Below are 115171 nucleotides of genomic sequence, written 5' to 3' on the forward strand. Positions count from 1 at the left end.
GACGTATAATCAACTGTTAGATACCTTTTTTCACGAGAAAATAAATGTGTTTGATTGCGTGTCAATTAGTATCTCGTTTAAGCTTCTAGATTAAAAAGAGAAATCAAACGATGAGATTAGCAACCCCTACAAACAAGTTACGGTATACGGATATACTGTACTAAAAATAGGCGAATATACTTTCGTACAAAAGCAAAAAGTACGAACTAAAACTACGGAGGGGCATTTCCGTCATCTTCTTTATCAACTTATTCCGGGTGGATCCGTTAACAGACTCCGGCACAAGTGGAGTCGCAGACACGTCCGGATCTTTGTCACTTACGAAGAACCAACACCCTTAATCTCACGACACGTGTTCCTGACCGTCTTCGAAGTTACTAATTTTGACACGTAGGACAACCACGTGTGCACTATATCCTACCTCTTTATAAAAACCGAACACAAAGCCTTATCCTTTGTCTTCTTCTTCGTTCAGTTTCAGATCAGAGAGATTTTGTTCTGTTTTCTTTTTTTTTCGTTTTCGAAAATTCAGTTTTTCTTCGAAACTAATGATCACAAAAAGCATAAAGATCTAACGTTCTCGCGTCGTCGCGTATCTCGGTGACTTTATTACCGTATCTAAAGACTTGAGAATAAAGCAATCTTTCTCCTCTTTTTTTCTTATATATTTATATTTTGGCTCAAGTTCGAAACCATCGTAATGCCGTTTCACACGAAGATCCAACCGATCGACTTGTCGGAAGATCTACCGACGATGAAGCAAATGCCGAAGTCGCGTTTGAAGCGCCTCTTCGAGCGTCAGTTCAGTATCAAGAACGCCACCGTCGGCGAGTTCGACGCGCCGCCGCTTTCTAGAGGCAACTCCGGAGATTTCGAGCCTAGTTCCGTCTGTTTAGGGAAGATGGTTGTGAACTTCATGGAGGATAACAAGGAGGAGGAGGAGAAACAGAGGTGCGGTCGTAGCCGGTGTAGCTGCTTTACCGGGAGTGGAACAGAGAGCTCCGACGACGAATCTGAATGGTCGGATGATGTCAAGTGTTCGTCTGGTGAAGCTTGCGTGATGCTCAAGGTATGTTCTCTAGGTTTTTGCTTAATAAAGAGTAAAGCAGAAACCTGATGGATCCAGATTCGTTTTTGTAGAGTTTGGTTCTGTGTACGAGCATCAGCGAGAGGAATGTAATGGCTGATGTGAGCAAGATTGTGGAGACAAGTAAGCGTAAAGACCAATCTTGCTTGAAGAACCTGGTCAGTGTGTTGGTGAGGTTAGGTTACGATGCGGCTATATGCAAATCTCGTTGGGAGAAGACTCCTTCCTATCCTACAGGGGAGTATGAGTATGTGGATGTTATCATGGAAGGCAAAAGACTGTTGATCGATATTAATTTCAAGTCCAACTTCGAGATTGCTCGTGCGACCAAGACCTACAAGTCGATCCTGCAAACTATTCCTTGTATCTTTGTAGGCAAAGCGGATCGGTTGCAGAGGATCATCATGCTTCTATCTAAAGCGGCAAAGCAGAGTTTGAAGAAGAAAGGACTTCATGTGCCACCGTGGAGGAGAGCTGAGTATGTTAAATCGAAGTGGCTGTCTACTTACGTTCGTGGAGAGGAGAAGCAGGAAACGGTAGATATGTTGAGTGCATCGGTAGGTGGTTCCATAGTCTTTGGTGTTTGAAGATTGTGTGGAAGGTTTTGTTATAATGACATAAAAAGCCTCTAAGAGAGGTGTTGTGAGAGATAGGAGTGTTCTGAGTCCCTTAATAGTTTTTTTGATACTTAAGGGTATGAACTGATGAATCACAGTGTGTCTCCCCTTGTCTTTTTTTTTGGTGTAAGGGAGACTGTGTTCAGACTCTGTGACTCTGTCTTTGCTTTTGTGAGATTAATGGATTATAATAATTAACCAATAATTGTTGCACCTATTGGTTTTAATAAGACATTCAGAATCCTTTGAGAAGATAAAATGCTCCTATGTATTTGATTTGCTGATTTAGTATGGGAGGCTCAAGAAGAAATTTAGCTAATATGAACTGAGAGAATATGAACATAGAAAGAAGAGGTTAGGTAACATCATGAGGCTAAATACATCATTAATTACCATGATGGGTTGTAATATTTTAATCTGGTGCTAGGAGTTTTTCACCTTTTCTTAAATAGTTCACCAATATTTTTCACCTGCATATAGTTTCACTGCTACATGTACACACGGTCTCAAAGTCTTAGCAGAGAAAAAAACAATGAAAATTCTTGTCAAAGCTAATGGCCTTGAATGGAAATTGTTTTTTTTTTAGGTTTCACAAATGAAAGATGATAAAGATTTGTGGAGGAAAAAGCTGAAATGAGATAATATCAAAGCGAAGACAATTTAAATGTAATGGCGAGGCATAAAGCTGATATAGAAAGAAAAAGAGAGGAATCTAGAGAAGCACATTATCAGAGTTAGTAAAACTGGACCACCTAGCTAACAATGTGGTCCATTTCACCTAGTTCACAATAATCTTTTAGCTTTAGATTAACTGATTAAGTAATAAAGACATAAACTTCCACAAAATAATACAGAACAGTCACTATCCTTTATTCCCTAAGCTTGACTCAACATATCTTAAGTCCTTTCATTGTGAAAACAATAGAATGAGGTTTCAAAACCAAGAACATCACAAATAGCACAACCAGATTTAGCCTCAAAATCATCATCATCAACATCATCAGCCACTGGTCTTTTTTCCCGGTCCTACACTGATCCAGATCAGAATGACTTATCAGAAAGTCTGATCCAGCTAGTTGGTTGCTTTGTGGGGTTAAACATTACTTTAGTCACTATTATATGTTTTTGAGACACTCATAATATCATTTGAGAAGAGAATGAGCTGGCTTCTATTGAGTTGTTGTTACTACATTATTATTAAAGAAGTAAACCTATAATGTCACGTACTTTGCATATGTACAGAATTATTAATAGTTTCGTTGACGAAATTATGTACTTCCTTGGCGTGGGGAGCAAGATCCTCGTTAATCAGTTTAATACTCAGATAATGTGATTATATAAGAACAGAATACTTGCAAAGTAAAGATACTATCAAAGACTTTTTGTTAATAGCATTCACAAACACGACAAACAGAAAAGAGGCTATGGATTATACAGGCAACAAACTGGAGAGACATAACTTAGAAGCTGAGAAACGACTCAAGAAGGTGAAACAAGATTATCTCCACACAAGCCAAAAGTACACAGAATCAGATGTAAGTTTTCAAGACATGTAAGCCCTGAAACATACCACCCAAAACATTAAAAATGCTTTATCTTTTTGTGTGGCCAGTCACAGTTGCAGAGCCTATACAATGAGAGAAGGCGTGCCGACCGTCTCTGTTCCTCGGCTGAAGCTTTCACTGACTGGTGCAACAATCTGGTAAAGAAACTACATGAGGCTCTTGACAAGATACCTACAACAGAAGAAACCATTGATCATGTAATGATACTCTAAATAACAAATGTCATTATAACACAAATCAATCATAACTAACACACACTTTTTCCTTAAACTTGCTTTGGACATTTAGAGCCTACAATTCTCGATGTCCAACAGCGTTGAAAGATTGGAAGATGAACAATGTCAGAAGCTGGACAGTGAAGCAATACGTGATTTCAGAGAAGTTAGCCGTGAGGTATTACTAGTACTATTGTGTGCTTACAAGTATCATAAGTGCCCTTTTAATATTTTGTCTTTCCATATCATTAGCTCTACTACATTCAAAGAAAAATGCCAAGGAGTGAGAGCAGAAGATCTATACAGGGTCTCCTAAATGAGGTTAAAGAGAAAAACAAGTGTAAAGACAAAGCTGTTTTAACTTGTACACTGGTTTGTAACCCTACAAGTTGTGACAATTTGAGAAAATCTGTGGAGCTGGAAATAAAAGTAAGAATATCCCTTTTTTCATTTGAGACTTCCAATCTAAAACCAATTAACGATAAGCAGATTGACCTAAATCTTTTATATATTACTTAGTTTTATTGAAACTCCCGACGTGTGAGTTTATATTCTTACACTATTTTTAGCGATTAAGCCTTATTAATCTCTACATAATTTTAATAGACTAGCCAATGAGAAAATGTCTGTAAACTATCTAGATTCTAAAGAAGCTGATCAGAGAGATTCAAAAAGACTGGGAAGACAAACTGCAGATTAGGCAATGCGCAAGGGATCTATATAGCGATTCCAAACGAAAAGTGAAGCATCTGTGGAAGAAAAAGGACCACCTATCTGGACAATGGGACGAAGAAAAGAAACACATGCTCGGGAATAAGGAAAAGCATGAGAGGAGGATAGGTACATATCCTGAGGCTGAACATATCAAGATGGTGAATGATATAACTTACCATGATCGGATGTAATATATAATTTCATCTTCATAGTTTCACTGCTGTGATTGTAGCTAACGTTCTTTAAAAATACATAAAAGACTTGGCAATCTTCAGCTATATAGTCAACGTCAAGTGATTCTAAAACGATTGTTTTTAGAATTTAGTTGCAAAAGGTGGACCAAGCCAATATATAGAATAAACTAAACACATAGACTGATTCAGTGACAAAGATATAATCTAAGAAAACAAAGGATAAAGACCAAAGTAAACTTCCAAGAAACAACACAACAATCACTATCCCTTGTTCTCTAAGCTTTGACCAACCAATAAAATCTTAAGTAATTTTCATAATATAAAACAATAAAACTCAGGAACTCAAGAACATCATAAAATAGCAAAGAACCAACCCATCTTTGGCCTCAATGGCATCATCATCATCATCTTCTCCACTAAAATTCATAGAGAAGGCTCTTCTTGCAACTGGTCCATTTGCTCTTTCCTACACCGATCCAGACCAGAAATGGGTCATAAGAAAGCATCTAACTTCGTTCCTCCAAGACTTCTCAAACTTCGACCTCTCTACTGATACTTTCAACCACAACAACGGAACCACAGTTCAACTCTTTCGTCTTGATGGCTCTCTACGTACTCCTCAACAAAGCAAAGCTGTACAGTTGACTATTTGGGTTAACGAGAACTACCCGTTGACTCCTCCTCTTGTCTTTGTGATCCCTCCTGATTCGATGACTCCGGTTCGGACCAACCACCCATTCGTCAGCTCATCTGGTTTCACAAACTCTAACTACATCGAGACTTGGGAGTACCCACCGTGCAATCTCCTCAACTTCGTTCGAAACCTCAGGAGAGTTCTTGCTAATGACCACCCGTTTGTTCAGACAGACTCCATCCCGACCAGGACTCGGTCGGTTTCAAGACCCGAAGCTCTAGACAGGTTAGTCACGAGTCTCCACTACGACGTGTTGGCAATCATGTCAAGATCAGAGGAAGAGATTGAAAGCCTCTGGAGACTCCAGACAGAAGTGAAGCAAAGATCAGAGTCCGTTAGAACGATCATCAGCGACCTTGAGACAGAGAGGGAGACACTTAAAGAGAATGTTCTGAAGCTCGAAGAGGACACAGATGTGTTGGCTATATGGGTGGAGAGGAACTATCCCAAGCTGATGAAAGCGACGTCCAAGGACGTGGGAGTCGAAGAGATGTTTGAAATGGAAGAAGAGAAGAAACTGTTGGTGGAGAGCTTGGCGGCAGATAAGGCTATTGAAGATGTGCTGTGTAATTTGGAAGAAGCTAGTAGAAGGGGAGAGATGGAGATTGGTTCGTATCTGAAGCATGTTAGAGTCTTGGCTAGAGAACAGTTCTTCTCGAGGCATCATCACCTATATATGTAAATACTAGGTGTTTTATCCGCGATGCGGGCTTAAACATTTTCATAAATTTTTGAAAAGTTCTTTGTATATTATACTAGTTATATTATATTTTCCAAAAAGAATTCTTGCGATCAATTTAGTATCATCTATGCATTGTCTACTCTCGAATATATAAATATATATATTTCTGAACAATTTAATATTAAAATATTTTAGTGGTATAATTTAAACTTGGGTCTCTAGTCAAAAAACAAAACTTGTTTCCAATTTATGTAAAGAATATTATTTTTTTGGGCAAAGATTTAAGGATGGTTATTGTTTTAAGAACATTAACTTATTATTTCTGAACAATTAAATATTAAAATATTTTAGTGTTATAATTTAAACTTGGATCTCTAGTCAAAAAACAAAACTTGTTTCCAATTTATGTAAAGAATATTATTTTTTTGTGAATGAGTAAAGATTAAAAGATGGTTATTGGCAAATAAATGTTTGAGAACTTTAAATTTTTCTTTTTTTTTGAGATCCTACTACTATAATAGTTTAAGGGTTTTTGAAATATTACTAATTAATTGTTATTGATTCGAAGATTTTCAAATTTCATCAAAATTCTTCATTTATTTATGATAATAGTTTTTCATTCTATTTTAACAAAATTTAACGTTATTAAAATATAATTTACCTTTTTTATTCATAAGATACAACTTTTAAAATATTTTGGCAATTAAAATAATGGATGTAAGATTTAAAATCCGCTATGTAATTTGTTATTTGAATATCACAACAACAACTTACATAGGGGTAGAGTTTAGGGCTTTTTAGCTTTAAGTTTTGAGATTATTTTTTAGTGTTTAGAGTTGTTTTAGCGTTAGATGGGATTTATGGTTAGGTTACAGTTTTAATGCTACAGTTTTAGCGTTAGATGAGATTTAAGGTTAGGTTTAGGTAGGGTTTTAGGGTTAGGTTTAGGCAGGGTGTAGGATTAGCAGGGTTTAGGGTTAGGTAAGGTTTAGGGTTAGAAAGAGTTTAGGGTTAGGTAGGGTTTTTAGGGTTAGACACGGTTTAGGGTTAGGAAGGGTTTAGGGTTAGGAAGAGTTTAGGGTTAGAAAGGGTTTAGGGTAGGTAGGGTTTAGGGTAGGTAGGGTTTAGGGTTAGGTAGGGTTTTGGGTTAGGTAGGATTTAGGGTTGGTAGGGCTTAGGGTTAGGTAGGATTTAGGGTTGGAAGGGCTTAGGGTTAGGTAGGATTTAGGGTTGGTAGGGCTTAGGGTTAGGTAGGGTTTAGGGTTTAGGGTTAGGTAGGGTTTAGGGTTGGTAGGGCTTAGGGTTTAGGTAGGGTTTAGGGTTGGTAGGGGTTAGGGTTAGGTAGGTTTTAGGGTTAGGTGGGGTTTAAGGTTACGTAGGGTTTAGGGTTACGTAAGGTTTAGAATTGGGTAGGGTTTAGGGTTGGGTAGGGTTTAGGGTTAGTTAGGGTTTAGGGTTATGTAGGGTTTAGGGTTAGTAGGGTTTAGGGTTAGGTAGGGTTTAGGTTAGGTAGGGTTTAGGGATATGTAAGGTTAGGGTTAGGTAGGGTTTTGAATTAGGTAGGGTTTAGGGTTAGCATGGTTTAGGGTTAGAAGGGTTTAGGGTTAGGTGGATTTAGGGCTAGAAAGGGTTTAGGGTTAGGTAGGGTTTAGGTTTAGAAGGGATTTAGGGTTAGGTAGGGTTTAGGGTTAGAAAGGGTTTAGGGTTAGGTAGGGTTAGGTAGGGTTTAGAATTAGGTAGGGTTTAGGGTTAGCATGGTTTTGGGTTAGAAGGGTTTAAGGTTAGTAGGGTTTAGGGTTAGGTGGATTTAGGGCTAGAAAGGGTTTAGGGTTAGGTAGGATTTAGGGTTAGGTAGGGTTTAGGGTTAGAAGGGTTTAGGGTTAGGTAGGGTTTAGGGTTAGAAAGGGTTTAGGGTTAGGTAGGGTTTAGGGTTAGGTAGGGTTTAGGGTTAAGTAGGGTTTAGGGTTAGCAGGGTTTCGGGTTAGGTAGGGTTAGGGTTAGGTAGGATTTAGGATTAGTAGGGTTTAGGGTTAGGTAGGGTTTAGGGTTAGGTTTTAGGTAGGGTTAAGGGTTAGGTTTTAGGTAGGGTTTAGGGTTAGGTAGGGTTTAGGGTTAAATAGGGTTTAGGGTTAGGTAGGGTTTATGTTTAGGGTTAGGTTGGTTTACGGTTAGATAGGTTTAGGGTTTAGGTAGTATGAAGGGTTTAGGGATTAGGGTTAGGTTTATGTAGGGTTTAGGGTTAGATAGGTTAAGGTCTAGGTTTAGGTAGGATTTAAGGTTTAGGTAGCAGAAAATGTTTAGTGTTTGGTTTAGGTAGGGTTTAAGGTTTGGTTCAAAATAATGTTTAGGATTATAGGGTTTAGGGTTTGTTTGTTTTTTTGTTTATGTATTTAGTGCTGAGTTTTTCCGATAAAATTTATATTAATATTATTGATTCATAATTTTTCTTAAAATGTTAAAAATTTTAAAGTGATTTTTAATGTTCTTAAAACAAAGTATGTATTTTTTTATTAATTTTTTTGTGACAATAAGTTGAAAATATCTTAGTCCACAAATCATAAATATTCTGAGTTTTATACATTTTGTTCTTTAAGTTATTTTTACTTTTATTTACTTTTATACATTTTTCTTAATATTTATGTATGCATCCATAATATTTTTTAAAAATGATTTTTCATTAACTAATATATTTATTGTAGTTTTAAATATTTTATAGTTTTCGTGCACTTGATTAAATTTTTTTTGACGTTGGTGGTATTTGTAGTTGTTGAGAACCTCAATACATATTTACTTTCATAAAAATTTTGGTGTATGTTTAATAATAAAAAAATTTAAAAGCTTTTAAATCATATAAATATAATATTCAACACACTAGTGTTGACTGTTTATATATTTAAAATTCTGAAGTAGGTAATTGCAAATTTGCTAAACTTATAGATTTGTTGCTATTTTATAAATTATCACACGATGAGGTACATATGGTAAATATTGCTTTGATGATAATATAACGTCCATATCGTAATGTGTGTTTTTTTGTTTTATCTACTAATGTATTAAGAAATAATTAACACATTCAATAATATTAAAGAGTAAAAAGCCCTGCCAATTGTTCATAGTATAAGCCTAAAGTTAAACTCAAATCTAGCCACATAAATAAAACTCAGAGACACATGTCGGTCTGTCAGAGAGTACTTTCCACGTGGATAACTTAAAAGAGAGACAAACATATTTTTATATATATATATAGATTCATTACTAAGGCTGTAACTGGAAACTCAATCTAGGAATGTATGGAATCAATGGAATTGGAACCAACAAAATAAAATAGAATGGAATAGTGATAATTTTTGGAATTAAAGGAATGATATATGTATTTGTTTTTTAATTATATTCAAATTATTTCATTCCATCCATTCCTATCATTCCTCTTCTTTTTTTTATCATGAATGATTTTTAACGTGATTCCTTTTTTTCCTCATTCATCCCACAGAAATGTGTGGAATCAAAAAAATTGTTTTTCCCACTTAACTAGTACATTATTTTTGGAATGCCTATGAATGACTAATTTCACATGATTCCATTCATAAAAAAAGCAATCCAGTTACAGCCTAAAATAGATCTTAAATAACTTAATATTATATTTTTAATTATATAATTAAAAAAATTATTTGATTAATATTTAATTACATAATTTATGTTTTTAAAGTTTTACTAAAATATTTTTTTCATATAATAATACAATATATATATATATAAATTATCTTTTTTAATTATAATTTTTAGATTTTGGATAATTCAATATTCTATTTTTAATTATATAATTAATAATTTTATTTAATTAATATTTAGTTATAGAATTTATGTTTTTAACTTTTTACTTAAATACTTTTTCAGATAACAATACAATATATACATAAGTTATCGTTTTTTTTAATTATATTTTCAGATTTTAGATAATTCTTACTATTCTTAATATTAATCAATTATCTAATCAAAATCAATTAAAATTTTTTTCTTATTTTTTAATTTATTTATACATTTTATTCATTAAGGGTTAAACGATATTAACCACTCTAACTTTCAACGTGAGAACTCTATTGCGAAAATTTACTTCGCAAATAATAGTTTTAAATTATGTAATTAAAAAAATTGTTTGATTGATATTTAATTATATAATTTATGTTTTTAACGTTTTACTAAAATACTTTTTCAGATAACAATACAATATATATATAGAAATTATCTTTTTAAAATATCTTTTTAGATTTTGGATAATTCAACATTCTGTTTTTAATTATATAATTAATAATTTTATTTAATTAATATTTAGTTATAGAATTTATGCTTTTAACTTCTTACTTAAAGACTTTTTCAGATAACAATACAATATATACATAAGTTATCTCTTTTCTAAATTATATTTTCAGATTTTGGATAATTCTTAATATTCTTCATAATAATCAATTATCTAATCAAAATCAATTAAAATTTTGTTTTTATTTTTTAATTTATTTATACATTTTATTCATTAAAGGTATAAACGATATTAATCACTTTAACTTTCAACGTGAGAGTTTCATTGCAAAAATTTACTTCGCAAATAATAGTATAGATATACTAAAATGAGTTTTTTTTGGATTTCATCTTTTAATCTTCCCTTACATTCATATATATTTACCCAGTGTTATAAAAGATCGGTTTATCCTCCGTCTATTCGGTAAATCAAACCTAAACGAAATGATTTTTAAAAATCAGTCTAGGTACTAAAAAAATGGTTTAGGTGCCCGCCTAATCAACTAGACTCTTATAAAACATCTAATGTATGCCTAACGATTTCTTGAATATTATTGATTTTACATGAACTTCGAGACGCTTAAATAGTACATAACATATGGTAACAAGTGCATTCTTGGCACGTATGTTAAAAAACAAATATACTACTGTGTTCACTGTTCACTAATGCTATCAGAACATGGATAGGTCTTCATATTCATATAACTAATTAATTTTCCGTTACATTTCATAGTATTGTTTTGTATTTCCAAGAATAATCTAGTAATAGATTTTGACCCGCACGCCCGTACGGGTGTATTTTTTAAAAAAATATGATACTATTTGCTTTTATCTCACTATTTAAGGTTGGGCAAAAAACTCGATTTCGAAGAATCGAACCGATCCCAATCCGAATAAGTAGTACTAAATCCGAACCGAAATTGATTAAATATCTGAATTATTCAAAATTTTGGTATTTTAAGAACAGAAACCTAATCCGATCCGAACCGAAATATTTTGGATATCTAAAATAGATCTATATACTTATATATATTAATTATTTTTAGATTTAATATATATAAAAACATCCAGAATATATGATACTTTTAAGTTCGCATAAATGCTTGAAAATATATACAAAAAATCAAACGTAAGTATCTTAAATAATTAAAAAATACTAAAAACTCCAAAAATACTTAAATAATTATTAATTCTCTATCCAAATATTTAAACCAAACCTATTTAAATTGGTTATCCAAATCCGAACCAAATCCTCAAAGATCTGAACTGAACACGAAATCCCAAAAAGACCCGAAAACAAACCCGAACGCCCACCCCTAATCACTATTATATGTATATATATATATATATATATATATATATATCCTATATGTGTCATCATAGGTTACAAAATATGTGTGATCATATAACTAATCGTATTTTATATGTACCATCAAATAAGTTTTCTTATAATTAATAATATTTTATACGTACAATCATATAAATAATCACATATATTATATTTTAAAATTTAATATGAAATATAAAAACCATAATTTAAGTTGGTGTTTGAAATTGGGCTTTGTATTGTATTTTTATTATATATATTGAAAACATTTTTATAATAGTTATTGGAAAATATGTTAGTAAAAATCAATTTTGAATATATGTATATTTTTGAATGAATTTTTGATATAAATTAATTTTAAATTATTATTTTGGTTTGAATATATATATCAAGTAACATAGATCCAATACTTTTTAATATAATGTAATGGACTTTCAAATTTTTAGTAGCATAACTCCATTATTTTTTTTTCTAACTTACTGCTATCTATGTTTCCAAACAGTACTATTTTTTTAACTACTATTCATATTGCCAAACAATCTCAATGTGTACTTCAACTTTAATAATATAGATAGATAAGAAGTCTTCTATGCATTTTTAGTTATAAATCATAAATTTACAAAACATATTTTTAATATTGATTTACAATAATAAAGTCCAAAAAGGAAAAAGAATAATCATATTTTGATGATGTTAACATTATTTCATACTTATCCAAATCTGGAATCTAACAATACTAAAAGCAGAATATCAAGCCCTCTAAGCATGTCCACGTCAGACAGAAAAATCGTCCAATCAAAACATTTTATTTTAACACGTCACCATCGCTGAGTTAGAAATAGAGTGGGCTCCGTAAAAGTTATAATTAAGCCCATTCCTTGCCCAAAACCTATCAAGCTTTGCGACTCTCTCCTCCTCGACTCTTCCACTACATCTTCTCCGATCTATGATTTCTTGCGTTACCTGAAACCACTCCTGATAATCTTTAAACTCTTCTTCAATGATTCCTTTCAACTTCCCTTGATACTTCTCAAAGTTTTTCTCTAAACCTAAACCCATCCTAAATTAAAAAAAAAAAAACTCACTCAGGTTACCACCGGAAGATCTCCGTCTATTTCAACGACATCTCACCAGGATCACCTGAGCCAGAGCTTCGATTTCTAGACATATCACTAATAATAATCAAAGAAGATGGGTTCGTGTGACATCTGTATGAATATCGACGTTATCAATTTCTGAGAGACTCAATATCTGGGAGATTGAGATATTGGTGGACAGCAGCCACGACGTTATTTGACGACTCAACAGGGGTTTCTCCAACAGGAACATCAGGGGATGGATACACCAATTGTAGTCTCACTGATCTAGGCTTTGGTCCTCTCAGATTCTCATCTTTCCTGAAGCTTAAAAGAAATCTCAAAAACGTCGGCAGCCAGCCATAACCACCAAAGTCCAGAGGATTATGATCCAGCTAATTGTACGTTTCCTATAATCTTTGTTCTTTCATTTATTTGTTGGTATTGTTTTCTTTGTATTGTTTGATTGAATTTGCTTTGTTTTGCTGTGTTTTTGCGGTGGCTCCATAATTTGAATTGTAGGTTTCTTCAAAGTTTAAGCTCAAAAACAATGGATTTGAACGGTTTTAACTTATCAATGCTTTTTATGATTCGTCTGGTTTTTTACTTTTTATGTATTTGTCATGCAGAAAGCTAGGATCCAAATTTGGCTATTTGAACAGAAAGATCTGGACACTGGAAAAATATTAATGTAAGTGATTTGATCGTTTCTTGCATTACACATTGTTTAGCTACCAATCTGTGCTCTGTTATTCATAGCTTAGCTTAGTTGGTAGATAAAGTGTGAATACTTAGAACAAATACATATCTGAGCGAGAGTATATGATTGGGTTATTGATGTCTCTTGGTTTTTGCAAGTGTTCAAGAATCCCTGGTGTTCTCTTTGAGCTTATGGTCTCTTATGTTGATTTAGTACAAAAAATACAGAGGTAATTACTTATCTATTATCAGCTTAAGGGCTTTATTTTCGTCATTTATTTATCCCCGTTAGCGTTAAAAAGAAGTTTGTGTCATGTTTGTTGCTTTTATATGGCTTGAGCTAAAAACTCTAGCATTTTTAGTAGATTTGGATGTCATTTGCATATAGATCGACCTTCAATTACTTGCAGATGCTATCCATTATCTCAACAAACTTTTACAAATGATGAATGATCTTCACAATGAACTTGAGTCAACTCCAACTGGATTTTTGCCTCCAGCTTCAACAAGCTTCCATCCATCAACACTTACACCTCATACTCTTTCTTTTTGTGTGAAGAGAGAGAGCTATGTCCCTCATGCCAAGCCCTAAAACAAAGCAAGAGTAAGGCTTAAACAAAGCTTCATGGGTAGTAATCATTTCATATGGTAAGACATTTACTCTGTGTTTTTGTTATATGTTGAGGTTAGACTAAGGGAAGGAAGAGCAGTGAACATTCCCGTGATTTGTTTGCCTTGGATGTTGTCCACGCTGAGGTTACATTCTCTCACCGTGTCAGTTTCTCGAAGATATCCGTGTCGAGGAGCATTGAGATGAGAATGTATGTACCTACAAAACCAAAGGAAATGGCGTTAATTGAGTCATCAAATCGAGATTTAAATGGTTCTTCTCGCTGGTGATTCACCAGAGCTCCAACGGGAGGCCATGAATGGTTCTTGATGTCTTCAAGTGCTTAAGTTTTATCATTTCTGATACCAAAAGTTAGTTTGGTCTTCGTGTTGCGAGTTTGTTAAGGTGAAAAGTGAGATGAGGAAGGAGAAGAGAGTGACCAATTGGGGCTAATGTGAGAGATTTGAGATTTTATTTGAAATTAAAAATTTGTAATTTCTTGGGGACACACGTGTTGCCTTCTATTACTCAGCTTATCTTGAGATTTGCAAAGAAAAATAATGATATTTGATTTGCTAAACAAAATAAAAAATAATGATGTTTGATTACTAAAATAATTTACTTTAATGAAAAAGGATGATTACCTTGAGCCAGAAACAAAATATGAAAAAAAAAAGTTCAAAATGACGACTATCAAGTGAAGAACGTGTTTAGTACGGACCAATACGATAACAGAGAAGTTTACGGTCCCATTATGTAAACTGTTCAGATTCTTATTCTCAAAATACAAAAATACAGTAGAAACTCTAAAATTAATAAGTTGGAACTTTAAAATTTTATTAATTTATAAAAATATTAATCTACAAAAGTTTTATTATTTAGATTTCTTATTTTAAGATATATTTATTCTAAGATAGTAAAAATATTTGATATTAATGTGTAGACATTAATTGTTATTTTTTAAATTGACATTTATATTAATTTTATTATATTATTTGGTGTATATGATAAATATTGCATAGAAATAAATGTGGTTTTAGATATAATATTTCTAAATTTATCAAAAAATATTAAGTGTTAAGAAATATAAAGATAATTTTATTGTTAATATAAAACAAACAATATTATAATTGGTTCTTACTTATATAAAATATCTATATATATAAATTATTAATTTATAACTTTAATGGAACCATATATTTACATTGAATTTTCTAAAAATATATTATCTTATTATTTTATCGATTTTGTGTCAAATTTTGTACCGGTCCAAGTTGGGACCGGCAAAATTTATTAATTTGTAAAGATTACTAATTTATCGAGTATTAATTTATAGAGTTTTTAATGTATTTTGAAATGTGATGTTTTGTGTGTATGTTGTTTGTCATCTTTTGTTATACTGATTTCAAGCTGGATTAGTCAAAAGGCATGGTACAATGAAGCCGCATGTCGTAATGAGCGACACCAAAAACTAGAGCTGTCGGCTTAAAGATAGAATCCCGAAATCATAAGCCGGCGATTGCAGATATACAACCCCCGAAACAAAAACACACAAGGAAACACATAAACTAACAATATTACATGAACATAGACAAGAAAATAAGAGACCAAAGACTAAACACCCTAGATGAGACTTAAACCCAGCCATAGAGAGAACGAAACCGGCCCAAATAGTTTTTGTGAGTATAGTCGCGTATTTCAAATTTTATTGTCTCCAAATTTTAAGTTAACTTGATTTCAGTTTTGTTTTAATTAGTAAGTAAATAAAGTTGATTAGATTAGAAGCTTGAAGTGTTTTTTTTTTTATCTTTTCCTTTCACAGTGTTGCGAATGTCCAAGTGAGAATGAGAAGTGATTGGAAAGAGAATTCTTTCTTTCTTTCCATATGTGAAAGATAATATTGCAAAAGTAAATTGTTATGACAAATATATATATACTAGTATTGACCCATGCTTCGCATAGGAGTATTTTATTTTCTTAGAAATATAATATAGATGGATGCACATTATTTTGAAGGTTATTAGTGATAAACTTATTGAAATGGAAAAAATTGATTTCTCTTTTCCAAAACCATCAAAAATTATTTGATATATGAACAAAGCAAAAAGTTACAATTTGACATTGTTGTTTCAAAGTTACAATTTTTTTAACAAACATCACGCCCCCATTTAGAGATTGCAAACATTTGATAAGATTCGAATTTACTTGATTACAGGCTATGTCCTTTACTCCTTTTGAATGATTAATATATTACCTATCACGGAAGCGTCTCTTTTGAGTAATTATAGGCTATATCTAAGTGTGTGTTGAATTTATAGGAACTGAGAAGATAAAAAAACTGTGGAGGAAGGATGATTGTGTGTAGTGTAGTGCTCTTAGTGGATTTTGTTTATAGAAGCCGTTGCTACAATTTTTTTTCTTTCACCTACGGTTTTTTTTCAACATTATTTTGTTTTTAAAAATTGTAAACATATCTTATGTGTCAGAATTTAATTGGCTAGGTGACTTGTGATTTAGTATATAAGAGATATATATATGTTACTGGTGCGTTTAAGTAATAGAGATCAAATTTATTGCAGATCAATAAAAGAATAACTAAAAAATATTAATAGTATATATATAATCTAGAATATAAAATATACAGTTCTAAATTATGAATTTGACAAATTAAAGTATATAATCCGCGCGTAGCGCGGAAAAAAGTTCTAGTTACTGTAAAAACCGGTGATGACTTTTTAGTTGCCTCACAAAAACTATTCTTGAAAAATTTATTATCATAGATTCATAGTTGACATCAACTCGCTATAAACATTGTGCTAGTTTCAATTCGTGTTGATAACACCAACGGTTACAGTAATAACAAAACTAATGGACTTTTTAACATATAAAGTACTCCCTCTGTTCCTAAATAATCTATGTTTTAGAATTTTCACGCTTATTAAGAAAACACTTAAAATTTTGATAATAAATGTATGATTTTTTGTGTTTAGCTATTTCCTATGATTTTTAACCAATCAAAATTCTGTAAACACAATTAATGTTTTTGAAGTTTACAATTTACCATTATTACATACATTGAAAATGTAAAATATGGATCTTTTAGAAACAAAATATTTTTCTAAAACATGGATCATTTAATGTCTATGAAACTACGATTTAACCCTCCGAATCGAAGTCAGCACCACTTAGACATAAAAGGGTAAAACCGTAAACTAGTTAGGCATATAAAGTATTAATCTAGTGTTCCACAACCTAAACTAAGATCTGGTGCAACCCTGTTTCCCTCCTGTCTCTGCTGCGAGTGCACGGGTTCTTAACGTACACCCATCTCCCCCCTCCTCCGAGATCCCTTCCCCCACGAGTTTGAATTGAAACAGCCAGCAACTGGGTTTATTTAAATAACGGGTCGTGTTCTGTAATCGGGTCAAAGATCATGGATCGGGCGTTTGTTTTCTTACTGTCTCTCTGCCTCTTGTTGCAAACATCTCTCTCGATTGAGAATTTTCACCAAGCGTAAGTGTGTCATCTCCTCTCTTAGATTTGTTATATGTGATAATGTGTTAAAGTTCCTAGCTTTGTTCGGTTTCTGGATTATCCGACCGCATAATCTTGGAAAAGACAAGTGCATTGTTCTTTGGTCGGAATGAATGTAGCCTTTGGATCTTTCGTATGGTTTTTTTTTTTCATTGCAATCTGATGGAAATAAATGTTTTTTTTTTGTTTGTGTCCTCTTGATAATGTATTTAATTTTCTTGCTACTAGTAGTGTAGGCTAGTAGCAGTTCATTGTCAGCAAAATATGTTTTTTTTTTTTTTATATAGCTTTTGATTGATTATAAGTGATTGATACCAACTGGTTCGTTGTTGCCTGATGCAGTTTTCCTATAGTGGAGCCTGATCCGAATCATACAAAGCTTCGGCTTAGTAGAGAAGGTTTGGAAGCAATTAGCAGAATCACTACTCCTATTGCTGCTGTTGCGGTACGTCAGAGAGTCTGATGTTTGTTTGACTGCTTGTCTATATTACTTTTTTTTTCCTGAATCTAATCTGTTTTTTTTTCAAAACATTAGGTGATTGGCCCATACCGTTCTGGAAAATCTTTTCTACTCAATCAGCTTCTTTCCCTTTCTTGTTACGAAGGTGCTTATTATCTCAAACACTTGTGTGACATTGTGAATAATCACTTTTTTTTTTTTTTTTGCAAATTTAACTTGCATTACTTTCATTTATTAAACAGGTTTTGGTGTTGGACACATGCGTGATACAAAAACAAAAGGTACATGCTTTGTTTGCTATTGAAAGGTTTTAATTTTTTTTTTTTGTTGGGATCCAACTTAATTGTTTTGTAAACAGGTATCTGGGTGTGGGGAACACCACTAGAGCTAGAGATTGACGGAGTTAAAACTTCAATTATTTACCTTGACACTGAAGGATTTGAAAGTGTTGGAAAGTCAAATGTTTATGACGATCGGTACCCTTTCATTTCATTTTTTTTCTCTCGAAAATTTAGACATTTGTTTGATGAAGCTCTGAATATTTAATCAATTTTTTTTCTTCAGAATATTTGCTCTGGCAACAGTTATGAGTTCTGTGCTTATCTATAATCTGCCTGAAACCGTAAGTTGCCCTGCCTCTGTCTTTGTTCAGATTGCTTATGATTCTAGAAACATTATACGTAATGATCTATAGACTAGGTAGCAATCATCATTTAATTTCTGAAAATGTACAAATAAGGATTGTGTAACATAGAGTAGTAACTAGTGTTTTAAAGAAGTTCATATACATTTGTCTTTTTCTGATATGAGTTCTCATCAGATCCGGGAAGCTGATATTTCTAGGCTCTCCTTTGCTGTTGAGTTAGCAGAAGAATTTTACGGAAGGTTTGGTTAATAGTACTCTGCACTTCCTCTTTTCTTAATAATAATAATAATGTCTTTATGGATACTGACTGACTAGCTTCTATTTCCATTGGCTCATGCTACTCGATTGATTAGAGTAAAGGGACAAGACGTTGCTTTTGAACCGTCAAAGCTTCTGTGGCTTATCCAGCGTGATTTTCTGCGTAAGTGCATAATAGTGTGATTAAACTCTTATGTATTTTGTTTCCATTTCAATGTGAGCTTGTCATGATTAACGCTACTCCAACTTCATTGCAGAAGGTAAGTCGGTGAAGGAAATGGTGGATGAAGCTCTCAAACACGTCCCTAATGAAGATGGTCAGAGTTCCTTTTCCATTCTTTTTAACTGAAACCATTTCTCAGGCAGCAGCGTAACTGATTGTTTTTTGTTTGTTATGTTTTTTTCAGGTAACAAAAACATTGATCAGGTGTGTTCTTATTTCTTCTGCGTTGTGCCAGTAGTAGTAATCATCATCATTAGTGTCTCAGAAGTTATCCACCCTTGGTTCAGGTTAACCGGATCCGGGATTCCTTGGCGGTTATGGGTGACAACAGCACTGCCTTCAGCTTACCACAGGTTAACAAAATCGTTTACATGTTTGAAAGTATTGTTGTTATCTCTAAAAGTAATATAACTTTTTCTCCTTGTATTTGTTATTTAGCCTCACCTCATGCGGACGAAGCTGTGTGATCTGAAGGATGAGGAACTGGACCCTACCTATGTGGCAAGGCGTGACCAATTGAAAAAGCTCGTTGCTAGTATCCTCCGCCCAAAGATAGTGCAGGGGAAAGCACTAAATGGAAAGGAGTTTATTTCTTTCCTGGAACAGGTAGGTGTGTGTGTGTGTCTTTGAGAATATCTATTCCAGTTTTAATTTTCTCTCTAATTTGCAGATACTGGATGCGCTAAATAAAGGAGAGATTCCATCAACAGGGTCACTAGTTGAGATATTCAATAAAGATATCGTTGAGAGATGTGTGAAGCTGTACAATGAGAGGATGGTGAAACTGCGGCTACCTATGTCTGAAGAGTATCTCCAAAGTGCACATGAAACAGCGCATAACGAAGCTATCAAAGCGTTTGACGGTCAGCATTTCGGAAGACAGCATGCGAAGAAATCTGTGGATCAGTTGGATGAACAGATGCAAGAGGTATGATGAATCAAAATCCTTAGTGGATGGATGAGAATGAGACGAAAAGGATGATTCCTGAACAATCAATCTTTGCACCCCACCTGCAGGTATATAAGAATTTTGTTCTTGCAAATGAATACCAATCGTCAAAGCTCTGCGAGGCGCTGTACACAAAGTGTGAAGACGACATGGACCACTTGCAAGCTCTCCGGCTCCCTTCCATGGCGAAATTCAACGCAGGTTTCGTGTACTGCAACCAGAGTTTTGAACACCAATGTGTCGGTCCTTCGAAACAAAACTATGAGCAGAGGTTAACCAAGGTAGTAATAATTATACAAACCGTAATCAGATTTGGAAAGAACAAGTATAGTGAGGATTTTACATTTGAACGGTGTGTGTTGCAGATGATGGGGAAGGCACGGTCATTGTTCATCAAAGAATACAACAACAGGCTGTTCAACTGGCTGGTTGCGTTCTCTCTGGTAACGGTAGTGGTGGGACGGTTCATTATAAAGTTCATTTTGTTGGAAATGGCGGCATGGATACTCTTCATATTCTTGGAGACGTACACAAGGATGTTCTGGACAGCGGAATCTCTTTTCTACAACCCGGTCTGGCATTTCATCGTTGGGACTTGGGAGACTGTTGTGTATAGTCCCGTTCTCGACTTGGACAGGTAACAAACAAGTCCTCACAAAACTTCTCTCAACCTCTCTGCTTGTCTAATTCTGTGTTGTGTTTTTGGGTGAATAGATGGGCGATTCCTATAGTCTGCATAATTGCATTGTGTGTGCTATATTGGCGGTGTTATGGAAAGAGGAAACACGGGTCTAGTTGGCTTCTTCCGATGTACAACAAGAATGGTCGGAGCAGGGAACGGTCAGAGTAAAACACATTGCTCCTCCTTCCTTTCCCCCCTTATAACTTATATAGCATCTTCTCGGGCATGCTCGTTGCTTTTGTCATCGGAAGCTCTCTGCCCGTTACAACCAATTTTTTTTGGACGCAGAAGAAGAATTTCAGTTAACAAGTGAAGAAAGAATAGAGATGATGATTTGATTGATCCATTTTGGTTTTGCTTTGATGCCTATATTCACTGCAATCTGTACCATTTACATAGAATTACATTTATCATGTTTTAACTTTTTGTTATATTAAATTAAATCCCCTATATATTATTTAAAAAGCATTACAACATTTTTTTGTAGTCACATGTCATCACTAGAATGATTCTTAGAATCCTTAGAGAAATAGATCGGTCTATCTAAATATATAATAAACTTTTTATTAAACTAACCATAAATACATTATTAATGTGCTTCATTATTTCCATAAATAAAATTACGGAATCACCTAATAAGGCTAAAGTATATATGACAATTAATGATTTTGAAAAATAAAGATTTGTTAAAAATAAGTGTGTCTTATATTATATTTGTTTAATTTTAAACTATTAAAATAAATTAAACAACCATAGTAACCATTTAATAAAAATTAAAAAATTTCTTTATATGTTATATTTTGAATTTTTAAAAACGAGTATAAATTACTAAAACTTTTAAAATTTTCACATTCAAATTTTGTGATCTATGATTTAAATTTTTTGTTATGACATGACACAAATAATTAAAAAATCATATAAGTTGAAAGTCTCATTTAATAAGTATTAAAAATAAATAAATATATATATATATATATGTATGTATATATATCATTTTAAATTAAAGTATATGTTATACAAGAAAATACATAAATATCTTAATTTTGAAAGTACTTTGAACAATTTTTATTTGATAAAATATTTGAAAAAATATTGACAACTTAATTTTTAAAAATATTATAAATTACTTAAACTATTAAATTATATAAAATAATTTATATATATAACATTCATTCCGCGCAATACGCGGATCTTAACCTAGTAATTATTATAATACAATATTTTTCAATTCACTCTAATGAAGAAAAAGGCAAAAGACAGCCGACATATCAATATTTGTTAAGAGTATTTGCACTCTACACACAAATATGATAGTGTATTTAGCTATATACACATTTCAATCCTTTCCCCCAAATATTTCTAATTTACAATTACTCTGCTGCCCGTATTGCCTACATGTACATACGCAAAAAAAATATTTGGGTAAGAGTGAAAATACCTTTTTATTTAAAGAAAATAAAATTCAAAGAAATATTATTGAAATAAAAAAAATGAAAAAGGTAAAAACATGAAGTGCCACTAGAGATGGTTTTACAAAAGTGAAAGGAGAGAAAAAATATGAAAGAAAACCAGATTAATGACGAAATAATATAAAAATGAATCATTTTTAGAGAATACCAAGGACTATTTTATCATAAAGATTTAGTTTTGTGAAACTTTTGAAAATATATAAATAAATTTTTAACTATATGAATATTTCATCATCAACATAGTATAAAATAAAAATTTGAAACAAATGGTGTTAGTGGGATATGGATTTGTAGTGATTGATAAAATTCTCAAATTCTATTGTTATTGGTTGGTGGATTCTAAGATTCTTACTAAAATCTATTGTTATTGGTTTGATGATTGTTTAATGACTTACAAAATCTCTTGTTATTCAAAAAGTTTGGTTTTTAATGATTCTAAGTTTCCATCAAATCTAGAGTTATTGGGAATTGAATTCTAGATAATTTTACTCATAAGACAAAACTTCAAAAATCTTGCATATTTCCTCTAGATTCTTAAAATCCTTGAATTAGAACATTTTCATAAACTTTTAAAATATGAAATACTCTTTATAACTCTTTACAAATTTAACAAATCTCTTGACTTTTAGAATCAACCAACTCTATAAAAACTCTACTCCCACTAACCCCCCCTAAATAGGACATGAATTTTATTCACTTTCAACCATTACGTTATACAGAGATTTATTTATAATTTTGAACAACGGTAACCTTTCGGGTAACGAAAACCCAAATTATTCATGTAAACGAGAAATTACATATATAGTTTTATTTTACTGATACTAAATAGACATAATAACAGCGTGGTCGGTAAACAAGACAAGTCTAGCCGGTCGTAGGGACCTGGACGACGATACGGTTTCTATCAACCCTAACCCTGACCCGGTCGCACCTGAAGTCTCCAGTCACTGGAGTTCCATCCAAGATCACCATTGCATCGACTCTCGAGTTCTCTCTTTCTATCACGGAAGCCGCATGGTCTCCATTTGTTCCCAAAAGCTCTGGCCATGAGTTCTTCCCTGTACGCACTCAAAGCAACCACATTAGATATATAGATCGTCTAGTAATTTATTTGCATTTTAGAGATCAATAAGTCCATCTAAAGATCGATTTCCGTGGAACTAATTAAAACAATATGGTCCCTAGACCATGCCTGATGCCTCCCAGGTCATATTCGGTAAAAGTAACATTTTGAAGTTATAATTTTATAAATGAAACACCAACATGCATGGCGAGGGAAAAAAAATCCAGCATGGCTTGGCCATACAATATCTACATATTAACCGATTTTATAGAAGAGACTTCAAATTCATATTATCCTCAAGATTTGTGTCAGCTCCTACGACATTTATGATAAATTTAATTATTTTCTAGACGATTGAAAACAAAGAAATTTTGTTTAAACTTCTACTAAGAAGCGACTAGACATGACGTCCATTTGAATTTGGCCAACTAGATTAATCGTTGGTAAATATTGCATGGAATTGGTTTCTACTATTTAGCAAGAAGAACAAGTTTTTAGTTTCAATGCACATGGTTTTGTCTATTGAGTTAGGTCGACCATTCCTTGTTACACGTGCATGGTGAGAAAGGTTAAAAGGGTAGGGTTAGTCTGCTCAACCTATAGACAATTAGGTTAGTTTCAAAAGGAGATAAATCCGGAAATGATTTTCGACTTGATTTGAATGGGCCGGGAATAACCAATATAAAAGAGAATTGATTTAAAGCCGTAACACTATCAAATTATATACAATAAGCAAAATTACCATCACATTCGGACGACATGTTGCTACCCCTTTTCTTATCTTTGCAGTGCTGTGATGTATTTGTTATGCTCGTCTTTAGGAATCTGAGTCCAATTTATAGAATCAGAGACGTCAATGTCAGTGTCGGTGTAGTAGGTGAGTGCTTGTGTATTCAAAGTCGAAAACCTTGACTAACGGGTTTGAAATACAGTCCTTTGACATTTATAAACCTATAAGCTTTGAAAGTTATACCGTTTTCTTAAAAATTGTCGATATATTATATCAGTACTGATAGAACCATATATTATATTGGATGGACAGTCACCGGTTCCTGATGCTAGCTTATCTTGATTAATGTTCTTACAAGTAATTTTATTTTGAAAATTTCTCTAAGCATATCCATCGACAACAAGTTAAAATTTCAAAAGCATAGATAATGTTGAAAGAAAAAGAATTAGGTGAAGAGAATATTCCCAATGCTGAATGGATTCTGTTTACATAGCTAAAGTTTATAATTTTGTAAATTTTCTCAGAAGAAACGCTTATACATTTTGAACATTTCTTTTAATCAATCATTCATATAAATATATTCTCTAAAATCATCTTCCACAATATTTTTTCGTTCTTTCATCTCGATGAGCGCAGCAGGACTTGAGGATGATTTAACGTTTTAATTAACCCTCTGCTCACCGTAAGACTTAATACTAGAAGAATATTACATTATTGATTTTCATAGGATATCAGATCACTTGCTTTGTAGATATAACTTTGGGACGTAAGTAATATTTGGTGAACGAACACCGAAATTACTTGGTTTACAGATATAACTGAGACATAAGTCATAAGTAATACTGAGTGAAACAAACACCCAAACTATTTAAGCAGGTGATGCAAACTACATTATTATCGTACCAACCAGCTACACATTGTCTACATTACATACTTAAGTCTATATTACACATAATGTTCGTATACAATTCTAGCCAGCGGTAGGGACTTGGACGACGATACGATTTCCATCAACACAAACCCTTACGCGGTCGCACCTGAGGTCTCCAGTCACTGGACTTCCATCCAAAATCACGACTACATTGACACCTGAATTCTCTCTTTTGATCACTGAATCCCGCATATAACATCAATGGTAGCCGTTAGCTGTTTTAAGGCACTACACATCAATATTTATCATATATGATGGTAAATGAAGCAACTAGATGATATTAGATATAACATCAATTGTTGATCCCAAGTAGTAAGTACCCAAAAGATTTTATTTGATTCGATCGGATTAGAACAGATTCATTTTTATCGGATCGGATTCGGTTCGGATTTTCGGATTCGGTTTATTTGTCCAGTCCTTGTTACACGCGCATGGTGCAAAAGGAGCGGTTAGTCTGCTTAAGTAAAGCCGTAACAATTTAAAATTTTACCAGGACATTCGGACGACATTTTGCTTCCCCTTTCTACCTTTGCAGTGTTGTGATATATTTGATATGCTCGTCTTTAGGAATCCGAGTCCAATTTATAGAGTCGGTGTAGTCGGTGAACGCTTGCAGATTCAAAGTCGAAAACCTTGACTAACGGGTTTGAAATACACCCCTTCGACATTTATAAACCTATGGATAAGCTTTGACAAGTTATACCGTATTTCTTGAAATTTTTATAGTCGATATTCAAGCTTTGACAACGATAAAAATAGACCATCATCAGTACCAGTAGAACCATATATTATAATGGATGGAGAGTAACGGTTCCTGATGCTTATCTGGATTAATGTTTTTATAAGTAATTTTACTTTTGAATAATTTCCTCATATTGACAATTAGATCAGAATTCAAAAGCGTAGAGAATACCAATGTAAGGACAATTATTAGACACCATTTTTCTTCCCTTTTTGTTTCTGTATATACTAATGACAATGTTTGCTAGCTATGCTTGTTTTCCATAATCTGAGTCTAATTTATAGAACATGATATACCATAGCTGTTGTTTTAATCAATTTTTTGTTATTTAATTTGTTTCGCTACTACTACGTAGATTATCCGAGATTTTAAAAATATTTGTGATCCTAACTGCTGTTTTGATCAATATTTTTATTATTTTATTGTTTCATTGTTATGTCGTATAAAACAACAAAATTTTTAATATTTATTTTGTAGTGAATTACCATAATTTTACAGTATTCACACATTAAACAAAATTAGCGATGTGTGATTCGGATACAACATATTAGATCACAGATTTTTTTGATAATGGATACGATCAGCAAAGTTAAGAAAAAAAACTCTATCAACAAAAACAACAAGAAAAACTAACTATATAAGATGTTAATCGTTTACTTTACAAACTCAATATATATATCTAATAATATAAAGAAGAACTCTATTCTCTTCTAAGCAAGACACGTCATCAATTCGATGTCTCTTAATGCAACACCTGTCTCATTTAGTTTTGCGGTGCGTTTCATCAACGGAATCAAAGCTGTGTTATGTGTGTGGGCTTTATTTTCTAATGGAGTCCAGCCCGATAGAGAAACCTAACCCTCTCAACCAGCTTTCCCTCAGAATTAAGGGTTCATCCCGTTTTTTTTTTTCCTCTGATGGGTTTCGTTCGCGTCGTTTCATTTTCTTTTTAGTCAAGCGAAACGCTTCAATCTAAAGATTCATCGCAAGGCAGTCTGAGTATAAAAAGGTTAGCCTTCCTCCTCTCAAACCATCTTCTCGATCTGTTGAACCAACAAAGTAAACTTATTTTTTGATAATTGGCTAACTCCAAGGTTCTTCAATCTGATTTTAAGTTCCGTAGATGTTCTTCCACTGCTGACGTTAGATTGCTATCCCATCCACCCAACCAACAAGATTCCGATAGGAAACGAACCGGGAGGAACTCGAACAATGCGCTTCTGCGGTTTCCTCAGGTGTGAAGCTCATAGCTCAGAATCATCACGGGAAAAGAAGAACCCAGTTCAGGTAACGTTATCAAGGCTAGACGAGTTTGATTTGTTGCTATTAAAGGGTATGTTGATGATTTGGACTTTAAGGGAAGATTACTAGACGAGTTTGATTCGTTGCAGAGACGAGCTGTGAACTTAGACACCGTATATGCTAAGGTTAGTAAGATGATGCCGGAATCAGGGTTTGCACCAGAGGATGCTGATAGGTTTGTGGCTTTGTTTAGCGGTGGATGGCTGAGAATCTCACTTGGAATGTTCTGCATTTAGAAGCCTAATGTGAACTGTGTGTTTATGTCAGTAGTATCAGATTTTCTGCTATTTAACGAGCCTAAAAGCCATTTGGATCTTGATACTATTGAATGGCTTGGAGGCTATTTGCAATATCAAGAGGTGCCTATGCTTATAACTTCAAATGTTCCTTGATCAGTTGGGCACCTAAACTGTGGAAACCAAGATGGGTCTTTCAAGGACATTCGAGGGAAACTACTCTCAGTATGTGAACTCAAAGGTGGAGTGGTTTGAAACTCAGAATGCAGCTTGGGAAAACAGCAGAAAGAGATTGAATCAAAGGAGGACTTAATCGCTAGGCTTGGTGCGGGTGCAAACCCTGGCTGTGCTTCTACTGCTCTGCTGAAAAGGTTAGCTGGTTGGAATGCCTCTATAGTTTTCTAAGCACAGCAGTTTTCAACTTATCTGTGTATTATCTCAGGAAGGTTTGAGCTTAAGTTTGCCTTTCGTGTGCTTATAACAGAAACAAGAGAAGGTGCTAACATGACCTACTTGATAAGCAATTTCAGCGAATGCAGATGAAAATTAGGTTTCCAGAGCGTGGAACAAGTGGAAGATCAGTAGTCATGGTTAAAAACATTGATTTAGATTTCAGGGATAAAGTGAGTTGGTGTAATCAAAGCCTTGCTTTATTATAAAGTAATCCTACTATATAAAAGAGACTAATTTAGAACTCAATTAGAGGTGCCATGTAGGATGAAATATTCTCATCCAATCATTCCTCCACGTCATTACGAATTTAATTGTTCAAAAAATTTCTTTATTGTTGTTGTGTCGCCTCGATTGTCGTCTGAGGAACCCTCAACGTTTTGTTTTCCATGATGCCGTAGATGTTAATGATCGGAAGCAATCAAAGCAGCCCACTACTTGGTCACCCTCACGAAACCCTCGAACAATCTAATCGTTTGACATTCTTCTTCACAACCTCTATTTCTCTTAAAATTTGTCCGATTCAAGCTCTCAAGTCTCAACTGCCTCTCGCCAGCCGCCATTGCTATTAGGTTCACGGAAGTCCACCTTCGTTGATATTCTAAACGGACACTACCAAAGATGAACACTGAACATCGTGGAGGTTTTAGAGGTCAGAACATGGTTTCAAATCGGAAACACATAAACACATTCACCGAAGATAAAAGTCACCCCCTCACAATCAGTTTGTATATTGGCATCGAGTAATCTCCACACAGGTTCTTTCTTATAAAGTTATAACTGGGATCAGATGTTTAAAATAGTTTCAGTCTTTATTTGTGTTTTGGTTTCCGCAAGATATGACGACGGAGATTCAGAATTTCTTCTCACATTTTTGGACAAGACCAACATTAAAAGCCGGTAAAAATGCCTCTTTTGGTCGCTTTTCCACATATCAGTAAATCTATTGCTTTTTAAGTTTTTGATTTTAATAGATCCATGGGCATGATGAGTTGAAAGCGATACATGTAGGACCATAGCTACGCTACCAAGGGGTCACACTAAAATAATGAGAAGTCCTGCTCTTTCTCTATCAAACAATCCTCTATTTTCTACCAGGTGCTTCTTACATTACTACTATTGTTTATTTCTTTTGCAAATACTGAACACAATATGTGAGCTACTATATTTATTGTATAAGATTTCTACTCATGTGCTCACGCTTCTTCTTTTTCTCTCTTCTATTTGGTTTTTGTATATTTTTCAGTGCATTGGATGAAGTGGTTTATTTTTGTAAGCTTCAGTCTAATAGGTATGTGAGTATGTCTGCCTTAAATTTCCATGGTTTACTTATTTTTGTATCCTTTCTGATTTCTATATACTTAGTTATTTGTGTAGAAATAGTTTATGATGGTTATGGGATGATAGAGTTCCTTGATTTCAAAAGTCTATGAAGTTAATATGTATTTCTGTTGGACATCATCTTCATCTATACCAAGATAAGTCCGTTAAATGCAGTGTCCATTAAATTTACCGATAAGCTGCTATATGTATTTCCATGACACCTTAAAAGATAGTTTTCTACAATGTTCGCTACTGGAAAAATTATGAGTCTCATGAACCCATATGGCCCTATCTTATCCAGTCTCTTATTTCATGCACCTTTGAGCATATTTCATTGATTTAGACAGTTATTGGGCAGCATAGATCATAAGAGATGGGCAGAAGCTATAGCTTAGAATCTACACAAAAGTTATCTTCTCGCTTTCTATACAGCCTTACATCTAATCGAAGCTCGAGAGGTAAAATTGTATTTGAAAAGCTGTTAGGCACTTTAGCGTTTACCTTAATAATTGTTGACTGTAAATTGTGAATGGAATGTGTGTTCAGTTCTTTGCCATCAAAACTATTGCTTCAAAATCTGAGATTAAAAAGCGTATCTACCTTTTCCTGTTTGGATTCTAATTCAGGCAAGGAAAACTCCTCACGTAAGAACCCCCGAGATCTTCAAGCTGCAAAATTTTTTCAGGTGATGGTTTAGTGTTTATGTTCACATGCTACTGTTTCTTGGGGTTTAGTCTATTGTTTACTGGATCGCTAATGATGTAACGGCGTGCTCCTCTCTCGCATTATTTTCATATCTTCTTTTAATGAAATGTATTAGGCTAGGCTCACAAGGTTTTGAGCATACCGAAGTGAGCATCTAATGACAAATATGGCAAAGATGTTCAATAGTAAGTTTTTGTTCTCTTTTTTACAACATTTTTATATACCGTCTTAGTTGAGAATGTTGTGTTTGAATGCAAAGGTTGATCCTGCGGCTGTATTTGTATGCTTTTTGCAAGCATCGTCTGAAGAATGCGTTTGCAAGCTTGCACTTGCTTAGTCAGCATCCAACGAAGCTGATCTAGAATCACAAGAGCCCTAAATTAGAAAGCAAATGCTTCAGGACGATCAACGTATACTGTTTTAATTTCTATTTCTTCCTTATTAACGCTTCGATAATTTTCTATTTTTCTACATGTAAAATATGTATATGGGAATTGTGTGCAGAATCTGAAGAAACATACTCGCTGCTACATTGAAGAACAGTCTATATCTAATTGGAATGATCTCTACTCTTTTGAGAACAAAGTTTGGCACAAACAGGAATTAAACTTTGTGATGATTATTAGAAGATAAACAGTTTCTTTATTATTAATTATTCTAAGTGTCTATTGCTAAAAAGGGCTAAGTTTTATACCCTGAGATGTATAGGCCGCACCAACTCCAGAATGTCTTTTGATATAAAAACTTTTAGGGTTATTAATTCTTTTCAGATGTAACTGAGTGAAATGGGTTTGTTTCTTACGAACGTGGTCAAAGGTGGAACAACACATGTTCTTTAAATGTTGAAAATCGAAGTTGCTTTTTATGAATTTGTCATCAAATGATCGCCAAGACTAGACGATCAAGTACACACGTCATCATCGATTTATTAAATCATATTTTCTGCAAGTAAACGTACAATGTTAGCGGGGCAACAAAAAAACCAAGGCATGGAAACAAAAAATACTAAGGCATGATACACACTTACGATATAAAAAAAAGATGTTTATGATCTCAGAAGAGATTGAGCGATATAAAGAAATAAAACAAAAAAATTCAGGCTCAAACAACTAGCCGAGGATGGTGATACCACCCTTCCCAATTCATCCAATCAACAAATTCAAAATATTATTCACCACATATCTTAAAACATAATAATGTTGTTTAAAAACAAACAAATACGACCACACATACAATAACTAGGTGCAATCGAAGATAAAGAACCCGCCCGTAGGGCGGGCCAACCCCTAGTATATATATATATATATATATATATATATATATATATATATATATATATATATTATTTTCTGCGTATTTTTAAGAGAAACAAAAAAAATCGTATCCATTTTCGTTATTTTTCCCCCAATTTTTCACAGACGTTAAATAATTGTTTAAGTTTTTTATACTACAAATTACTGTACAGAATAAAAATCCCACGATCGAATTTCTTGTGTTAATTCCACATTCTTAAGTGTGTTTTTTTTTCTTTTTTTTTGTAATGAGATATACATGAACCATTGGAAGTGTGTAATGATAATTTTCACTTCGAAGAAACCAAACTTCTTCTCTAATAAAGCCCTAATTAAAGGTCTACTAGGGTTTCTTTCCACTATCCCAAGGGCCCTCTCTGCAGAGTAAATGGCGGATCCGCCTTCGAGTCTCGGCGGAGAAAGCGGCGGCTGGGTTAGGGAGCAGGACAATACCTTCCAATAGCTAATATAAGCAGGATCATGAAGAGGGTGTTGCCTCCCAGCGGAAAGCAGTAAAGAAGATGCTAAAGACACTGCCCAGGAATGCGTCTCTGAGTTCATCACCAGCGAGTATGTTTCTTTCTTTCTTCTCCTTTGAATCGTTCTTATAAACACACATCAAAGTTTTGAATTTGGATTCTCTGATTGGTTTTAGGTTAGAAAGTCTTGACCTTTGTCTGAATTTTGGGATTTATTACCATCTTAGGTGGATAAGGAAGATAGAATCTTTGAATCTGTTTTGTTTTTATTTTAAGACATAAAAGAGTATGGTTTTTTATCACGACATCGTTTGTCATGGTCTAGGTAAAGCTTTGGCTTTAGCTCCTTTTTTGCCATCTGAAGTTTTTTTTTAAAATGCAGAAACTCTGTGCTTTCGACTCTTTTGCTGGTCTTGTGTTTGATAAGTGGATGTTATATGTTTTTTTTTTTTTGGTGATAATCAGGGCGAGTGATAAGTGCCAGAAATAGAAGAGGAAAACTGTGAATGGTTAGGATTTGTTGTGGGTAGTGACAAATATTAGGATTTGAGGATTACCTTCCTGGAACCCTTGAAACTGCATTCACTTCTTCACCTCTCCTTTTTCAAAGCTTTTATAACTCAAATACATTAGTAGTTGTTGTTGGTACTCGACATGACAGAGAACTGATTGGGTCTTTTCAGTTGTGTTAGTTTGAACTTAGGTTATTTATTTCCAGTTTAGTTGGTTGTAATCGGTTCATGTTAGATATGATAACACACTATTTGAAAGAAGGAAGAAAGTTTTGTCATCAAAGCTTCTTTATGAATTTCAAAAACTCGAATGGTAACAGACTTTTTTCTCATCACTTTGATCTCCACTGTTACAATTGTCCATATGCATCATTATGTATTAGAAACAATGGTGCATAAATTACATTTAAGGCAGTTGATTTTTTTTAAATATACTGAAGAATATTATCCAAAATCAACCGAGTAATTAAAAGCTTAAATAACGGCAAAACATTTTTTTCTCTCCTTAAATTCTCTTAGGGAAGTCCTCTTTGCACGCCTAAACCAAAAGTGTATCATCCTTCATCTTCAATCTCCAAATCTTGGACTCCTCCTCGTCAAGCTAAACCTGAGAAGAAACTTGTTGCGACTGAACTCTGTGGGAACATGATTTCATTCTTCATATTCTCTTCAGGAGGGGAAAGATCAATGGCCTCAAAAAGTTTTACATCTTCTTGTTTGATTTTGAAGGGAGAAGCAAGGTAAACACGCAAAAAAATAATGGGTTTTGAAGAGATCTGGATCAAAATCTATCACGAAGTCATTGTATTCAGGATATACAGGTAAGAATACGACATCATCAGCATCATCTGGTTTGAGGTTACCTTCGACTCGGTATGCTTCGAAAGAAAATATGTTTATACAAAAGTTAGCCAGTATATCCTGTGGTGATGAAGGAGAAGCTAACTTAATGTTACAGCAGGAGAAAGACGGAGATAAAGAGAAATACAAACCTCAAATGCTGCAAAGAGAAGTAGAAGATACAAGTCGAGACTTGAGAACACGAGAAAGTGAAACGTGTAATAATGATATGTTTTGGTATTGAGTGAGTTGCAAGGAATCGGGGGCATTAGACTACTGAGTCAGTGTTTCTTGTAGGGGATATAAGTCAAAAGTTGCAGGCGGTGATTTGTTACGAATATTTTATCTAAGGAAAATGACAAATTTTTTGTTATTGAAGTTTAAAATTACGATATATAAGTTGCTATAAAAAGTAATAACATCTTTAAATTATTGATAACGATTTCAAGTTGGCCTGGAATTAAATCTTTTCACATTCTCTTGTTACTTCAGTTGTTAGCAAATCTTTGCTATGTACACTGCCACTACTTGTACATTTTGTACATTATAGGGAATTAGAGCATACAATTGGCTATTATATGATTAAATCAAATCGAGAAATGTTAAGAATAAGATTTGCTAGACCAATCCGAAGCTCATAACAGTAGATACTTTGCAGATCTTATAAGAAAAAGCCATAACAGAAAAAAAAGAGAGAAGGAAAACAATAGAATTTATTATTTAGGGAGAAGGCAAGAGGTTTTATTACAAGAGTGATGAGAAACAGCAAAGGCTAACTCATATGAAAACTGTACACGAAGATAATTCATTTGGTGATCATACCACAAGAACGTAGATAGCATAAATGATCCCAGGGATGTAACCCAACACAGTCAACAACAAACATATCCAGAACTCTACCTACATTCATTAGATCATTAAGTAATTAATTACGAGAAACAAGATAGTAATTAAACTAATGAGTGCAATTAGAATATATATTACTGCTTACCCCACAACCATATCGGAGGAAAACGCCGACGGGAGGGAGAAGAATCGCTAGAATCACTTCCAGGAAAGTCTCTGAGCCCATTTGTTTTTTGGATTCTTGAAGAAGAAAAGGAGAGAGAAGGGTTGATTAGGAAGAAGTGAAGGTCAGTAAATAAAGAGATGGTTATTTGACACGTGTGGTTCTTGCAGTATATCATGTACCACGTGTGATGTTTTGGAGATGCACCCATAACAATGTGGCCTATATATGTGTTGCGACCTTTTCCAGTTGAAACTAAAAGACAGAACACGTCAAAGTATCTGCTTACTTCGTAGCTGCTTTTACTACTTAGACGGGATCTTAAAGATAACATTTATTATTTTCAATGTCAAAAATAAGAGGAGATTCTTTATTTATTTGACCTAGAAGAGGTATTAATTTTTTGGGAAAATTGTTTTTTTAGAGCAAAAAAATGGTAACTATGTCCCTTTATACTAATCTATACTACTTTATGTCCCATTAGACTAATTTTTTTCAAAATGGCAGTAATGCCCTTAAAATTGTAATTTTTTATTCCTTTTTCGTTTTTTTTTTGTTTTTTGTTCCTTTTTCGTTTTTTTATTTTTTTTTTAAAAAATCGATTTTTTTTTTCAAAATAAAAAAGTGAATATTCCCAAATATTTTGTTTCCATATTTTTAGGAACTGATTTCTTATCCGTAGAATACAACTAATATGTAGAAATCGGTTTCTACAGTTTTTTAGAATTATAGTAATGTTTAGATTTTGATTTCTACATGTTTTAAATTTATAGTAAATTTGTAGAAGTCGGTTTCTACGTGTTTTAGATTTATATTAATGTGTAGATTTTGATTTCTAAAGATTTTAGAACGATATGTTAAGTGTGGAATGTGTATTCTAAATATTTTTAGAATACTCATATTTACGTAGATCACGTATTCTAAACATTGTAGATTCAATGAAAAAAGTGGATTTTGTTTTCTACTTCGTAGAATGTCATTTCTACTTTATTTAGAACATAATATGAAATTTATAATTTTAACTTTTTTATAACTGGAAAAAATACCACTAAGTTCATATAGGTATTTTATCAAAAGTTATTATTTTTCCAAATTTTTTTTGTTTGTAAAACTATTTATTAAATTTATTTTCAAAAATATTAAAGGGTGTTATAGGAAAATATGACACAAAATATAGATTAGTCTAAAGGGACATAGTTACTATTTTTTTGCTCTAAAAAAACAGTTTTCCCTAATTTTTTTTAAGTATGAATGGTAGCTTCTTATGCTTAACTCCAGTCTGTTAATTATTATCGGTTCACTATGTAAAATGGGTGTTGATTATAGAGATTTCTTCTCTTATGAGATTGATAGTTTGATCGCGGGGGCGGCCCGGCAGGCTAGCGATCTCGCTTCAAAGAGAACCGTTAATTTGGAATGTTCTTGAGAGTGAGCCAAACATAGCCGGGCAGAAAAATGGTTTCCAAAGAACTCCAAGGTGGGACAAACATTAGACAGTCGTTGACATGCCATAACCTTTGTTGGATCACTCAATTCCGAGTTGGTTCATCATGTTTTCACTTCAATAACTTTGTCATAGTAACAAAAATTTCCAAATTTTCTTTGTCTGGCATGAAAACATGCAACAGCAACAAAATTTTAAAACTTATGTATTATAATTTGATTGTAACATAGTGAACATTATACGTTAAAGATTTTCTAGTGTAGATTTACATAAATTACATTGACCTACTAAGAATATAAAACAGAAAATGAATATGAAATTTCTATAGCTTTCTCCTAGTTAACTCGTGGGAGAATAAGAAATATGAAAGAAGGAAGAATCTGCTCAAGAAAACTAATGCTAAGCCCATACATATATCCACAAATAGTTATGCTTAATCAAATTAAAAAGCTTATAAAAAATGGTGGAAATTGAGATGTTTTTTTTTCTTCAACTCACCACTAAACCCATTTTGCCAAATCCAGTGTCTTGCATCATCTCCACGAACTCACTGTAGTCTCTATTCTTCCATCCTGACCAAAAACCAACACACACATTCAATTATGGAACCATTTAAACAACAACGGTGGTTCTAAGTGATTACTGAAAGCAAGACCAAATCTTTTACTTACATTATCTTTATCAACTTCACTTAAAATGTCGTCAAGATGAACATCCGCTAAGCCGAATTGCTTGCAAGCTTGCTGGAGCTCGTCTCTAGTTATATAACCACTTCCATCTTGATCAAATTAAGAGAAAGCAGTGAACATATGGTCTTCTTTCTCTATTTTGTTTATTTGCACCATCGCTGCTATAAACTCTCCATAGTCTATAGTACCACTATTATCTATATCCGCCTGAAAATGTATTCTCCATATTATTTGATAGTTTTGTACATCATATAGTCTAAGGCGAGTAGAGCTTACTGCTTGCATTAGTCATAATATTTCTGAATCTTTAAGGTTAGCGCCAATTCTGTCTAAGCCTTTCTTGAGTTCTTCTAGAGTGATGTGTCCACTATTGTCTGCATCTATCATCTTAAACATTTCTTTCAATCCTGCTATCTCCTCCTCTGACAAACTTTCTGCTATCACCTGATCAGTATAAACATCACAAGAAGTCAAGTCAAGCAAGGTTGGCTCTGAGATTTTGAAGCCTTAAAACAATTTAGTAAGAATTTAGGCAAAACAAATTCTGACAATTTGGAGGCTTATATTCATATATATTATATCAAAAAAAATTTGGGGGTCAAAAGCTAATGTTTCACTTGGTTATACCAAAATCGGCTCTGACGTCAAGATAAACTGGTAAAAATATTAAGTCCTGGCATATAGAAATGTTATCAGTTGTTCACCTTGACAGCAATTTTATTGAGCCTGTTCATGGCTGAAAACAGTGTCAAACGAGTGAGGAAAGCAGAATCAAGAGGTGTATCAAGAGCCACACCATCCACTCTGGCCCAAGGATGACCTGCAACATAATTATCATTACAGTATCTATGTGCTAATTAACAAGGATAGGTTTTAGACAAGATCGGATGAAACATTTGTCTTAGCCCCCAACTTTTAAAAAGGTGTTATACATTGGTACTGTGACCTCCAAATTATCGATTTTTATTTCTATTAATATACAAAATTTATAGTCCCCAAAATCTTAAGTCCAGCTTCTGGTGCTAACACTTTTTGATTCAAAAGGGAAAATGAAACTTATTCAGAAAGAAAGAACACTAACAGAGAACTTCATGAGCTTTCATTCGTTTCTTAGGGTCTCTGATCAGCATCCTACGGATCAAATCTTTTGCGCTTTCTGATACACTAGGCCATGGTTCTGATACAAAGTCAAGGCCACCTTTCAAAACTTGCTCAAAGATGCCTTGTTCCATTTCTGACATATCATAACAGTTCAATCAGTATATAGTACCATTTGAAAATACTTCAAGCATGAATCAAACTCTCTTACCATCCCAAAACGGAGGGACACCACTTAGTAAGATGTATATAATAACCCCAGCACTCCAAACATCACACTAATGACTATAACGCTTCTTCTAAACTTCTGGAGCCACATAATAAGGGTTCCCAACTACATCAGTGAATGTTTCTCCTGTTATGACAAAGAATCAGACACGTGAGATTTAGATACTAAACCTAAAGGAAGAGCTCTCCACCTGCACAAATCTCCATCACGACATGAACTGCTACTGCGTCTTCATACGCGCCAACGATCTGAATCACGTTAGGGTGTCCAGACAAGTGATGCATTATCTGAATCTCTCTTCTAATGTCTTCAACGTCCTCAGGGGTCGTCAGTTTCCTCTTGGCGATCGGTTTGCAAGCGAGTTCTTGACCTGACTTCTTGTCCACGCAAAAGAAACGTGGTCCCGAATTTTCCTTGACCTAACTTCCTCCCCACGCTATAGATTTCCTTGAGATTCTCTGTTTTTCTCCCGAGCACTGAGTCTATCTGTAGACCCGCGTTCGCCATGCGTTTCATGTGCGCCTATTTCTTCGGCTTCACGTCACTTTTTGGTGCTTCTTCGCTGGCCATTTTCACCGGAGGAGGTGGTGTTCTAGGAGTTTGTACCGCCGGTGGAGCTGGATCCAAGGCGGAAGTAGCGTCGTTGTCTGGTTTGGTATACTCTCTCTTGCCGTTTAAGTTTGGTTCGTTTTTTTTGTCCTAATCTTTTCTTATTTACAGCACTGTAAACTCGAAATTTGGTACAAATGTCAAAAGTAAACTCCAAAAAACTCAACACTTATATGTAAAAGTTATTCATGTTTGGTTAATTTATTAGTAATAAATTATCATAAAGTATATCTAATAACATCATAAAAAAATCAAATACAACTTCATTTAAGTCTTATCAAAGGGAAAAAAAAACTTCAAACTATAATTAACGTCTTTAGAAGAATAATTTTCTTATCTCTTTTTCTCATCACCATTTTTTTATAATTAACTTTTGAATATGTTATGATTATTGTGGAAGTAAACAACTAGAAACCAATCATTTGCATCGTCTGCTCGTTCCAAAACATCTTCGACTGCTTCACCATCTCAGATCGTTCCCCCATCATCCTCTCCTTCCAATACTCTTTGCTTCTATAAAAATATTATATACAGAGAACACAAATTTGTCAATACTTTGCATATTAATTAATAGAAACTAATACTGTCATTTGTTTAGTTACTGGTTTGGAGCTATCTAAATTAGAGATTTGTCTCACCGTATCTTTAACAGAAGGTGGAGCTCGATCATGTGAACCGCTTCCGCATAAACTCCAACCTGCATACCACATGTAACAATCAATTTCTAAGTATAGATAATGGAAACAAAAGCTTGAGAGAAGAAAATGTTTAATGTTGGAAGAATATATATTAACAAACCTCTCTGCATATAGGACATTTGGAACATTGTGGGGCTGCCTTAACGCCTTGGAAAATCATTACAGAAGCAGACGAGCATGCACACGCTTTACAATATATGTGACCGCACTTCAAAGCATAGGGATTGAAAACCGTTTCCTGCCAAATCAATCCACAAAAATATATTTATGATTCAGCTCAAAGTGAGAAAATGATTCAAACATGTAAAACTATTATTATTTTCTTTGTTACCAGACATATTGCGCAAACTAGATCAAACTCAAGCTCTATTGAGTTAGGCAGCATGAGTTTCATCACTGGTTGATCTTCGTTTAGATTTTCACATGAGACGCGGCCAAAAGAGTTCTTGAAGTTTCCAACTTTTTCAAGACCAGAGTTGAGATAAAAGGCTCCAAGTTCTATAAGCCAGGGTGAGTGCAAGAGCTCTATGCGCTCTGCTCGCATTTTCAACTTAAAATTCTTCCCATTCTCTGAGCCATGCACCTGAAAAATCATTTTAAACCTGTTTCACGATCATGTCTTTTTTCTAAAATACATTTTTTCATTTATGCAATAATGGTAACCTTGTCATATTTCTTTAGGATTTTACGGATGGCGATAGCATTCATTGTTATGTATTGAATCAAGATATGACCCTCATGGATTAAAGCTTGTTTTTCGTCCGTGAAGCATCTGCGTAGACGCATCATGTATCTTTGCATCCCAGTGGCTACATGAAGATGGAGAAGATGCCTGACTCTTGACTTGAAGCATCCTGCTATGTCGTAAGCTTCCTTCATCAGTTCCTCAAAGAACATCTGATCACACCCTGAATTGGAACATATCACCTTTTACATCAACCATGCACCCAAATAATTATAGGAAAAAAACACTCGACACTAAGACTAGATAAGAGTGGAAACAACCCATCATAAACCTTGATCTATATTAATATGCAATATATTTTAAAATATTTAAATCATACGCTTCCATTTCCATTATCGTAGAGTATTCTAACAGACTAGATATGAGTGAAAACAACCCATTATAAATTGTTTTTTTTTACGATAAGAGAGGGCAAAGAGAGAGAAGTTATACATACAAGGACAAGATTGGTATTGGCATGAATCAGACAAAGAGGTAGCCGATGAGATGATGTGTTCATCATCAGATCTTGTGGAGTTACATGTCTTGCATTTCTTTAGTACTTTCTTGAGTTTCTTATATTCAACATAACGACATTTTTCTAGGAACCACTCCTCTTCTCCATGTAGATATTCCGTGAACGTCTCTCCAAACTTCATCTTCTCAATACAAATTAACTATTGCTTAAAAGGATTAAGAAAAAAATCGTCACGAGAAAAGGAGATCTAGATATGTCGAAGCCAGTTAATTAATTACCTTTTGTCACGTTAAAAGAAGAGATATTTTCGGGTGATTAATTACAACACCAGAGTCATGAAAAGATCGAGAGGCTAGCTGGCTGAGGAAGACAAAAGCTCTTCCGATTAAAGTCACTTTGAAATTCATTGCCATTGGACTTCCTATTATTAGGGTCTTTTTACGCCTTTTCAATGTTATTTTTAGGGTTTTGTTATACGACAAATCGAAAAGCAAAGTTGCTCTGGTTACCACATCAATAGTTTCGTTTTAAACGGCATGCCAATTACGTGTGAGAAAATGGAGTGATCTAGATTGGAGGAGGAAAGAGAGAGACATAAATGGGAGGTCGAATAAGAACATGACACGGTCACATAAGGATTTTTAACACTTATAAAAACCGGTTCTTGCTATTTTATCCTTTTCCCAGTGTTTTGAAACCCGACCCGAACCCGCAGTTGAACCGGTAAATCCGGTGACCCAGAAAAAATTTGCTTTGGGGTTTTGTGAAAAATTCAATATTTAGAAACCCGCAAAAATCCAGTAAAACCCGGAACCCGATGCCGGTTCAACCACAGGTTCAACCAATAAATATTTTTTACTTCATTTTTTTTAAGTTTTTAATTATATTTTATATTCTAAGTTTCCAATTATGAAGTTAGGTGCTGACAAAAAAAAATTAGGTTTTTCTTTTTCTGTTTTATATATGTGATTTATAGATTTTGATGAAGATTTCACTATGCCACATGAAGAAAATAAAATGAACGATGGTAGAGATTTTTATGTCTTGATTTTTTTAGATGTCATAACTCTTACCTTGTTCGAGAAAATTTTAAATAGTCTAAACTATTTTTTGATATTTTGTATGTCAAATGAAAATAAAAATATAAAAACTAAAGTTAAGTATTTTCTAAATGTTTTTACACATAAAATATATACATATCCAAACTATTATTTTAAGTTTTAAAAAAAATTTAGAAAATATTGAAATTTTGTTTCTATATTTTTATTTATATAGCTGATATATTATTATATAATAAAATTAATTCATTTATTAATTTGCGGTTCATCCATGGTTCACCCACAGTCGACCCAGTGACCCAGCAATCCGGTAAGTCGTCCGGTTCAATGTCCGGGTCGGGTTTAAAAACATTGCCTTTTCCATTTTCTTTTTTCTTTTTTTCTTTAGAACCTGCCTTAAAAGACACCAATGGAGGTTGTCTTAATGCTCTAAGCCTCTAACGAATTGCATGTGCACAATATTGTCCAATTTGTTTACTCGGTGTTAACGGATCCAAACATGATATTTTACTGATGACATATAACTTTTAAGATTAATTAATTACCTATTAATATCGAGTCTCTGAATTTTATTTGAGTTAATAAATCTTCTTGTTATTTCTTAAAGTATTAAAGGAGAGATCAATTCCATTGATATTTCCCAGTTTCATTTGTGTCCAACCGTTTTCTATCACACATTCAAACATTAGTGATATATTTTGGTTTTAAATGGTGACACTAAAATTTTATTTATTTCAAACATTCTTGGCTAAATAGTTATAAATTATTAAGAACATAAATATATTTTAATCATTTTATTCATTGAAGTAAATATGTAAAAATAACATAATTTATGAAAAGGGGGGAGTATAGTGTATTTATTGTGAAGAAACATTGTTTTTAATACCATACTGGTGGCTAGTCGACACATTAGAATTCTCAAAAACAAAAGTTAATGATGTCAAATATTCAATTTTGTCCCACTACAGACTAAAGTTTTGCTATTGTTAGTTGATGAAGTCCAAGCATGCGTTTCTCAAGAACAAAAGTTAATTTTGTCAAATATTCTCAAAAAAAAAAAACTTTCTCAAAAAAAAGTTAATTTTGTCAAATATTCAATTTTGTCGCACTAAAGTTTTGCCACTTGATGAAGTTTAAGAATGCCTTTCTACTGTGAACCCACGTACTGGTATACTTAACATGATAGAAAGAAAATTCAACAAGAGTATAAATGAAGTTTCAAGGAAAGCAATATTCCAAGTCTTTTTCACTTTGCTGTAACAACATGTCTTTCTATATAAAACTGTAAAAATATTGAGGCTATGAGATGTTTGGAAGAATCATGAAGCCTCCACTTTACTTTTATTTATGTTAAACGAACCTTTTCTTTAAACAATGGCCTTTGGTATTGGAAGTTCCACTAATAACAAAATAAATAGATAGATAATAAAAACAAAATTGGGCTTTTCTTTATTCCCCTGCAATCACATGGATGCCAACATGAGCGGGTTTCGGACTTTGGAATCATGGGAGGCTAAAAGATCATATTTAATACTAAGTTTCAATGATGACATTACATTTTGACCAAAACATTATGGCATGTATATTGTATTATGTCGATAATGTATTCAGCGCCATGTGGGATAAAATTATAACTATAAGAAAGTTAAATAATTAATAAGAACATACAGTATTATTTAATGTATTTATGAAACAAATTTAAGTATTCAAAATTATATTGTTGAAAACTAAAGTTATTGTAACTTAGGAAGACGGAAATAACAAATTAAAGAACTAAAATAATATAGAAAATATAAGTATTCTTTATAGAAAAGTTTGTGTTTTATATTCTATAGTACTTATATTAGATATGCTGTTACATACTACTCGGACTCTCGTCCTCATAGCATGGCAGTTTGCTATTAACAATATTTGGAGAAATCAAACCTTCAAATCATTTATAACTCCATCTCCTTTCCTACTCTTAGTGATAGGTTTGGTCCGAAATCAATTCCAGTCACTTCGTTTGAAGCTAGTTGAATTACTTGACAAAGTTGGATCTCTATGTTTGGTCAGGTTCCACGCAGGTGTATTTTTTTTTTCCAATTTTTCATGGGTGTTTCCACGTTTTAGATAAAGCAATTTAACAAAACGAAAAACGATTGTATATCTATGCCTTCTCTTCTTCTTCTTTTTTTTCTGAAACACTATATATGCCTTCTCTTCTTTTTTTGTTTAGTGGTACAAATCTTAGAGTATGAATGGGAAGTGAATAAAAAGTGGAGGATCTGTTTCAAGTGGATGAACCACTTTTATATTCCCATTCAACATTTTTTTCTAGTTAGAATTTAGACTGCTTTTTAAATTATTAAATTAATGTTGAACCATTAGTAGTTCTATAACATGAACAAAAAAATGAAGAACCACTATATGCAACAAATATGGAGTGTTTCTCCCACAGGTAATACTGTTTTGTATTTTTTTCTTATAAAAATAATAATAAGCTTCTAATTTATTTAAATAATAATAATATATACAACAACTTACTAATATCTTCTTTTCTGTATATTTTAAATATAGAAGTACATGCAATTACCAAATTTACGTTTTAAATTTGTTATACTTATGTCAATGTTTTATTTACGTAACACAATAGTATTTTTATTATGGTTATTAAATACATATATACACTAAATTAATAAAAAAAATGTTAAATTATATATAATTATATATAAAATATAATCATATAAATATTTGGTCCACTTGTGTTTCATTTTGAAAATTATTTATTTTTTATTTAATTTTAAAGTTCAAGACAATTATACTACTTTATAAAACACATTTTTAAATCATTCAGAATAAAATAAATATATAGTTTTCAAGCTTAAATAATTACATATGTATTAAAACAATTTTCTGTAAAATTTGAATAAAATTTATATTTATCAATTTTTATAAAATATTTTTGTAAAATAAATACTTTATTTTATTTAAAGCTTTACATATATATATATTTAAAATAATTTTCGTTTATATTTTGAAGAAAGTTATATTTATTGAATTGTAAATTATTTAATTATGAAAATAAATTTAAAATTATATATATATATATTATTTTAAATTTGTACAGTACTTTGAACCGCTTTTTATTCACTTTTACCATTCAGATATATATTTTGAACCGCTTGATTCAGTTGATCCACTCTCGATCTGCTAGATCCGCTTGATCCACTCTTGATCCGCTCGATCCGCTTGTTACGCTAGATCCGCAACGCTTGATCCGCTTTTTCCATTCGGAGCATAGTTTTAGTTTCACTAGTTCTGCAGTTCAAAAAAAAAAGTTTCACTAGTTGTCTAGTTCTACTTAGGCTACTTCTCCCAGAAACAAACTTATAAAACATTGCAAAATCAGGAGGCCGAATAACTATTATACGTGAAAATTCGACTCCGTCACGTCACCTTTTTGATGCCATGAACGGTCGATGAATAAGCAATTTTGAGTTTAAGCAAAAAGTAAGGTTCTATACGCTAAGAAAAAGTTGGGTGTGTAAACTGAACTATTAAGCTTTTTCGCCAACCACAAGACATCTACAGTCGCACTCTATTTTTTTATGTAATTTATATTAAAATAGAGTAACTTTATTATAGTATAATTTTTGTTCCAATTGTGTTATCTTATAATAAAATTACTATATTATAGAGTAAAATATAGATAAATGTCATATTTTACTTTATATTTATAGTAAGAAAATGACATTTCTCTATATTTCACTTTATAATATATATTTCACTTTATAATAAAATAACTCTATTATAAAGTAACACCATTGAAACAAAAATTATACTATAATAGAATTACTCTATTTTGGTGTAAATTATAGACAGAAAAATAGAGTCTCATTGGAGATGGTTTCGTACATGCATATATATTATAAAGTTTAAGTATTATTCTTGTTGAAAACGTCGAACAATAACTCCCAACCATAGTATTGTCAACTTTTCCGCCTCTATCAGTCATTTTCGTCGCCCTTAATATTCACACAACGATTTCTCTGCCTTTCAGTTTACTATTACAGAACATTTTGAATTCCAAGTCTTTTTATTCATTTGGATTCAAAAAACTAAAATTTAGTAATAATTTTCGTGAGTTTGGTATTGATATTATATGCCAAGTTTGCGTGAGGTAAAGTTTTACGCCATGTTAGAGGCTTAGAGCAAAGAGACCATCATTCTTCGCACATATGCTGCATAGGTACGTGACGAGTTTCTCAACGTATAATGCATCATAAAGCAATTTAATTCCAAAGGAGAAAGTTACTGCTCTATAAAAAACATAGGAGGAAGACACGCCAAACGTGATAAGTTAAGGGCATTTTCAATTTTATTCCAATTTTATTCAAAATAGAGTAAAAGTGAAAATAGAGTAAAGATTTCTCTAAAGCAACTTCAAATCTCATTCCATAATAGAGTTTACTCTATAAATAGAGTAATCTATTTTTTTTTGTTAATCACCATATTATGAAATGAAAAATGGAATAAGGTTAAAGTATTTTTACTTTATTTTTATTTATTTTAGAGGAAAAAATAAAGTATACATTAGAGATACTCTAAGGGTTTGGCTTGGCGTCACTGGTCATCGATCCATTTGCCAAGGTCGTAAGAGTTTTTTTTTCTTCTCAAAAATAAAATTCTCAGTACTTGTTTGAACATCATCTAAATGGACTAATTGGTAGGGATTGAGATGCCTTCCCTTTACACGTTTAACAATAGTTGTACAAGTATTATTTTGTTTAGACTTTGAAAAATGGGCTTGGTAATCCTTTTGGCATTGTCCAGTAGTACAAATGGTCCGAATGGTGACGGCGGATTTGATAATAAAAGCGGTGCGGAATTAAAGTGCGGTACGGTGCAAGTGCGGTCCGTGCAGTTTGCGGGATAAGTGCGGTTTTGATAAAAAAGAGTAGTGCGGTTTTGATAAAAAAAGTAGTGCGGTTTTGATAAAAGAAAAGTAATATAAAATTAATATATTAGAAGAATTAGAAGTTAAATTTTTGTTTACTGATATCATAATATTATTTTATTTTAAAATTAAAATATTAAAAAGAAATCAAAATAAAAATTCAAATATACATATACATATTTATTTATTTTTATTGGACTGAAACTTATAAAAACTCAAACTGTTCATATTTCTCTAAATCTGAAAACCTAAAATCAAATCAAAATGTTAAAATTAATTAGAAAAAGTAAAAGTAATATATGGTTGTTTACTGAAAAGAGTGATCTTAGTATTTATTTTATTTTTTGGTAAAAATGTTAGTATTTATTTGATTCTTATTCTGGTTAGTATTTTGGATAATAAATATTTAAGAAACCGTTACTAAAATTGTATGATTGTTTAATCAAATTGTTTTTTGTTTTTTTTTTGTAACAGAATTAACGTACGGTATGTTTTGCTATATATTTAAATATTTTAAATTTGGGACTTACCTACAAAATTTTAAACATTTAATATGTTCCACACATTTATAAAGATGTACAAAGCCTCATCAATAACTACCGTTGAAAACACAAATATTATTACGTGCTCTTTATTTTATAAATAAGCATATGATACAACGCATAATTACAAAAAAATGGGACGGTCCCTTCCTCTCTCTCTCTATTTGCTCTATCTTCTCTCTAGAACTTTACTAAATCAAATATCGTCTCCGGTGGCCGGTGACCCTTGTTGCCGGTCACCACCCCTTTTTGTTTTTGTTTTTTTGGTGTAAGATATTTTCAATCGTTGTTCGATTGATCTTTTATTCCGCTTTGTCGGATCAAGCTTTCGCGGTGGCGAGTTTAGGTTTTTCTTCCGTTGCGGATTTTGTCTTCCGGTTTATCCGGATATGATGTTTCCCTCTTTCGCAATTCCATTTCTATCCCACTTGCTTTGATCGAGATTTCTTTTCCTTTAATTATCTTCAAAGTCTTTTTCTACGAGTCTAAAGCTTGCTCCTTTGAAAGTTGTTTGTCTATGATTTTGGAGTAAAGTCTCTCGAATGAAAAAGATGATGAAAGTGATGGAATTATCTTAATCGATGTATGAGAGTTTCAGTAGAGTTGGCATCTCTTGTAGATGGTCCAACAAAGTTTCTTCTCTAATTCGAATTAAGATTTCCCAGTTTTAACAATTGAAGGATGTAGAAGTTCCTGATTTGAAGCAGTGGTTGTTGGCGAAAGGTTGAGTTCAAGGATTACAAATCACAGAGAATATAGTGTTGAGGATGAGGAAGGAATTAGCTTTGGCGTCTGACTGATTGGAGTCACCGGAGGTGAAGGTTGGAGTTACCGGAGGTGAAGATCGGTGGAGCCAACGAAACTGAAGTGTCAAGTTGCATGTTTCTCAATCGACACGTGTTTCCATTATTCTCTGTGGAGTTTCCACATTTTGCTTATGTAATATTTTAATAAGTGGTGTACTCTTCTGTATCCTTGTTTCGTGGGAATAAAATATGGTTGACAAAAAAAAAAACAAAAAAACAAAAAAATGGACCACGTGTCTTTGAAAGTTCTTATGTTTGTCTTTAATGTCTAAACTCTAAACTATCCTGCAGATTATTATACTATCATTTTTACTTTTTATTGCTAAAATACACATTATACAAATACTGTATGTGCGTTTTTTAAGAAAACCACACCTTTTTGTATGCTTGAGCGGATTTCACATTCGCGTAATCTTTTGTGAGGTATCGAAACCCGTGCGCGGTTTTCTGTAATCTTTAAAAAAAACGCCAGATGAAAACAATAAATACATGATTGGTGTAACAAAAGCGTTTTTTACAATTCCGCACTAAAATCCGCACTTAAGTGGTCGCCAATCACTACCAAAATAACGTTTGAGTCAACACTTTACCAACTAATTATAATTATTTACTTGAAGGTTTTGTCATCAGTGATTCACTATGTCTCCAGAACAAAACTATTTTGTCATCAGTGATTTAATATGTCTCCGGAACAAAAACATTTTGTCATCTGTGATCCACTATGTCTACGTTACAAAACGAAGATTATTTGGACTTAAACAAAATTAACTGGTTATGACTTATGATCATTGTTCAAAAATAATTGTTGTCACTAAATCGCAGCAACATGTATAATTCATTTAAAATAATCTAAAATTAATTAAAATAAATCTTTCCAAATTACTAAATTGAAATATTCCCTATAAATTTGTCATTAATATCACCACATGCACGCATCCGCCTTCTCTCCTAGTTATATGGGCCATAAAGAGTTGACCATATCCCCGTCAACTCTATTATTGCTGTAACCTGACATTAAAATTTAGAAAAGTTATCAGCAATTCAGATAATTTAGGTGTGGACTAAATTAAAACTCACATGAAATTTATTTTTTTCCTTCTTATCTTTACTTTTATCAGTTTTTTTTTTGAACAAACTTTTATCAGTTTTTCTTATTTCTCCTTTTTTTTGATAATTCCTAGAGTAACTAAGATTCGCTTACAAGGTGTCCATGTGTGAATGCAGATAAATAAGTAATTATTACATTTAAAAAATCTAACAGACATATAATTGACATAATAAATTAATAATGTGTGATTAATTTAGTCATAAAAATAATAGTGTGATTAACTGATTAAACCTTTCTTTATAAAGGATCCGTCCAATGTGAGCGATGGAATTGTGGACTTAGAAGTCAGCTTTACAAGCAATGACAATTCAACAAATGGACGTAGGATGTCAATACCAAAGACATCACCATTTGATTTGTAAACTATGTGATGTACGTCAAGCTATCAATTTTAAATTTTGTTTTCGTTGTCACGTCTTTAGCGGGAAGGAAAACGAAGGATACAATACTATCGTCGGGTCCTACTAGGCTACTAATATATCACTGTCAAAATTAAATTAATTGAAATGAATTTTCACCAAATGTCTAAAAATATTACTAATATTTTATAAGCAATAAACAAGGTAATGAACATACATTTGTTCGTTTCGTAAACATGTTTTTGTCTTTGGGCTCACAATCATTAATCGAACACTTCTTTTTTTTACAAAATTTGAATATAGATATCATTTTTTAACCGTGAGAGAGATGCATATACGTAACTTTTACTTGATAGACTCTGGTGATGGTTTTTGTGACACGGAGTTTTACTGCGGCCGCTTATTTTCAGCGGATGCGGTGGTCTTGGATCGTCGACCGCTAAAGTTTCGTCTATCAGGTTGTTTTGGTTTCTAGTTCCAGATTTCCTTATTTTTTTCTATTTTGTACTAATTCGTTTATCAGTTTGATTTCTTAATCATGCCTACTATAAGATTGCTGGTTAAGTCCCGGCTCAGACGGATTAAAAAAAATACACAAAACAACTTATTTAGTGTAAAAAAACGTCAGAAAAGAATCTTGAAAATCTGTAGCACAAACAAAATATGTAGCTCACACATTTGTAGGTAATTTGTTGTGTTTATATGATCTTCTGACATAAAATTTAGTATGCGTTACAATTTCAACCTAGTTTTTGTTTTTTGCTACGTAATCGAAAGGGATTAGCTACGTGATTCCAATGACCAAACTAACATCGGAGAATTCTGCCTCTTGATGGAAATTGATATATGCCATAAAAAGGACTTGTTGGATCACGGAAAAGAAACTAACTCGCTGGGCTAAAGCAAGATACACTTTATATTCCTGGAAGTGCATTAAAGTGTCTTACTTATCAGACTACGAAAAAAAAGAAAAAAACAGACCATGCCACAAGTCGTGAGCCTTACCCTGACACCCAATAATATTAACTATTAAATACTATTGACATTGGAGTCTGTGTCTGTAGATATACATATGATGCAGTTACTGCTTCTTCGCTTGTACTAAAAGTTTCGTACATATCAAAAATCACTAAACAATTTCCCACAATTTTCTTTGGGTATAAGTTGCGAAGAGTGTAACTGTTGTGTCAATCTTGTCTTCTTCTTCTAAATTATTCTGGTCACGTCACTTGGTTTATTTTTATTTAAATCAAATATATTATTAAATTCTTTGAAAAAATTACACCTATAGACACTTTTTGTCTTTGCAATAACAACATAAGACACTTCCTACTTGTCACACACTTCTGGTGTGGTGTTTGTCAAATATACCCTCGGACTAAATCAAACTCTCGTTACTTCAGATACCAATCTCTTCTTTTTATTGATTTATTTTTTCAATTTAAAAATGTAAAATAAAAAAGCACTTTCCCAATTGTGTTTTCGAATCCTTAACTCTAATTTTGACTAAACTTCATTCAAGATAGTGATTCAGTGTTTGAACCCAAATGATCTCGTGTGGCCGTGCTCCAGCTCCTCCTCCTCGACCGCCGGTGAGCCACGCCATGAATTCCGAGCTCAAGATCTTCGTGGATGGCCGCCGGTGTTCGTTTTCTTCCGGGGAACAACAGAGTCAAGTGTGGTCCCATCCAGAGAGCACATTGTGAGCTTTCCCAATCTGATTCTACAAGAAACTCTGCTTTTGAACAATTCAAGAACTCTGGAGGTGACAATAACTTCTCTCTCTTTTCTGGGTTTTTATTTTGAAATTCATTTTTTTAGATTTGTGCTTAGTTTCTGTGGATCTTTATTCTATAGCTACTCAAAGTTTGAATCTTTTGTGGGTCAGTTTCAATTTTCAATGATATTCATATTTGGATTTAGATATATACATGGTAATGCTATTGGTTTTGTGTTTATCAGGATATACAACGGAAATGAGTAGTATTGTGGTGACTGGACTTAGCACTCACACCTCTCCTGTTGAGATGCATGAGAAGCTTTCTATCCAGAAGCTGAATGACCACGAGCTATTGGATGATGTGCTCAGTACTTGCAACTGTATAGAGATTTATGTTTAACTCTTTCTCAGCAGTGTAGAATTAAAGAAGTCACTGAATATATATCAAAGGTGTCTCTTCTATTCCATTAAGCTTTTCTTGTTCTTCTCGAACTTTGGATTTGTTAGAGCTAACATATCATGTTTCTTTTCTCAAATAAGTGGAAGAGACAAAGTTACCAAGGGGAAGAAAAGTAACGAAGAAGCTGTTACAACACCAGTTACCAAAAGGAAGAAAGATAACGAATGACAAGCTTTATGCAACAGAGAGCTCTGTATCTCTTGCAAATGGTTGTGACCCTCTAATTGCATCACTCTTTGTTCTAAGGGATGACAAGCTGTTTGATGGGAATTTGATTATTAATTCTATAACTGATCTTACTAATATACTTTCTAACTATGTGTTCTAAGCTTTTGAAAAAATGTTTAATGTTATGTCAACAATATTAGAATAAACCATTGTTTGATTATAAAACTCTCTTAACCACAACTCTGACATCCATAACTCATATGTATATACTTAATGTGTCCATGACATATTTATCCACAAATTTTCCATCCATAACTCTACCATCCACAATTCATTCGTAGTATGTTCTTCATAACTTCTTCATCCACATTATTTTGACCATTCAAACCACTATTTATTTATCATTTGTCCAAAAATTTTATTTATTAATTATTAAAATATATCGAAATGGATGTTAAAATGTAGAAACAAAAAAGTTACAATTAATTATAACAACCATATTTCTTTATGTATTTTTTAATTTACAATACAAACAAATAAAGATAAAGAGGGTGAATGAATAATAAGAAACTATATATAAACACACCATATTCCTTATCCCAATCTTATTACTTTTTTTTCCCTAAGGAACCGAGGGCTTTAACGTCCAACATTTCTTCTCTCTCTTTCATAATGTGTGTTTCAAGTGGATTGTGTTCTTTAGTGTAAAGAAAGACACAAAAGTGTCTAAATGAGTAAATCACTCAAATTCTTTTAAGAGAGCGTGTTATTTTTTTGATAATAGTTTATGTTTCAATTAATTGGTAATCTTGAATTTGACAAGCATAATATACATTTTTAACAAGTTATCAAACTTTGACCACGCTGCTAATTGGATCCATTTTATTATACTAATTATTGTATCCATTTTATTATACTAATTATTGTATCCATTTTGTTTTTATTTACCTGATTTGACTAGTTTATTTGTACTTGAAATTTATATCTGCCTAGACCGTATGCAAGGGAATATGTAGCTAGTGAAATGGTGGCGAAGAGCCCAAAATTTAAATTATTTCCGTTTTCCAAGCATTTTAAAGCTCCGTATATGTAAAAACAAGTCATGGTCAACTACGTGTAGGAAACAAAAAACTTGCTATTTCTTATAATGGAACAGCTGTTATTTAGTTAATAAAAGAATAATTACAGCAAACACATAAGCAGCCTGTCCTAATAATTAAACGAAGTAAAACATTGACCCCAAAAAAACGAAAGTAAAATAAAAGTTGGTAAAAAAAAAAATTTATTCTTGGATTCACCCCTAAGGTACCAATAGGATTATGTTATTTCAAATTTGATATCTTTTATAAAAGGAAACAAAATATTATCAAGCTATATTATGTTTTTAAAATAATAAGATAAAAAAATAAAAAATAAAAATAGTAGTAATTATAAAAACAATATTTTTAACGTCGTCAGAAAAAAACTAAACCTTAAATCCTAATCCCTAAAACCCTAAATCTGAAACCCTAAACCCTTGAAAAAACCCTAAACACTTGGATAAATCATAAACTCTAAATCAAAAACAATAAACACTAAATCACTCAAGGGTTTATGATTTTAGTGTTTAGTGTTTTTGATTTAGAATTTATGATTTATCCAAGGGTTTAGGGTTTACCCGAGTGTTTATGGTTTACCCAAGGGTTTAAGGTTTCGAATTTAGGATTTAGAGATTAGGATTTAGGGTTTAGTGTTTTGCTGAAGACGTTAACAATATTTTTTAAAAAATTCTTTTTTTTGTAACTACTATTTTTTTACCTTTTTATTTTAAACCATAATATAAGTTGAAAATATTTTGTTTCATTTTTTAAAAAATATCAATTTTTTTTTGTCTAAATGTTAAATTTTAAAAGATATCGAATTTGAAATAATGAAATTTTATTGGTTGGTGAACCTAAAAGTTCACTGTAGGAGGTGAACCGAAGAATAACTCAAAAAAGAAATGAAGTTTCTTGAAGATAACCGAAACGGCGTCGTTGGATAGAGAATATACCGAAACAGAAAATGGAATATCTCGTATAGAGTCGCTTATAAATGCGTTTCAAAACGTATGCACTCTGTCCGTGTTCATTGGCAGCTTCAGCGCTCGTTTCACTTCCTCTCCATCTCTCTACATCTCCCTGAAATAAAGAGAACTTAAGAACCTCTCTTTCTCTACACTCTTCTGGTATATACTTCAAACACTTGAGCAGATCAAATCCCACCTACACAGAAAGAAGATTGTTGTATACTCATCATGTAAGTCTTTCTTTCCAATTATATTTCTGGATGTTTATGTATAGTTTGATGAACTCCTATTTTATTATATTTTCTTGTATGGATGCAAAATGATGTTAGTTAGGAGTTAGGACGATATTGTTTTTGGTTATGTTGTTGTCTCCCTCTGCCTCTTCTATCTTGGTTTGGTCTTTTGTCAGTAGTGATTTTGGTACAATCTTAATTTCATTTGTTTGTGTTTTCTCTTATTATAGATTTTTTCATATAAAATTGTGTCTTTCCAATTATCTTGGATCATTAATTAGGATACGTTTTTACGGAAAAAAAATATTTAGGATACGTTTTCTTGAAAAGTATTTGCCGGATTTTTTCCCTCATGAACAGAAGATATTTTTAATGCATGGATCAAATTATTCACTAACAAACTAATAACGAAAATAAAATTTTAAAAAGATTTTTTCAATAAGAGAAAAAATATAAGTGTGTCCGCAATTAATACAACTCGCTGTCCTACTCTCACATCCATGTTTGTCTCCTCTTGTTCAGATTCAGATATCACAAGTCAACGTTTGTGGGTAACTAGAATAAATACAAAATAGAATTCGTTGAAAATTCATATATAGACCGAAATATAGATTACGTCGACGTCAAGAAACAAAAATAATAGGAAATGAATTATTATTTTGAAATTTTTTTAGAGTTGATAAATTAGGAATCAATTATTTGAATACAAGTTACACATAATTATATTCATGTCCATATAATATCGTTTACACCTTTAAAACACTTTTGACTTAAATATCACTTAATTTTCTTTTATTTGTTTTTATACTTTATAAATGCTTAAAAGTACGTCTATATAAAAATTACTTGACGTTACTTCATAACTTTTCTAGCAAAATATAAACATGTAGTTTGCTAATGCCTTAAAATTGCAAGTTACCTCACTTTTGGTCAACACACCTTACTTTTTCTATCTAACTCGATCGACGTCAACATACTTTATGGCTTGTAATTGTGAATATCAACGATATGAAAAAGCCAAAATAAAATCCATAGTAATGTTAATCTTACATGAAATTCAAACGGGTTTAACTGTTTCATTCTATTTGCTTTTCAAATTGCCTAACGTAGTTCCAAGTTAGGTAACTGCTTTAATGTTTGTAACAAACTCTTTCTTGTTTTGGACATACAAGTAAATGAAAGATATATTTTTACTACTATTTGAAAATATGCAATCATTCAATTATATATATGATTACATTTAGTATGGTAATATTTAAAATATATTGGTCAAGTGGTTTTTATAATTGATAAAAAACAAAAATTTGGTACAACATTCAGAACGGTTTCTTTCTAAGTTAGACATATATCCCACATGTTTCGTTCAATCGTTCTATATGATTCATAAGACGATCTTATAACGCCCAAATATGTTACTAATATTAAGTTTTTGATGATGAAATTACAGAGGTGAAGAATAATGGCAAGGGATCAATTACAAGTGCTGAATGCACTTGATGTAGCGAAGACACAATGGTACCACTTTACGGCGATTATAATTGCCGGAATGGGATTCTTCACCGATGCTTACGATCTCTTCTGCATCTCTCTTGTCACGAAGCTCCTCGGCCGCATATACTACCACGTACCAGGCTCCCCGAAGCCTGGAACTCTCCCTCCAAACGTTGCTGCTGCCGTTAACGGCGTTGCCTTCTGTGGAACCCTCGCTGGCCAGCTCTTCTTTGGGTGGCTTGGTGATAAGCTCGGGAGAAAGAAAGTCTATGGTATGACGTTGATGGTCATGGTCATCTGCTCTATAGCATCCGGTCTCTCTTTCGGACACGAGCCAAAAGCAGTGATGGCCACGCTCTGCTTTTTTAGGTTTTGGCTAGGGTTTGGGATTGGTGGTGACTACCCTTTGTCCGCAACGATCATGTCTGAATACGCTAATAAAAAAACTCGTGGGGCGTTTATCGCTGCGGTTTTCGCCATGCAAGGGTTTGGGATCATGGCTGGTGGCATCTTCGCTATTATTATCTCATCTGCTTTTGAAGCTAAGTTCCCTGCCCCGGCCTATGCGGATGATGCCTTGGGGTCCACGGTTTCTCAAGCAGATTTTGTGTGGCGTATAATCTTGATGGTTGGTGCTATCCCTGCCGCGATGACGTATTACTCAAGGTCGAAGATGCCGGAGACAGCAAGGTACACAGCTTTGGTTGCTAAAGACGCAAAGCAAGCTGCTTCAGACATGTCTAGGGTTCTCCAAGTTGAGATAGAGGCAGAACAACAGAAAGTAGAAGAGATCTCAAAGGACAAGTCCAAAGCCTTTTCCTTGTTCTCCAAGGAATTCATGAAACGCCACGGACTTCATTTGCTAGGCACAACATCAACCTGGTTCCTCCTCGACATCGCTTTCTACAGTCAAAACCTATTTCAAAAAGATATTTTCAGCGCAATCGGATGGATCCCTCCGGCGCAAACCATGAACGCGATTCAAGAAGTGTTCAAGATTGCACGTGCTCAAACCCTAATTGCCTTGTGCAGCACGGTACCAGGCTACTGGTTCACAGTTGCGTTCATCGACGTCATTGGAAGATTTGCGATTCAGCTAATGGGATTCTTCTTCATGACGGTCTTTATGTTTGCTCTGGCTATTCCTTACAACCACTGGACTCACAAGGAAAACCGAATCGGATTCGTTGTCATGTACTCGTTAACATTCTTTTTCGCCAACTTTGGACCTAATGCTACAACCTTCGTTGTACCGGCCGAGATCTTCCCGGCCCGGTTCAGATCCACGTGCCATGGTATCTCTGCAGCATCAGGAAAATTAGGTGCGATGGTTGGTGCTTTCGGGTTCTTGTACTTGGCACAAAGTCCAGACAAGGCCAAGACAGACGCAGGATACCCTCCAGGGATTGGGGTCAGGAACTCGCTTATCGTGTTAGGTGTGGTTAACTTCTTGGGCATTCTGTTTACTTTCTTGGTGCCTGAATCTAAAGGGAAGTCGCTTGAGGAAATGTCCGGTGAAAATGAGGAGAATGAGAACAGCAACAGCGATAGTAGAACGGTCCCAATAGTTTAGATGATAATACGCATTTTGTTAAAAGTTATCTTCTTGTCTTTTAGCAACTTAAGTTGTTCGTTGTATCATTTATTGATGTCATGCCCAAATGGTTAAATAATTTTAACAATGAGTAAACTGGAAGAAAATTGGAGTTGACTTTTACCATCACTTCAAATTTCATTCATTCTGTTAAATTTGCTAGATTAATATCCCTCGTTTTAAGCTAAAGGATAAGGAAATATATATATAATGTTTAGCACACTCTGTTCTCGAAGCATTTGCACTAGGTTTCTGAACAACTTGAACTGATCCATTCATGTTCTTTTTTTTGACGATCCATTCATGTTCATGCGCATGGATGGCCAATATTGGATGTATAACATAAATTATTTTGGCAAATCTTAATTTTGATTGTTTTTGGAATATATACTTTTCCTCCTGGCATTTTTGGAGTAATATACTTGTTGTGACATACTTGCATTCTATTTTATTAGGAAATATGGTAGTTTGAAGTGAAACTACATATGCGATCTTAAGTTTTCCAATAAAACAGAGCATTATAAGCTTCAAAAACAGAGTTTATTCAGGCCAATGTGGTTGCAATGCAGAAGAAAGTGTTTTAACCTAAGATTATGGAGAAGTATACAAAAGGAAGCTTATCTTAGCTCATTTCTTCTTTGTCACATCTCACTGATAAAAAATTTTGGAGACTGACGTCTATTTCTCACGTTCAGTTGAGCTTTTAATTCTATATCTCGGTTTGGTTGAAATAAAATCTATTCCTTCTTGTCAAGAATTCAAGATACCACTTTAATTCTCAAGATTCATTAAAAACAAATGCCAGCCAAATTTTTTTCTTGACCAGTCTGTTAGAGATGAAACATAAATATTTTAAGATCAAATATAGTATTAATGAAAGATTACACCATTATCTTTCATAACAAATAGAAACTATTTTTTATTATTATATCATCTTTTCCTTTCTGATCAAAGAATATGAATAGAACGATTTTTTGTTTAGGAAACTGAATATATATATATATATATATATATATAAAGACCTTGGCGTCATAACTTCATTTCTATTCTTTCACCAGAAAAAAAAAATTATAATTTACAAAAATTAGTTTCTATTTGTAAGTGCAGTAAGGATATATATTTACTAAAAAAACTAGACAATTTAATAACTACAAATATATTATTACCTTAAACGTGGGCCTTGTATGTGCAGTAAGGATATCTATATATATAAAAAAATGTTTGCCTCACTCCTGCTTTGCCACGTCATTAAGTAGTTTAACCATAGAACAACACGTGTCCCTCTTTTTTAGTACGCTGCGTTTCTATATTTAACGTGAACATGTTTTTACCACTTTTTCCATTAAAGCCCAAATGGATTTGAAAAGTGCAAACGAAGGCCCAAATACAACAAGCTAATTACATCTAACCAAACTGTTAATACTAAAAATTAACACACTAAGATGTAATTAGAGATTTGAAGAGAGATCTAGAAAGAACTAGGGGAAACCTCATCGTCTCTACTCTAACATCGACGCTAGAGACGTTTGCCACCACCGTCTCCCCATGATTTTCAATCCCCGTGAAAACTCCTACCTTTACTACATCAGGCCTTCAATAATTGGTGATGATTTCTTCGCAGATGGTTGCTGGGAGAAGTATACTAACTCTAACCTTGATTCACCAGAGAAAACAAAGCCCACACCTGACTTAAACAAGAGTACTATTTAGAAATCTCTCCCCGTACCAATATAGAACCTGATATGATGTATGGCGGTGATAGTAACGTCACGACATGATCTGACGGTGGTGTTGCGTTTTGTTGCCGCCATTGTTGTTGCGTTTTGTTGCCGCCATTGTTGTTGTTGTCCACCGTATGGTCCTCCGGCTGAGAAACGCAAGAACATTCCAAATCTCAAAATCGGAAATGTTGAAAATCGACAAAACATTGAAACTTTCTAACAAATTAATTATCATTTCCATAAAGCTTATACCTTTGGGACAGAAGGAGGTGGAGGAACATAGTAAACATCTTCTTCGTCTCTTCTTCGTTTCTTCTTACAAGCTAATAATCCATCGGAAGAAGAAGACGACACGGCGGAGACGGCGAAGATGGAGTTCGAGAAGGCCCTCCGCTGCCGCCACTTGAGGGATTGGACGGTGGTCCTGAGGATGATGGAGGGTTTAGAGTAGGGGGTCTAGGAGGAGTGATAGGTGCGGTAGGAGATCCCAGTGTAGTTGGAGCGGGTGGAGACGGCTGAGTTGGAGCGGGTGGAGACGGCTTAGGAAAAGGCGGCGAAGATCCCGGCGTAGATAGAGTGGGTGGAGATAGATTAAGAACAGAGGGTGTAGAGGGAGAAGACAGAGGAGGAAATGTGGGAATAATGGGTGGCGGCGAAGGAGAAGAAGAAGGTGTGGTGGCTGTGGAGTTTGATAGTGGAGATGGTGGCTAATCCAGGAGACGGCTCCGAGGACAATGCTTTGCTTAGATCTAAATAAAAAAGGAGAGAGGAGGCTAGGGTAAAGTTAAAAGGAGGGAGGAGGCTAGGGTAAAGTTAATTGAATTTATGTTTTAATCATTTTTCTATGGGGATGATTTTTTGGACAATGAAGCTGTTATGGGGTCCCACACGATTCTTTGAGTTATTTCTTTCTATGTTATAATTTTATAAATGCGTATGTTCTGTTTAACAATTTCTTACAACAGTTTTAAATTTGGAAACAAATAATTGTTTGCTGTGATTATCAAGGGAGAATACGATTAATGTACCATTATGATAATTTGATATTTAATAGCGTTTTAGAAAGAAAAGATCAAAATAGTCTTTTTTATTTTGAATTTTTTAATATTTAATTTTTTAAATTTTTTTTTAAACTATATCCCTAAAACCACACTCCTTAACTCTAAACTCTAAGTTTAGATTTGATAACCCTAAGAAATTCTCTTATATTTACTATTTAATAAAATTTATTTTGATCATTTTCTTCATTGATGGTCATTTTTGTGACAAAAACTCAAAAAATAATATCCTAGAGAATTTCTCAAAAATATATGTGAATTAAAGGATAGAAATGCAACAAATTATTTAAAGAGATCATTTGGTCTTAAAGAGATACGTATACACAAATTATTTTACAAAAAAATATTATTTATTGTATTAATTGCATTAAGAGGAGAAGGCGTAATAACAATTTTTTGCATGTGTGGAAAATAGTTGGAATTCTTCTTGCTCCAAAGCAAAGAAAACAGCTGGACTATTGCATTAAATCACATACTCAAAGCCACTTACTACGTCATCTCCAACTTAAAACCTTATTTTAAAGGGATCAAAATCTCAAAATGAAAATGTGAGGGTTGATTGCTCTAACTATGAATCCTCAAAAAAATCTTTAAAAGTTTATTTATTTATATTGTAATCTTTCACATTAACAAAAGTTATTAATATGGATAAAACTTCACAAATGCATATAAAATATACGTTTAACACGTTATTATAATATGATACAATACTTTAATATTATTGTTTCTGGTTTACACAACTAATAATTAACCGACTTAATAATAAATTTTACTCAAAATGCTTGGTTAATCTATGATTACAAGTTTGTCTCTTTCCTCACTATACTCTTTAGATGCATCCAATACCAGAAAACTACTAAAAATTATGTGATGACACGATGAAAAAAAAATACTTATCAATACGGTATGGTATATTTAGTCTTCAAATACAATAATATATACAAAATTTAACTAATATGTATATTTTAAAATATAACAATTTATATTGAATATTTACTCTAACTATTTATATAATTTCTAAGAACTCATCCCGCCCGTAGGGCGGGCCGGCCCTAGTATATTTACTATAAATACCAGACAATTTAATAACTACAAATATATTATTACCTTAAACGTGGGCCGCCCATGGTCTCTATAAATTGGCACATTTTATCTTTCTATTGCATATATATTACCTCCAAAAAAGAAAAAAAAATACACGGAAACATGAGTCGTCTCTGGTGCTTTTTGCTTATCATTACATTGTGCGTGGGGTTGAATAATGCGGGAGTGTTGGAGAAAAACTCCGTACACTTCAAAAATTCTCTTGGTCCAAACAATATTCTCAGGGTCGATTGTTCATCAAAAGATGACTTTCTAGGCGTCCACGATTTGAAGCCTGGACAAACCTTTGATTTTAGTTTTAATGACAGTATATTAAAAACCAAATTCGATTGTACCTTAGCGCAGGGACAGGGTTTCATTCATCAGGCAAGCTTTAGAGCATATGAAGGTGGTGGTTTCATAGTTCATTATGGTAAGGAGAATTTTTGGGATGCTAGAGAAGATGGAATTTACTTTACACATGGTAAAGAAACGTCCAAGTTAGAGTATAAGTGGTCATAAAATGTCACTGTAATCCTCAAATGAAGTGGAATTTAGAGTTTTTGTTTTGTTTTATTTTAACGGCAATTTCTCATCTCTTGTTCTTGTAAGAACAACGTATCGAATAAAATTTATATTGCAATCGCATCTGTGACTTTTGGTGGATATGAAAAATTGTGTTTGTTAAGAACAAATACAATACTAAGAACTTCAATATATATACATATATAACCTACTAGTTCTATATAATTTGTAGTATTTTTTTTGATTAACATGAGCTTAACTACTTTTTGTATTTTTCATATAGATTAGTTCTACTGAAACGTGTGTTTAGTGGATCTCTTTCTAGAAAACTTTTATTTTCTGTTTGTTCAAGTTAGTAACTGATGTATTGTATGTAAATGTAACAAAATGACTTCCACGACTTAAAGAAATCTTGGAGAAAAACTCTGTACACTTTCAGAAGCGTATTATAACTTTAAAAAGCGTATTTAATTTGCTGGAAAGTATTTATAGACAGTGACAGCAAGACTTACAAAACTTTAACCACCAACATATTTACATAATGAGAGGCATTGTTGTTGTTTGTTTCTCCCTATTACCGGAACTGTTCAAGAGTCTGGGCAGTGTTGTTGTTCAAAAGCTTCATCATGAAGTTAAACCTGGTGTCAGGAGATGTCTTTGGCTGTGGCCAACTCGCTCCTTCAGGGATCTTGATGCTTCTGTAACCTTGATCTTTATAAAGTTTAGTGGCTCCCAAGTTGCTGAGCTCACAGTGAAGTCCAACAGCTCGACACCCCCAGCTCTTAGCTAAAGCCTCTGCTTTCCATATGAGTCTCTTTGCTATCCCCTTGCGCCGAAAACTCTCTCTAACCGCCACGTTCGATATGTAAGCAACCCCCGTCCTGAAACACAAAAGGGGCAATATATGAATGAACAAAACCAACCGTTCCAACCACCACCACCAAGCAAACCTTCTCTGGCGGAGAGGACCTTTCCTTGGAAGGTAATCCGCGACGGTATCAACAGTCAAGATCCCAGCTACATAGCCTTTGCTAAGACTAATCTTTGCATCGAAAGCACCAATCTTGAAACCTTGGCTACCGATGCAGATGGCTTCATCAACCGAGCTACCTACCACGGCGACTAAGCAGATCCTCTGGCACCCTGGTGGGACAGAGAACCCCATCATCATCGCCATCAGCCTATCGACTCTCAGGACAATATCAAGAGGGAACGAGTGTCCAGGGAAGAAGGAGCTGCAATGAGTCTCAGCCACTTCCCAGCAATCCTCCAACCTCGCTTCCCGTACAACGATCTCAGGTGAAACCGCTGGGAAAAGATCAGCTATTTGACTTGCATTGCTTACTCCTACTACACACACACACACAAAGAGAACAACTTTATGAATCAAAACACAAACATATCCATTAAAGAATCATCCCACTGATGAAAAATCAAACCTTTGCTCCTAACATATACATAAAGAGAGCAACTTTGAATCAAAAACAACACAGAAACCTGATTTTGAAGACGGAGTGTGAGAAACAGAGCCCGTCGGGGAGAGGAGGAAGAGAGACGAGTGGCTTCTCGGAGGAGAGAAGTGAGAGATTCCTGAGGAGGAGGAGAAGCGGTTGTAGTTGATCAAAGCCGCTGGAGATATCTCCGTCGTCGCCAACGGTGGTGTGCTCCGCATTTTTTTTTCTTTCTCCCCCTACTCTCGCCCAACCCTCTCTCTCTTTTGGAAACAACAAACCGGCCGGTTCAACCGGCTAAATCGTCACTGGAAATATATATAACTAGGATAAGACCCGCGCCTTGCGCGGGATTAAGTTATTATTTTTATTATATTTTAGAGAATGAAACAATAGTTTGGCTTCATTTGGATTACGGGTGTTCAATCCGGATATCGGGTTAGTTTCGGTTCGGTTCGGTTTTTTTCGGTATTTGGTTAGTAAAATATAACTACTATTCTAAATCCATATTTACTTTGACTTTAGTCTTTCACATACTTTTGAAAGATTTCAACTCGACGACTAAATTGATCAACCAATCTTGTTGCTTTAAATCATTAGTGTTTATATATATATATATATATATTATTTAGTTTGAATATTTATTAAATAAAAATTCATATGCGTTATATTTTATGATTATTTGTAACTTATTATAACAAAAAAATAATCTATTGATCACAAAATTTTCAGAGTGGGAATATTCAAATTTCTAATAATATATAGACGTTTTGAAAAATTCAAATATAACATATAAGAAAAAATATAAATGTTTTTATTATATATTTAATGTGATTTTTTAATATCTTTCAATAATATACAATTAAAAAAAAGAACTAAGATACCAAAATTGTTATCAAATATTTATTATTCATAATAATTAATTTTCATATATACGTTAATCATATTAGGTAATTTCGTAGCTTCTAATAAAGGAAAGTGCAAAAAAAATTTTGGTAGATTATTTATCAATTCGATAGTTAGTTTAATAAAAATATAATATAAGTCAAGATGGACCAACCTATTTTTCTAAGAATAGTGTATTTTATATAGTCATTTATTAAATGAGAATTTATAATCATACATTTTATGATCATTCATATCATTTTATAACTGAATATTTAAATCATCGATAACAAAATTTTCAATGTGAAATCGTTAATAAGTTTATAATTTATAAATGTTTTTGAAAATTCATTGAAAGTTTAAATATTAAAATATTTATGTAATCTTATGGTATATAGTATAATATATATATATATATATATAAATATATATGTTTTATTATTAAATGATATTTTTTACTCATATGGTTTTAAAATAATGTGTATCTTCTTATAATATTAAATAAAAGTTCATATTAATACAATTTTATGATCATTTGTAACTTATTATGACAAAAAAAAATCTATTGATCACAAAATTTTCAGAGTGGGGATCTTCAAATTTCTAATAATTTATAGACGTTTTGAAAAATTCAAAATATAACATATAAGAAAAATTAAAAATGTTTTTATTATATATTTAATGTGATTTTTAAATATATTTTAATAATATAAAATTAAAAAAAGAACTAAGATACAAAAGTTGTTATCAAATATTTATTATTCATTATTATTAATTTTCATATATACGTTAATCATATTAGGTAATTTCGTAGCTTTTATTTAAGGAAAGTGCAAAACATTTTTTGGTACGTTATTTATCAATTCGATAGTTAGTTAATAAAAAGTGTAATATAAGTTAAGATGGACCAACCTATTTTTCTAGAAATAGTATATTTTGTATAGTTATTTATTAAATAAGAATTTATAATCATACGGTTCTATGATCGTTCATATCGTTTTATAACAAAATATTTAAATCATCGATAACAAAATTTTCAATCTGAAATCTTTAATAAGTTTATAATTTATAAATGTTCTTGAAAATTCATTGAAAGTTTTAATATTAAAATATTTATGTAATCTTATGGTATATAGTGTTTAATATATATATATATATATATATATATATATATATATATATATTATTTATTTTATTATTAAATGATATTTTTTACTCATATGGTTTTAAAATCATGTGTATCTTCTTATAATAAAAATGTTAAACCATTGATCATTAATTTTTAACATAATAATTTTAATAGTTTTAGTCATTTATTGTCGTTTTTAAAAATTCAAAATATAACATATACGAAAAAATCTAAATTTTATTTTTATAGCTAATTTGATTGTTTAATTTATTTTAATAATATAAAATTAAACAAAAAAATGATGGAGGAGATATACATTGTTATCAAATCTTTATTATTAAACTCATTAATTGTCATATATATATTAGTCATTTATGGTAATTCCGTAGGTTTTATTTAAGGAAAGAAAATATCATATCATATCATTATATCATATAGTTTGATCAACTTATGTATCTAACAACATATAAAAATCGAATGTGGACCTACTTATTTTTCAATTGAATGTAATTGACTACCTAATTGAGTGCCACCTATGCATTGGGGCCTCTTTTAATTAATACAAAATTGAGGTTACATCTTTTCAAATGTTCCTCAATTAATATATAAGGGATAATCTTTTTATCCGGTTTATCTCGGTTCCACCAATAAAATCATACTATCATCATGATGTCAACACCAACTGCCATCTTCTAGATTCATGGAGAAAATGCTCTCGCTGATCTCTTGATTCTTCTCTTTTATCAAAGACACTTATAGCCATATTATCTTCGGAATGGTCACTAGCATCACCCACTGTGTAGGCTCCTAAGTTTCAACTGGATTCATGCACAAATCATATGGAACTGAAATGGTTGTATCCTTGTGAGCTAGTTTAGGAACAAAAACACGTCATTTGAGGTCATTTCTCTTTTTTTTTTAACAACTAACTCGTTATCTATGTATTTATTGTTAAATGTAAGGAAAAAAAAGTGATATATATTCATCGTTTGTTATATAAGTGAATTATGTTTGACAAAAATTCAGTATTAGTTGAACACAATTAGTTGGATATCAATTTTTTTCTATTTCGGTCATGTTTTATTTTAAGTAAAAATTGACTTCATAACAGTTATGTTTCTTTTACAATTATAAGCTATTTTCTTTCACAGGTTAATCATATCTGCAAATACATTATAAAATATGCTATTTTTATAACACAATGATTTTATTTAGATATTTTCAAAAGTATGTTGTAATTTACCTTTAGTAAAATAAAAAGAAAAGTTTTAAGAGAAAATGATGTTCCTCCTATTTTTTCCTAATTAACAAGAATATAAACCATGAAAAAGAAAAGAATCATTTGATTTTCAAATGCATAATATAGTATAGGTATAATTTTTTGTCAAAATGTTATACTGAAATGAAAGAACCATTTTTTATTGTATGAAAATATAAGGGATAAACAATTCATTTACATATGGCATTATACTACATATTACATGATCACGTTGTAAAGAATTATAAAGAAATTCTACGAATTTGGACCTAGAGAAAAATGGAATTGAGCATTGAAGATTCCAAAGCTAAGCTTCTCAACATCTCCTCCTTGGCAACATATTTTTTCTTTAAGGTCGAAAGAAAAAGATACATATTTTCTTATAAAATAAACAATACAATTTGATGAACCCACGAAAAAAATGAAAATTATTACCACTAGCGATTGAACTTTCTTAAGTTTCTTCTCTTTCAACACCATTTTTCTTAGAGATATTTCGTCATGATACATGATTAACACTTATCTTATTTTAACCCACAAATAAAGATCTTAACAAAAAAAAAAAACGAACGTTTTTACAATGCACAAGGAATACACTTGCTCCTCCCTTCTGAGCTGGCGAAAGAACATGATGGATGTAATGCAGTGGCTTGGCTAGAAAATCATACCTCACAATCCAGTATTGAGATTCAAACAAGAACATGCTAATTGTAGTTGTATCTAACAATTGATCATATATATTGATAACTTATGCAATGATAGACTTACCACTAAAAATATGAGGATCAATTGGAACATAAACACTGCATAACAAGAGACGACATTTTTCTATTGTTTTGAACTCCAAAAAGATTTCAACTCTTTCAGCATAGCTTACTCTTTCAAATGTAGTACAACTAAAAAAACTCTCAAGACTTAATGCTTCAATTAACATCTCCAAGACTCAATGAGTTACTAATTAAGTATCTTCTTCTTTATCATCCTCTTTAATTACAAAAGGATTTCAACTTTATAGGATTTCAGCCTCTCGAGTAAGCTTCTCAAATTCTTGTTCTTTGGAAGACGGTTTTCATGTGGGGTCAAAAGAAAAATGTTAGTTTTCTTATAAACAATTGATACAGTGTGCATTTATCCAAAATAAATTCAGCTTTGCCCTTCCAATGAATCTTAATGCCATGTCCTAAGAAAGAAATATCAAGTTTATTATAGGTAGATCCAGAAGAAAAAAAAAACAGAACTCGAAAAGTAGAATGATAAAAATGAAATACATACACTGTCTAACGCAATGCCATGGGCTCGAACTATCCTTTTAGATTCTAGAGAAGGATATTTAGCCTTTGAGAAACCCTTTTTGTTGCATGGGCCTTTTATGATCTTAGAGTTGGACCGGCTGTAAGTGGAATTCATATCCTTTTCCAGCTGCGAGGTTTCATAATAATTAGTTGTCAATACGACTTATATACAGTGAAAGAACAAATTAGAAATATAACTTGTATGACCCATTTAAATAGAGCTCGATCTGTAGGAGTTCCAGTAACTTCTTGGTTATCTTTCAATCACAAAAAAAAATAATACAAATATTACAGTCAATAGGATTATAATAATAATACAAAGAATATATTATTTTAAATTTACCTCATGTTCACACACCCAGGACAAGATGAGTTGTGATAAGTGGCATCAAGTTATAAGAAAATATGAGCATACCTTTGGCCACTGTGGTCCTCTGGGGACTCGCATTTGCCTTGTATTCGTCATCATGAAACTCTCGTTGAGTCCATTGTGCATGTTCACGAGTGAACTATTACGTTTCACATAAGCAATGATGGGGTCATGACAAATTTGGTGTACAAATTTAGTTCATGACAAGATTTAAATCCAAGCTAATACGTTTACGGTTTTCCAAATTTCATTTCTATCATTATATTATCTCCACTTGATTAAAAATATTGTTTACATTTGTCAACTTAGAATCTTGACAAAACCTTACATTTCAAGATAACTTGTTTAATATTAGCAATAATGGGTTAGTCACAAACTTGTGAATATCTAAGAGTTCAAAAACCCAAAACCATCATCTTTACAATAAAGGAACACAAATGACAAATAATTTCCAACAAATTTTTTTAGTGAAATATTATTATGATAGATTAGACATTTATCAGACATTTTTATGAGTGTATTGGGAATTTGGTTGTTCATTTTCATATATATCATTTATTTTCTTTCACTTGTGATAACATTCTAAACGATCCAAGGCTCGTTAAAGGTTGAATTTCCTGGTTCAAATTCGTGTGCTTAATACATTCCACATTCATGATGATACTTTGGATTATTGGTTCATAATACATTCAAGGTGAAATCTTTTTATTCAAATTCGTGTATTTAATTTATGTCCTCCTCATATTCTTTTTAGATTTTCCACGTCTAAGAAATCAGAAACTTTTTTTAATCAACTCAAATCAAAAAGAAATATATGATTTAATCAACGATGTAACAAATCACATAGTAGCATGAATGTTACATAAAGGGAATTGCAAAAATGGGATAGAAATAGATGCAAACACACATTGAAAATAAATGGTGAAAAATAAAGCAGCTAGTAAAATAAATTTCTTTTTTTCTTCTTCTATTTACCAATGTTTGTGTGAGAAGTGATCATGCAGTGACACTGCAAATTGTGCTATCAAGTACAGCGGTTCCATCAGCCACAGACACTTGTGGAGGTTTCATACAGGTGGATTCGGTGCCACTTTTTCTTCTTTAGTCACTTGGAACATATTGCATCAGCACTCTCCAACAGTTGAGTGGCATGAAGTAGTCTGGTTCAGGGAAGAAATTCCCCGCTGCTCCTTTATCACCTGGTTGTCTATGTTAAGGAGACTTCCCACTAAAGATCGAGATTAATCTCTTGGGGGACCAGTTGTTCCTGATATGTGTGTGTTGTGTTCTTCTCAAGTTGAATCTCACCAGCATCTCTTCTTTGAGTGTTCTTATGCTGGTGCTATCTGGTTTATTGATCCTTTTAACTAATGTTATTTTTCAGTTTTTTTACTTCCTATTGTAATAAGTTGTTCTTGCAACATGTAAAACTCAGAAAATGGTTATAAATTTTAACATTTTGACCCAAAGAAAAAACCAAATCTAGAAAACTAAATGAGATGAAAAAGAAGACAACAATAGACGTACCTCAGCAACTGCAGCATTGTTTTCATTAAGAGCAAAATGAGTTGAATCAATTTTGAATCTCACCTTAGAGAAAAGTATGAGCTTCTCCATCAAAGCAAACAAGCAATTGAACCGAACAAACCGAAACGAAATCATCCGGTTATTTATCTGAATCAAGTCGGCTCGGGTTTACTAAAAGCCCAAAAAGAGATCCGCTTTTCTCTTAGAGCAAACTCACATGTTTTGCCGAACCGAACTGAACCGAAATTATCCGGTTATTTAGCTGAATCAAGTCGGCTCTTGTTTACTAAAAGCCCAAAAAGAGATCCGCTTTTCTCTTAGAGCAAACTCACATGTTTTGCCGAACTGAACCGAAATTAAACGGTTATCTGGCTTAAACCAAAACGGTTCACTAGAATCCAATTGGGTCGGATTTACAAAAAAAATATCCGCTTTTCGGTTAGAGCAGAGCGAATAGAAACTAGGTATTGTCCTTGGCTGAACCTGTTCGCATGAAAAATATTCTGCCAAAAGAACCTGCATATTAGGATTTATAGGAAGGTATTTTTGGACATTGTTTTCTTTTGCATAAGCTATTTTCGCTCAAAAAGTCAAAAGTTCTCACCAGAAGGTCCAGTTCCAAGTATCCTTCTTTGACGGAACCAGACCACTGTGTGTTTCAAAAAAAAAAAAAAAAAAACCAGACCACTGTTGAACAGTTTGTATCATTAGGGCAAACTCATTCCAAGAAATCGAGGTGTAATTTATCAAACAGTTATTGTATATATATTATCCATTGCAAACCAAATTAAAATTACTTCAAAGAGTCCTCCATCATCTCTCGAACAAAAAGGTAAATAAATAAATAAAAAACGATTTCTATCATTTGTGCAACAATTTCTCTTTGTTGGAAGGCTTAACACTATCATCGGCGGCCACGCCGGGAGGGACGCCTATTAAAAAGAAGTACAAGAGTCGTCCGGAATGCTTTCCTCGAACGTTTTCACTTTGGAATCTGCAACATGTGTTTTGAATAAATGAGTATCTAGGAGACATAATGTCTTGGACTGTGAAAACCAATTAAAAACAATTTTCATCGATTAAAACTTGCCTTTGCCAATGATTCCTCGTCACTGTCACTGTCCTCGTCCTCGTCCTCGTCCTCGTCGTGGGGACTAGACTTGATAGTAAGAATCTTCTGTTGAGAAACTCTCAAATAGTTAGACAATGAAAAATGCAAACTGATAGAATCAATCAATCAAGCAAGAGAGATGATGAGGGACGAACTTACTCGTCGTTTATGTTCTTCAGAGGAGAGATGTCTGGTGAAATCTGTAACGCTTAGGTAAGTAAAGTAGCATGCATCGCAAAGAAACGACCAGGCAGAGTCACCCGAAGCAGTGCACTTGCGAAGATCATAACTTGTTATCGCCTGAGACCTAGCCAGTAGGGTTTGCCAGAGCCACTCTGCAGTATGGTACAGACATGACATACTCGGAGGAGTATATGAACGTGCCAGAACAAACGCTTTTGTTGACACCGAGAAATGAAGGGACACGTGTCTTCCAGTTCATCAGATATGAGCATTAATGTAGCTGGTGGTGGGTTACGCACTTTGAAAAGCGACACATGCATATAAATACATGTGCCTACCCTCCCTGTATGAATAAAGGCAAGGGACAGTTGAAGAAACCAAACTCTTTATAAAATAAATAAATTCAGGAGGATTAATAACAAACTGGTGTGTTCAACAACGACTCCAGTGGAAGAGAGCCTTTGCAGCAAGTCAGGATGTGCTTTCTTCAGGTAGCCCATGGCAGTGACCATAGTATCCCAACTCCTTCAACGCCCCTTCTACAATCTATTCCGCCGAGGCCATTAGTGTCGCGATCTGATCTTTTGGAACCTCCATTATAGAGAGAGACAAGCTTGCTTGCTTGCTTGTGGGTGAGACTTGAGAGCGAGCTTTCGATGAAGAAAGGGATCCTTCATTTTTGTAACAACAAGCAATCCTTCATTTTATAGCTACTAATATATCAATTCAAAAAAAGGCAACGCGCCTCACGCGCCCCCAATACACGATCTCAGAGGCGAAACCCTAGAAGAAAACAGCAGCTCCGTTCGACTTCGCCGGTGTAGCTTTCGCTGGAGGGTCCCCACTGCTCTCGTCTTCTTTCCTCCTCTCACCTCTTCTCCTCCACACTGCCATGGATTCTGCGAAGGAAATATTATCGTTGATTCCGTTGAACTCCAAAGACGAGACATCTATATCTTCTCTAAGTGCTTTGTCGACACGAGTTGATGAAAACAAACCACTTAACTCCGGAAACGTTGTTGAATCTGATGAGAAACAAGTTACGACTCCAGATCCTAGATGGCCTTACCTCAATCGCTGGTCATCGAATCTGGGTATTGATGTTTCAACACAGGCTGCGTCAGAGCTCGCTCCGCCGCATCCTCCAGTTGCTACTACGGGTGAAGGGCATTCCTGTGCTGCTCCACTTGAAGCGGGTAGTGGTTCAGAGCTTGTTTCGCCGCATCCTCCGGATGTTCCTACGGTTGAAGTGGGCTCCAACGCTTCTCTAACAGAAAATGCTGAGGAAGTCACAACTGAATCAACAATATTGGCTACTCCTGCAATATCTGACAAGGAAAAGGCTGAGCTCTGTTCTGCTGGTTCACCGTCTCTCCCCCCTGAACTCAACGATGTTGTTGAGAAACCACCCGATAGAGCCATTGATCCTGCTATTGAGCAAGAGAAAATGGAGCAAGAACCTGTTTTTATCAAATCCTTGGGAGCTTGGGCGAAACCTCTCCACTTCTCTACCTCACCCACACCTCCGGAACCTGCAACTCCGAAGCTTGGTATCTCAGAGGACGTAAAAAGCCAAATAGCTTCATTTTGGCCTTCAATTGGAGAAGCTACCAAATCTGGTCACAAGCACATGAAGGGGAAAATGATATTTCCAGAGAAAAATATCTCTAACCTTCCGGTTGAAAAAATTCCTCCCCCGGTACTTAAAGATGACGGAAGTCTTCGATTTCCTTGGGCTGCTCGTATGAATCAGTCCGCGAGAAATCTCTTCCGAGCTGCTGAGCCTACTTACCGACTGGATGGCACTCCTCAGGTGACAATCCCCTCTAAAGTTCTTCGTTTAGGTCCTGAGAATAAAGAAGAATATATCATTGGTCAATTCCATAGGTGTTCAAGCCCTCCCGGTGGTCTTATTCATGCTGTCTTGAATAGGTTGTGGGGGCGAGAATGTAGGATAGCCTGTAAGAAGTTGGGGGATTCTTCATTTTTATTCCATATTCCTCATGAAAACACACGCAAGTGGGTTATTCAACGAGGAGTTTGGCATGTTGATGATTGTCTCCTCTTCGTCGCCCCTTGGAGTCCTGTAAACTCCCTCAAAATTCCTGAAATCTCTACTTTACCGGTGTGGGTGAACCTGAAGAATATCCCAGACTCTTGCTTCTCTAGATTAGGAATTAGTCATATAGCATCTGGGTTGGGAGAGCCAATGCTTACGCACAGACCTCGTTTAGACCCAACAATTATGGGAGAAGCTAAGATATTAGTTGAGGTTGAGTTGGATAAACCATTTTCGCAACGAATTGCTCTAGATGATAAGCAAGGGAATATCTATCTGGTGGATGTCGAGTATACTTGGATCCCAAGTGCTTGTGAGAGATGTGGAGCGCTTGGTCATAAGGAGAAGAGGTGTCTTCTGCCCCATAAACCACATGATTCCGCTCCTGCGAAAGCTAATATAACAAATGAAGAGATCCCTTTGGTGGCGATAGATATGTTGCTACCAAACTCATCCACATTGGTGGGTGCTGTGGAGACTGACTCGCACTTGACTCCTGGCCATCAAGCACACAAGATCACTACAAATTCTGCTCTCACTACACCTCTTGAGGTCCCTGCTCCTACTACATTCACCCATTCGCATGAGGTACAATCTACTTCTTGCTCAAAGATTGAAAACAATTTACCTATGTTAGCAGTTGAAGAAACTGCTCATCCTCAGTCACATGTTATGGAAGAAATTCCATCAAAAGAAATCATTTTGGAGACTCCTCAAGCCTCTGAAAATGAGCAATCAATTGGTCATTACTCTCCTATCGCCAACAACCTTCAGCAATTTCATATGGAGCGGGATTTATCCCCGCTAACACATGGGAGAGATGATGGTTTAGGTGAGGTTGGAGAGACTTCTGGTTATAACATAACTAGAGGAGGAAGACTGATTAAGCCGACTCAAAAAATTCAAGATATGGAATGGACAAATGTTAGAGGAAAAGGTAAACGAGGTCGTCGCGGCCGAGGGAACCATGTACACTAGCGGTTGTCTTTTTTCTTTATCTTTCTCTCTTAAGATTCACTTGTTGATCTTTCTCTAGGGTGTTCTCTCACTCTCTATTTGTTGCTTTCTTTTTCAAACTTATGGATGAGAAAAGTCATTCATACCTTGTATTTTTACTTATGCATTTTAATATGAAAGCCTTGTTACAAAAAAAAAAAAAAAAAAAAAAAACAACAAGCAATCTTGTCGTCAAACCGAACCGGAATTAACCGGTTCTCTACCTGAATCCTAATCGGGTCGGATTTACAAAAAGTCCTCATATTATTGTCAACAAAACGAACCGGAATAAACCGGTTATCCACCTGAATCCGAATCGGGTCGGAATTTACAAAAAGGCCCAAACTCTCTTTTCATTTTGTAACAACAAGCAATCTTGTTATCAAACCGAACCGGAATTAACCGGTTATCTACCTGAATCCGAACCGGGTCGGAATTTACAAAAAGGCCCAAACTCTCTTTTCATTTTGTAACAACAAGCAATCTTGTTATCAAACCGAACCGGAATAAACCGGTTATCTAACTGAATCCAAATCGGTTCACTAGAATCCAATCCCTTTAGAGCCCGTCTTCGCCGAACAAACCCAATCACCGGAGCAAAAAGAGAAACTCACCGGTCATGCCGACGACCTCATCTTCACGTTCCATCGGGAAAAGGAACTCTCTTCCTAGAATCGGCGAGAACTTCCCGGAAAGAGCAATCCTCGCCGCCGTAAAAGAGCAATCATGTCCGATATGCCTTGAAAACCTAACCCACCGACGCGCCGCCGTGATCCCGTCGTGCAGGCACGGGTACTGCCTCGGTTGCATCCGCAAGTGGAGCGGCCTCAAGAGAAGCTGCCCTCTCTGCAACGCCCGTTTCGACTCCTGGCTCGTCGTCAACGATCTCGCTTCTAGAAGATTCCGCGAGGAGCGCTTACCGCCTCTCCGTGATCGCGAGACAGTGACTTATCATCGTCGGAGGTTAGTGTTCTCTCTCTCTGTGATCATCTCAAAGTTTGCATCTTTTTGATTTGCTTGTTTGTTAGGTCAATGGATGTGTTGGAGAGCTCTAGCTCGAGAAGGTCAAGGCCATTGCCGTGGAGGAGATCTTTTGGACGCCCTGGTTCGGTTCCTGATCATGTTATCTTGGAGAGGAAGCTTCGCTGGCGAGCTAGGTTGGTTTGAGATTAGTGTTCAGTTTGTTTTCGAGTTTCTAACTAGTTTTGTTTTGCTACTAATGCAGCATATACGATAGACAACTACGAGCTGTTCGCTTGCATTCTAGGCCAAGCTTGCTACTGGTGAGTTTCTATGTGCTATGGTCGATGATTGCACTCTTGGTTAGCTGCTTCGTGTGTAATCTTTGTAATTGTGCAGGTGAATGATGATCACACTAAGGCGAGGATAATTGAAAGAATCGAACCGTGGTTGAGAAGAGAGGTTCAGGCAGTCCTTGGAGATCCTGATCCTTCAATCATTGTTCATTTTGCATCGGCCCTTTTCATCAAAAGGCTTGAGAGAGAGAACAATGGACAATCAGGGCAGGTGGGAGGGATAGTAATGGAAGACCAAAGTCTCCTCCTCTCTTGGAATATTCTTGGGTGATAAGGAGGATATCTTTTGGCATGAACTGAGGTAAGGATCAAGTAACTTCGGATTGAGTTGTAGTAAACAAAAACACATAGGGGCTACATACTAAAGTAGAGCAATCTAGAAGGGCTGTGGATTGTCAGTATAACCGGCGTTTGATTATGGAACTGATACCGGTTTTGGTTTGTGTCATAATATGGTTGATGACCATTTCTGATGAGAAAGATTTACATATTGTTCAGATGTTTTGCTGAGAGTAGCCTCACGATGGAAACATATGATGCAGTAGTTGAATACATTGAGGTGGAGTAATAATGGCAATAAACAAAAAGGTAAAGGAATTGATTGGGAGGTTAACTCTGTCTGTATGAAAACCGGTTTCACTAAATTTTCTGGCTGTAGAAATTGGTTTTGAGATTTCAATATTATTTATTTGTTTGCAGATAAACCAAGGATTACGCTCTGTGCCATATGAAGTATATATATAGAGCAAGACTAATGATGAGACTGTTGGTGTCTTGGAAGTTGAATTCCTGCAAGTAAGGTCGCCAAGAGATATAGAGTAGGTAGGAAGGAAGATGTTGAGATGATGCAAGTTTAGGTGTGTGTGTTCTCTTCTTTAGCTGTTGGGTGGATTCTCAAATAGATGACTGACACTTCAGTTTCTACTACGCCAACTTCTCACCCTCCCAAGAGTTCTTAAAAATAGTCCAACGATTTTCCTCACCTCATCAATGTTTCTTAGGATTCAAGGACCACCTGTTTCAACTACATTAATTAAAAGGTAACTCTTTTTTTGAGTAGTATTGACTATCAACAATTTTGTGTACTAATGGTGTCATTGTATCAGTTTTTCTACTTGTTATCGAAACTATAACGCATGTATGTTATGACCCTGTCCCGTGTGGGGAAAGCTTATTTGAAATAGAATAAAAACGGAGATTTCATTAACTTTTCATTTAAGCCCTTACCTTAACGGCTACGGCTAGAGGTTATGGGGATGTGAATAAATAACCAAAATAAATAAATAAAGAAGGAAACAACGTGTTCTCGAATTTCACTATTAAGGTATTGATAGTGGAGTAATTCTTGGGTTCATCCCCTAGGGTGAACCTCTAGGTTCACCAACCAATAGTGTTTGAGTATTTGATATTTGATATCTTTTAAAAAAGGAAACAACATTGAATTTCCAAATAAGATTATCTTTTTAAAATAAAACAATAAAAATACATAAAAATAGTTACAAAAAATAAATAAATAAATATTTTTAAGTCTTCAGCAAAATACTAAACCCTATACCCTAAATCTTAAACCCTAAACCTTAAATTTTGGATATACTCTAAACGTTTGAAAATCTTAAACCCTAAATCATACATTAAAAACTAAATTTTAATAACACTAAACCCTAAATCCTAATTACTAAACCCTAAACCCTTGGATAAACCCTGAACCCTTGGATAAATCATAAACTGTAAATCAAAAATATTTAAAATTAAACTCTAGAGTTTATGATTTATCCAAGGGTTCAGAGTTTACCCAAGGGTTTAGGGTTTAGTGATTAGGATTTAGGGTTTAGTGTTATTAAAATTTAGTTTTTAATGTATGATTTAGGGTTTAAGATTTTTAAACGTTTAGAGTTTATCCAAAGTTTAAGGTTTAGGGTTTAAGGTTTAAGATTTAGGGTATAGGGTTTAGTATTTTGCTAAAGACTTAAAAATATTTATTTATTTATTTTTTGTAACTATTTTTATGTATTTTTATTGTTTTATTTTAAAAAGATAATCTTATTTGGAAATTCAATGTTGTTTCCTTTTTTAAAAGATATCAAATATCAAATAATCAAACACTATTGGTTGGTGAACCTAGAGGTTCACCTTAGGGGGTGAACCCAAGAATTACTCTTGATAGTGAGCAAGCAAGAGGCTTGGAGACAAAATAAAAAAGCGTATATGGGTTGGTAAGCGGCAAATCCAGCTGCCAATGCCTATTTGACTTCCCTATTAGATCATGGTGAGCTCGTCTTCTTCTTTCTTCTCTCTCTCTCTCTCTCTAAAAGTTATTGCTTTAAAGATCTCTCAATCATGAACATGAAGACCCCAATCACAACATTCCATTCCTCCTCATGAATACTTCTACATCAGGTTTCCTTATCAAAACTATTTAACTTTTCTGTATTTGTGCAATATTGTGCTGAGAAATGCTATTTGATTGCTCAATGTGTGTTAGAAAAGAGGAAGTTGACTTGCTTGATTTGGTTTTGTGTGTCTTTTTATCATTACAGTGAGGCGATTGGTTTCCTCAAAGACAATGAAATGTTTCCACTTCAGCAAAGACAAATCTCAGGATGAAGTCAAGACTAAAAAATGTGATTCAATACGATCTTCTTCCATTGCCAGAGGAGGATCAGTGGGGTCTGAGTTTAACTCACAAACAAGTACTACCACTACTACTACTTCCTTACACGTCCTCTCTGAGACACACATTAACAACCTCAAAGTCTTCCCCCTCGATGACCTCAAAACCGCTACCAACAACTTCAGCAGGTCCTTGATGATCGGCGAAGGCGGCTTTGGTGGCGTGTTCCGCGGCATCATTCAAAGCCCTGAAGACCCTCGTAAAAAGATCGAAATCGCAGTGAAACAGCTCAGCAGAAGAGGCTTACAGGGGCATAAAGAATGGGTGACAGAAGTGAACGTGTTGGGAGTAGCGGAGCATCCGAATCTCGTGAAGCTGATCGGTTACTGCGCTGAAGACGATGAGAGAGGGATCCAACGGCTGCTTGTTTACGAATACGTACCGAACAGAAGCGTTCAAGACCATTTATCTAACCGTTTTGTACTCACTCCTCTCCCTTGGTCTACTAGAATGAAGATTGCTCAAGACACTGCTCGTGGACTCGCTTATCTTCATCACGGCTTGGAGTTTCAGGTCTCTTTCATCACACACGCCCTTTACATTAATCTTTCTTTTCTTATAAGCTATATTCATCTTATAATGCAGATTATCTTTAGAGACTTCAAATCTTCAAACATTCTTCTTGATGAGAATTGGAACGCAAAGCTCTCTGACTTCGGACTGGCTAGAATGGGACCTTCTGATGGAATCAGTCATGTCTCAACCGCGGTAAGTAAAGCCTTGACATGTTTGTTTGCGTTTTAGTATCTGATTGTTCAAAACAATCCACCATCAGGTTGTAGGGACCATTGGTTATGCAGCTCCGGAGTACATCCAAACAGGACACCTCACGGCCAAGAGCGACGTGTGGAGCTATGGAATCTTCCTCTACGAGCTCATCACAGGAAGACGGCCGTTCGACAGAAACCGACCAAGAAACGAGCAGAACATCTTGGACTGGATCAGACCACACTTGGCTGATATCAAGAAGTTCAAGATGATCGTCGACCCAAGGCTAGAAGGAAACTACTACCTCAAATCTGCTTTGAAGCTAGCTGCGGTTGCGAACCGGTGTTTGATGGTGAAGGCCAAGTCTAGGCCAACGATGAGTGAGGTTTCAGATATGTTAGAGAGGATAGTGGAGACTTCGGCGGAGGAGGTTTCTAGTGATGTGCCGTTGATGAAGAGCTTGGCGCCTAAAGATGCGTTTGAGGCGACAAGGAGAGAGAGGGTTAAGAGAAGATTTGTTGAAGTTTTAATTGGGGTTAATGGTTGTCCTAATCTGCCTACTTGGTCTCCTAAACTTGTTACTTCTCTTTGATTCTTGATAGAGAAGTAGAGAACAAACAACTCAAATTCAAAACGTGTGTGTTATATGCCTAATATTTTATTACACTGCCATTATAACCTTTTCAGTAGAGATGCGTTTGTAACTGAACACAAGATCCGGATCAAAACAAATCTGTATCTGTATCTAATACAAGTTATAAAGAAAATGGAATGGATTTTGTAAAATGGGGTTTTCTAGTATTACGAGTTATTTTATCTGATTTGTAAGAAAAAAAAAACAGATATGAATTAGTAATTGAGATAATTTTTCAAAATCTTAATAAGTAGTTTTTTAGATTCGTTTTTTTTTTAAATAGGAGTTTCAGTTTTTTAGAATTTTTAATATCCAATAACACCTAAAGATATGAATTAATATTTAAATTAACTTTCCAGAAATTAGATTCAAATACTTATTTTATGTTTATTTTGATTTAACTCTTAAAATAACTGAACCAAACTTCGAGTTTGCATAAAATATAGTTTTTAAACATTCTAAAAAATATAGAATTAAGATATTATTTACTAATAAAGTCGATTCAAATATTTAAAACCCGAATGAGATTACGAAATTAAATCCGAAAATCAAAAAAAAAAAATGGTAGTAATAGTTAGGGTTTATTACAACAACACATTTCATTAGGACAAGCTTTTTAAACTAGGGGGTTTAACTGGTTTCACATTCTACAAGTCGCCAAACCTACCGTTCTTCCCCAATGCTCTTCATCAGCCGCCGTGCCCAAACCCTCAAAACCCTACCTTCCTCCTCCACACAGATCCGCACCTACGTCGATGTCTACATGAAATGGAAGAAAGACCAATACTTCGACAACATAGAGCACATCCTCCGTTCCCCTCAGCTCAAATCCGTCATCGCTCTCAAGAACTGCATCACCAGCGACCCCAACAGCTGCATCCCAATCTCCTCCGTCTCCAAGAAGACCCACCAGTTCGACCTATCAACCAAAGTCACAAAGTTCTTACGGCAGTTTCCTAGTGTCTTCGAGGAGTTCGTCGGTCCCGAGCACAACCTCCCCTGGTTTAGATTGACGCCAGAAGCTGCTGAGCTCGACAGGGAAGAGAGACGAGTGTACCAAGACTCAGCTGAGGACTTGCGTGGTAGGTTGAGGAAGGTGATTCTGATGAGTAGAGACAATGTCTTGCCTTTGAGTATTGTTCAAGGGATGAAATGGTATCTTGGTCTGCCTGACGATTACATGATGAGTCTTGATTCTTCGTTTAGGTTTGTTGATATGGAAGATGGGGTTAAGGGTTTAGCTGTGGAGTGTAGTAACGGAGAAAAGGTTGTGTCTTTGTTGCAGAAGAACGCAATCAAGAACAGAGGACTACTCTGTTCTGAGAACAGAGGACTACTCTGTTCCGAGATTGAGTTTCCTCTGTTTCCGTCAAAAGGCTGTAGGTTGAGAGTCAAGATCGAAGATTGGCTAAAAGAGTTTCAACGGCTTCCTTACGTATCACCGTACGATGATTACTCTCGTTTGGATCCGAGCAGTGACGTTGCTGAGAAGAGAGTCGTTGGGTTTCTTCATGAGCTGCTCTGCCTCTTCGTCGACCATTCCGCAGAGAGGAAGAAGCTTTTGTGCCTCAAGAAGTGGTTTGGGTTGCCTCAGAAGGTGCACAAGGCCTTTGAGAGGCATCCGCAGATCTTTTACTTGTCTATGAAGAACAAGACTTGTACAGCTATTCTCAGAGAGCCTTATAGAGACAAAGCTAGCGTGGAGCCGCATCCTGTGTTGGCTGTGAGGAAGAAGTATATTCAGTTGATGAAGAGTTCGGAGTTGATTCTCAAGAGTAGAAGGAGTCGTTGCAGGTTTTCAAATGATGGTGTTGTAGAGAAAGATTTGGATTTGGATAGCTAAGCAAAAAGATTTTATATAGAAGATTTAGTTTTGTATATTGAGACATAGTTTAAAAAGTAGCCAAATCAAATACATCATTAATGTATTTGTTTCAAACTATATGAAAACAAAAGACAAAAGGTGGGTATAAGAGTTTGTAAAAAAAAACGAAAAAGACTGTTCAGCTGCTTAGTTTCTCAATGATCTGAGAGAGAGCTGAATATGAGCCAATGACAGAAGATATTGCTCCTACTACGATGATTAAGACACATAACATCATCTACAAAACAAAATAAAACATCCACAAAACAATGGTGTTATGATAAGCTGGTATAAATACAGAATTGCTAAGAACAGTACCTGTGTCCGGGTAACTTTTCTCCGTACTATGCTCAAGAAGCAAGCCGGTGGAAGTATTAGCGTCTGCAGAAAACAGTATGTATACAAAACTTAAGATTTTCACTTGTAGTCAAACCAGTAGAGAAGGGAAAGATAGCTTACGACAAGCATTGTCAACAATGATCCAATCAATGACATGACAAGACCTGCAAGATGTTGTTTCATTGTCAACTTGATTCCGAAGTATATGAGCATTACAATCAAAATGGTGGAGAGGATCTTACCAAAGAAAGGTATTGCAAGACCAACAAGAAGAGTAGAGAAGACCAATGCGGTTCTAATGGCAATGGCGTACCAATGTGACTTGTTATGCCTTGATGGTATTAGTTCCTCAAGACTCAGTGCTACTGGAGATAAGGTCAAAGCATATGTGCTTTCCTTTTGTTAAGGGGACACAAAAAGATGGTCAGTTTTTTAGACAATAAAATAAAATTATAGCTGAGTAATTTTCTTGAAAAGGATATTTGGTAAATGGATTGACTACCTGTGAAACAGTTAAGATAAAACAGGTTAAGCTCTCATGTGATCATAACCAACATTAGAATAAGTACTACTTACAGTAGTCCACACAGCTATCTTAGTAGCAACCAAATCCTGAGGCAAGTTGAGAGTAAACTGTGATTCTGTTGCTTCTCCAAACATTGTATAACCCATAAAAGCAACACCAGCATACATCAGAGTACAAATAGTAAAGCTGCAAAAACAATTATCAATCATTGTGGTATCATCAAAATGCTTGCATATGTGACAAAAAAAAAATGAATGGTGCTGGACATATGTGTTAGATATGTTGAGGAAGGTTCATAAACTTATTAAAAGTGTAATAAGCTTACCATGTCAAGAGAGCAGAAGGGTATTGATTTGGATTGGCCATAGAAGTATAAATATTGGGGAAAACAGCATGTCCTGAGTAGCAGTAACCGTATAGACCTATAGCTACAGGTAAAGTTGACAAGTTCAGTGTAGTTCCTTTGCTGTGGATTCCAACGTCATCTACCAAACCAATCCAAAACAAACTTAAAACCACTAGCACCGATGCAATCACCCCTCCAGCTGACAAAATATAACCAAAATCATTATGTCAAGAACATTCCTAGACGTGACTATATATATCTCCTAAACTAAAGGATAATGAAACACAATTTCACCTGAGATGTAACTCAGTAGGCTGAGATCTCTGAGCCAAACGGTGGGGAGAACAGCGATTGTGGTTAGCAATGCAAATAGATGACGTGCATCTAACTCAAAACCTCCAATACTTAAACCAGCATTTGGATATAATGAAGACAAATTATCACTCTCCAATATTATATATTCAACACAGCACGCCTGCAATAAAAATACAATAATGTAACATTATATATTCCACACAGAACAGCAAGAGTGTAACCCTGCAGATATTCAAGGTTACATACTCACTTCTACTGAAGTAAAAACTGAGTTTTATGATATCACATTTTACCTTTTACGGTGCAACAAAAAAATTGTGAAAGAATCTATAAGCAGTTACCAGAGCAGAACTAGTTTACTTCTAAACTAAACTGTCAGAAAAAAATACTATTGAACTAATCATTTCACACTAGTACCTTTTGGGACCATTCAATCTAAAATATAAATACTTTTGCTGCTTTAGTGATGTCAAAGCAGCTTTAAGAAGGAACAAATAGAAATCAAAGGGAAAAGTTTCAGGTAGTGCCAAATCTAGAACAAGCTAGTGGGAGAAATCTATTGGGGCCCTGTGCTAACGTGTTTCACAACATGGGGCCATGGATTCTACATACGTAAACACCACTTGGAATCTCTTTGATTATGTATGTTTCTTTACAAAAAAAAAAAAGAGTCATGTGATTTCTATTTATAAAGTATAAATTGTAGTCATTTGCTGGAGGAATGCAAGTACTTACATATAGCTCCAAGTAGAGTACTATCTGCAACACATTAAAAAGAAAAAAATAATATAAAGTGAAAATAATGATACCAAATTCCACTATTAAAGTGTTAAGCTACCTAATAATCTCAACTTAATTAACTCTTCATCACAAAGGAGTATTCTATTGCTAGATTTGATGAAACATGTTAAAAATTCATAGGATATATTAATAAAAAAGGTTTTAGCCACTTACCGAGACAAAGATACGACCAGTGGTACCAAAAGCAGCTTGGCCAATATCAGGATATGTCTCAAGGTCAGACTCACTGTCAAGGCAATAACGCAGGAGGATTCCAGTGTAGAAAGAAAGAAGACCATATATAAACAGTATCCCTAATCCTAACCATCCTCCTTCTTTAGCAGCATAAGGCGTTGAGAGTATCCCAACTCCACATAGAACATTCAATCCTTGTAAGCACATGACCCACATGTTACACAAGATGATGTCATCAGTTTACTAAAGAGAGATTACAATCATGCATGTTCTTTCAACCTAGACGTTTTTGGTCTTAACAGTTTCGTTCATGTGCTTCCATGTGCTATAGGACAATAGAGGTGGCTGGTGTTTTGTACTTTTCTCTCATTTTGAAAAGACAAAGGTCTTAGGCACATATACACATATCAGAGTGTGAAAGAATCTAAACAAAGAGTATCCGAATATATTTCATAATTCAATAACACACAAGCATTAATTATATTTGCTAAAAAAGAAACTCACCATTCATAACAGCTTGTCCATATGAGCTATTGCGTGACATGGGAACTTCATGAGACACTCTCTCGTCCTTTCGCATGGAACTTCTCCTAGAAGGAACAGGAGGGAGCAAGCCATGAGAGCTAAGCCTGTGTTTAGGTGGTGGTGGTGCTTGTTCTTCTGCTTCGAGCAGAGGCTTTGTAACAACAGGTAAAGATTCAGGAGTGTGTCTTCTTATCAGGGAAGAAGACAAGAAAGAGCTTCCGAATCTCGTCATCGAGTTGTTCCCAAGAAAACCGATACTTGGAGACGGTACACTACTGTAAAGATCAATGGATTGCCTACAAAACATTAACAAGAACACACAAAACATCAAAATAAATAATGCATATTAATTAATAACCCTTTTTGTTACAAAATCAACCAAGAATTTGCATGCTAGGATAGAGATAGACCTGTAACTCTGTGGCCAAGCCGTAGTGTATGAGTTAGGCTTATTCTGCGTGTGATGTTCATCATTAGCATCAGAGGAATCAGAATGGCTGTGACCATCTTCTTCTTCTTCTTCTTCTGCGTAATCTTTCCTGTCGTCTTCATCCTCGCTTTCAATGTAAAAGCTCTGATCAGAAGGTACGTGATTCATTTTTTCCTAATGAAATCTGAATGATTCATGCAAGAAAATATATATATAAAAAAAAACGGAAATGAGAAACAATCAACCTCTAGAGTAAACAGTCTATATATGTTCTATGTTCAAACATGATCTCTTTACCTTGTAATAAAAATCATAAACGTGACAATTTATAGTTCTTAGACTTTGGTGTTACCTGAAGATGTTGCCTTGGATCCAAATGATAATGAGCTTCAAGATCAGAAGAGAGTCATGAGAGAGATAACGAGAGAGATGTGGAGGATATAGAGAGGAGAGTGGAAGAGAACGAACAAGGGGGAAGGAGGGAGACAGAGCGGCTTTTTCTCCTCTGTATACCTTTTCAATTTTACAAGTCAGCTTTGAATTATTAACAATAATTTTTTTAAATAAGGTAACTTTTCTTAATTACTATATAATTTTTCAAACTTACATATAATTACTATATTTGGCATGTGTTAATGGTTCGAAATAATGATGTTACTATGGTATCATAACTTGGTTGAGGTTAAGCACCATAATTATATTCTTTTCAACATAATACTAGATTTTGACCTGCGCTTGGAAAGCGCGGGTTTATTGGATTATATTATAATACAAAGTTTTATTATATCAAAAATATATTTTTTTAACAGTTATATAATCTATGAATTAGTTTATTTGAGATTTTATATGTACACTTTTACGTAAAAGTTTCTTTTAGGTATGAGAATTATATCCGGATCAAAATAAAAACGAACCGACCCAAAAATATAGGTTTAGTTTAGGTCCAGAGAAGACAACCTATTGTTTTTTTTTTGGACCCGCAGGTCTTTGTTTGAGTATGGGTCCTACCCTAGACCCGATCATAAATACGTTGTGTTTATTAGATATATTTGGATATTTCGAATATGTTTCCGGTATTATGAATATTTTTCTAAGTTTTTGGTTTACGATTATAGTTTTTGATTTCAGGTAAATTTTCAAATTAAAAAAAAATTGGTTATTTGAATAAAATTTTGGGTATTTTTCAGCTCATTATGTCAGATTTTGGATAAAATTTTGGGTATTTGTTTGGAGTTTCAAGTACATTATTGTACAAAAACATGGTTGATGAAATATTTTTCTTAGAAAATGTATCATAAGGAATAATATTAGGATCTGTTAAAAATATTTAAAATATTGTATGGTTAGAATGATTAATGGTATCACCAAAAAAATAATAAATAGTTATACGTGACTTCAAAAACTTTATATATTAGATTTTTAAAAACTTTTTCCCTTTTAATAGTTTTGATTCATTTTTAAGTGAAAAGAATATAAAAGTATAATATCTAAACCAATAATTTTCAAAATCGTGAATAATCAATATTGATATCATGAAATCGGGTTAGCTTTAATAGAACCAATGAATTTCTACATTTTTGAAGGTAACATGAATATTCAGAAAACTAATTTTTATATATGAGAATATCTATCAAACTATAGACGGTTGAAAGTTTAGTATATGATATGAAATTTTAGTGGGAAAGTTTATATATGATATGATTACTTTATTATAAAGAAAAGATGAAGTTAGAATGTACACATATATGTCGTGTAACTTCTTTTGCTTTAAATCATATATTATATGATAAAAGTGAAAATATAAAACATTAGTTTCAATGCTTTTACGATTAAAAATCAAAATGGTAAATATAGTAATAGTAATAATTAGGATTTAGGAGTGAGATTTGAATAAATAAAGAAATTGAATAAATTATTGTTAGAGAAATATATGGTAACATATTATTAGTATAAATTTAAGGTAAGACCAAAAAATAATGAGTTAAATAAAAGAGTCCAAACAACTTTCATAGGTAGATTTTTTAACACTCATTCCCTTTTAATAGTATTGATTTTAAATTTTTGGCTCGATACCAATTTTTAAATTTATAATTTGATTGTTTTGTCCTTACTTTTTGAGAAGAATATGTCATTATTTTACGCCAAATATAAAAATTATGGCTCATTAGCAGAATCAAAGGGTCGTTTTTTGGCAGTTCAAATTAAAAACTGATTTTGATTCTGTTTATATTTGGTAGGCAACCATATCTTGCTTACTGAGATAATCAATACTATTAAAACAGGAACATGCCCCATTGATATTAGTTGAGTCCAATTTAAAAAAAAGTGATTTTTATATAACTGCATCAAATATAACGGCATCAGTTGATATATTCATAATTATGTAGATAATTGAGTAACTGAATCTAAAATTAATTAAAAAGGACGTAGGAAGCAGTTACGTAGAAGAGTTGATCAATTATATTAGAAATAATCAGAACCCACTTTACTGAATTATCTGACCCACTAAATTATATATATATATATATATATATATATATATCTTCTTTTATCAAATAGTTATTCTGGTCATGGATTATAAATGGTGTATTCTGGAAGTTTTTCTTTAATTTTATTTTACTTTTTAATTTTCAGTTCATAAAATGTTATCGTAAATGTTTTGTAAAGTCTGTACATATTGTTTGTTATATGTACCGCTAAGGAAAAAAAGGTATCGATAAGGAATATTTAAATAAGTTAAAAAATATATCATATATTGCTAATAGGTAATTAAATATAAAATTCTAATTTAATATGGATTAGATCAATTGTATATCCTAATTATAAGAGATATCATATTTATTAGATAGAATAGATATGAAGTATATGTTTTTAATATTTAGTCACAATATGTCTAATAGGTGCAAAACAAAATATAAACAAAATATGTCTAATGGATTAAAGTATATGTTTTTAGCTATTTATTCTTTAATCCTTCGAATAATGTAGTATTTTGTCAAAATCAATAGCATGCTTCAATCTGAAACTAAATATATATGAGCATATTCTAAATACAAAATTGAAGTATTTAACAAAATCATTTAAGATATAGAAAATTTAGTCCAACCAAAATCTAAAAAAGTATATTTTGGGAAGTAAATTTAAGATTATTAAAACTATTTAATTAAATTGATATTATTATAGAAGTATTATTTATAAAAATATATTCTACGAGTTTTAGTTAAAGGGTTTTAAATAGGTTATTCGATTAAAAAATATTTATTAAATGTGATTATAATTAAGGTTAGTGAAAATCATATTTACCCATTTACATATATATAAATATTATTTATAAAAATATATTCTACGAGATTTATTCAACGGAATTTAAATAGGTTATTCGATTAAAAATATTTATTAAATATGATTTTACTTAAAGTTACTGAAGATCATATTAACCCATATATATATATATATATATATATATATATTTAACAGAATATATTAATATTATTTTTTAAAACATTTTTCAAAAAAATTATTCGGTTTTTGGTGTGGATTGAATTTGATATTAGTTTTCAGATATAACACTCTAAGAACCGTTCCAGTATATCAATCATAATCGTGTTTTAATAAAATATATTAAACACAAATATAAATAAAAAAAATAACACAAATATAAAAATTAAATTACTCAAAAAATTTAAAACAAAAAATATACCCGCCCTTCAAAAGGGCGGGTTAGAATCTAGTTTAAATTATTAATGCAATATCTCAGCACTGACTCGGAGTCTCGGATCATGTGTATGTTTTTAAATTTAAAACAAACAAAATACTCAGTTTGAGGGATCTGTTTATCTATTTCCGGAAGGAAAACTAACCAAAAATATGTTATTAAATACATAGGAATTAAAACAAAACTTCTGAAAGGCCCTAGTTTTCTCTCTGGTTCAAGAATCGAGACAACGCCGCTACCGCTGCTTCTTGACGCCGGCAAGGCTAGAGGCCGCCGGCGTCGGGAAATCTGCTACATCTTCCTCATGGTTTCTCTCGCTCCAAGTCAAAGCTCTCGTCTTGTTTCTTGCTTCGCACTTACTCAATCAGTTTCTCTAGATCTGGTGCCGTCGAAACTGGAGCAAACCTTCGTGGTCTCTGCTCAGGTTTTCAAGACCACCGGAGATGCATCCTTCACCGGGGTCTCCCGAAAAAGCTGTACAAGGTCCACCTTTCACCTCCTTCCCTACTCTGAGTTCGCCCTTCACATGTGCTTCAGATCTGAGAGGCCCTCCGTGGGATGTTCCGGATCTGAGCTACGCTCGGATAAAGATCAAAACTCAGCCATAAAGAACACTTCAGGCCACCGCAGTGCATCATCTTTGAATTATAAACGGGGCTCCGTTTCTCTTCTCGGCGGCTGCTCAACCCCCAACATTCCAAATATCATAGCCTTCTCTCCTCCATCTTGCGCCACCGTCCTTCATCCCGACAACGAAGTGCTCCTTAGCTTTGCCACACACACCCTTGTCTACAAGCTCAGACCCGATGTTCTCCGTTCCAGCTCCGCCTCTCATCCCGAATCTAGGGTTCCTCCAGCCAGGCTGGTTGTTAATGGGCCGAATTTCAATTGTTTGTGGGCCTGGCCCAGTACCACTAAAGAAGGAAGCGGCCCTTTGCTTAGTCAGTCAATACCCACTGCATATCACAACGAGAGTCAACTAACCACGGGTTTGATTATTTTGACTAGTTTAAAGAATTCTGAGGGGTTCCTTGGGATCTATATTATGCACTTATTGTTATATCACTCTTATAGGATGAATTGTTCGGTGGATTCACTGACTTTGTTACCGGTACTATCATCCTCTTCTACAAAGGAGAGAATCCTATATATTACCATGCCTCTTTTCTGTGAAAGGAGATGATTCCTCGGGTTTAATACCGAGAGTTTGCTTCAACTTACTCACCGGTTTGCCACCTTGTGTAGCGGTCTGTACGGGGCCAGAAGGTGCAATCGAGACTATTTCGGTTTCTCTCGTTGGTGAGGGTTGGCTTTCAACGTCACAACATAAGGTGACTAAATCTCAGCTGTCGGACCTTGTCTTACATGCTTCCTCGACGCATTCAAGCTTTGTCTTGAATTCGCTGTCATCTTCTGATGAAGAATTATCATGTTTAATCTTAATTGCTGTTGTAGCTTATGTTTATTTTCCAAGAGGATGTCTAATTCCCTCTTGTTATTGTAGTTCTTCGAGTTGATTTAATGAAAAAAGTTTGTGTTCAAAAAAAAAAAAAAAAAACATAGGAATTAGAATGAGATCTTTTCTTGTTATGGTCATGAAAAAGAAGTAAGATTTAGCATGAGAGTAATATTTTTGGTATAGTTGATAATTTGACGTTGAATCATAATTAACTGTACGTATAGTATTCAAAGAAAACATCTATAAGTCGCAAGAACAGAATCACATCATGTGCAAGATCAATAACTCAGGAGCATGTGCACATTTGATCTCCTTCGTTGATTCTCCGCTTCCATCGACATATACCTCAATTTCCACATGGTTTGCTGTTGTTGTTTTTTTGTCTCACAAACATTTTGCATAGAGGGATACGATACATTGATCATTGATTCAGTTCAGTGTACTGTGTCTTCTAGGGGTGATTTTGTTCGGGACATAGATTGCCACTAAGCACAACATTTATGTGTCTATCAGTCTATGGTGCGAAGGTGTGTGGACCAATACTTTTCACAAAATTGTATCGACCGATCAATAATCTAGAGGGGTCGTCAGCACCTCACAATACCAAAACAGAGTATAAGAAACAGGGGAGCTCACAGGAAACCCTCCCTAGATGAAGACGGAGGCGAATCGATGATTGATCTCTGAGTCGATAACGAATTGGGTCTCTCCTGATGTGTTCCTTCCTCCTCTCATTTGATTCAAAAAGCGATCTTTTTTTTCTCCTCTTGAGCTCTCACGCTACTAAAGGTGCAGACCACGCTACTAAAGGTGCAGACCAAAAGAATTGGTCTTGAGGAAGAAGAAGACAATAAGAGCAACTCCAATGGTGTTACCCACCATTGGAGTCCTTAGGATTATAATAGTAGTTTTTTTTGCTTTTTGAATAGTTAAGGATTTGAGTCTAAAATGTATGTCCAATGGTGTTACTCAATATGAGGTCCTTAAGAATTTTAAATTATTAAATTTTTAAAAAGTTTTAATTTTAAATTTTTTTTTATTCAATGTTTAAAAGCAAACATACAATAATTATACATCTTCATTATCACCAAACTTGTTCCAAATATTTTCGATTAAATCATTTTTCAATGCTTGGTGTGTACGCCTATCTCGAACATGATTCCGTAGACCAAGCATATTACCGAAATGGGTAGGCATGTTGTTAATATGCTCAACATGTGAACTTCTGCTCGATTCTCCTTCTTCAAATTCAGATGTATCGTACAGAGTGTATCCACCCCGTTCATTTTCGACAATCATATTATGCAGTATGATACATGCTCGCATAATATTCCCTATTTTTCCCTTGTCCAACGACAGCGCCGGGTTTTTCACTATCGCAAATCGAGCTTGCAATACACCAAAAGCACGCTCCACATCTTTTCGGGTAGCTTCTTGAACTTTAGCAAATAACTCTGCTTTAGGACCTTGAGGGAGTGTGATAGATTGGATAAATGTTGACCATTTTGGATATATACCGTCCGTGAGGTAGTACGCCAAATCATATTGGTGTCCGTTGACCATGTACGTTACCCTTGGAGCTCGACCTTCATAAATGTCATCAAATACAGGTGATCGATCAAGGACGTTAATATCGTTTAAGGTACCTGGAGAACCGACCACATCATTGATCCTAGCCCACCTTTGCTTGCATTGCCCAAGTTCTCGAGGGATAGTCCCAACGAGAAGAGGACTAGCGTTGTAATACTCTACAATTCTCCTCCAGAAGGCTCCGGCTTTTTGTTCATTACTCACTATTGGGTCTTTGCTGGTGTTGAGCCACGCACCTATGAGGATTACATCCTCCTTCGTTGTCCACTTTCTCCTCTCTTTGACACCAGGCTCATCATTACTTTGACCGGGAATAGGAAAGGGTTGTGATGAGCCAAGGTCAATTGACCCTTGGCTCGCTAATAGGTTAACATAACCATTGTAGTTTGCCATTTACAAATAAGTCTGTGTTTCTCTAGTAGAAACACAGAGGATTAAATAAGGGATTCTCCACTAAGAGCATTGAAGCGTAGTGGGAATGTGTCCTATCAAAACAGCTCACGACCTTTAAGTCTAAAAAGAAGCAGTTAAGGCACAATTTAATGATCGTTTGGTGGGAATTTAAACTACAAAGTTAACCTTATTTCCAAACTACAACGTTATCCTAGTTTGGTTTGGTACTACAAGGAGACACACAACACTATCCTAGTTTGGTTTCAAACTACAACACACACCACTATCCTAGTTTGGTTTCAAACTACAAGGAAACACACCAGACGATCCTAGTTACACACACATGTACCAACTAATTTTTTTAACTGTTGATTAAAAGGGTTCAAAGCACTAACCTCAGCGGACTCTCTCGAGCTCACACACACGCTCAAGAAGCATCTTAACCTGAACCTGAAGAGACATCAGAGACAGAACAATATGTTAGACAGATTGTAAAAATTAGTGGCAACGTTAAGTAAGAAACTAACCTTAAGCGCCTCGCACTCGCGCAGGAGCTTCTCCTGCTCGAGAAACTTTAGTTTGAGCCTCTCAATCTCTTGTTGCACACCCATTACCCATGGCTGCCTAAAATGCAGCCCGTCGTTCTGCCAAAACATTAAATTCGTAAGCAAACAGCAAAACAATTTGGAGTATAAACAGACAGTACATTTCGAACCTGGTAGTCTGTGCAGATGAAGTATCTTTTCCCCGGGAGGTAATCATACGTATCATCTTCGTCGACGAACTCCTTTGTGATAGATCCACAGGGGCACAGCTTCGGAATTCCCTGTTGGGCTTCTGAAACGAAATGAAGCATGTTGTAGTACGCTTTGTGTGCTTTCATGTCTCGCAGTTCGTCCTCCATTTAGAGCTGACAAGAAAAAAAAAAAAGAACCGAATCACCAAAAGCCCCAAATTATAAAACCCTAAATCGATTTATAAAACCCAACATCGAATGACTGCTTAATCACGGACCCTTAAATCCTCCGAAATAACCAAGAACTACATCGAAAAGAGTCGATTGGCAAACCCCGACAGGAACCCTAATTCTAATTTTATCCCCAATCGCTAATGAAACCCGAAATCTATTCAAACCCATGAATCGAATCGATAAAAACAAGAGAAATCTACATGCATGTACTCCATAAGAAAGAATAGTGAGTATTAGCGGTCGGATTTGGCCGGATTTACCTGAAACCAAGCAGATCGCCGATGTCGGTTTTGTCGTCGCCTTTAGAGAAGGAGAGGTTTTTTTTTCTTTACGACCCGCGTAAATGATTCATTCCCGTCCCCCTACGAAACGCAACGTTTCACCCAACCAATCAGATGATGCCAGGTCATTTAGGATCAAAGACAAAAAATCCTTACCTAAGGATTCTTTCTTAGCGTAAGCCCATTTAATATTAGTATTTTCTTATGTATTAGCGCTAAGGATTGTGTTAAATCCCGCGTTGCTCATGCTCTAAGGTTCTCTATGTTTTGTGTCCACGTCATCGTTCACACGTGCACGTATGGATGGATAGTAATTGTTTGTCTGATTCAACAAACAATTACTATCCTCTAATTTCTATACGGTTAACAATATTGTCCTTTTGTTTTTAAATCTATATTATTAAAATAGAAGTACCCATTAAAAAATACCTCTAATTTTTCTAACTTATTTACACTTTCATGTTATTAAGAATTAATTAAACTATTTATTTTAATGTTTGTCTTTTTCAGTTAAATTAATAAGTTTTCCTTAATCAAATTTAAACTTAACTAGATTTTGACCCGCGCTTGGAAAGCGCGTAATTGTTGGATTATATTATAATACAAAGTTTTATTATATCGAAAAACATAATTTTTAACAGCTATATAATCTATAAATTAGTTTATTTGAAATTTTATGTGTACACTTTTACGTAAGTTTCTTTTCGACATGAGAATTATATCCGGATCAATACAACAAACCAAACGACCCAAAATTATAGGTTTAGTTCAGGTCCAAAGAAGATAACCTATTGGGTTTTTTTAACCCGCAGGTCTTTGTTTAAGTCCGGGTCCTACCCTAGATCTGATCATAAATATGTGTTTATTAGGTATATTTAGATATTTCGAATATGTTTCCGGTATTATGGATATTGTTTTTAAGTTTTTGGTTTACGATTAGAGTTTTGATTTCAGGTAAATTTTTCAAATTAAAAAAAAATTGGGTATTTGGATAAAATTTTGGGTATTTTCAGTTCATCGTGTCAGATTTTGAATAAGATTTAAAATTTTTAGGTATTTGAATTTTTTGGTATTTGTTTGGAGTTTCAAATATTTTTCGTGTTTCAGATATTTTTCAGATTTTTCATATATTTCAAATTCTTTTAGGATCTTAAATACTCGAACAGATGTGGACCCATTACGTCCATATCAGGTCCAACAATTTTTTGATATAGATTTTTAACGTTATTGTACAAAAACATGGTTGATGAAATTTTTTTCTGTGTAAAAGTATCATAAGAAATAATATTAAGATCTGTTAAAAATATTTAAAATATTGTATGTTTAGAATGTTTAATGTATTATCAGAAAAATAATAAATAGTTATACATAACTCCAACAACTTTTTTATATTAGATTATTTAAAACTCTTTCCTTTTTAATAGTATTGATTTGTTTAAAGTGAAAAGTATATAAGAGTATAATATCTAAACAAATAATTTTCAAAATCTTGAATAATCAATACTGATATCGTGAAGTCAGGTTAGCTTTAATAGAACCAATGAATTTCTTCATTTTTGTGAAGGTAACATGAATATTCAGAAAAATCATTTTTAAATATGAAAATATTATTAAACTATAGACGGTTGAAAGTTTAGTATATGATATGACATTTTAGTGGAAAAATTTATATATGATATGATTACTTTATTATAAACGAAAGAGGAAGTTAGAATGTACACATATATGTCTTGTAATTTATCATGCTTTAAATCATATATTATATGATAATATAAAACATTAGTTTCAATGGTTTTACGATTAAAAATCAAAATGATAAATATAGTAATAGTAATGATTAGGATTTAGGAGTGAGATTTAAATAAATAAAAGAATTGACTAAATTATTGTTAGAGAAATATATGGTAACATATTGTTAGTATAAATTTAAGATAAGACCAAAAAAATAATGAGTTAAATGAAAGGGTCCAAACAACTTTTATAAGTAGATTTTTTTAGACTCCTTCCCTTTTAATAGTATTGATGTCATTATATGAACCTACATATTTTAATGCTTGTCTTTCTTAGTTAAATTAATAAATTTTTCTTAATCAAATTTAAACTTAATGTCATTAAATGAAACCTAAAAATACATCATATTTAACGTAGCTTATTACGGATAAGTACGGTCCAATAATGAACTTAAATTTTATTTTTACGAAAACGTGAATCAGTTGACGTATGTAATATTTAAAATATATTAACTACAATATAACAAATGCATATAACAAATGCATATACTTTAGTTTGAAATGATCATCTCAAGTTTTATATAGTCAACTTACATTATGCATTGATCGATGTACAATATTCAAACCACCTATAGTTTTCGTTTTCCTTATAGGATGTATCAACCAACCAATCATCTTATTGATTTTTTAAGCTTTATAAAAAAAACAAATCAATAAATACAAACTCAAAATTCAATATCTTCTATTAATCAAAACATAATATCTTCAATGTTGTATTTTTAATGTACTTATTAAATATAGAAACTGTAACCATAATTACACTAATTATAAGAATAGATTTGATTACAACCAATTGATCTATTACTTCGGTAATTGATTTGCTTGAAGAAGAGGAAACAATAAATTTAAAATTTGTAAGAATATAAAGATATAGAGATTCCAACCAATTGCCTATATTTGCGTATGATTTTCGCATAATAAGCTTCAAATTGAACATTGAAAAAATTAGAGAGATTTTTTTAATCTTTTACTGACACAGAACTTAAACAAAATGAAGAGTTAAATATAATTTTTTTGTTACACTTCCCGAAAAAAAACGGTTACAACATGAGCTTTCATAATATGGCCTTTTAACATATTAATGTTATGGATATTTAATAATTATCTTGACAAAAAACAGAGACTACAAATAATTTATTATTAATATAATTATGAAATTATTTACAATTTGATGACTAATTCATCGCCTATTTTTATATGTTAAATTTTTCATATAAGTTTAAAAATTATTGTATTTTTTTAAACATGTATAACTAATTTATAATCTTTTATGCCATACTAAGTCATAATATAATATTTCTTCATATTTTACATTAATAATCATTGTTTTTATATATCGTCTACAATTTTCTAATTACGTCTGTTTGTTCTATTTTTTATATGATATCAAATATTAGTCATAAATAGATAGTTTAAGATGCCAAAAAATTATTTACTTGATGAATATAATACATCAAATATTACAAATACATCATTTAGTTAAATAAATAACCAAAAACCGAAAATTCATATCCGTTTAACTAAAAGGGTTAGACTGGTGGGTCAGGGTCTAGTGTAACTTATAACCCCCGTATAATTAATTAAAGGGGTTAGACTGGTGGGTCTACGTTTGCATCAATCATTTGAAAGTGGGCCAAATGGCAACCATTCTCTCTCTCTCTCTCTTTGCTCTACCATCTCACTAGAAACCTCTTAGAACTGAAAATCATTTTCGGTGACCGGTGGTTTTATCGCCGCCGGTTACCAATCTCTTTTTGTTTTTTTTTTTGATGTAAAATAGTTACTCGATCTATAGATCGACTTGTTTGCTTCGCTTTGGCGAATTTACATTTCTCTTTTCACGTTTGGTGAGCTTTTGAGGTGTTAATCCCAATCAAATCGGAACTGATCATCACTCTTATGTTTTTTTCCGATGTAGATTGAGTATATATAAATATCCCCCCTTTCACAACTAATATTAATCCCGTTTACTTTTGAGCTGGGTTCTCTCTTTCTGTGGTTAGCTCAGATCCCTTTTCTACGGGTGTAAAGCTCACTCTTTTAAAGCTATTCCTTAGCATATGAGTGATGTATCCCGTATGAAAGGAATGATTGAAATGTTGGTTTATCTTGATCGTTGTATGAGGGATTTAGTATAGTTGGCATCTTTTTTTGATTGAAGATAGTCCAATAAAAAATCTACTCTAGTTCGATCAAGTTTTCCCTGTGGTCAAATAACCAGAGATTGTTGGAGTCTCAACTTGGAGCGACGGTTATGGTGGAAGGGTAAGCTTAGAAAGTACAATTCATGGCAACAATCGACGTGTTTGAACAAGAGAAAGAAAGCTCCGCCGGTGAGAAGACGTCGGAATACATCGGAAACATGAAGTATGCCGGAGAAACTGGAACTTTCAAGCAGAGCCGTGCTTACAGCCTATTAAAAAAGGCATTCGCCTAGGCAGGGCCCCCAAATTTTGTAAGAGAGCACTATTCGCCTCGGGCCACTATATAGATTTATCTCGCAACAAAAAATGAGCGGATAACATAATTAACCGTACATTGGATGATTCAAATTTTATCATTGCGCTAGCCGTAATCTGAAAGCCGATCCGGACCTAACGAGTTAACATAAATTCAGAAAACATGCAGAGATTAATCGAGAATTAATTTTAACTATTTTTTAATTTTCAGATAAATATATATTATCACTATATATACGGGTAAAATGTCAAAGATTATCTGTGGTCTAGTGGAATTCCTGGATTATTATTTAAAATATGTCTCAGGTTCGAGCGCAGAAATATTCAGTTTTGGTCTTTTTTTTCTTTTACTTTTTCTTCATTAATGACAAAATCATAATTAGTTTATCTTCTTTTTTTAAGGTTCCTGTGATATGTCAATGGCCGCAACACAATTTTTTAACGTAATCTATTGATTTTTTTACCGCTTTCTTATTATTTATGCAGGCATATATATCACGTAACAGTCAATTTCCAATAACAAAAACTGAATAATTTCGACGAATCCGGTTTTTTCACCGAGTATCATAGAATCGTCACGATGGATCACCGCCGAATGTAGCACTACCGTTTAATCAGCCGTCTCGGCCGCGTTTTCAAACATGCATTTTATAGACAAATGGACACTAGAATATTAAATGAGACGTGTTAATAAAAAAAGTAATATGAAAATAACTATTCAAATATGTCGTTAAATTTTGAAAGTAAAAACATATGTCAAATACATCATAAAATTAAATTGCAATTTAAAAAAATATAAAATTGAATCATCAAAATTGGCAGTGGTTTTACTCATCTTTAACATTTTATGAAAAACCTCAAAAAGAAGAAAAACACATTAAGTTAAACACAAAAAAAAATTTAAATAGTCATGTCGACCAAAAGAAATGAACAGTGCCTCATGGGCTAATAAAAGATCAAAGGGGTCAAAATAAAGTTGAAGCATGAGCTAGCTAGGGTCATAAAAAAGAATTGCACCTACTCTTGTCTTTAATCTCGAGATGAATGTTTTATATTCTACTGAAGTGGTCTGACTATTTGACAGACTCACCATCTCCTACGCTTATATCTATTGGCTTAGGCTATTCAATACAGGTTACATGCTGGTATAAACAACATAGTTAAAGAAAATTAAACGCAACGTATGTATTAAATTAAAACATTTTTTTTTACTTCGAATGCTAGGTCATAGTATCATTTTAGGTTCATAATATATATAGGATTTTTATCCTAAGAACAAGCGTGTGGCACGCGGCTAGTCTATGCGTCTGCCATGACGCCATGAGTAATTAGCATAGAACAACACAGAGGCAGCCGCCGAACAATAATAAAAAAATTCTTTCGTTTGTAGATACAATTATTAGAGTATGATTATCCCTAGCATCCCTAATGGAACTCTTCACTTTTTTAATAATAAATGTGTGTTAAGAAGTTTAGTTAAGAAATACTTTGATTTTGTACTCCAATGGGAATTCTTATTTAGAGGTTCTTAGGAAAAAAAACATTGCTCAAACATGTATATGCTTCATGAAGATTGGATACAAGCATGTAGATGTTTATAGATATGCAATACACAGAGAGCAATTGGCCTGCAATTTGAAACCTGACTCAGAACAATAGTGTTTTTTTGTTGTTATACCACAAAGACTTCAACCTTTACAGCCTATTTACAAGAAAATCTATACAAGAGGGGAATGGAGAGAAGTAGAAACAACAAACAAGGAAATGGAACAGATATAAACTTACAATCATGTAGAAAGGAGATGCAGCCAAGGCAAGAGGAATGGCAACGGAGGTGACCTTGTCCATTGGTCCTTTCAAGTAAGTGTGCCTCTGGATGCTCTGGAACAACCTCTGCTTCTCTCTTGGCCTAAATGGTGGGCACCAAATTCATCTTTCCCTGAAATTGTAACAACCAAACAATTAAATACATGCGTACATTATAGAGGAAGTTGCCATTATCAAATATTCTTTCATCAAACTTCAGATTTAAAAATTAAAATGTCAACTAACACAGGTGGATTGCAGTTGATTGAGAGAGAAGAACCCCAAAGAGGTTTCAGCTCCATCAACACAGAGCTAACTGTAGCACTCGTCTTTGTTCTATGAAGTATCAATGTCTTCTTCCCATTCTCAACCTGCACAACCAGAGAGATGAGCAACCTCTGCGATTTCAGAGATTGGGGCGAGTGGGAATAGAAATTGAGACAGCACACAGACGTGTTTGATATCTTCTCAATTTGCATTGTTTTAACCATTCATTTTTGCACATGTTGATCATTTAGGATAGCATTTAGATATGTTTAGGTTGCATTGCATTACATATTTCCTTATCAGGTGATGGAGATTTTACATGGTGACTTTGGAGTATCTAGAGATGATTTGGAGGCAAAATTGGTGATTCTCGGAGAAGAGACGCAGAGGTCAACTGTCCCAGCGGCCTTGTGACGTCCCAGCGGCCTTTAGCCCCTCAAAAAGCCGCTGCAAGCGTTGAGAAACGGAGACCAAGTGTGGGAGCGGCCTAACGCAGCGGTTAACCGAAGCCGCTATGAAAATACCTCATCCCCAGTAGCGTTCGTACTTGTCGCAGCGGTGTACTGAAGCCGCTGGAGACGCACGAGAGATGAAGACTCAAGAAATGGAGACCAAGTGCGGGAGCGGCCTGACGCAGCGGTGTGACGAGACCGCTGGGAAAATACCCCGTTCCCTGCCGCGTTCGTACTTATCGCAGCGGTGTGATGACGAAGCAAGGAAGCCGCTGCGAGTGTCCCAGCGGCTAGGCGGAGCGGTTTCACGTGGCCGCTGCGAGTCAAGAAAGTCAACATTTTCCGTGTTTGACCAGATAATTACCAATTTGTGTTTTGGTTAACCCATGTTTGTTGGGTTAAACCAGGTTCGACTTTAAGCTACTGTAAAGGTCCTTCAGACCTAATTGTAGGATCTTATCTTGTTTTCTATCTAATCACAAAAGAACTTTTAGGTGAAAGATCCTATCTTGATCATTTCTCTCTTGTGATTGCTTGATTATCTTGATCACTAATCATGATTAGCACCAAATCATCTTTGATTCTTGGGCTCATCATGGAAAGTAGTGAGTAGTCATCTTTGGATTCATGGGTTAGGGAGATTAAGGGTGATTAATCTAGATCTAAGGTGTTTAGGTATAGATCCATCTTATTCCTTGCTAGTAGAGGGCTTTTAATGCAACTTTAGAGTTGGCCTCTCTAAAGTTGAGCTCTAGGCATTTCATACCCGGAAGGTGTTTGATGAAATGCCTGAACCAACTATCCTAAGCTTTTAACATCCTTTACCAAAGGGATTTGTTGTTAAAGGTGTTAAGATGGCTAGTAGACTTGAGATTAATGATTACTTAGATAACATTCAACCAAAGGGATTTGATGCTTGAGTTATCTAGGTAAATGAGCATTCATCTAGGGATAGAGTTTGCTTAGGATTGTGTCTAGGCCTAAGGTAGATATAGATTGGTTCAAAGTTGACACCTTTAGGTTGAATCTTGATCACCCAAGATCAATTCCCATAGCCCATGAGTTCTCCCTTCTTATAAGAAAGAAAGCTTTGTCCTTTATTGCATTTTAGGTAGTAATCTAGTTTAAAAACATCTCAAAAACTGGTAGCACTTATATTAAGCATGGTCTTGCATTCCCTTTGCTTTAAAATCACTTAGAACTGGTTTAACATCCTTTATACTACAACATTTGATTAGGAGCCTTGAAACTCCTATCATCAAATTGGCGCCGTTGCCAGGCGTGACAGGCGTGAGAGGCGCAGGTACCGTTTATCTTTTAAAGATCTTATTAATTACTTGACCAAAAAAAAAAGATCTTATTAATTACAAAATGACTTTGATTAGTTGTAAGAGAAAAGAGACTTTTAGAGAATTGAATTAATGAAAAATAGTACTACAATACAAACATGAAGGGGCTTCATTAGTTAACTCAAGTTGTTTGTCGTGATCAGTGATATATTCAACTACTATTATATCTACTAGAAATTTTTTCTGCGCTTCACGCGGATTGTGTCTTATAAATTTATTTTATTTATAATATTATTTTTCGGTTTTTTCTTTTACATTAACTTCTTGTTTTTCCAATGTTAGTTTTTCTTAATTTACATTTATATGTTTATAATTTTTCACCTTGTTGTAGATGGAGAATTATATTTTTTATTGATGATTTTTTGTATGTGACATAAAAATTTTGAAATTTTAAAATAATGTTATATATAGTACGATTAACACATTAAAGAAGAGAAACATATTCACGCACATTTTACACAGATTTTATAAGCATAATTTTAAACATTATATATGTTTATATTATAAGTTTGAAACATGTAAATGCTTTCTAAAGCTCAATACTTGTTCTGAGTTTACATAACTTATCAAAAGTTTTATCTCTTTTTAAATTCAAATCACAAAAAAATATATCAAAAAGTCAGTATAGATGGGTTTTTTGGGCTTTTAAATCAATACTGAAAAATTACATGAATCATATAACAATATTTTTATAAACAACTGGATAAAATTTGACCGAGCCAAAGATTTTCACATAATATGTTTTTTCTTCTTCAAATTGCGAAGAGCCTATAGGCACAAGAAAAAAAAATCATAATTTTTGTTTTCACTTATATAACATTTTTTCTCCTTTACACACGGAGTTTATTACACTGCTATAAGCAATATGTAGAACTCTATTCATATAAGATTCACATCTACACTATATTTCTCTATGATTCAAATCTTACAAATTTAATATATGTGCAGATGTCCATGTGAAAAAGCACGCACGCCATCTATCATTCAACCTATTACTTTTTTCAAAGTAAACACTATAATCCTCGTTTGGTTAGCTCCACAAACTAATCTCTTTGGATCAGCTTACTAAAAAATATGGATACTAATGTCAGAAAAGAATATAAACACTATCAACAACAAATATTAGCACAAGACTATTTGGTTCAAGGAACATATTCCACGTAATGCGTTTATATCATGGCTGGCTTTGCGGAGAAGACTGCCAACCAAGGATCGCTTGAGGTGTTGGGGGTTAAATGTCTCAGGAACGTGCGTCCTTTGTAATCTGGAAATAGAGACTCACCATCATCTCTTCTTTGAGTGCTCCTTCTCTCGCTTGATATGGGAGCCTTTTGCTGCTGAAGTTTGGATTTCTCCTCCGGCAGATCTACACTCTATTGCAGCCTGGATCAATCAACCTTGCGTCAACGCAGATGCGCATGCTACTCCAGTCATCAAGCTCTACTTTCAGTCAACCATCTACCTGCTGTGGAAAGAGCGTAATGCTCGTGTGTTCACAGCTGTCTCCTCACCTTCATCAGTCATCCTTGCCTCTCTCGACTGTATGATGATGTGTGACCGTCTCCTCTCTTACCCGGCAAGTTCTTCTTTCTCCTCTTCTCTACTTTTTTTTTATCTTTCTTGTATAAGACCTCCTTAATGCTTTTTTAACTTGAGTTGTTGTTGGTTGTTTTTGTTTCCTTGCTGTAATAAGTTGTTTAAAATCAACAGTGTAACCTTTCAGAAAATGATAATCTTAACATCTTACCAAAAAAAAAAAAAACAAATATTGACTTATTTATGTGAATATATATTTTATTTTAAATCATTATAGTGGACGAAGAAAGCACCATAATTTGTACAGCAAATTTTCTTAGATTCACCTCATCATACTCACTATTTTACCATTTTAATTACATAATTTTACATGAGCTTCTTCACCCTCTCCGGTTATTTTCTCTTTATTTATAGCTATAATATAAAGTTATGAACTAATATATATTATAAATTAATAATTTATTTACTCTTAAAGTCTAATGATTTAAAATAGAACATAATTCAATATAGATATATGATTCTATTAATAAATTAGCAGTTACAAATTTAAAATTTCTAGAAATATCAAAAGTCGTGTGTTAGGTAATTATTTTCCAAATGACATCTATTTCTAATTCTTTTTGGATGAGAATATTTTTGGGCTGCGAGATTTTTCTTTACTTGGCCCACCGGCAAATATTTTTGCAGCCTATTATATATTTTTCTTTGGTTTTATAGCGTTCGGACTGGTCAGAGTGGGATATTCAGTGATGTTACGTGATATAAATCAAGGAACATGGGCAATAGTTTTTTCCAAATGACATGGCAGTTTGATAGGTGAGGATTATTTTGCTCATGTGGCATCTCTAGAAAAGCTATAATTTAGCTTTTTTTTATATAGTATGATGAGATCATCTCCAACAACTCAGTAATCATTTTTTTATTTGTTCATGACTGTATTTTCCACTCTATTTTGCATTAAATTTTACGGTAGGTTTAGAGATGTTCTAATTAATTAATTAATTTATATTACATCTGAGAAATAGGAAATGCATATTAAAACAGAAATCTAGTTATTAAATACTAGGAGAAAGAACCCCTAGGAAAAGTTTAGCCTGCAGCGGCTGTGACTATTCCAAGCATACATCCAACCACGTGTGAGACTGTATGACACAATCACATTACAATGTATTATGTATATAGCCTGAACTTTTTTCTTTTTGTAAAGAAAATTTTCTCTTCTTAATATAACAGCGTATATATGTATCAATAAGCATATATATGTCATATATAGAAGTGCAAAGAAAATAAAAACGAGCAATTATACTCTTTCTACTCTCAAAATATACTTTATATAGACTTGTAGAAAAATCATACCACTTCATTGAACATCTATCCATCTTAATGAATCTTGGGTGGTAAAGTAATTATGAAAACCATACAAGTTGTATGACAACAAATTCTATGTGCACTGTAATCGACAAGGCCATGCGAAATCGAATCTCATCACTCAAGTACAAGCCCGGCCACAAATATGCAGGTCTCTTACAACAGTGGTTTTTTCACACATTTTAGTTTTGGCACCCTTTTTTAGTCTTTTTCTTTACCGATCATAGCCTAAGACTATCTCCAATAGTACACAAAAAAATTACTTTATATTTTATTCTAAAATAGAATAATTCTATTATAAAATTAAATTTGCTCAAATATTCACTTTATAATAGAGTTAATTTATAATAAAATTACTCTATAATATAGTGAAATATAGAGTAATATTGTTTTTTACTCTAAATATAGAGTGAAAAAACAATATTACTCTATAGTTCACTCTATTATATAATAAATTTATTATAGAGTGAACTATTAGAAAAAATTCAACTCTATAATAAATGTACTATATTTTTGTGTAAATTATAGAAATTTTTTTTGTTTTCCATTGGAAATGCTCTAATAGAGTAAAATAGTCACACCATTCTTTCTATAAATGTTAATTTTCTGTAGGAATGAATAAATTTAAAATTTCATCTAAAAAATAAAGTAATTATGAAAACAAAAAGGAAATAGAGAGATAAATATTTTTTATTTTTTTCTCTGGGAATCAATTTTATTAATTATGAACAAATATTTGTAATCAACACAATAATTAGGTTTGGTTCTCTCCTGAGCATAATTGACATGTCATCAAATGAAAAAAGTTGAGGAACCAATCTAATCATTTTGATAATACACATGGGTTCATTTGAGGCTTGGATGAACAAGTCAGTTCTTTTGAGTCGTGGAGTCTACAGATCTCATCTCCGACTCCTCCTCCTCTCCTTACTCGATTTCTCCCTCAAACATGGACTGGTGGAGCCACAAGTATCTTTCTTTTGAGCCGTGGAGGCTTCAGTTCTCATATCTTTCTCCTCCTCCTCTTCAGATCTCATCTCTTCCTCCTCCCCCTCACTCATCTCTGATCAACGCCTTCATCTCCAAACCTCAGGTTCTTTATTCTCTCTCTCTATGTACTCTGTTCGTGTCCCTATTCTACAATTGTCTAAGTACCTCATAATTTTCCGTCCGGACAAAAGGGTTTCTGCAGCGGAACTGTGTCAGCACCAAGACCCAGAAGCAGTTTCTTAAGAGAGAGACAAAACAATATAGTAAAACCCATCTAAGTTGCTTCTCTCGAGACACAACCTTTCCCTCTGTTTCAGTCCCTGCTTCTGAAGAATCCTCCTTGTCTGAGGTAAAGGATGAAACAGTATCTTAAGGTTCGTTCGAAAAGTTTGTAACTTTAGAGCTTGTTTTGACTTAGCTGGAGCCAGCAGATCCGGATTTCTACAAGATTGGATATGTTCGAAGAGTGAGAGCTTAAGGAAGGCCCTGATGGTAATGGTGTCTATGCTTCTAAAGATATTGAACCTCGCCGTCGTGCTAGAGTCTGTCTTCTTAGTATCCTTTAAAGTTCACAAGTTCTTGCATTTTTCAAATGTTTCTTCTTGTGTCAGGTGATAATGGAGATTCCTCATGAATTGATGATAACAATCCGACAGGGATGTTTTTCCCTGACATTGTTCCTATTGGTCATCCCATTTTCGATATCATCAACTCAACTGATCCTGAGGTAATAACTACTCTAAAAGTTGTCATCTTTTTTCTCAAAGTCTTCTCCTTGTTTACAATGTTGCATACTTTTTTTTTTGTTTACAGAAAGATTGGGATCTCAGGTTAGCGTGTCTTTTGCTATTCTCTTTTGATCGCGAAGATCATTTCTGGAAACTCTATGGAGATTTTCTGCCTGCTGCTGATGAGTGTAGCAGCTTGCTTCTAGCTACTGAGGTTTGATTGAGTCTTATCATTGTTGTATGCATTGGTGATATATTAATTCTGTGTGTTTTTCTTGTTTGCTATAGGAAGACCTTGCGGAGCTACAAGATCCTCATCCTGTTTCAACTATTAGACAACAACAGAAACGAGTCCTTGAATTTTGGGAAAATAATTGGGTAAAACATATCTTAGACAATTGTGGTTATGTCTGTTTTATGTTTTGTTCATTGACAAAAAATATATTTCAAAAACAGCATTCAGGTGTTCCTCTCAAGATCAAAAGGCTTGCTGAAGATGCTGAAAGATTTATATGGACGGTTAGTATCGCGCAGACAAGATGCATTAGTATGAAAACTAGGGTCGGTGCGTTGGTTCAAGACTTGAACATGATGATTCCTTATGCTGGTAAGTGTTGGTTATTTTTATTAAGTGTTACAATCTTACAGTTCTAAGCGGGTTTAATCATCTTCTCTGCAGACATGCTGAACCATTCATTTGAACCGAACTGTTTCCTACATTGGCGTCCCAAAGATCGTATCCTTGAGGTTATGTCAAATGCTGGTCAGGCAATTAAGAAAGGCGAAGAGGTAAGTAAGGGACTCAAAATGTTCCAATAAGCATGTCAGCCTTCACTTAACTGCTTTATCTATTGAAAGATTTTAAATTTAATGTTTTTTTTCGCAGATGACCATTAACTACATGCCAGGCCAGAACAACAATATGCTTATGGAAAGATACGGCTTCTCAACTCCTGTGGTAATGCTTTTTTTTTAGCAGCCGCATCACGAGGATCTAGCTCAAACAGAAGGGGATCCGCATCTCCAAAAACTCTTTGAGCTCGTCTGCGTCGAGTTCTTCTTCAGACTCTCCGGGCTCGTCGGCGTCGAGTTCTTCTCCAGCATTTGTTTGGACTTCTAGGATTCTAGCAGTTCTCGGATATGAGTTCGGTTCGAATCTAATTCCGGTTTAAGAATGTTTTGACAGTCCTGGTAATCGGTGATATTAGTATGCTACGATTGGATCCGGAGAGAACGATTTTAATCTGATATTAACCGGTTATGCTTGTCTTTTAAATCGAGTACGAATTGGTTAAGGCCAAAAAACTTTGCTATTAAAACATATCAAAGAACGATTGTACGTTTAAGCAAGAAACCTGTAGTTAGAACATATCAAAGTGCAAATTGGTTAAGGCCATAGAAACTTTGCTATTAGAAATTACGTGGTTTATATTACCACGGCGATTTATTGATGAATAACATAAAAGAATTTTTTTTTTATAAATCATGACTAAATTCAGGGAATGATGATTTAAAAAAATAATCATCATAAACAAAACTGTAAACATAAAGTATACCAAAAAACTGTTGAGTCCTTCTCTTATTTCTAAAACTTAATATTATAAACATGACGAAAATAATATATTACGTCCGTTTAGGTTGAGTCAGAGGCGGCCTTGGACAGAAACGGGAGAAGCTGGTGCTTCCGGCCGCCACTAAATTATCAATAATACCGGCCACAAAATTACATAAATAATTCAATAGGTCAACTGGTAAAACATATTTTTAGTGCAGAGGAGGTAAGGAGTTCGACATAACATATTGATATTATTTAAATTTCCTTTTTCTTCTTATAAAACTAAATATAAATAGGCCACATTTTTTAGATTTGCTTCCAGCCCATTAATTAGTAGGATCGGCTCTGGGTTGAGTTTACCATGGATACTATTGAGTTAATGAGTTTTAGCTTGATCTATGAACTCAATAAATCTATCTATCTATGAACTCAATTTCCATCTTAAGCATTCACCTTATGAGAGTGAATCCATACATAAAATCATAGAACACATATTTACTTTCCATTTACATCTTGGTTTTATATATGTGATCAAATTTTATACCAAACTAAACATATTTTAATAAAAAATTAACGTAAAACAAAATTCCGCGGCGTAGCGCGGGTAATTACTAAAGAAGATGGACCACACTAGTCTTTGTTTCGCTTGTGATTGGACATTAGGGAATGATGAATGTATAGTTGTCTGATATGTCAGTCAAAGTAGGCCAGCAAAGAATTTTCAACAACCGAGAGACACGCTCAGCATTTTAACAATAGTTAATTCCAACCGTTATTAATTCGAATATAGTTAGGCCGTTAGCGATCTATGTGATGTAATATGATATGCGATAATTTTACAGAAAACTATAAGGGGGTGTTAGTGGGGATGAGATTTATAATGAGTCTTAGAATTTCTAAGTCTAGTGTTATTGGTTTATAGATTCTCATATTCTCATTAAAATCTATTGTTATTGGTTTGATGATTCTATAACTCTATACAAAATCATTTGTTATTCAAAAAGTTTAGATTTTAATGATTCTACAAATCTATTAAAGTAAGTGTTATTGGGAGTTGAATTCTTATCATTTTAACTCACAAATTAAGATTTTGAGAATACTACATGTTTACCTTGAATTCTTAGAATCATTACATTACTTTATTTTCATAGATTTTCACAATATACAAAATTCTCTACATCTCTTTCCAAATTTAATAAATCTCTCAACTTTTAAAATCAACAAACTCTATAGAAATCTAAGTCCCACTAACACCCCCTAAAAGACATTTGCTTGCCTCTATACAAAGACATGATGGGCTTAAGATGTGCATATCTTTTATGTAGATACTAGTATTAGTTAATATTGGGCCATTTAGAGAGAGAAGATGCCATTCGAAACTTTAAATCATTTACAAAGAGTAAACAGCAAGTAAAGTATATAACTCATATCATTTCTTGAAAGTAAACTCCGGCAGATCAACCCTGACATGCTCAGTAATCTCTCTCTCTTCTCTAACAGGACTTGTGGTGTCAGCATGTGGATGCTGACTATTGGTGTTTTCGGAATCTGTGATCTCATGTTGGCAAGAGACACTCTGGGATTCAGGATCGAAGAAACGCTGATGGCCTTGGCCGCCGTAATCAGAGAATCTAGGAGGAGAAGGAGAGGCAGTGAAGCTAGTTTGCTGGTCAAGGCTGCGGTTATGGTAGTTGTGAAGGAGATGCACTGGTGACATGCCATGTGTTGGCGTGGTAGGGCGGCTAGGTGTGTTGGACCCAGAATGTCCATGTTTGGTATGTTTCTTGGCCGTGTTGTGCCATTTTTTCAATGCATTGGCTACCCTGTCGTTGAAAATAGTCGGCCTCATTGAAGTTCCCATCTGTAATCACGGTTTAGCGTTAGAGAATCGTATATCAAGTTGATATGTAATAATTAAATATATATGAGAATTGAACAAGTATCAATCTATTATCGACAATAATTTGGAGTAAGAAAAAGTCTAAAATGTTGACATTATATCAAAATTCAAAATTTCAAATGGCAGATCAGAAAGGCCACACTGAAAATAAGTTATGACCTAATGATCTTATATATATATTAGATTGAGTTTAACCACTCATTGCTAAAAGTTAGTTTTTATGAGAAGAAGCAATCATATGAATATGTGCATACTATATTGTACATGACATGTATCAAACACTACGTTTAGCAATTTAGCTATCTGAGTCACGTTTAGCAATTTATGTTGTACATAACTGTATCAAACAAAACGTTTAGAAACTTAGACTATACCTGAGTCACGAGAGCATAGAGAGGTAGAGTGATGTAGCTGCATAGAACTTGTATTAACACCCTGTCGTATGCAACAAGAAAAGTTTAGTGTAAAGGTACAAAACATACTTATTATATATTAGTTCTGTATATATTATAAATAGCTAGTTGTGGAAGTTAACAGACCCCATGACGATCCTGATTGTAATATCTTCCGTTTTGTGGTGGAAGCAATTTTTAAGTGTGAACTCGTACTGCAAAATTAATAACAAAACCGTCATCAATTAATTTAATGAAAACACCTTTTTAAGATGAATTTTATTTGGTTATTTGAAAAGAGATGGATTTTTTCTCACAGTGCTCCAAACGAAGAAAGCAAGTTGAAATGCATTCTGTAAAAAATACGTTAAACAATTGTTTTTAGGAAAATTATAATTAAAACTTAAAAAAAAAGAGGAAATACATATGGGTAAACCAATTATACCGTGAAAAGAACCAAGTGAATGAGGAAGAGAATGAAACGAGGACGACCAAACCAAAAGAGATCATCACCCGGTTCAACCACCGGAGCTCCTTTAACCACATCTCCTTTATCTTGAATCCTTAGTCCTAATTTTGATATTATTACTTGAAGTTTTGCTCCTACTACTAATATCACCTTCAATTCATTAAACATACCAACCATTTAATCAATATCATTAATATATGTTCACAACCACAACTGCCAAACAAAACCAACTGAGCATAATACACCAGTTCAAAATTTTGAATTTGAAGTAATGTGTATATAATTACTTACAAGCAAAGGGATGAAAGGCAGCCAAAGATAGGAAGCCCATCCTATTATAATTTCCAAAAAGAAATGAAAGTTAATATATGTCATTTTCGTCGACATATAATTTGTGTGATTTCAATGAAATGATAAAGATTTAGGACCAACCATGTGTATTAGTCAATATGAACAAGACAGCGATGCACCATATCAGTGGGCTGCATTTTCATTCACACACAAAGATGTTGTTAACAAGTAATTTAATCAGATATTTATAATATTATGGAAAACTAGATTATTGAAAAAAATAATAATGAATTTATATAAAGAAACTGACCTTATACCGACAACAACCTTGAAATCTTCTTCCAAAGATCTTTGAATGTATTTTTGGAAATCGAAACGAGCTTCACTTCCTGCTGGCAAATGTGCCTGCACCAATCATCCCTTACTCGATTAATATAGTTTTTTCAATTAAAAATTCGATTATGGAATTAAACAATATATAATATATATAGTAATTAGTAATATTATTTACCATGATAAACCCATGTCTTAGTGTAAGATAATCGACCTTTGTCACTGATCCAAAGAACTGTCTGAAGAAACAAGTCTGCATACCCCCATTTATCCATAAGTTTTGTTATTATTGTTAACCAAATTTAAAATGCAAAAAATAATATAGAACTTTTTAAAATAAAATATATAAATTGAAAACTTACCATCCAGAGGGTAACAGAAGACTTGCTCCATACATTCAAATGTCTACGTCCAAACGATGTGTCTCTTGCAAACCTGAACCTCTCTGGATCTACAATATTTAATCAATCAGTTAAATACTAGAGGACAGTGCACATATATATGGTTAATTTAAAAAGTGAGGGTACTTTCTTTCGTTAAATTGTTTATTCATGAGTCAAACAAAAGGAGTTGTGTCATCGGAATATTCCACTGACAAGTCCGGTTATTTAAATCAATAAAAAACAACTTATCAATTAAATAAACCAACTTGATTATGTAAGTTGCCAAAGTCAAGCACCCACGAAAATATTTTATCCGACCAATATTCATTTTCTTTATAGACTGAGTTTTGCTTTTATTTCCTTTGGATATTACTGCCAAAAGAAACTCTATGGCGATGAGATAATTAATGGCTAACATACCATTGGCATATTGGTATTCAATTGTTTTGGTCTCTTTCTCCCATGATTTCCATTTCTTCATCTGCATATTACATATATTTACATATCACAAAACTAAACGCATAAGTACATTATATGCACTTGTGAAAATGTATGAAAAGATCATGCACCTTGGTCTTCCCCAAAGCATAGGTTGTAATACAGTAGAGAACATGAAAAACAGCGAGCACAAAGATGAATATATGCAGCTGGTGGATACCGTACGCGGATACTAATGCTACTTTCCCCTGAAAATAATAATTCACAACCAATAAAATAATAATAAGATTCCGATAGTAGTTGTTAAATAAAAGGAGGAAACGTTAAAAAGATACAAAGTAATCAGTAATTAAAACATGCCTTTTCTGCGCATTTGTCATAACCCTTGGTGGCTAAACTTCGACGAGGACTATAAAAGTCGTTGGAGTCATAGTCTTCAAGAATTTTGCGACCATCGTCGATATAATCTTGACCATATTTAGCCAGCTCTTGTGCCCTACTACAAGGATGCCAAGTCGCAGCAGCTCTATTTGGGATGCAAATTTCGGAGACTGGTGTTTGTAACACAACAAGTAGAAGAGATATGAATCCCAGTAGCATCAGTTCTATTTTCATCGCAAACCAAAAACAAAAGTTAGTTTGAAAAACAAATAGGGAAAGATTGATCAGATTGTGATATAAAATGACATATCAGAATTCATTATAATAATCTTTATAGAAGAATAACTAAACTTGCCTGCTTTAACCTTTTCAAGAGCTTCACACAAAGCTTTCTTATGCTTCTTCTTAAACCACTACAATGATAAAAGAAAAAGTTGAGATTATACGAGCAACGTCCAACTAAATTTTGATTTTCTAAGATAAAAGAATTATGTAATAAGCTTTGGAGGCCTTCTATAATGAAATTATTGTATATTTTCTTATAATCTGGAGAAGAGAAGAAAAGAAAAAAAAATGAAGATTTGGACAATAAAAAGACGGAAAAGAGAAGAAGAAATATACGTACATGACCAATAAAGTGCAAGAAATATTCGATCAAGATGGAGATGAAAAGAATAACGAAGCAAACAACAGCAACAGCCCATGTTGGTGTCTCCTCTAATGATCTCTCTTTTATTGCCATTAATTACTTTCACTAGCTAAACCTCTTTAAGTTTCTGATATGTATATCAACTTTTAGGGTTTCACAAGTCTTATCTCTATTAGGGGAAAATGAGAAAGAAAGTGATATGGCTTTTGTTCCTGTTCTGTCTATATATATACACACATGTTGCAATAAAATAAAACAAAATACATATATACATGCGCTGTTATTTCTTCGCAAAGAATACAAAAGAAAGTCAAACAAGTGTAAGCCGTAATTATTTATTAAGAACTCAGGGAAGACTTTTGACTAATTCAAAGGTTAAGACTTGTGGTGAGTTAAAATAAAAAAGAATTGAGATGAATAGGCTTTGTGGGACTTGTAGCGCAGCCGTGTGAACGACCACTTCTAATCGCATACCTTAAAATTCAATTATAAAAATCAAATAAAATGTTCGGTCGTTATGAAAAAGACCGAAAGTTTGGTGATGAGGCTGCATTCATCATTATTGCATATCGTTATGACTTTTTACAATGAGCAGATAATGATTTTTTGGCAGTTATTACGAACGTCAATGTTTATAACTAACCAAATATTATCTTCCAACATATTATATACATGCAGAATGATATTCCTTTTTATGCTAATATTGTTTGAATTAGTATTGTGTTATTCAATTTAAGCTTGTAATCGACATTTATATTTTTGATTATTGGGTTGATTAATAGAAGTAAATATTTTTTGTAAAGAAATTATTTCTTTTTCTTTTTCTATCTAAAGAAAGATATTATTTCAAAAAGAGAAATAAACGAAGTGGTATAGTCCAATGATATTGTTCGACTGTAGATAACGTTTTGTGAATCAAGGCTAGGAAAAAAATCTTACCACACTTACGGAAGTGTGTTATTATTCTTGATAGTTCCTTAATAATTTCTGATGTAATTAATTAACGAAACATGGATACTTTTGGCAATAAGAAAAAGTGGCCACGCATTAACGGGAATGAAATTTGAACAGGTCATATGGGTTAATAATAATATCACCTCCGTATTACGTATACAATTATATAAGCAAATAAGTTACACAATTCTTGTTGACCCAAAAAACTAATCAATCCTTTCTCAAAAAAAAAAACTACTTAATCGCTGATCAGGGGCGTAAGTAGGTTGAACAAAGGTGTGACCCATGCGGACATGCCCCACCTTCTTTTTTAATTTTCCTTAAGCAATTAGTCCAAATTTTATTTGTATGTCCCTTAACTAGATATATATTACACTAAGTGCCCATGAAAAATAAAACTCTAGGTCCGTCCCTAATCCTGATCGATGACCGCTTGCAAAATGAGTTTTTTGACGTGAAAACAAATATTTTTTATTGGGGTTGTAGTTGAAATTTTTCTATATGTTTAATCGTGTGTACTATGAAAGGAGCTAGGCAGCCAGCTATAGCAATTTTTTTTTTTTAGTAGTGGGCCTTTCGACGTAAAAAAAAAGAAGAAGCAATTTTTAGTAGTGGTAGGTGATCTACTGATCTCATATCCCAACATGAAAGTCCTTTAATGTTTTTATCTTTTTTGGCACCAATCGATCGGCTTATCTACATAACTTTTTTTGGGTACAAATCAGCTTCATTTCTAATGATAAATTCACATATTTATCAAAACAAAAAAACTATCCTCTTAACATTTCCTACACATCTACATTGCGTAAATGTAATATCTCTTATCTAGATGATTAAAAATTGTAGATTTTGACAAGAGGCGGTAGGAATAAAAATATTTTTATAACCCAAACTAGTTTGATTAATCATTTACGAATAATATGATTTATATAGTTCAACATTTTATACTTATATGGGTGTTTTTAATGTGTGATTTTTTATATTTTCTCCTTTTCGGCAATATGCTTTACATTCTAATATATATATATATATATATATATCTATACCCATTTAAATGAAAAATTTTGGATTTTATTTTTGGGTTTTGGAAACCAGCAAAATTGTCGCAATTCAAAACGTTCAGATTTGCATTTAAATATTTACTAACAATTTACGACAGTTTAAGGAACACTTTCACTTCCACCCTAATGAAAGTGTTATGCTTTCTTCATACGACCTAATGAAATCAAAATATTTTCTACATTTTTTTAAGGGAATCAGTTTGATCTATTTCAGAATATTAAAATTTTATTCAAAAAATAATTTGGAAGTACTTTAAATCCGATCTAAATTATGAACTTAAACATAACCAGTACTGAAAGAAGTACGTTCGTTTGACTAGGATAAGACTTTTTTCTGAAACAAATGTGACATCCGTTCTTTGGTTAATATATAAAATTAAGTGTTTTGTCTGCGTGTGCGGACATAATCTTTTAAATATGACTTATTAGTTTAAATCAAATCAGTATGGTAAGTGGCTATTTATGTTTTCAAAAGAATAAATCAAACATCAAATTATTTATATATGAAAAGTTTATCATTAAACACACTCACATATTAAAAATATTTTAAAAATTTTATTATGCAAAATTTTTGCTTAACTAATATTTATTTATGAACTGTTGTATATCTTAATTTTAAAATTTTATAATAGAAAAATATTATTTCACGATAACAACACAATATATAAGAATTAACTTCTTTTCTAAAAATATGATATTATTGATATAAAATTCGTTTTTATTATATAATAAAATATATACAAAAATCATTAAGATAATAACACAATATATAAAAATTATATTTTTCTTTAAAAACATGATATTATTAATATAAAATTCATCTTTAATTATGCAATAAAAATATATATATATATAAATACATTAAGAATATAAACGATATTAACAAGTCTAACTTTTAACGTGAAAGCTCAGGTTGTGTCGAATGGATTAGACACCCAACGTGATTAAAAAAAGTGACAACTTATGACAACACGTGAATAGTCTAGATTACTTCTGTAGGACCAGGATACTTCTGTACAATTCAAAAAAAAATAATTGCGTTACTTCGAATTTTGATGGAAAAAGCACCATACTGGTACAATTTCCCTGATTGTCAATTTCGATATGACTTAAAGTGACGACGGTCCGACAATTAGTACTTACTCTTATTCTAATCAATTTTCTTTTTATAAGCAACAAACAATACTTTATGAATATAGCCAATACGGTAATGCCTCGTACAATTCAATTTTAATTTAGTATTGGAGAGTTGAATCGGAGAAACTTTATACTAGTTTCTATCATCCTAATCTAGTAATGTGTATGACTTTCAAATCTTTTATCATTTTTATAGTTTATCAAAAGATAAATATTTCTTCCCATTTTTTCTCTCTTCTTTTTCAAACTTTATTATTCTACATTGAAAATTTTGGCAAAATGTCATTGATGAAGATGCCTTTAGACTAATCTACTAATAATAGGAATCCCAATTAATTCCAAAAGTTGTGAATCCACTTATGTTGAAAGGTTGTGTCTTTTGAAAAAGAAGTGTAAAGGGTTGTGTCTTTTCTAAAAGTTCTATGTTGTAAGGTTGTGTTTTTTCCAATTAATTTCTGAGGTTGTGAATCCACTTATATTGAAATGTTGTGTCTTTTGAAAAAAAAGTGTAAAGGGTTGTGTCTTTTCTAAAAGTTCTATGTTGTAAAGTTGTATCTTTTCCAATTAATTCATAAGGTTGTGAACTTCAGTTATGTTGAAAGGTTGTGTCTTTTGAAAAATATGTGTAGAGGGTTGTATCTTTTCTAAAAGTTCTATGCTGTAAGGTTGTGTCCTT

At 33.6% G+C, this 115171-nt stretch overlaps 17 protein-coding genes, 4 long non-coding RNA genes and 3 pseudogenes across 30 annotated transcripts; 14 read left to right on the plus strand and 10 right to left on the minus strand.

Moving 5' to 3' along the window:
• LOC106405900 overlaps nt 1-235 on the minus strand; it is a 7778-nt pseudogene extending 7543 nt beyond the window's left edge.
• Nucleotides 132-1909, plus strand: LOC125608340. Its single transcript, XM_048778611.1, has 2 exons — nt 132-1069; nt 1141-1909. The coding sequence occupies exons 1-2, from the start codon at nt 701-703 to the stop codon at nt 1672-1674; spliced, it is 903 nt and encodes a 300-aa protein (XP_048634568.1). The 5' UTR covers nt 132-700; the 3' UTR covers nt 1675-1909.
• Nucleotides 1910-3077: 1168 nt separating this feature from the next.
• LOC125608341 lies at nt 3078-4522 on the plus strand. The gene is made up of 5 exons (XM_048778613.1): nt 3078-3239; nt 3317-3466; nt 3558-3662; nt 3737-3913; nt 4126-4522. The coding sequence occupies exons 1-5, from the start codon at nt 3129-3131 to the stop codon at nt 4387-4389; spliced, it is 807 nt and encodes a 268-aa protein (XP_048634570.1). The 5' UTR covers nt 3078-3128; the 3' UTR covers nt 4390-4522.
• Nucleotides 4523-4621: 99 nt separating this feature from the next.
• On the plus strand, nt 4622-5898 carry LOC106405049 (protein ELC-like). The gene has a single exon (XM_013845667.3). It carries the CDS (start codon nt 4782-4784, stop codon nt 5766-5768), a length of 987 nt encoding a protein of 328 aa, XP_013701121.2. The 5' UTR covers nt 4622-4781; the 3' UTR covers nt 5769-5898.
• An 11125-nt stretch (nt 5899-17023) lies between these two features.
• On the plus strand, nt 17024-20990 carry LOC106447688 (guanylate-binding protein 4). Its single transcript, XM_048778614.1, has 16 exons — nt 17024-17286; nt 17650-17752; nt 17843-17912; nt 18010-18048; nt 18126-18243; nt 18332-18389; nt 18588-18652; nt 18767-18834; nt 18929-18988; nt 19079-19098; nt 19182-19247; nt 19333-19500; nt 19565-19822; nt 19912-20124; nt 20209-20480; nt 20558-20990. The coding sequence occupies exons 1-16, from the start codon at nt 17207-17209 to the stop codon at nt 20691-20693; spliced, it is 1794 nt and encodes a 597-aa protein (XP_048634571.1). The 5' UTR covers nt 17024-17206; the 3' UTR covers nt 20694-20990.
• A 1675-nt stretch (nt 20991-22665) lies between these two features.
• On the minus strand, nt 22666-23920 carry LOC106447689 (protease inhibitor HPI-like). The gene is made up of 2 exons (XM_013889672.3): nt 23800-23920; nt 22666-23052 (listed from the first exon to the last, which is right to left on the minus strand). Exons 1-2 carry the CDS (start codon nt 23816-23818, stop codon nt 22859-22861), a joined length of 213 nt encoding a protein of 70 aa, XP_013745126.2. The 5' UTR covers nt 23819-23920; the 3' UTR covers nt 22666-22858.
• Nucleotides 23921-26286: 2366 nt separating this feature from the next.
• Nucleotides 26287-27793, plus strand: LOC125608342. 2 transcript variants are annotated; one of them, XR_007339281.1, is made up of 4 exons: nt 26289-26469; nt 26576-26747; nt 26852-27369; nt 27483-27793. It is a non-coding gene; the product is annotated as an uncharacterized LOC125608342 (long non-coding RNA). The 2 variants fall into 2 exon arrangements; XR_007339280.1 differs by having other exon boundaries at nt 26287-26469; nt 26576-27369.
• A 3104-nt stretch (nt 27794-30897) lies between these two features.
• On the plus strand, nt 30898-32977 carry LOC106405309. Of its 2 annotated transcripts, none has more exons than XR_001281323.3 (2): nt 30898-31338; nt 31713-32977. It is a non-coding gene; the product is annotated as an uncharacterized LOC106405309 (long non-coding RNA). The 2 variants fall into 2 exon arrangements; XR_007339282.1 differs by having other exon boundaries at nt 32279-32977.
• Nucleotides 32978-33298: 321 nt separating this feature from the next.
• LOC125608343 (salt stress-induced hydrophobic peptide ESI3) lies at nt 33299-33726 on the minus strand. The gene is made up of 2 exons (XM_048778615.1): nt 33591-33726; nt 33299-33499 (listed from the first exon to the last, which is right to left on the minus strand). Exons 1-2 carry the CDS (start codon nt 33669-33671, stop codon nt 33416-33418), a joined length of 165 nt encoding a protein of 54 aa, XP_048634572.1. The 5' UTR covers nt 33672-33726; the 3' UTR covers nt 33299-33415.
• A 1205-nt stretch (nt 33727-34931) lies between these two features.
• LOC106449003 lies at nt 34932-38033 on the minus strand (annotated as a pseudogene).
• On the minus strand, nt 37893-40161 carry LOC106449004 (probable E3 ubiquitin-protein ligase BAH1-like). Of its 2 annotated transcripts, XM_048778616.1 has the most exons (7): nt 39856-40161; nt 39557-39776; nt 39039-39283; nt 38707-38958; nt 38476-38613; nt 38316-38374; nt 37893-38190 (listed from the first exon to the last, which is right to left on the minus strand). In XM_048778616.1, exons 2-7 carry the CDS (start codon nt 39756-39758, stop codon nt 38085-38087), a joined length of 1002 nt encoding a protein of 333 aa, XP_048634573.1. In that variant the 5' UTR covers nt 39759-39776; nt 39856-40161; the 3' UTR covers nt 37893-38084. The 2 variants fall into 2 exon arrangements, with proteins under 2 accessions (XP_048634573.1, XP_048634574.1); XM_048778617.1 differs by lacking the exon at nt 39856-40161 and having other exon boundaries at nt 39557-39814.
• Nucleotides 40162-49711: 9550 nt separating this feature from the next.
• Nucleotides 49712-50957, plus strand: LOC125608344. Its single transcript, XR_007339283.1, has 3 exons — nt 49712-50154; nt 50352-50559; nt 50650-50957. It is a non-coding gene; the product is annotated as an uncharacterized LOC125608344 (long non-coding RNA).
• A 1793-nt stretch (nt 50958-52750) lies between these two features.
• Nucleotides 52751-56225, plus strand: LOC106447690 (inorganic phosphate transporter 1-4). Of its 2 annotated transcripts, none has more exons than XM_048778619.1 (2): nt 52751-53011; nt 54465-56225. In XM_048778619.1, exon 2 carries the CDS (start codon nt 54477-54479, stop codon nt 56079-56081), a length of 1605 nt encoding a protein of 534 aa, XP_048634576.1. In that variant the 5' UTR covers nt 52751-53011; nt 54465-54476; the 3' UTR covers nt 56082-56225. The 2 variants fall into 2 exon arrangements, with proteins under 2 accessions (XP_048634576.1, XP_048634575.1); XM_048778618.1 differs by having other exon boundaries at nt 52755-53014.
• Nucleotides 56226-57411: 1186 nt separating this feature from the next.
• LOC106429295 lies at nt 57412-59907 on the minus strand. The gene is made up of 2 exons (XR_001285773.2): nt 58076-59907; nt 57412-57969 (listed from the first exon to the last, which is right to left on the minus strand). It is a non-coding gene; the product is annotated as an uncharacterized LOC106429295 (long non-coding RNA).
• Nucleotides 59908-59943: 36 nt separating this feature from the next.
• LOC106450367 (S-protein homolog 9-like) lies at nt 59944-60750 on the plus strand. Its single transcript, XM_013892018.3, has one exon. The coding sequence runs from the start codon at nt 60007-60009 to the stop codon at nt 60484-60486; it is 480 nt and encodes a 159-aa protein (XP_013747472.2). The 5' UTR covers nt 59944-60006; the 3' UTR covers nt 60487-60750.
• Nucleotides 60751-60938: 188 nt separating this feature from the next.
• LOC106447691 lies at nt 60939-62240 on the minus strand. Of its 2 annotated transcripts, none has more exons than XM_013889677.3 (3): nt 61987-62240; nt 61440-61836; nt 60939-61370 (listed from the first exon to the last, which is right to left on the minus strand). In XM_013889677.3, exons 1-3 carry the CDS (start codon nt 62159-62161, stop codon nt 61064-61066), a joined length of 879 nt encoding a protein of 292 aa, XP_013745131.2. In that variant the 5' UTR covers nt 62162-62240; the 3' UTR covers nt 60939-61063. The 2 variants fall into 2 exon arrangements, with proteins under 2 accessions (XP_013745131.2, XP_013745130.2); XM_013889676.3 differs by having other exon boundaries at nt 61440-61839.
• An 11051-nt stretch (nt 62241-73291) lies between these two features.
• Nucleotides 73292-75273, plus strand: LOC106447693 (E3 ubiquitin-protein ligase Topors). The gene is given in 7 exon segments (XM_013889679.3): nt 73292-73713; nt 73779-73907; nt 73976-74033; nt 74110-74304; nt 74306-74367; nt 74565-74654; nt 74766-75273. Coding segments are annotated over 6 exon segments (858 nt in total). The 5' UTR covers nt 73292-73369; the 3' UTR covers nt 74635-74654; nt 74766-75273.
• Nucleotides 75274-76223: 950 nt separating this feature from the next.
• Nucleotides 76224-78134, plus strand: LOC106447692 (serine/threonine-protein kinase PCRK1-like). 3 transcript variants are annotated; one of them, XM_048778621.1, is made up of 5 exons: nt 76224-76332; nt 76416-76463; nt 76604-77250; nt 77323-77445; nt 77513-78134. In XM_048778621.1, the coding sequence occupies exons 2-5, from the start codon at nt 76445-76447 to the stop codon at nt 78035-78037; spliced, it is 1314 nt and encodes a 437-aa protein (XP_048634578.1). In that variant the 5' UTR covers nt 76224-76332; nt 76416-76444; the 3' UTR covers nt 78038-78134. The 3 variants fall into 3 exon arrangements, with proteins under 3 accessions (XP_048634578.1, XP_048634577.1, XP_048634579.1); XM_048778622.1 differs by having other exon boundaries at nt 76314-76332; nt 76393-76463; XM_048778620.1 differs by having other exon boundaries at nt 76224-76463.
• Nucleotides 78135-78689: 555 nt separating this feature from the next.
• Nucleotides 78690-80021, plus strand: LOC106447695 (protein WHAT'S THIS FACTOR 9, mitochondrial-like). The gene has a single exon (XM_013889682.3). The coding sequence runs from the start codon at nt 78759-78761 to the stop codon at nt 79920-79922; it is 1164 nt and encodes a 387-aa protein (XP_013745136.2). The 5' UTR covers nt 78690-78758; the 3' UTR covers nt 79923-80021.
• Nucleotides 80022-80066: 45 nt separating this feature from the next.
• LOC106447694 (amino acid transporter AVT1C-like) lies at nt 80067-83912 on the minus strand. The gene is made up of 13 exons (XM_013889680.3): nt 83752-83912; nt 83380-83583; nt 82949-83265; nt 82424-82638; nt 82205-82228; nt 81449-81629; nt 81134-81353; nt 80859-80994; nt 80765-80784; nt 80525-80670; nt 80403-80446; nt 80262-80324; nt 80067-80181 (listed from the first exon to the last, which is right to left on the minus strand). Exons 2-13 carry the CDS (start codon nt 83565-83567, stop codon nt 80083-80085), a joined length of 1653 nt encoding a protein of 550 aa, XP_013745134.1. The 5' UTR covers nt 83568-83583; nt 83752-83912; the 3' UTR covers nt 80067-80082.
• A 3309-nt stretch (nt 83913-87221) lies between these two features.
• LOC106450369 lies at nt 87222-88652 on the plus strand. The gene is made up of 2 exons (XM_013892020.3): nt 87222-88103; nt 88189-88652. The coding sequence occupies exons 1-2, from the start codon at nt 87419-87421 to the stop codon at nt 88191-88193; spliced, it is 690 nt and encodes a 229-aa protein (XP_013747474.1). The 5' UTR covers nt 87222-87418; the 3' UTR covers nt 88194-88652.
• LOC106437686 lies at nt 88413-92026 on the minus strand. Of its 3 annotated transcripts, none has more exons than XM_048778623.1 (3): nt 91272-92026; nt 91084-91200; nt 88413-91006 (listed from the first exon to the last, which is right to left on the minus strand). In XM_048778623.1, exon 3 carries the CDS (start codon nt 90554-90556, stop codon nt 89642-89644), a length of 915 nt encoding a protein of 304 aa, XP_048634580.1. In that variant the 5' UTR covers nt 90557-91006; nt 91084-91200; nt 91272-92026; the 3' UTR covers nt 88413-89641. The 3 variants fall into 2 exon arrangements, with proteins under 3 accessions (XP_048634580.1, XP_048634582.1, XP_048634581.1); XM_048778624.1 differs by having other exon boundaries at nt 91084-92026.
• Nucleotides 92027-103638: 11612 nt separating this feature from the next.
• On the plus strand, nt 103639-105828 carry LOC106447696 (annotated as a pseudogene).
• A 1128-nt stretch (nt 105829-106956) lies between these two features.
• Nucleotides 106957-111963, minus strand: LOC106447697 (MLO-like protein 12). Its single transcript, XM_013889683.3, has 15 exons — nt 111320-111963; nt 111050-111107; nt 110674-110918; nt 110445-110561; nt 110296-110356; nt 109855-109943; nt 109671-109745; nt 109470-109564; nt 109301-109350; nt 109160-109200; nt 108845-109018; nt 108717-108752; nt 108547-108614; nt 108382-108442; nt 106957-107968 (listed from the first exon to the last, which is right to left on the minus strand). The coding sequence occupies exons 1-15, from the start codon at nt 111434-111436 to the stop codon at nt 107537-107539; spliced, it is 1719 nt and encodes a 572-aa protein (XP_013745137.1). The 5' UTR covers nt 111437-111963; the 3' UTR covers nt 106957-107536.
• Between the last annotated feature and the right edge of the window lie 3208 nt (nt 111964-115171).

The sequence above is a fragment of the Brassica napus genome, chromosome A4 (genome assembly GCF_020379485.1).
Source record: "Brassica napus cultivar Da-Ae chromosome A4, Da-Ae, whole genome shotgun sequence".
NCBI classification, from domain to species: Eukaryota; Viridiplantae; Streptophyta; class Magnoliopsida; order Brassicales; family Brassicaceae; genus Brassica; species Brassica napus.

Excerpts from the sequence above, each read along its gene's own strand:
- LOC106405049 (XM_013845667.3), top strand. The coding sequence starts at position 4,782 with ATGGCATCATCATCATCATCTTCTCCACTAAAATTCATAGAGAAGGCT.
- LOC106447688 (XM_048778614.1), top strand. The coding sequence starts at position 17,207 with ATGGATCGGGCGTTTGTTTTCTTACTGTCTCTCTGCCTCTTGTTGCAA. Across the intron at positions 17,287-17,649 it reads ATTGAGAATTTTCACCAAGC|TTTTCCTATAGTGGAGCCTG; the intron begins GTAAGTGTGTCA and ends TGCCTGATGCAG. Across the intron at positions 18,989-19,078 it reads ACACGTCCCTAATGAAGATG|GTAACAAAAACATTGATCAG; the intron begins GTCAGAGTTCCT and ends TGTTTTTTTCAG.
- LOC106447691 (XM_013889676.3), bottom strand. The coding sequence starts at position 62,161 with ATGCGGAGCACACCACCGTTGGCGACGACGGAGATATCTCCAGCGGCT. Across the intron at positions 61,840-61,986 it reads CACTCCGTCTTCAAAATCAG|TAGGAGTAAGCAATGCAAGT; the intron begins GTTTCTGTGTTG and ends GTGTGTGTGTAG. Across the intron at positions 61,371-61,439 it reads GGTCCTCTCCGCCAGAGAAG|GACGGGGGTTGCTTACATAT; the intron begins GTTTGCTTGGTG and ends TTTGTGTTTCAG.
- LOC106447694 (XM_013889680.3), bottom strand. The coding sequence starts at position 83,567 with ATGAATCACGTACCTTCTGATCAGAGCTTTTACATTGAAAGCGAGGAT. Across the intron at positions 83,266-83,379 it reads GCTTGGCCACAGAGTTACAG|GCAATCCATTGATCTTTACA; the intron begins GTCTATCTCTAT and ends AATGTTTTGTAG. Across the intron at positions 80,785-80,858 it reads AGATAGCTGTGTGGACTACT|GTAGTCAATCCATTTACCAA; the intron begins GTAAGTAGTACT and ends ACTGTTTCACAG.
- LOC106447695 (XM_013889682.3), top strand. The coding sequence starts at position 78,759 with ATGCTCTTCATCAGCCGCCGTGCCCAAACCCTCAAAACCCTACCTTCC.
- LOC106447690 (XM_048778619.1), top strand. The coding sequence starts at position 54,477 with ATGGCAAGGGATCAATTACAAGTGCTGAATGCACTTGATGTAGCGAAG.
- LOC125608343 (XM_048778615.1), bottom strand. The coding sequence starts at position 33,671 with ATGGGCTCAGAGACTTTCCTGGAAGTGATTCTAGCGATTCTTCTCCCT. Across the intron at positions 33,500-33,590 it reads TCCTCCGATATGGTTGTGGG|GTAGAGTTCTGGATATGTTT; the intron begins GTAAGCAGTAAT and ends TAATGAATGTAG.
- LOC106447697 (XM_013889683.3), bottom strand. The coding sequence starts at position 111,436 with ATGGCAATAAAAGAGAGATCATTAGAGGAGACACCAACATGGGCTGTT. Across the intron at positions 110,919-111,049 it reads TCTTGAAAAGGTTAAAGCAG|AACTGATGCTACTGGGATTC; the intron begins GCAAGTTTAGTT and ends CGATGAAAATAG. Across the intron at positions 109,565-109,670 it reads TAAGACATGGGTTTATCATG|GCACATTTGCCAGCAGGAAG; the intron begins GTAAATAATATT and ends TGATTGGTGCAG.
- LOC106450367 (XM_013892018.3), top strand. The coding sequence starts at position 60,007 with ATGGTCTCTATAAATTGGCACATTTTATCTTTCTATTGCATATATATT.
- LOC106447692 (XM_048778620.1), top strand. Across the intron at positions 77,251-77,322 it reads ATCACGGCTTGGAGTTTCAG|ATTATCTTTAGAGACTTCAA; the intron begins GTCTCTTTCATC and ends CTTATAATGCAG. Across the intron at positions 77,446-77,512 it reads TCAGTCATGTCTCAACCGCG|GTTGTAGGGACCATTGGTTA; the intron begins GTAAGTAAAGCC and ends ATCCACCATCAG.
- LOC106437686 (XM_048778623.1), bottom strand. The coding sequence starts at position 90,556 with ATGGCAAACTACAATGGTTATGTTAACCTATTAGCGAGCCAAGGGTCA.
- LOC106450369 (XM_013892020.3), top strand. The coding sequence starts at position 87,419 with ATGGTTTCTCTCGCTCCAAGTCAAAGCTCTCGTCTTGTTTCTTGCTTC.
- LOC125608340 (XM_048778611.1), top strand. The coding sequence starts at position 701 with ATGCCGTTTCACACGAAGATCCAACCGATCGACTTGTCGGAAGATCTA. Across the intron at positions 1,070-1,140 it reads AAGCTTGCGTGATGCTCAAG|AGTTTGGTTCTGTGTACGAG; the intron begins GTATGTTCTCTA and ends TCGTTTTTGTAG.
- LOC125608341 (XM_048778613.1), top strand. The coding sequence starts at position 3,129 with ATGGATTATACAGGCAACAAACTGGAGAGACATAACTTAGAAGCTGAG. Across the intron at positions 3,240-3,316 it reads AAAAGTACACAGAATCAGAT|TCACAGTTGCAGAGCCTATA; the intron begins GTAAGTTTTCAA and ends TTGTGTGGCCAG. Across the intron at positions 3,914-4,125 it reads CTGTGGAGCTGGAAATAAAA|ATTCTAAAGAAGCTGATCAG; the intron begins GTAAGAATATCC and ends TAAACTATCTAG.
- LOC106449004 (XM_048778616.1), bottom strand. The coding sequence starts at position 39,758 with ATGAAGTTTGGAGAGACGTTCACGGAATATCTACATGGAGAAGAGGAG. Across the intron at positions 38,959-39,038 it reads TCCTAAAGAAATATGACAAG|GTGCATGGCTCAGAGAATGG; the intron begins GTTACCATTATT and ends ATGATTTTTCAG. Across the intron at positions 38,191-38,315 it reads CACCTTCTGTTAAAGATACG|AAGCAAAGAGTATTGGAAGG; the intron begins GTGAGACAAATC and ends ATATTTTTATAG.